This window comes from Dermochelys coriacea, chromosome 4, assembly GCF_009764565.3.
Source record: "Dermochelys coriacea isolate rDerCor1 chromosome 4, rDerCor1.pri.v4, whole genome shotgun sequence".
NCBI classification, from domain to species: domain Eukaryota; kingdom Metazoa; phylum Chordata; order Testudines; family Dermochelyidae; genus Dermochelys; species Dermochelys coriacea.
Window position 1 is genome coordinate 24,923,054 of NC_050071.1, and position 121,889 is coordinate 25,044,942.

Consider the following 121,889-nt stretch of genomic DNA (forward strand, 5'->3'; position numbering starts at 1 on the left):
ATAGGTGAGAGGTTTTTCACAGGAGTGGGTGGGTGAGATTCTGTGGCCTGCATTGTGCAGGAGGTCGGACTAGATGACCATAATGGTCCCTTCTGACCTTAATATCTATGAGAAAGAGAGAGAGAGAGAGCGATCTGATGAGGTGCCAGAGTGTGCTGGGAGAAGTGGGACTGGCTGGAGAAAAACGAGTGGGACAAGGAGCCGGGGAGGGGATGTTGAGATTGGATCAGAAGCCTGGGTTTGAAGGTTGGGACTGGGGAACATGAGGGGATGACTGGAAGTCAGAGGGAGTGAGACAGATTGAGGGGAAGGGGATAAGCAAGGAAACTCGGTCGAGGTAGACGTGGGACTGACAACCAGGGAGGAAAACTGGGGGTGGGGGTCCTGAGATCAGATGAGAAGCTGGGGGAGACTGGGACTGGCTGGGCAAGAGGATTGGGACTGAGAACCAGTTGGAGCAGGGGTAGGAAGAGACGTGATGAGGAGCTAGGTTGCAGGAGGAGAACTGGCAACTCTAGGCGAACAGAATGGGACAAGGGGCTGGAGGGGGAGAGTTGTAAAGGAGGCGGGCTATTGCAAGAGGAGAAAGGATGGCCTCCTGGTTAAGGCAGTAGAATACTGCCCTGGAGAATAGGATTCTATTCTTGCTTGTGCCTCAGAGCTCTTATGAGGTAAGGTAAGTCACTTAAACCAAGCTTTTCTCAGGTGATCAGTAACGGTGTGTTCCTCATTTTCTGGGTGCCTGAGGTCAGTTTTGCAAAAGTGTTGAAGAATAACAGCTGCAGCTGAAGTCAGAGATGTGCTTTGAACATATAGAATACTATATAATGCTAAGTACTCTGAAAATCAAGTTAATCAAATTGGGTACACAAAATTAGTGGATACTTTTGACGTTCTGCTCTCTATGCCTTCATTCCTATCTTTATCATGAGGGTACTAATATCCCCCCACCTCACAGGGGTATAGTGAAAATAAGTTAATTAATATTTGTGAAGTACTCAAATGCTATAATGATCAGCATAGAAAAACAATGAAGAAATTGTTAATTCTGTCTTCAGGGCAGGGTTTGACTAGAATGCAATAAAGAAAGCATGGGGCTACACCTGGAAAAATGAGAATAAAGCAAAATATTGAATAGCTGCTCTTTAACTGAGCACCATCCATGCTGTGCACTGAATGATGAGGTAGGGCTCTTCTGCTGAATATAATATGTGATCATGTAATTAAAAACTATATCATAGTGCATATGCACAAGGGGGCAAATAAAGCAGGCACAGGAACCTTAATTCTGGCATTTCCTAATTTCTGATAATCTAAACTTGGATGATAAAATAACTTGGTGATACTCTGTTGTACACTTTGGTGTAGTTTTAGGTGCTAACAGCAATGTGATTATTTCATCCAACTCCTGGAAATGCTGAGCCCAAGTTTATGAAAGTTACTGAAAGATTTTGTCTATTTTCTGGTCATAAAATCATGAGGGTCTAAATTCTCTCAACTAGACATGGAGGATCTCTGCTGTGATATTCTGCCCTTTCTACATGTCATTAACCCCCATGGGGAAAGTAGGACATTGAATGCCAGGTTCACCACAGGCATCTGAGTTGAGAAATTTACTCTTAAGTATCTCTGTTTCATGTATTTTATATCAAAATAAATTTCTCTTGGCATTCAATGTTTCATATACTTTGAAGTACCTGGAATAATTGTGCCTTACAATAATGAAGAGTTATGACCTTAAAATGTAATTGTGGTTGGAAAATTGGCTCTATAAAACAGCAATAAATCTGTCCCTTAAGGGACAGCACCAGGCTTAGGAAGCACGTAAGCTCACTTAGTGGAACTTAAGTGATGCATAGGCTTTGCGGTGGCCCACTGCACACGGGTAAACTTCGCCCTTAAGTGTATTCCAGTAGTTGTCTACTGACCAACGTGAAGAGTACATTTTGCTATTCTTTACTCTTGCTAGCAATGTAGATCCAATACAGCTGAAAGAGAATGAGCTGGATTATTTTTTCTGGCCATATGTATCCTCAACAGATGTGTTAAATAGATTCCAGCATTGGAATCTTTATTACTCCTGGTGATGCTTAACTCAAAAGGAACAGAGTTTTGTCTTTCGTATCCCATGTTGAATTTGTAGGACTGGCAGTTTAAAAACTCCATTTTTCCACTTGTCAGCTGAGCCAACTTGATGTGCTTGTCATTAAGGACCCAAGAAAATTCCCACTCAAATCAGTAGAAAAACTCCTATTAACTTGAAAGGTATTTAGCTCAGGCCTTAAGGGACAAACATGGAACCCACCCAGTAACACTTCTACAAGCTCCCTTTCCATGATCTATCTCCACAGCATCACCTACTAACATCAGTCGTAGTTGATCTTTAAGGGTGGACAAAGCTTCTGTTATTGGTGAGAGGGAAATCCCCCCCCCCCGCCTCCTATCAACTAAAAAAAAAACACACAATGAAACCAGTTTTGGAATTGGACATCTGTTCTTTACTTTGGGCCAAGGAAGTATCACATAGAGTTTTAGGCTTAAGAGCTTTCCCGGTCTCAGTGACACATTTTGGAGAGGTTCCTAAGGAGGTTCTTGATACAATTGGAGCTCAGCAAAGGCTCGTTATACTGCTGCACGTTGCATGAGAGCTGCACTTTGTTTTTTTCCTGGCTCCAGGATGAGCACCACCTGACTGTGATGTATTTAGAACAAAAGGCTGATGGTCATATTCTGCTGAGGGGAACTACATAACACTTCACCGAACCAGTTCCTGAGATGTGGTCAAGTGGTCACTAGCACTATGGGAGGCTTGTTGGAAGATTTTTAGGCTTTCTGGCTGAATGAATTCTTCATATTTGCTGGTGAATAAGCACCTAAAAGTGATTAATCCATCTGTGGATTAATTAGATTAAATTCTCCCCCCACAGGATCACTGCTATTACCAGGTCTGTAGTCAGATGATATTTTAAAATTCTAAAGCAGTCGACTTGACTAGAGTATCCAGAGGCATTTGTTATCTAGCTCCTGTAGTTTGTACATGTTCTAATTAAATGTCACAGTGGCTTAAAAAAAAATCAATATTCCCTGAGAAAAAATATCAGTTGGAGCATCCAGAATATACCTTGTTCTTGCTCTAGTATATTCAGTTTACTAACTGGCCTTCCCACAAAAGATCATTTTAAAACTTTAGATTGTTTAGCTAGTGATTTAAATTAAGATAATAGTGGAGAGAAGTGGTGAAAATCGTTCTGTAAGTTTCAGTTGTGTTAACTAACATCCCATCCACAGACTCATAATGTGTCCATTGCTACAATTTTAGGATGCCCACTCTTAGTGCTCTATGCCCTAAAATCCTTCAGAAAGTGTCTCTCATTACAGCTTCAAGTAGCTACATTAAGGACTCACTGAAAGTTCAGAAGAGTATTTCCTCCATATTTTTTGTCAGTGTTCCAAGTTTGTCTTTTGGAAAAAAAAATCTTACTGATAACTTAATATTAATAAAGATTTATTTCATGCCATCTTGAGTGGTCCCTTCTTAAAAATGACAATGAACAAACTTATACTTGGGCTAGTCTCACGTTTTTAAGGATATATCTATGAGTAGTTAAATGCTTCATAATCGAGATTCTGTCTATCTAGGTTTTTATATGCTTCCTCAGCACTGTAGTATTTGGAAATAAGTAAGCTCTTGGGCATGTCATCAGTGGATTAGCACCATCTTGGGTCTTGAAGAAGGCCTCATACCACTTGGAGGGCTGGACAACTGAGTCTGAACATATGTGATTCATATATTTTAACTGAGTGGAAAAAAAGCTCTATAAGCATATGATAGCTATTGTCACAAATGAAGAACTACATTAAAAGCAAAGGTAAATCAGTGTTGTTCTCAGTTCGCTGACACCCTTTTCTATTTTCATTTTATTTTCCCATGTATTTGTGTGTGTGTGTGTGTGTGTGAGAGAGAGAGAGAGAGAGAGAGACAGTTATCTGTGCATATGTGTGACCGGGATCCCGGGGGACCCAGCTGAGGTCACTCTATTAGGGTGAACTGCAAAGAATGGGGTAGACAACCCCAAATCTTGTGGATATTCCAATACTTTGATTTACCAAGACAGCACTAAACAGCTTCTGTTATATCTTATTGGTTACTCAGAAGTCCAAAACACAGTTCCCTTAAAGTAACCCAGCCTCATGCCTCCACCTAGATACCCAAGTCAGATATGATGAGGATTAATGAAAATCTTATTTCATCATATAAAAAAGTTCTGCCAATCCCAAAAGATCAGACACGTTACCGCTCAGGTTAATGAATATTCCAGATCTTACCCAAATACACGCTTACAGCCAATTCTTATTAACTAAACTAAAATGTATTTTAAAAAGAAAAGAGAGAGGGACTATGGTTAAAAGATTAATATACATACAGACATGAGTTCAATTCTTGAGGTTCAGATTTATAGCAGAGATGGAGAGCTTTGTAGTTGCAGAGTTCTTTTAGAATTTAGTCCATAGCTTATAGTCCAATGTCATATTCGGGGCATACCAGCATAACTGGGATCTCATCTTGCAACTCAGACTTCCCCAGATGAAGCTTAAGCAGATCTCAGATGACGGGATCAGGACCCAAGGATCATTTATATAATTTCAGGCCTTCTTTTACAGGCCGGAGTGCCTCGGCTTACAGTGGGCAATCAGGGTGACTTGAAGTAGCTCCATCACCAGTAATTAGCTACACAAATTAACGTAAGGCAATTACCAGTTTTTCCACCATTTGCAGATGATTGACTATACATTTCAAAGAGAGATGAATACAGCGATAGCCTGTGTTTACAGTTAATTTAAATGCTAGGATGTTCTTTTGAACTCTGAATTAACAGAATACAGCATAGACAGGGACTGTTGATTACATTGTTGACCGCTACCAATCTATATGTACATACACAAAAACACAAGCATTATCTCCCCATATGTTTTTAAGGGTTGAATTTGAGTTATTCATCCCACAGGATGCTTAACCCTTTCTGGTCATGCATCACAAGATGTAAATATCATGTAGCTATTTCTTCTTTACTGCAGGGAGTACAAAAGTTACTATTTTCTCTCTCTCTCTCTCTCTCTCTCTCTCTCATTCTCTCCTTTTTTTTTAAAAGGACAAGGCTTCTCTCTTTCCTGACCATATTAAAGTCTGATAGCTCAGTGAATTAACTTCAATAGTGTTCCACAGAAGTTTGCAAATGGAAGTTATGAAAAGTTAATCAACAAAATGCTAACTCAAATGGCATTACTATGGGTGCACTCTGTTAGGCCTTGAGTATCTACTTTGTATAACCCATTTTCTGTTGACATGAATGTGTCTAGCGTCTCCTTGGTAACTAAATATATACTATTATTTGTCCTTAAAGGATTTTAAATCATTAGACTCTGCAAGGTCAGTTTTTAAACCCTTAACTCTGGAATAAGGTCTCTTGAAATGTGTTGGCATGATGAGGACCAGAAAAAGTTTAAATAGTTGTTGCTACTTCAACTAATCAGTGTTTTGGTGGAATTAATTATTGATAGCATTAGCCCATTGACTTCAAAGGAAGACAACTGAAAATGAAACTCCAGCAAGAGAGAGCCATCTTTTCAATGATGTTTTTCAACCTTTGTGATCTATTCAACTAGACAAGTTCCTGTACCACACACACATTTGTGGTGTAATCAAAATGCCTTCTCTGATTCCCTGTTTGTTATTCTGTATGACTGATGCACCATTAAGATAAAATTTTCACCACAAAGTATTGTTTTGGGCTAGAATTTCTCATTCTTCAAACCAAAATTCCTTAAACTGTATTTGAGTCATCTCAGCATGAAAAAGGTGATGATGGCTGTGATAGAAGGGGGTTTCAGCCATTTAAAAACTTGTTTAGAAGCTTTTCTGTACTTGAATAGCTCAATGTTTTCATTTAATTGTTTATGGTATGCTTGGTGTTTTGCAGGCAAAATTAAAAAATGAGGACCCAAGCCAAAGGAGTTTACATTCTAAAGTTACACCAGAGCTAAAACAAAAAGAAAAGGAGTACTTGTGGCACCTTAGAGACTAACAAATTTATTTGAGCATAAGCTTTCGTGAGCTACAGGTGGAAAATGCATCCGATGAAGTGTTTTTCCACCAAATGCATCCAATGAAATGAGCTGTAGCTCACGAAAGCTTATGCTCAAATAAATGTGTTAGTCTCTAAGGTGCCACAAGTACTCCTTTTCTTTTTGCGAATACAGACTAACAAGGCTGCTACTCTGAAACCAGAGCTACAACAGACATGGAAGATGCGGAGATAACGGTGCATAGATGGATACAGCCAGAGAGGGCACAGTGAGTGAGAGGTAAGATGGGCTACATCATGGATTTCTGCTTATAGAGGTCATTTAATCCATTCCCGCTGGTTAAAGTATATGTAAACCATCCCTTCTAGGTGTTAGTTTAATCTGTTCTTTAAAACATCTAGGGACTGGGATTCTACAACCTCCTAGGTAATCTGTGCCAGCACTTAACTGTCCTTGCAGTTCAAAAGTTTTTCCTAGTATCTAACATAACTCTCGCTGCAAACAAAGCCAATTATTTCTTGTTCTACCCTTAGTGCACACATGAAAAACAATTGATCACTGTCCTCCTTATAACAACCTTTTACTTATTTGAAGACTGTTATTTCCTCTCAGCTTTCTCTTCTCTGGACTAAACATACCCAAACTTTCAACCTTTCCTCAAAGTAATGACTGATTCTACAATAGAAAAGTTGAGCTGATGGGCCTTGTGAATTTTATATTGAGATTTGAGGGAGGGACTAATCATATGGTGCACAAGGGAAAGGAGAACATTCCAGGATTATACAGCAGCATAGGAAAGGCATGAAGATTAGAATGGGAGAAGGAAATGAAAGGACTGGTTAATTAGAAAGCTTGAGTGGAGTTAAGCGAGAAAGTTCAAAAAAGAACTAGATAAATTAATGGAGAATAGGTCCACCAATGACTATTAGCCAGGATGGGCAGGGATGGTGTCCCTAGCCTCTGTTTGCCAGAAGCTGGGAATGTGGGACAGGGAATGTATCATTTTAATGATAACCTGTTCTGTTCATTCCCTCTGGGGCACCTGTCGCTGGCCACTGTTGGAAGACAGGATACTGGGCTAGATGGACCTTTGGTCTGACTCAGTATGGCCATTCTTATGAGAAGGGGAAATAGGAAGAAATAAGTGTTGAAATGTAGACAGGAGCTAAGTTATGCAGTGTCTCAAAGGCAAGAATCAAGAACTTAAACTCCTGATACAGAAGATGCTGGGCAGTTAGAGAAGGGACTTAACTGAGACAGACTAGATGAAATCCTGGCCCTATTGAAGTCACCGGGAGGTTTGCAATTGACTTGAGTGAGGACTGAATAGCAGGGGAAGAAAATGATTTTGGGCCATTTGAATTCTGGGTCAATTGCAGGGGGACAATGTGAGAATCAGTGAAACCAGGGAGAAAAGAGGTGCCAGGCTGGATGAGGATGTGAGTGGTAGAAAAGGAGAAAAATGGGCAGTTCTTGCATATGCAATTCTCATTGGAACTGACACTGAAGTCAATAGGAGTTTTGCCCAAGTTCTGACTGCAGAATCAGGCACCACTGCAGGAGTCCTGTATGCAAAAAAAAAAAAGTAGCAGGCTGCAACTAGAATGCATGTAGTTAACAGCAAAGAATGATGAAGTGGGTTCTAGCCCACGAAAACTTATGCCCAAATAAATTTGTTAGTCTCTAAGGTGCCACAAGGACTCCTCGTTTGCTGATACAGACTAACACGGCTACCACTCTGAATCCTGCTTTGCTGTGCTTATAGGAATACTGTTAGCTTTCAATATTTTATTAAATGACTAACTTTAAGAAAAATCCCTGTTTCTGATAGAGTTCCTTTTAAATAGTATGTCTGAATCCTTTCTTTAAATACAGTTACAAAAATGTTTACATGGATTTTTCAGCTCCCCTGTTAATTTCTTCCCTGGTGAAAAAGACTTAACTAAGGTCCCAGTGCTGCAAACATGTATGCACATACCTTATTTAACAAGGGAGCATTGAACCTGGTTATGTCCAAATCAGTGTCAAATACACAAAGGGAAAAAATTGAGGGTTTTTTTTGTTTGTTTGTTTTTGTTTTTTTGCTAATTTCTTTGCCATCCATAGTTAGAAGTAACCTCTAAAATTGCTAGATTCTCAATGCTAGATTTTCAAGCAAATGTTACTTTCAGGTTGACAGTGTCCTTTAAATTGGTTACAAGATAAAGTTATAAAAAAGCAAAAATAATGCTCAGTCCATCTTCCTCACTGATTTCAATGCACTCTGACCACATGTTGTTGTAGATGCCAACTAAATGAATGTGAATATATCTGGATATCTACAAATGAAGTAAATATACTTATCATACACCATATTTATGTATTACTTTATTTGGATATATAAAATAACCAGAGGTGTCTGTCTGACAAATACTTAATCAGACAAACAAAAAGTAAAACCCTAGCATACCCATAATGTACAATAACCAGACAGCACAAAAGTATATTAAATTTTCCACTTTCCCTAAACATCATCCCCAATAACATTTGCTTCTTCACAGCTTCCCCCTCCCTTCCTGCCCAAGGATGTGTTTTGAAGATATGCTCTGAAGGTCAACAGATGTAGGTTACTATAGACAAAACAGGGCCGGAGGGATCAGGTTCCAAAGGAAAGGGCCTTCACAAAGAATGCCCTGCTACCAGCTTCTCGCCTCCTTCCCCATACCTATAGACTTCCAGCTCAGGTACCTCTGCAAATCTGAGTTATGGAAGTATAGTATAAAAGAGAGGCTGTCAGGTGAGAAAGTCCTAACCTATATTTCAACTCTACTCCATTGGATGTGTGCTTTTTTAACTTTTTATTTTTTTTTTTTTGGTGACTATTCAACCCATTAGGAATGTCCATGTATTTGTAGAGGATTGCATATGTTAGAATGGAGATTTACTGAAGGTTGATTTTGAGACAGCCCTTGAAACTTTTAGGGTCCCAGAACATCAGAAGTGCTTTGAAGCAGCAATACATTATGAAAAAGAAAAAAAAACCAACTGTTTATGAAACCCTAACATTGTAATTTTAATCACCCTCATCAGAAAATCAGGACATTTGAAGTTTTATGTCTAAATTCTCTGCTGGGGATAATTCCACTGACTTCCCATAACTCCCACAGCTATTGTAACTCAGTCATACATGTGCATTAAGGCCCAAACCCTTGGTAACTAGAGGACTGAAGTCTCCTACCCCCTTCCAACCATAGCATCACTATACATGGGAGTATACTGCAGTCTCGGTATCACTCTGTATATTAGGCATGGTGTAATTGGTTGATCTGGAAAATCACATATCCGCTGGTCATGCCCCTTTCCTCTCTCTAAATTCCCTCCCTGTGAACCTTATTTGTCCAGAAAATTTACCTTGAAAGATTTGAGTATTAGTATTAGTAGCAGTAGTATTAATACACAGTACTAAATATGCCCAAGACAAGAATCTTAATTTTGAATTTCTTAACTTTTTTGTGATTAAAATCTCAGCCATAATGGTTCATTTATATAAGGGTGGGGTTTTCCCTCTTCTTTTTACATTAAATATTGAAAATGCAGTGAGAAATCCACTTTTTTATATCTTGAATTTTGCATTTTAGCAAGATTTCACCCTTCTAATCAACATACCAAATGTTTCCTTGGTAAGCTGTCTGGAGTGGTTCATGACCGAGAATGCCAATCTCAGGGCAGACTGTCAAGAAGCAGGGCAGAAACCCCAAACTGACTGCAAGTTCTATCATTAGATTTGACCAACCCAGTCACAAGTGTGAACTCCTAAAGTAGTATAACAGTCTTACCATGGAGTCACAGAAAGACTGAAATGCCCAAGGAGACTATCTTTCCCCACCAGGCAAGGTGGACTTAGGCCACGTCTACACATACAGAGCTGCAGCAACTCTCCCATCGGCATAAAAAAACCCACCCCAAAGAAGTTCTCCCACCAACATAGTAATGTGCACACTCGCGCTTATGTCGGTGTAACTTGCATCGCTCGGGGGATGGAATAGTCACACCCCTGAGTGACAAACTTTTGCCAACATAACTGGTAGTGTAGATACAGCCTTAGGGATAGATCGTTGCTATGCACCAAAGATAACAAAATATTCAGGTTGCTCCTAGTCCCAAGAGACCAGTCACTTAACATAGGTCAATCTGTATCTCAGATCTCACAGCAAAGGTAATGCTTGTAGCCATCCTATAGTAAACTAAGGATTTATTAACTAGGAAAAGAAATTAGAGAATTATTGCAAGATTAAAGCAGGCAAGCATATGTACGCAAAGGAGTTAGTCTGTGGTTTCAAAAGGTGACTGAGTTGTAGTGATCTGTCAGCTCTGAATGTCGTTTGTGGCTAACCCAGCTTGACCGTGAAGATCTCTGCTTCTATTTTGTAGGTTTAGTCCTGTGAGAGTCCAAACAGCAAAAGGTGAAAAAAAAATTGTTGTCAGCTATTTTTATTTCCTCCTTCCAGAATTCAAGCTGTTTGGATGAGCCCTTTTGCAGGTAGCCTCTTCATTGGTGTGAAAGGGCAACTAACAAAGTCTTTATATTATGATGTCCCACAATGGCCCATTTAGGTTTGATAGGCCTTCTTGAGGGATAGGAGAGGATCCCTCCTGACTGGGTTCACAGTTTAAGAGCAAATATTTATTACCATTACAAAGCAAAAACTTAAATGTTACCTTATAGCATGTGATAAAGGCATAAGTGAGATTAATGTATGCAGCAGCTTACAAGCATTTAATAAACTCTAAACACACTGTTGTAAGTCCAATAACCATCTTAACTATACTAACACCCATGTGAGGTGGGCTGGTTTCCAGCAATGAATTTGTTAGTTCTTGGCTGAGGCCTAAAGTCCTGGCAAGAACTGGCACCTGGTCTGCCAGCACTACAGTAAGTTCTTTGGGTCATGGACTACCATATGATGTGTTTTTTACAGCACCTAGCCCCATACAGTTCATGACTGGAGCTCCTAAGTGCTACCACAATACAAATACATCATAAAGCATTTTGTAAAAAGAAAAGGAGTATTTTTGGCACCTTAGAGACTAACACATTTATTTGAGCATAAGTTTTTGTGAGCTACAGCTCACTTCATCGGATGCATTCCTTTGATTATGATGTCAGAGTTGTTTCTGAGGCTGTGGACGGCACTGTGTTCTGCATGGCTGAGGTTACGGGGCAAGTGATGCTGCTTTTCCACAATTTCAGCTCGTGCACATCGGCGGAAGCACTCTATGTAGAAGTCCAGTCCGCTGCTTCAACCTTCAGGAGGAGTCCACCCAGAATCCTTCTTTTTGTAGTGTTGGTAGGAAGGTCTCTGTGGGTTAATATGTTGGTCAGAGGTGTGTTGGAAATATTCCTTGAGTTGGAGACGTTGAAAATAGGATTCTAGGTCACCACAGAACTGTATCATGTTCGTGGGGGTGGAGGGGCAAAAGGAGAGGCCCCGAGATAGGACAGATTCTTCTGCTGGGCTAAGAGTATAGTTGGATAGATTAACAATGTTGCTGGGTGGGTTAAGGGAACCACTGTTGTGGCCCCTTGTGGCATGTAGTAGTTCAGATAGTTTAGTGTCCTTTTTCTTTTGTAGAGAAGCAAAGTGTGTGTTGTAAATGGCTTGTCTAGTTTTTGTAAAGTCCAGCCATGAGGAAGTTTGTGTGGAAGGTTGGTTTTTTATGAGAGTATCCAGTTTTGAGAGCTCATTCTTAATCTTTCCCTGTTTGCTGTAGAGGATGTTGATCGGGTGGTTCCACAATTTCTTTGAGAGTCACGGAAACTTATGCTCAAATAAATGTGTTAGTCTCTAAGGTGCCACAAGTACTCCTTTTCTTTTTGTGAATACAGACTAACATTGCTGCTACTCTGAAACAAAGCATTTTGTGGTTTTCTTTCTCATGCCTATGTTTTGAGGGAAGGGAGGGGAGAGAATTTGGTCAACGCACAATGTCAAATTCTCTTTGATTTTGCTATTTGGAACATTGACAGAAGGCAGCAACTATTTGCATTTTAGGTAACAGGCATTGTAGATAATGAGGTGTGGAAGGTTACTTGGAAGGGAAAAAGAAAAGGAGGACGTGTGGCACCTTAGAGACTAACAAATTTATCTGAGCATAAGCTTTGGTGAGCTACAGCTCACTTCATCGGATGCATCCGATGAAGTGAGCTGTAGCTCACGAAAGCTTATGCTCAGATAAATTTGTTAGTCTCTAAGGTGCCACACGTCCTCCTTTTCTTTTTGCGAATACAGAGTAACAGGGCTGCTCCTCTGAAACCTGTCATTGGAAGGGAAAGAGCAAGACAAGGCAGAGAGAAGCAAGAAAAGAGCGTGAAAGAAACAGGATGAGAACAGCAAGAGAAGGAAGAGCCCGAGGGAAAAACCTGGAGAAGGAAAGTGGCAGGACAAGGAGAGGAGGAAGGACGGAAAATGAGAAAAAGGGGAAGGCTAAGGAGGAAAGAACTCCAGAAAAGAGGGAAGGGAAAAGCTAAAGCAGGGGAACGAGCGAGAGGAGGAAAAGGAGCCGTGCAGCCAGCGAGGCTCAAGGGGTCCGGCCGCCCCACGGCCGGAGGGGGGCAGCGCCAGGGGCGCACAGGTCCCCGTGGCCCGGAGCGGCGGAGCCCGCTTTCCCTGGCCTGCCGCCGTCACCGGCTGGGGTGGGGCGCAGGGGGCGGGGAAGCCCCCGGCGCGCTCCTCTTGGGCCGCTTAAATAGCTGCGAGCGCGCCGGGCTCGTCCCAGCTTCCCCCTCCCGGCGGCGGCGGCGGCGGCGGGCGGCGGCCGGCGGGGCCCCTTCACACAGCCGTGGCGCGGCCGGAGGAGCAGCAGGCGGCGGCCGGAGCTGGGGGACCAGTAGGGCCGCTTCGACCGCCGCCTGCCCGGCTGGGCTGAGGGCGCTTGGACGCTCCGGGGCGCAGAGCCCAGGGATGGCGGGGGCGCAGGAGCAGGAGCAGGTGAGGCGGGGCGCAGAAGTTCAGAGCGCGGGGCGGGGTTGGAAGGGCTTCCCCGCGGCCCTTCCCTCAGAGCCTCCCCGCCGGAGAGCCTGGGTGGGAGGCGGAATATTGTCCGGCGTGTTGGCCGTGGGGGGCTGAGGCTCCCACGCGCAGCCCGGGCTCTCCGGCGGTGGTGGCGCTTGGATGAGGGCTCTGGCTTTCTTACTGTTAAACGCCTCTTCGAAACGCATCCTCCACCCCGTGTGTGCGAGAGACATTAACCCCCCCCCCCCCAGCACTGTAAAGCCTGAAAGGCGGGGGAGTCCTCCTCCCTAGCAGTGGGATTTGGGAAGGGGACGGGGGGGTTGTGTAAACAGAGTCCTCTGCGCTGTTTTGCTTTCTCAATGCTAACATGTATTCATTTTATTTATTTGTTTCCTGATGAATCTTATCGGTGGGGTTCTGGTTCAATGCATTTTGACTGCTGCTCTTAGGAGGTGGCAATCTGAATCTTCCCATAGGGCAACTTGCGCTCTTTATCATAAGGAAGAACGATTTATTTATTTTATTTTATTTTTTTGAATGGGACCAGAGCGCTGCAGGCTGTCTGAAAGATTCTCTGAGCTAACCCCTCTCCGTTGGGCTGATGCACCAAGCGATGTCTCACTCGGGTCCCCGCTGCTCCTGCAGGATCTGCGCCCATTAGACCTTTTTGATAATAGCCAGAAGGTGTTGATGGAGAAAAGAATATATATTAGACGCCCCAAAGCAGATTTCTGAGTTGCAAGCTGTGTGGGAAGCTGATTAATGAAGTGTCCTGCTGAGCAACCCGTGTGCCCGTTTGTACATTGTTTAAGACAATTTTCAAATACCCCTTAACAAATTTATAACGAAAGGGGGATTTGTTTGTGCATTGCAAATTGCTTTTTAATCCTTTGAAGGGAAATGGGGTAGCTCTGGCAAACTACTTATATGATTCTTTCTATAAATGTATGTATGCTTTTCCCATCTAAATAAATTTATGTTGCTTTATAAATATTTTAGAATAAAATGTTTCTAAAATGCAGTGATCTTTAAAAGTTCCCACAAAACTAAATTTGTTAGCCAAAATGACCATCATTGCATCCACTAGGATAAATATTTTCTTTTCTTTCTGTAAACTATTATAAAAGCCAAGATTTTAGTAACAGAAGGGGTTATGACAGTTACTAAAGTGAAAAAAACTAAAAAATGAGGCACAAATTAAGGCACATGTCATTTAATCTCAATGGTTTGTTCGCATAGCATACCCAGATGAGTACTTTTTGCATGAGATTTTTTAAAATGGGCTTTTAAAATTACAACAAGGTGATTTTTAGGCACCTAAAGTTTGCAGATGTTACAAAGCTGGAAGGTATTGCCAATTTAGAAAAGGACCCGGAAGTCATAAAGGAAGATTTGGATGACCTTGTAAACTGGAGTAATAGTAATAGGATGAAATTTAATAGTGAGAAGTGTAAGGTCATGCATTTAGGGATTAATAACAAGAATTTTAGTTATAACCTGGGGACGCGTCAATTAGAAGTAACAGAGGAGGAAAAGGACTTTGGAGTATTGGTTGATCATAGAATGACTATGAGCCACCAATGTGATATGGCCGTGAAAAAAGCTAATGCGGTCTTGGGATGCATCAGGCGAGGTATTTCCAGTGGAGATAAGGAGGTTTTAGTACCATTATACAAGGCACTGGTGAGACCTCACCTGGAATACTGTGTGCAGTTCTGGTCTCCCATGTTTAAAAAGGATGAATTCAAACTGGAGCAGGTACAGAGAAGGGCTACTAGGATGATCCGAGGAATGGAAAACTTGTCTTATGAAAGGAGACTTAAGGAGCTTGGCTTGTTTAGCCTAACTAAAAGAAGGTTGAGGGGAGATATGATTGCTCTCTATAAATATATCAGAGGGATAAATACAGGAGAGGGAGAGGAATTATTTAAGCTCAGTACCACTGTGGACACAAGAACAAATGGATATAAACTGGTCATTGGGATGTTTAGACTTGAAATTAGACGAAGTTTCTAACCATCAGAGGAGTGAAGTTTGGGAATAGCCTTCCAAGGGAAGCGGGAGGGGTGGGGGCGGGGGGCAAAAGACCTATCTGACTTTAAGATTCTACTCGATAAGTTTATGGAGGAGATGGTATGATGGGATAACATGATTTTGGTAATTAATTGATCTTTAAATATTCAGGGTAAATAGGCCTAATCCCCTGAGATGGGATATTGGATGGGTGGGATCTGAGTTATACAAGAAAGAATTTTCTTTAGTATCTGGCTGGTGAATCTTGCCCATATGCTCAGGGTTTAGCTGATTGCCATATTTGGGATCGGGAAGGAATTTTCCTCCAGGGCCTCTTCCAATCTGCCTTCCTCCGTAGCATGGGGCATGGGTCACTTGCTGGAGGATTTTCTGCTCCTTGAAGTCTTTAAACCATGATTTGAGGACTTCAATAGCTCAGTCATAGGTGAGAGGTTTTTCACAGGAGTGGGTGGGTGAAATTCTGTGACCTGCGTTGTGCAGGAGGTTGGACTAGATGATCATAATGGTCCCTTCTGACCTTAGTATATATGAATCTATGATTTTCAGAAGTGCTGAGCCCTCAGCAGCTCACACTGAAGTGAGGACTTTTGAAAACCAGACCACTTACCAAAGTGCCTAAATGCACCAAGTGCCCCGATCCCAAAAACACCTGTAATCACAATGGGACCACTAAAAACTGATTTGGGGTCTTCACTTCTTATTTAACTGGTTTTATCAGTTTGTATCAGACCTTTATTATAATATGGTGTGTATTTGTTAATACGTTTTGTATGAAATATCCTAGCAAAATTATCTCTATATTTTGTTCCAGGCCATTATGTTCTTCATTCTATTTTGAACAGGTCACATTGATTATTATTATTTCTTAGCAGCCTCTATAAATTCAACTATATAAGAATCCGTTGGAATACTTCATGGTAGAATTCAAACCCAAAAGACAAAATCAGAGTTAAAGCTAAGAAGTCTTTGCCCATGTTTTATTGCCTTTTACACGTAGGATTGCAGCTGTCTCAGGTGATTGCACGAAGTTTTTCTATGTGCTGAAATATCAAGCCACAAGGGGTCTGTTTAAGATGCTGTGCCTGATCCTACAGTTTTCAGTCAATCAGAATTCCAACCAAACTTAACTGGAACTGCAGGATTGGGCCCAGATCAGCAATTTATATTTTGTCTTGATTTTATGTTATTAAATCAGATTGTTGTTAATATTGACACAGTTTAAATTTGTTTGTTTGTTTGTTTATTTATTGGTGCTTAAGTTCTTTCAAATTTTTACAGTATTTAAAACAAAACAAACAAAAAGTATTTGCATCAGCTGTCAGTGGCCCAGAAGAGCCATTAAAGTAGCTGAGGGGAGGGCATAGAGATGTGCTATGTGCCCTTTTCAGTGGACAGAAGCCAAGAAGGGGATGGCATAGGACCCTAGGCAGTGACCCTATGCCACCAGAGGATTCCCCGGAGCTGATGAACTCCTCTGCTGGCTAGTTAAGGTGATCTTATGGCAACTTTTGAGTCATCAGAGCATCACAGAGCAACTTCAATGGACTGGTGAATCCAGCCCCTATTTGTGAATTGACCTTATTGTCTCTATATCTGCCACAAACACAAGAAAATAGGCAACTGTGAATGTAAGTGTAGCATATCGCTGGAATAGGTATATAATTAAATAGTTTTGAGATACCTCATAGTAACCAGAATAGATAAATACGTGAACCAAAAAGTTTTACTTTTGAATCCCAAAATGGCAGGTTGAGCTCCAGATTATGGTATTCAATCTAATGGATGGTACTACTTAGAGACCTTCTGATTTGCAGCTTTCTGACCTGATCAAAGCTTTTGTGGTCATTTGGGTAAATGTACAGTGAGCCAGATCTTCAGCTGGTATAAAATCAGCACAGCTCTATATCTGAGTAAGTGCTGTGTGAGTACAACAAGGCTCCAGTTCGGCAAAGTGCCAGGCATGTGCTTAAAGTTATATATGTGCTGAATTGGAGCCTTTGTGTGTCTGCAATAATGCTTTATGATATATGTTGTGGATGTGTAGTGCTTCCTATTTAAAATGAAATAGCATTTAAAATAAGTCCAACTAGCCAAAGTAGTTACTCCGTATGATGGACTAATAACATGAACATTTTAGTTTTAAATAAATAAAGGTACTATAGAACTATTCGCAAAAAGAAAAGGAGTACCCGTGGCACCTTAGAGACTAACAAATTTATTAGAGCATAAGCTTACTTGTTAGTCTCTAAGGTGCCACGGGTACTCCTTTTCTTTTTGCGAATACAGACTAACACGGCTGCTACTCTGAAACCTATAGAACTATTGGAATGGAAGAGAAAGAATCACTTTAAGGTGTTCTTTCTTGGACTTTGCTAATCAACAGTGACTGAAGAGAGAGTTGCATGGATGTACATTTGTTTTGTTTCTTTATATTACAAAATTAGAGAAAAAGTAGTTGTGTGAAACAAGTTGCAAAAATTTCATCATCCAATGAAGAGAAATTAGTTTTTGATTATTTACCCTTTGGGAGTAGTATTTTGACATAGTTTTTATACATTAAGTATCAAGTGCCATGATTTGTTTAATTTTTCTACCTACATTAGATGTGCACTGTTGATGAAATGTTCACTCTAAGAGTTATTATTAGTAATGACAATGCTCTTGTGACAGTACATAAAACAAAAGATAATCCTCACCCTGAAGAGCATAAAGTGGGATTTTCAAAAATGTTAGGATTGACCTAACTATGGTCCCATTAAAGTCAACATAAATCCCACCGTTGCTATCGAAAGATAAACACATAGAAGATGGAATATTGGAGGGGAAAAGGGAATTATTGATGAGTAAGTTCAAAACCATTGCACCACAGAATTTGTGTACAGCATCACTTGAGAAAGATGTACAGCACTGCAGTCTCTCTCCGGGTGGAGGCCAATCATATTCTCTGTTAAAAATGCTACTAAAGCAAGAGGTAAGCAATGTTGAGTGGTTTAAGCAGCGATAAATATTTGCAGTTAACAGTGTGTCAAGTTTTACTTTGGTGGCTTTTAAGGGTAACTCTCTAGATCTTTAGACAATTGGTCTATTTTATATTCAGCCTCATGAACTATAATCATACTGTAATCTCCAGGAAACAGGGTGTACAACTTCATCATTTGTTCACTATTAACATTACCACTGGGCAATTGTGACAAAAAATTACTGTTAATGTGCAAGCTTTTACCTTTGCTTGGTGTATATTTAAAATTGTAATAGGATCCTTTCTTATGTGCTGATATACAGTACTCCATTCATGGGGCCAAATTCCCCTTATAATCCATAGATGTAGAGTCTCATTCTATCTATATCTCTCTCCTCCTACATTCCTAAATTTGATGGATGACTGTGCAGGAGGTATGGACTGGGCAGCCAGGTGGAGGAAGGAAGTGGGGGTAAGGGATGTCATGGCAATGGAACCTAGGGACATGGTCTGCATCCAGGAGAGAGGAAGCAATAAATGTAATGCCTGTCTGTGAATTAATCCCCAGGAATTTTGGGGAAAGTTATGGTAAGGCAAGCCCAGTACATGCTGGAATCTTGATTTAGCTTTCTTTTGAGAACTGAACATTCATTGGTAAGTTTTTGTCAGTCTTCTCCAGGTCCTTTAGCTTTTGAGCTAAGATTGTTTGAGTTAGGAGTGATACGGGAAAATTCTGGAAGGACTGCTTTGAAGAGTTGAGTAATCTTCCATGGACTGAACTCTAAGTTTTAATAATATACAGAGGATCCTTGTGCTAGCAGTAAGGGGCTGTTTTTCCTCTTACTTATACCTGTCTCTCACTGGTATAACTGAACTGATTCCTTGGCCGTAATATTTTAACCTTAGTGTAACCTTTTGGATTTGTCTCTTCTCACATTCTAGTGGTTGTTATGATGTATCTTTTTGCTTATTTGCCTGTCCATTTGTTTATAATAGGTTGGAAGGAAAGTAAGTTTCTGCCTGTGACAAAATAGTTCTTTGCAGTGTTGTAGTTACACCCTGGCTATCCTAAGATATTAGAGAGACAAGACGCAGGAGGTAATATCTTTTATTGGACCAACTTCTGTTGGTGAAAGACAAGCTTTTAAGTTTACACAGAGTTCTTGTTCAGGTCTGAGAAAGGTACTCAGAGGTTACATGTACACACCACAATAAAAGATCAGCCACATGGCTGCAGCTGGCCTGGGTCAACAGACTTGGGATCATTGCACTCAGGCTGCAGGGTGATAAAATTGCAGTGTAGATGTTCGGGCTCGAACTGGAGCTCGGGCCCTGAGAATCTATGGGGAGAAAGGTGAAATGAGACAATCACTACACTCTCAAATGAACTCACACAGAAGAATGAAACAGTTTTTTCAAAATAAATATTTTATCTCCATATCTGATCTCTCAGTCCCCATTCTCCAAGGAAACCTGCACACCTTCAAAAGACAATCCTGAGTGCTTAAATTCTTAACTTTGCTAGACACTACAAATCATGGGCTTAATAAAGACACTGGGTTTATTACAACAATGGATTTATTACACTGGGTTTATTACAACAATCTGTAACCCGCTAATCACCCTCTTTTGTCCTACAGCTACAGAAGTGTTAACTGGCTACTTCAACTTGAATGGTCTCTTACAATATGTGTTAACTCCTTATGCTAAACAGTCTGTTCCACTTTGTATTAGAAGTTGGTCCAATAAAAGATATTACTTGATCCACCTTGTTTCTATAAAATAGTGTTGGAATCTCAGAAATTACCGTCTGGCTGGTGGGTTTTGTGATGTGTCCTATAATAAAAACAGGCTCTATGTTTGATATGTGGGCTTCTATTTTTGTAAAGCTCTTGGGTTTACCTTTTAAATTTAAAAAAAAAAAATGAAGATGGCTTCCATCATAGTGTTTCCTCCAGCATTTTGTTATAACTTCTGGGCTGATGTTGGAAAACTAATGCAAGAGTTGTTTCAGGGATATAGATTCCAAATTCCTATTATGATGAAGCAATAGAAATGTCCTGAATTACTGAAGTTAAACAGACACCCATTTAGAATTCTGCTACTATAGGCTAGATTGTCCCTAGCCCTAACACAGCTGCTCTGGATAATAGCAGGAATAAGGATTCCTCCATGTCCCCCTACATAGTTGCTTTAGGGCTATCTAGATGCTCCCCCAGCTCAAAGCTATGCCATTCTTTCTCTTTTATCAATATGAAGTGTCACATGTCCCTCCAAAAGGAATGGTTTGTGGGCTAATAAAGCTTTCTTAGTTATACAGAAGTCAGTTTTAATTTATGTATATAGACACTCTTACAAGAGGTGTCAAAGTACACTTTACCATTTGATTTTACCATCCTTACAAATCTATCTTGTGTTTTAAATTATTCCCCAAATACACACAAGTTTAATTTCCTTATCTGTTTATCAGCATTGTTTGAAACTTCCTCTATAAAGTATTTTTGGTGCTACATTTTACTTTTATACTTTCTATACTGTTAACTTATTTAATTTAAAAGAAATTTGCCTGTTTTCAATGAAACACTTGTTTATTCTCCATAAAATTCTTTCTCCCCATGGCAATGCAAAATAATCTGCTTGCAACAAGGCATGACCTAGACCTTGAACATGTTAATTACAAATTCACCCTAGAGGTCCTTTTGTCTTCTGGAGGAGAACAGTTTTGAAATTTAAATATATAAACGAAAAACAAATAACGGTGTGTTCTTCTCAGATTAAAATCCTATATAAATTTGCATATAAATAAGCATGGTTCATCTCCTGGCAAATTGCTGATTCTGCCTTCTAGACTGATAACATCGTCCACTGCTGCTGGAGCATCCATTGACCTTAAACCAAAGGTTACTTGGACAGTATGTTATTTAATCTAAGTCCATACAAAGTTTTTTATATATATATATATATATATATATATATATATATATATATATATATAAAAATCACTTGGGGCCAGATTTTCAAAGGCATTTAGGCATCTAAATATGCAGATAGGTGCCTAGGCAGGTTAGGCACCTAACCCCACTCAAAAAGAATTAGGCACTTTAGAAAAATCCAATCTGCGTCTTTAGGCACCTAAATACCTTTGAAAATCTGGCCCTTAATGCCTACCGAATTAAAGCCACAGTGAAAGAAACTGCTACAAGAATAACCCTTCTGTCAGGTGGTGACAGCAGCAACAAGGGGTGGGTTCAATGAGTAGGGTTTCCTCTGAACATTACAAAACAGAATTAGCCGAGCCTCCACCCAGAAACCTGGGAAAACTAAACACCATTCCTGGACACGTGTGAGTCCCATTACTTCCTCACTTGCAAACACTGAGTCTATGGATAAGAAGAGAAAACTTTTATTAAGAAAAAAAGGAATACAGCATTAATTTGGGAAACATAGCAACAGTTATTCAAAATTATATAAACCAGTAAGTAAACGCCCACCCCACAGTATCTTTGGCAGTAGTCCTTTGTCTCAGTTTCCCCGCTTGCAGTGTGAAAGTCTGATGGATGAATGTCCCTGTAACATGCCATTTCTCCCTTCCCTGCACTGCCTCCCATTCATGGCTTGTTGTCCAAGGTCAGCAACATCCCAGAGTCCAGGGGCGTATTCAAGTGGGTTCATCTCCTGCCCATGAGGGAGAGTGATGGTTGAGTGGTGCCTCTGTCACTCCCATCTCTATAGCTGTTGCTTTTTCAGCATGCTAATGCCACCACTGCTCACTGCTGTCTGTTCTGAGGTTCCATCACCTACCCCAGTCCTTAGTGATTTCAGCTCTTCGTCATTCCACTGGGTACTGGAGAACTTCACTGATGCCTCTTCTGAGTTGTCTTTCATTGCAATGCTATCCCCACACCAGACCTAAGGCTATGTTTACACTATGCACCTTTTAGCCACACAGCTGTGCCACTAAAAGGCGGGCAGTGTAGCTGCTCTTTGTCAGCAGGAGAGAGCTCTCCCGCCGACCAAATAAATCCACCCCTAACGAGAGGCAGTAGCTTTGTCGGCAGGAGAGCTCTCCTGCCGACAAAGCGCTGTTCACACTGACGCTTTTCGTCAGTAAAACTTTTGTCATTCCAGGGGGTGTTTTTTCCACACCCCTGAACGAAAAATGTTTAATGGACGAAAATGCAGTGTAGACAAAGCCTAAGGCTCAGACCCCTAGACCCGCTTATCAGTGATTTCAAATCCAATAATCACTGAGAAGAAACAAGGACTCCCAACTGAGTCTCATCAGCTCTGACTTGTAAACATTAGAGGGGAGGGTCAAATGGCATCTAAAAGAGTGTACACAACCAGATAAGAACACCTGTCTCAACCCCTCTAACTTTTTCCTGGATTTGGCATCACTACGCCCATTGAGTGAGTGAGGTTAAATTTAGGGTGACTCCCCCTCACTTTGGGGTGACTCCCCCTCACTATATTATGTACAGTCCTGCTGCCCTTTAGTCATACAATAAGGATAACATTTCATAACCCTTTGCATGACTTAAGTGAATTTTAACCCCAAAACAGTCTAAAATGATACATTTGGCAAGCAAGCATGTCTACTTATCTAGGCAGAATAGGTGTCTATGCAAATATGCAAGCCCTTTTCCCCCAGTTCATCAACAGATGGCAGGGGAAAGCTCTTTGAGTCCACTGGCTTACACAGGTTAAATACACCATAATTCTTCCTATAAAACTGTAATTCCATCTCTGGGTTTTGGTAGCATTAACAAATCGATCTATCTATACAGCACCTTCAATCAATGTAGTGCCTGAAAGCTTTACAAATGTATTAAAGTGAACATACACAATTCTTTTGTTTTTTCCTCCATTAGACAGACAGAATACACAAGGGTTTTTTTTGTTTATGGGGATGGGGTACAATGGGCAAGATAGGCCAGAGAAAGATCATTTTGCTGTGAAGACTCTGAGGTTGGTTGTCATTCTGGTCTCACCTGGAAGTGAGTTCCACAGTTCTAAGCCTGTTGCCTAGGGAATTCTGTTTCCTGGTCACACAAGTTTCATTCTTGAAGGTAACAGTTCCTTGGTTCCAGTGGAATGTAGCAGTCATGGGTGGTCATGATCATGATGCTTTGTGAGGCAGACCCTCAGGTAACTTGGGCCAATCACCTGGAGAGCTATGAAGATAAAGATTGAAACCTTGAATCTGATGCGGTGTTCATTTGGAGCCAGTGCAGAAGTGGAAATGCTCTTGGGGGTCTTTTGTTGTGCAAATTGGCTGCTACGTTCTGAACCAGTTGGAGCTTTGTTCAGGTCAGTTGTCATCCCTAGATTTGCATGACAGTAGTGAAGTCTGGAACTCATAAATGCATGGACACCATGACCAAGTTCAAATCTGTCAGAATATGCCATCGTTTCTTGGGCAGTGATAGGTAGAAAAGAACATTTTTTGCAGCCAGGGCTTTCTGGGTTATCCAAAATTGGTAAGAAGTTCAGTATTTTAGTAAATATTTACTTTTATGATTTTTCTATGTTAAACGCTCATAATTTTCTGTATGCTAACCAAAAGCCTTGTTATTCTGTATTTATTTATTTATTGCCCTATATATATTTGAACTAAAAAGTTTTGTCCTTCAATTGAGCCTAATGGATGAAGGAAAAATTAACTCAAAAATGGAATGTGTGAAATCTTTTAACTCCTGTTTTTACGCTTACTTTACTAATGTAGTCTAGGTGTCCAGGGAAAAGACCCCTCAAAATTTCTACAAAAGTATGATATAAACATAACAGGGATTGATAAGGAATATGTGTTATTGCACATGGGTTCTGTAATGGATAAAATAATTACCTATTGAAAGATGTTTTTAATTCATTAAAAATTGTTGTGTTGTCATAGCTGTTAGTAATAATGACCGGATTAGAATTCCATTTATCTTATTTATCACGTAATCTAAAGATATCCTAAAATAAATTCCATCAGTCATTAGAACTTATGGTAACATTTTTGTGATCACCAGCTGAGGCTAGGGCTTTTCTTGGTGCCAGAAAAGCTGAAGTCTAGTGGGAAGCCAAGGAAACAGAAGAATTAAATGGCTTGGGACAAATATATTTCAGTCCATGTTACAGCTTGCTTGGATTTGTTTCTTATATTGGTATACAGTCCAATATCTTTTTACAGTATTGTGACAGGGCACTATTAGTAGTCCCCTGATCATTGATGTTGCTGCAGCATGAAGAAGGTGCAGGCTTAGCTGTGAGCAATTAAACACTTTCGGTTGGTGGATTATGAGCACCCCTGGGTGGTCATCACTGGGCTAATGATTTAATTGGGGGGATATAAATGTAAGGAACAGGAAGCAGGGAACTGAGAAGGAAAATTCAGAGGGGGAGCCTCAGCTGAGGAGTGAGGGCTGTGTTGAAGAGTCCTCTTGCTGCAAGCTTGCATTACACTGTGTTGCTTTGTAACCAAAGAGTAAATCCATGCTTGGTGAAAGGGTGTCAACCTAGTGTGTGTTTGTGACCATGCAAACTGGCCAGGTAATGGCCAGTACCCTGGATAGCAACAGAGGCTCCGTGACAAGTATTTTAACATCTTCTAGCACTAAAATATTATTAACCTCTGCATTTACTTGGTACATTGAATATATAAGTAGTATTTGAAGTCAAGTAGCACAGGAAAATCTCCAAGTTCCTCACTTGAAGGAGCCATGATTCAGCCCAGGTTATACAGATACAGTGCCTATCTCAATAGGGCACTATGATAATTCAAATAACAATAATATAAAGGTACAGGTTTAAAATAATGGGGTATTCTTTTAATGTTGGGAGGGTTTTAGAAGATTTTTTTTCTTCTGATACCAGAGATTTTCCATGTATAACCTGCAATTTCTTATTTCACAAAATGATCACTCTTCATTTATTCTCATCACTCTGTACTAACCCATCAGTGTTGTCTTCCTCTAAAGGTCTTAAATAATTGAACGTGTCACTTGACAGTATATCTCCCATTTTTGAAGTTCATTGTTATAGTGATAGTTCTGAAAGGGAACATTATCAAGGACCTTGGAAAATATATTCTGTTTAGGACATAAGTACGTACTCCACCTCTGGGGCAGCCTTGATCTCCAAGCATAGTAAAGTCCTTCCTCCAAGTGGCCCTGTGGTCCACTTTAGGACCAATGGAACTTGGGTTCTTGAGGCTCAGTGCCTCTACCTACTGGCTGCAGACATAAATAAACAATCCCTATGGCCTCTAGGACATTACTGTTCACAATGAGAGGAAATCAAGGCCCAACAGATAAGGATAAACAACATTTTATTCCCAGAAAGGAGACGGGTAAATTAAAAGAAAGGGAAGAGGACAGGCAAAGGAATTAATGATGTATCAAACAGATGAATAAGCAACCTGTCTCACAGCAATAATCGGACACAAAATGCCCATAAACTAAGTAAAATAACAAAAATGCCCCCCGTGTCTTCCCACAAGCCGTAGCTGTCTGATGGAGATGGAGGTCAATTGGAAGGACTGTTGTCCTTTACTGGGAAACCAGTAGCTCTCCTTTTTGGCTGGAATGGGTCTTCACATCCCTGGCTGCAGGAGAGGCCTCCAAGGCTCAGCTGGAAAGTGGTTTTAGTATATTCTGAAACAAGACAATAGTCATTTCCCCCCATTATTAAATACATATTATTGCCTCTGTTTTTTATTTTGAGGATTGCTTGGATTTTTCTATATATTCTGTACCACACTTACTGACAGAATTCCTGCTCTTTGTGTGCACATTCTGAAAACAATAACAGGAAAGTTGGGGTAGGGGGGATGAGGAAAAAGCAGTCTTGCCTGAATTCGTAACTGCCTTGTCAGGTAGAATAGAAATATCTTGGGGGTTTGCTGCAGTGAGAGATGAGTAGAAGGGTCAGCTAGAGTGGCAGTCATGAGGCATTCAGCTGGATGTAGCAGCAGTGGGTTGGACTGATGGGATGTGAGGGATCAGGTAAAATATTGGAAGAGAGCAAGTCCTGTGAACCTGGTTCAGAGTGGGGTAGGTACACTGGTTTGGAATTGTGAAGGGGAGAGGCTGACTGGAGGTCAGGTGGAAAGGAATCAGTGGTGAGCTGGCAGGCCAGGCAGCTGCAGAAGCTGAAAGAATGGGCTACATAATCTGGGAAGGCCATGATGGGAGAATGGTACTGGAGGGCAGGTTGGGTCAAGGGAACGTGTTACACCAAAGGTTTGCAGTACCAATGGGAGCACCCTAGGCACTTAGGTGCACAAGCCCCACTGACTTTCAATGAAACGTAGGCTCCTAAGTCACTTAAGCACTTTTAACATTTTACCCTTAGTTTGAAGTTCCTATTAAATGTCTTAAATTTAATGAAAATCGCAAGGTGAATTCTGCCAATGGGAAACCAGCCCTTTCTTCCATTAACTTGGCACTTACTAATACTCCTCTCCTTTATGCCTTGAAAAGTCATAGAAAAAGTGAACCTTCTCTCTAAACTTTGGTGCTTTAACTTGAAAAGGTCTCTTGGTAAATTAGCATGTCTCACTTTCTGCAAGTGTTACTAAAGGGTGTTGGCTTTTACAGGATCCTAAAGCATGTATTCATTTAACGTGAAAACAATCTATACAGAAATTATAAGAGAAAATCCCAGAGATTTTGTATTGCAGCAGGATGCAGCATCTCTTTTCCTGGGTAGGACACTTGTGTAAAAGAAAACATAGAGGATAGAGAGAAGCAATCATAATAATAGTTAGCATTATTGTTTATATGATGTTAGAGTTGATCAGATCTGTCAGAGCACACAACTCTGCTCTCATATATGCATGCATAACCCTTACTAGCTTAATAGCAATCGCAGGGGTGCATCTGAAAGTAATATCAGATGCAAAAAGACTAGAAATCTAATGCTGCGTATTATGAGGGAAATGCCATAGTTTCCACCTCAAGGGCCTGGGCCTGGTCCTGGTCCTGTTGCCATAGAAGTTGTCAAGGTTCCTTCCCCGCTCTGAATGCTAGGGTACAGATGTGGGGACCTGCATGAAAGACCCCCTAAGCTTATTCTTAGGTTAAAAACTTCCTCAAGGTACAAACTTTGCCTTGTCCTTGAACCCTATGAACCCTATGCTGCCACCACCAAGCGTGTTAAACAAAGAACAGGGAAAGAGCCCACTTGGAGACGTCTTCCCCCAATATATCCCGCCAAGCCCTACACCCCTGGGGAAGGCTTGATAAAAATCCTCAGCAATTTGTACAGGTGAACACAGACCCAAACCCTGGGATCTTAAGAACAATGAAAAAACAATCAGATTCTTAAAAGAAGAATTTTAATTAAAGAAAAGATAAAAGAATCACCTCTGTAAAATCAGGATGGTAAATACCTTACAAGGTAATCAGATTCAAAACATAGAGAACCCCTCTAGGCAAAACCTTAAATTACAAAAAGACACAAAAACAGGAATATACATTCCATTCAGCACAGCTATTTTACCAGCCATTAAACAAAGGAAATCTAATGCATTTCTAGCTAGATTACTTACTAACTTTTTACAGGAGTTCTGAGCTGCATTCCTGATCTGTTCCTGGCAAAAGCATCACACAGACCCTTTGTTCTCCCCCGCCCCCCAGCTTTGAAAGTATCTTGTCTCCTCATTGGTCATTTTGATCAAGTGCCAGCAAGGTTATCTTAGCTTCTTAACCCTTTACAGGTGAAAGGGTTTTGCCTCTGGCCAAGAGGGATTTTATAGCACTGTGGACAGAAAAGTGGTTACCCTTCCCTTTATATTTATGACAGAAGTCAATGAGGGTTTTGGTAGTGGGAGCTGGATTGGGCCCCCAATTCATCAAATATAGATAGCAATGGATGGTATTGTTTTTCTAATTTGGCTTGAGTTTTTACTTTCAGACTCTGTTCTTATGCTTATAATTTTTGCTATGTGTTAGGTTAGGTTTTGATTGAGTTAAAAATATACGCAAAGTTGCTTCAAGATGAAGGAGGGCTTTTTATAAATTTGCGCTGACTGCATATTAGATTAAGTGCATTTTAGATTATGTCTATTTAGATTCTTTGGTACAATTTGGATGTTTTATGCACAATTTCTTTGAGCTGGATGGGTGTATGTGACATGCCGAAAAGTAAATGTTTGATCGTTTAAATTGTTTTTATTTGTAATATAAAATAACCCTTCAGTGGGGTTGTCGTCTTGAAAATTGGCTAGGAAATGTGCTAATTCAATTTTCTCACAAAATTTGTACTGCAAGTCTGTTACCTATGTTAGATCCCACCACGCGTAAATTCCCTCTACCACATTTCTTACATGCTTGTCCATCTGTGTATATGTACTTTGAGAAATGGAACATCCAGTTAACCAGAGCAGTCAAAGCAAGGCTTCTGTAGTGCTTTACATAGAAAACCAGCTGCAAAGGGAAGCCATATGGTCCTAGTCAGTTTGACCCTGTGCACACTATGGCTTATAATAATGTTTGACTCTCTGCCCCACAATAACCTATGTGCATATTCTTAAATAGTGCAGGAGGGATTTAGGGAAAAGCACATTTTGTTACCAATTTCATTTACTGAATAGGCATAAACTTTTATCAAATATAGGGAAGATGGAAAAATACATGTACAGTTTAAAAAGTCCTCTTTCTTATCCTGCTCAACAGAGAATATCTTCTGTGTACTTTATAGAGTCTTAGCGTTCGTCACTAATTTAAAGTACACTTCTATTCTGGATGGTGACTAAAAAATGACAGTATAGAATTGTGTTTGTCTCAATGATTTCCAGATAAAATATGCTTCCATGGAAAAAACATTTATTTTTCCCTAATTGCCGGCCTCAGAAACTCCATTTCGGATTTGCAGATAAATCTGAGTTAATTCTTTCTCACAGACCATCACCAATGATAAAATCTCTGCAGGTCAGATTAGGCTCTCAGGTAGACTCTGTGGCACCATATTGCTTTCAGTTGGTTACTATAGGTTTAGTGGATGTGTAATTGGAACTTAATGAAGAATTCTATCATCATGCCTCTACCAAGCAGTAGCAAATGTTGGGGTCTTACAAGTCAGTTTCCGATTGGAGGAGAAGTCATAGGTGCAGACTTTGAATATATTCTTAGTGAAACTTGTTTTTTTTTTACACATATACACAAGTCTTGAAACAGAAGTGGTCACAAATACATGCAAACAATCTTCTCTTTAAGAACTCTCAGACAAACACCAATGCTCAATTCTCAGGGAGCAACTCTGCCTCAAGAACTGACTATAGTTACAGAGATTAAGGCAGAGCACAAACTCCGTAGCTGCTTGCCACAGTTCCCCTAAAGGAACCACAACAAAACAAACAAACACAGCATTTCTTCCAGGACTAGAAACTTGCTCATATCCAAAGAAAAATAACTTGTAAGACGATGTCATAGCACCATCTGGACATTCCTGTCATAATACTGCAGATGATGTGCAAGAAGGAATAGAATCCAAATCATTCTCCATCTGTGCTGACTTTTCAGGAATAATAGAAGTAAAACATATTTTTATCACTGTCAGCAGATATAATTCTGAATACACACAGAAACCAGATCTGATGCCATTTTTATATAATTTTCAGAGTAGAATTTGCACTTTAAGGCTGTTAGACAAACTTCAGAGGCATGAAAGTATGCATGTTGAAAAATTAGACAGTTTTGTAAAAGACAAAACAAAAGTATAAACTTCACCAATCATTAAGTTTTTGTTTTTATTGATTAGTTCTGTGGACTGTGAGGCCTTCATGTGAATGACGTTTATAGCTGTCAAGTCCTATTAATTGCAAAGCAACTGAATTTAGTAATTTTCCCTCCCCACATTGAGTCATGAGACTGGGTATGCAGGAAACTTGGGGTTACTGATAGGTGATGTTGAGAATATAACTGGTTTATTCCTATGGCATTATCAATTTTTTTAGATTGTATGTTTCTTTTGGGCAATAGTTAATCCACTGTCGCACTTTGTTAGATTCTCTTAGACCCATATGCATCCACTTGTCAATATATAAAGGAGTTCAATATCCCTTATATATTGTAACATAGATACAGAGAAACTGGAAGAAAATGTAAATTAAAGTGGGTTTATAGCCACTTTTTCATAAAGAAACAATTGCCGTGATAAATATAAAATCATAACAATGAGTGACCAAATTAACTGTGCCCCTGAGGCTGCTCTAACCCGTGCTGTGGAGGTGGTGGTGGGCAGGGGAGAGTGCAGGATGTTATTTCAGTCCTTGCAGCAGCTCCGAATCTGGGAGGCACAAAAATGGTTTAAGGCTGCCTTTGTCCCCCCCAGTCCTCAGGATGAGTCTTCTTGCTGTGCCTCTCAGGAATCACAAAACAGAATCTGTCCCTAATTAACTTGTGAATCCCAAAGCCAAACATGGAGTACCTTCTTCCATTGCTGTGGAGATTCAGTTACAGCCCAAGAGAATGTACTCTGGCATAAAAAGCCTATGTTGTATAACAAGGGGAAAAAAGCCTCAGATGATTTTGACAGCTTCTCAAATTCTGTGTTTTTTCCACAGTCAATATGGGCAGTTAACTGAATTTCTTAACTGTTTAAGATTTCTGCTCAGAAACCCAATTAAATCTAAAAGAGAAGCCACAAATCCACTCACCACTTCTGTCTTTTAAAAAAATTCTCCTGGACCCACTGTTTCCCAGGTCCTCATTTTCTGTCCAATCCTGCAAGGTTCTTAGTGTGTCTGGAAAGTTTCTGAGCAACCTAGCTTCCTATCATGGCCAAGGAGCATTGAGGTTTGAGGAACTAACAGCAGGAACCCACACCTTGCAGGTTTGGACTAAATCCTCTTATAGATCCATAAGAGAGCCATCACCCAATTTATGTGTACAGTGTTGATCAATATCAGCCTGGGTCTAAACCGTATATCAGGCATGGCGTTTCTGCTCATCCTTGCTAATGGGTTAGTTGTACAGTACAGTACCTGCTCATTGGCTATACAATAAGTTAACAGCTCTCATTTTTCAGTTCAGAAGGTGGAGCAAGCTACTAGTGGAGAGGCCGTTCTAATAAACAAACTAAGGAAATACAGCCTAGATGCAGCTACTCTAAGGTGGGTGTGTAACTGGTTGGAAAACCATTCTCAGAGTGTAGTTATCAGTGGTTCACAGTCAAGCCAGAAGGGCATATTGAGTGAGGTCCCACAGGGATCAGCTCTGGGTCCAATTTTGTTCAACATCTTCATCAGTGATTTAGATAATGGTATAGAGAATACACTTATAAAGTTTGCAGATGGTACCAAGCAGGGAGGGGTTACAAGTGCTTTGGAGGGTAGGATTAAAATTCAAAATGATCTGGACGAACTGGAAAAATGGTCTGAAGAAAATGAGATGAAATTCAATAAGGACAAATGTAGAGTACTCCATTTAGGAAGGAACAGTCAGTCGCATACATACAATGTGGGAAATGACTAGGAAGGAGTACTGTGGAAAAGGATCTGGGGGTCATAGTGGATCACAAGCTAAATACGAGTCAACAGTGTGCTTACAACTTCTGGTGAGGCTTCTCTACCAAGATGTTCCATAAAATAATCTCCCATGTGTAAACCCTCCTCCTAGCCTGTTCAAGTTCTTGCCGGTTTATTCACAGAGAAAACAAATGCTTTCCAGCAAAGGGCTTCTCCTCTTTGACTCTAGACTTAGACTGTAAGGTATCTCTGCTAATGCTATCTGTCCTTTAGAGACCCTATATTCAAATGCCCTTTTGTTTCCCACACATCCCATACCTCCCCTATTATAATTATATTTTTTACAGCCTCCCAAAATGTACTGGACAGCTCATAGAACAAATAAAAATTCCTGTGTCAAAGAGCTTACTATCTCATTACAGGTAAGATGCAATGAGCAATACCATAGTAAATAAAAGGATAGCAGTGGGTGGCACAGATAAGGGTGACACTAACAAGATCACAAAATTATCTGTAAAAAGAAAAGGAGTACTTGTGGCACCTTAGAGACTAACAAATTTATTAGAGCATAAGTTTTCGTGAGCTACAGCTCACTTCATCGGATAGCTTATGCTCTAATAAATTTATTAGTCTCTAAGGTGCCACAAGTACTCCTTTTCTTTTTGCGAATACAGACTAACACGGCTGCTACTCTGAAACCTAAAATTATCTGTGTTTATGTGCAGGCCTGCTATTAATTTCAGAGAGGAGGGTGGTGGTTGTGTGGAGAACTGAGGCAATAGAAGGTGAAAAACATGTAATAGAAAAGGTCAGAAAGAGATCAAGGAAGACTGTAGAACTAGGGAGAGGCAAATTGAAAAGAAGAGCTTCACTCACCTTCTTCAAATCCACTAGGTCTGTGATACCTTTGGGTGAAGAGTCCAGACCTTCTTGAGCTTGTATTATCGCCTGGTTTAGATCTTACGGGCTACAGTCTGCCATACCTTACATCCTGAGTAACCCTGGGTGCAAATGAGGGCAGAATTTGGCTCTGTGAGCCTGATCCTCTGCTGGTGTAAAATGCCATAGGTCCAATGACTACTATCTAAACTGTTAGTGTTTGAACTAGTTTGTAAGACCTCTATATGGCTCTAGATGGAGCAACACACTATTAGCAATTAGTAAATAATCTGTTAGACTGGCAATTCACAATCATCTCATTGACAATGCTAATAAGATCTGAGTGAATTAGCCACAGGCTGTCTTGTTTGCTGAATTTGGTCAGCAATAGACTTAAACTTGTGTAAAAAAAAAAAAAAAAAAAAAAAAAAAAAGCCAAACACAGGGAATTGGTGATGTTTTTTATTAATGCACTTGTGATAGTGGCAGTAATGGGAATGTCAAAATTATTTAATGAGTTTGTACTGACACAAGCATTGCTACAGCTGCTGTTTTTCCTCTTTTCTTCTAATTTTTCCATGTAGAGTTCTCAGTACCATCAGTCAAGAGGACTGGGGGAAATAGAGACAAAGGAAACTTTAGTCTTTGTCATTCGCAAGGTCAACTGAAGGGATAAGGTTAGAAATAATGTTGACAGTTGGCAAGGCTACTTATAAAAGCAGAGGCATGATGGGCTTTTGTTTGTTTTATTGAGGTTTATGTTGCATTATATAGAATGCACGCTAATTTAGATTGGGTGTTTGTTTCAGAAAATATGATACTTATGTATATGCCAACACATCTTTGCCTTTTTCATATAATCAGATTAATCTCATAATTCCTAACATGTATGTTGTGCCTCTAACAATTTTTAAAATATTTTCCTCTTCTTGAAATCTGTGTTATTTAACCCCAAAAAGGTCATTCAGAATTATGATGGAAATTTAACTCCATTAACAGGTGACCTGAACAATTTTTTAAAAGATTGTATGAATTTATTTTTCATAGTTCCTTTGGGCAGGTACTGTACTTTCAATTCCGTCTGTAAAGCAATAAGCACGTGTATAAAACTATTATTTGTTATGGTAGCATCTAGGAATACTAGTCAAAGACCACGGCCCCATTGTGCTAGGCACTGTACAGGCACATACAAAAAAAGACAGTCCCTACCTCAAAAGGCTTACAATCTACAGTCAGACAGGAGAGAGAACAGACAGAGGATCGGGGTGGATTGAGAGGATGTGGTTACAAATCTTCGCAGACAAGCAGAGGCCTCAGCTTGCTATCCAAATAGGCAGTGATTTGCAAGCATCATGGCGCTTGACATAAATATTAAATAATATAAATAAAAGAGGATTTTATAAGGAAGTCTCCTTAAACTCCATATTCTTTAGCTTTATCCACATGTCCCCCAGGAAAAAAGTATCTTGATATATTTAGTGCCAGCTTCTTATCTTAAATATGAGACTGTTCTTGCATTCTCTCCCATAGTCTAGTATTTCATTTTTGCCTTACATTTGTGTATGCTGTTTGTGAAAGGTGCTGGATAGAGAGGCTTGGAGAATGAAGTGCTCTGTTTACGCATAGTACGAATATAGCATTGTCAATGGCAAGGCCAAATTTTCTACACAGCCCTACAAAAGTGACTCAGTGGTATGCAAGAATCTGGCTTTAATTTGCAGCATGTATTTAGGGAGGTACAGTATATAAACTAATTGTCCACTTGATTAAAAGCACCGATTGTGGTAACTTTTATTTTTTTCTTTGCTTTTCTTTTCAGATCCTGGATACGGGAACTTATCACCACACTGTGACAAAAGCAGATGTTCCTGATCATATCCTTTACGCTACTGGAACCTGTGTTCTTATAATTGGATCTATTGGAGTTACAGGAAACCTTTTGGTTTTTTATGCATTTTACAGGTACAGAAATTCAGTTCCAGACATGGTTGATTTAGCAAACCCAATGACTTGAGTTTGTAAAGTAGAGTGTATGTGTGTGTGATATGTGAGTGAGAATATTATGAATCAGTTTCCTCTCTGCACATATTTGTTGATGATGTAAGATGCAGAAATGACCATGTGCATATTATCACTAAGAGCATCACTGTAAATTCCTTTTCCTTTGAGTAATTAAAACCTATGAGAAAATAAACATGTGGGATTTGTTTTATGTTGTTTTACAATTACAGATTTGAAGAAATGCTTAATTGCACCATTATATTCTCTCTTGCACTCTCACTGACTCCCTTCACCCTCTACCGCCCAAGAATATGTAAAAGATACTATGAAGACTGCTTCATACAGTCATCTGAAGGTGCTGGGCCTGGGGGAGTTGGATCCAGGAAGCGCCATGGTACATGGAATGAGGATATGCCATCAATGCTCTCCATGCCTGCAGACAGACAGTAGGATTCCTGTCCGTATTTATACTTTGATGGCTCATGACAATGTAAAGCCAGGAGAGTTCTCCTGTCAACATAATAAAACCAGCTCAAGTAACTGTGTCGGCGGGAGAGCATCTCCCACCGACATAGTGATGTGCACATCAGCGTTTAGGCTGGTAAAACCTATGCCACTTGGGGGTGTTTTTTCACACCCATCTGGAAGGGCTGGTTTAGTGGAGAACAATGGCACAGGGAAGTGGTCCCATCCCACACCAAGAGCCTGACACCTATGAGAATTTTTTCCTGCCATCAGGACAGACAAGCAGAGCATGGTGTGGAGCCAGCACTCACAGCTTTTATACCTTTCCATCCAAGATCTGAGGGCTTCATCATCTTTTTTGCTCACAGCAGCAGAGGGGTGAATCTAGGTCAGCTGTCTGCAGGGCCGGATTTCCAATTAGGCACAGTAGCGGTGCCTAAAAGAGAAAAGTTGTCTCCTGGCATGGGTTGGTGGCTGCCCAATATGTGGGGCTGGAGCAGGGTGAGCGTTCGAGTCAGCCCGCATGAGGGCACTGTGAGCCATGGCCGGGAAGGGTGGCTGCTGCAGGTGCTGGGAGCATCCCAGCCACTTCCCAATCTCGGCTGCCTCTGCCTTGTGCCTGGGAAGGACTGGGTTTGGAGTGGCTGGCGCCCCATTCTCTTGCACAGGCAGAGCAGGAGCGTGACTACCCTGCTGGGCTGCACAAGGGACGGAAGACACCCAGGGCCTGTTCACCGTGGAGAGAGGTACAGTTCCCTCATTGCACCTTGCCTGGCTCAGGCTGGGAATGCCATGCATAGCAGAGGGTCTCGTGCCTTCCAGGGAAGGTTGTAACCTGCTGTCTCCACTGCCCTGGGACTGCTCTGCCAACGGAGAGGGGAGCTAGGAGCGAGCAGCGCTGCTTTGAGCGGCTGCTGCAGGGAGGAAAGGGACCAGTATATTGTGGCCGGCACAAATTTGATACAATCCGTAATAAGTTTCACCTTCATATTGGTGCAGGGTCAGCTGTAGGCGGGTAGGAGTCGGGGGGCTGAAGATGCTGTTCCGAGGGGCACATAAAGTGTAAATTCAGTCCTGGCTGTCTGAATTTTGATGCATTGATTCCCACAGGCTGATGTTGAAATACTTTTCCCACCGCAAAATATTATTGCAATACTTACTATTTTGCCCTTCATACAAAAATTTAAAAATGGCTCAACTTTGAAACTTGACCTGTTAATAGTGCTCCATCAGCCAATGAGTTTGAAAAAAATATTGGTTAGCTAATATTACTATATGCTATTGGAAAATCACTTCTGAGCATGCTCATTAGATATGTTACAAAGTAAAATAGATTATGCAAATTTTTCTTTTAAAAATAGCTTTTTAACATGGCAATGTTTAACATCAGGGACAGAAGAAAGTTCTGGTTTTGTGAAAACTGCAGTTGTAGCAATTTCACACATTTTGCTGCATTCTGCAGTGTTCTGCAAAATCTAAGCTTTCATTTAAAATGTGGGGGTTTTTTTTCTTTGCAGTTGGACAGTTAGTATATGGCTTCTTTGAAGCACTTTCTGATAGCTGAAGGGTGGATTCATGTGGCACAGCTAAAATTTTGCACAAAGATTGAGTGGAGAGAGAGAGAGAAATGAGACAGCAGTATTTACAGTAGGCAGAAAATGTAGGTTATATCTTGGTCAGGCTTTTCTATGCAAGTCACTGCTTTGAGGAAGCTGAGTGCCACTTTTGGCATATGCCTTGAATTTAAATGAATATGCAAATGAGAAACTGCACAGAAAATCATTGAGATGAAAGCTTCACAGTGCCCCTTTTACAGTCACTTTCCAGTTTAATGATTTTAGAAGCCAAGAGAGTAGAATCAGCATTATATACAAACTTCTTGACAATGGAGGGGTCAGATATAATTATGGTCACCACAATGAGCTACTGTAGTTATAAACTGCTTCATTGCTTCAGCTTCTTTGTTGAAACACATCATAAAGATATTCTATTGCAATTTTAACCCATCTGTGATCATTATGGTAGGTACACAGAGCAGTGATGAGTGTGTATTTTGCCCCATGTACCTGCTACATTACATGGCACTGAAGCAGTTAAAATTGTCTCAGCATTTCCATTTTGCATGTATATCTTCAAGGATTTATAGCTGGGATGTAACAGTTCTCCCAGGCAGAAATTTGGCATACAAGTTAAGGCAAATGTTATAAATACTACTGAGCTAGTTGGACAAAATGAAAATATATAATTGTACCTTATGGTACTTTGTCTCTTTACACACCAGTTACTGTTTTAATTATAAGTATATAGTCTAGAGTTTTGCTTCTTATAAACAGCTCTATAATTTGAGACTCTCAATGAATAAAATGTCATTTGGTCTTGAGTATCTCCTTTGATGCTCCGGTTATCAAAAAGCACTTTGCAAAAAATGAGTTAGGTCCTGCTAATACAGTGACTGACTAAACCAGCACAGCAGCTATTAAAAATTCAGTGATCGCCCATGTGCAGCCTTTGACACTTTACTCTCTCTTAGGGTCTGACCCTGTGAAATGGTGAGCACTCTCAACCTACTGCTGTCAATGGCAACTGAGCGTGCTCAGCACATGTCAGGATCTGGCTCTATTGAGCAAAAACATGTTTCTCAGGAAATTTAGAGTTCTCTCCTATTCTATTAAAATGGAGTGTGGTAAGTATGGGTATATTCAATATATTTCTACATTTATTGATAAACTGTTGGAAAATAGATCCTTTCCTGTTCCCCTAGTCATTGTTCCAAAATCCTGACATCCATAGCTGTGGTAATGGATTGATGAATGAAGCATAAAATTGTGAATGAACCTAGAAAGTGTCAGATTCTTTGACTAAGTAAACAGTAAAAACAAAGTTAACTCTCTGGCTTGTATGTATGTATTTATTTATTTTATTGCATTATTTTCAAGCAACAAGAAACTGAGGACACCGCCAAACTACTTTATAATGAATTTGGCTGTGAGTGACTTCCTGATGTCTGCTTCTCAGGCCCCCATTTGCTTTATCAACAGTTTGCACAAAGAGTGGATACTTGGCGAAATAGGTACTTTTCAATACTACTTTATATCTCCCTCTGCATGGGACCCTATCTTAGCCATCAGCTTGTGGCATGGAAGCAGCAGAACAAGATCCTAAGGCCCAAGCCAGAGTCTTGACCTCATCAACCAACAGGACTGGCACAAAGTCACTGAATCCCTATCCTCTTGTGCTTGATAGTTTTGGTTCCTTCCCCTTCCAGTCCTTTGAATGAAAGAAATCAAACCTCTGGCTTCAAGAGTAACACCATAGTGATCACATGACCATGAAGTGAGCTGTAGCTCACGAAAGCTTATGCTCAAATAAATTTGTTAGTCTCTAAGGTGCCACAAGTACTCCTTTTCTTTTTGCGAATACAGACTAACACGGCTGCTACTCTAACAGGCTTGATGATGGGTAGAATAACTCATAATTTGTTAAGCCATAGATAGAGGGTTTTTTTCTTTTTCTTGGTTGACAGTGAATTATGTATTCACATAATTTGTTTCAAAATGTATACCTGGAGCCCAGTGCGAGGCCCCTGGGAGAATTCAATCAGTAAAGAGAATCGCAAAATGAGAGAGCCAAATGATGGCCTCAACTGCTTCTCTCATTCCCGAAACAAGGAAACATGTGAGGTCTAAACTGTAGCTCCTTTTGAAAATATTGCAAGCTCCAATTAAAGGCCTGATTCACAATTGCGTTAGTTCTGCTTTTAGTCTGGCATAATTCCATTGATAGCAATAGAAATAAATCAGCATAAAATTGGAGTAGCACAGTGGTGAGTCAGGTCCTGAAACAACCTATTTAGTACCAGCAGAAGAGATTTATTCATTGGGCTTGCAATATTGTTTGTCTCTCCCACTTTGCTGTTTAGATATCGGTACAAATCCTGCCTGCCATGCTTACACAAGTCATCCCAGGATCATAAATGGGACAATTATTTGGATTTGGTCCATTAACTCCATGCTCCTGACATTGACATTACTTTTGGTGTCAATTGTGTCATTTTGAACTATGTGCTGTCTCTAGCATACCATCATGTTTCTCTAGTGTACCATCATGTGTGATGACACGGTGTCATAGAAAATTCTAAGAAACAACTATTTGACACTGATTTCCAGGTCAAATTCTTCAAATTGCAGCTCTGTCTGTCTTTGTCTATTAGCAGAATATACAAAGGAAAAATCATTCTGCCTCAAAGTGAAAACTGTAACTTTAAAGAACATTTTGTACCATATTTCATAAGACCAGTGGCTATTTTCTCTATCTAGGCTTTTAAATAGGCATGAAGTCAAAAGCACCTTTGCATTTTTAATTCATATAAAACAAAATTAGAGATACAATGTGGGTGAAGTTTTATAAGACCACTGCTATTGGTGAGAGAGACAAGTTTTCAAGTTACACAGAGCTCTTCTTCAGATCTGGGAAAGATACTAGTGTGTCACAGCTAAATATAAGATAGAACGAATCATTAGAATGAGTAGTTAACACATATTTCAAGGGACCATTAAAGGTGAAGTGCCCATTAACCCCTCTCCAGTCATACGGGGAAGGGGTTGGGGAAAGAGTCTGGGGTGGGAGGCGTGGGATCATAGGCACGGGAACTAGAGGTGCGGAAGGTTCTGCAGAACCCCCAGGTTTTATGCAGGCTCCTGCCTGGGGCTCCCAGTTGCTGCCCCCCCTCCCTCCCGGGTCCCTGCTCCCACCCCCAACTGTGACTCCATCTTCAGCCCCCTTACCCCTGTCTGGGTCTCCCTCTCCCAGAGACACGACCCTGCTCCCAGCCCCAGCTGGGGATGGGGGAAGGACAGGAGTAAGGGTACTGGTTTTCAGCACCCCCACTATTACTGAGTTCCAGCACCACTGCACGGGATTAAGTAGGTTACAGATTGTTGAAATGAGCCATAAATCCAGTGTCTGTGTTCAGTCCATAATTGTTAGTGTCTAGCAGAGTTATGAATTTAAGCTCCCAGGCTGTCCTTCTGAAGGTGTGCATCTTTCCTTTGAGGATGAGGTCTGTGAAGTCAGATACAGAGCAGTCATTTTGTGAAAAGTAAAAGGTGATATGGTGTTTTTTGTCTTTTATCATTTTCCTATGTGAATTTATAGAAGAGCATAGTGATTTTCATTTCACCCTCATAGTTGTTACTGGTCATTTAGTGCATTGGATGAGATACACCACATGTTATGATAGGCATTTGTTGGACCCATGGATCTTGAAAGGTGTGTTGTGGGGGATGTTGATCATCATAGCAGTGAAACTAAGTCTATAACGGCGAACCGTGGCCACTGAGATCTGTGGGGGGAGGAGGGCATGCCTGCAGAAGGTCAATATCAGCAAAATGTCTCTTGGCCTGCAATCAGATTACCCTGATGGGCCGCATGCGGCCCGTGAGCTGCAGGTTGCCCACCACTGGGCTATAGGTTTTGTATCTTGTTCTGGCATGGTCTGGTGCCATTAAAAGTTGGTATTTCATGGTCTATGGGGAGCTTGCTTCTGATGGTGAGCTTGGAGCGGTTGGGGGGGTTGTTTGAAGGCCTAAAGAGGGGATCCATCCTGATTTCTTTTATGATGTGGTATTCACTGAGTGTGGGTTGTAATTGTTGTTGATACCCCGCATGGGTTCCAGCATAGGGTGGCAGTCGGAGGGGTTTTATTTCTGTATTGAAGCAGGTTCTCTCAGGGTATTTGGGTAGCCCTTTCCCCCTAGATTGGAGAGGTATTAATTGGCCGCTTCACCTTGAATGGTCCCTTGAAATAGGTGTTAACTACTTATGCTTAACCATCTGTTTCACCCGATATTTAGCAGTGACACTCTGGGTATGTCTACAGTGCAATTAAAAACCTGCAGCTGGCCTGTGCCCTCTGACTGGGCTTGCGGGTCTCAGGCTGAAGGGCTGTTGAATTGCAGTGTAGAAGCTCAGTCTTTACGACCATGCAAGGTGGGAGGGTTCCAAAGGGTAGCCCAAGCCCAAAAATCTATACCACAGCCCCTCTTCTCAAGTCCTGGGAGCCTGAATCAACTGATTCGGGCCAGCCATCGGTTTTTAATTGCAGTGTAGATTTACCCTCTGAGTAAGGTTTCCCAGATCTGAAGAAGAGCTCCATGTAGCTCAAAAGCTTCTCTCTCTCACCAACAGAAGTTGGTCCAATAAATGATTTAATCTTACTCATCCTGTCTCTCTAATATCCTGGGATCAACAGAGCATAAACACTGCATAAAACAATGTTCATTTTTTGATATATCCTTTTGTCTCTAGGAGACAAATGTCTATTTCTGCATAGTTAAGGTCATTATATTGGGCAGCATTCCAGGAAAATGTAACTTTAATTGTATTGGATTTTTCTTGAGGCAATTTTCCAATGACAAATGATTCTCAGTCATAGCCTGCAGTAGATGGTGGGACATTTTTCTTGCTTCCTTTTATATTAATTTTATATTTGCCCTATTAAACAAAAAATAAACTGGTGATGCAGGAAGGCTGTATAAATTCCTGTGATAGGGAAGTGTCTTGAGTCAAGAACAGTGTGATCACAAATGGGAAGTTTATTGCATCAGGCTGTAAGAGAGAGTTCTACATTTGTTTAGAAACCTAAAAATCTTTCGCTCCACTTTTCTGTTTAGGTTGTGACGTGTATGCTTTTTGCGGGGCGCTCTTTGGAATAACCTCAATGATGACTTTATTAGCTATTTCCATTGATCGATACCTTGTGATCACTAAGCCTCTGCAATCCATGCGGTGGACTTCCAAGAAACACACGTCGCAGATCATTGTTATTGTCTGGCTCTACTCGCTGGGATGGAGCGTGGCTCCACTTCTTGGGTGGAGTACGTTGTTTACTCTTTTGTGTGTGTGTTTGTACATTATGGCACTTTTGCTTTGTTGGAGATGTGTAAAACAGCCAAAGGCATTATTCTTGAGTGTATATATATAGCTAATGCCTGGGGGGTTGCTATAGTATAGTATATCTGTGTCTATTGCAGAGCAGGTGTTCTTTTTTTCCAGGTATACTCAAGCAGAACAAATACCCCAATGGCATACTAGGCTTATCTCAGTACTTCTCAAGTCAGAAAGGGTAGGTACCTTCTCTCTTCAGCAGTAGTCGTCAGCACACTCTTACTTTCTCAGTCATTTTTTACGTCAAGAGATTAAGGGTCATATTATCAAAAGCCTGCGTTCTCTTCTGAGCTTGAAAATAAAGGTAGGAGTAACTAATGTCATGTGGATATCTGAGGTGAAGATGCAGCCTTGTAGTTGGTTAACTACATTAAATCAATAGCAACCTTGGTTGTTTGCACATGCAAAATTGGGTGTGCAAAAAGGGAGGATACATTGAGGCAAGGCTAAGACTTAACCCCTAATATTTTTTACTGGCCTTGTATAAATAAATTGAAGTGACTCTCTCAGGAGGAGTAAAATATTAGCGTTCCCACTTTTAAAACAAGTAGCTTTGAAAAATAATACTGAAAAATAGTACATCTTCCTATTCAATGAGAAAAATTTGTCATCTCCATTTCAGCCTGAACAGAGATTACATAAAAAATCATAATACAATATTTTAAGTCTTTTTAAGTCCTACTTCAAAGTCCACTGAAGATAGGATGACTCTGTCTATTGACTTTAATGGTGTTTGGAGCAGGACCTTCAATTCCCCTACCTTCTTATCTTTGCTAATGTATCTCAGTCTGGCTCCTAAATTTTTCCTTGGAAGTGTTTGACAATTCTAATCTTGTTTAGCACTATCCTGTCTTCTGACAGTGGCCAATGCCAGTTGCTTCAGAGGGAATGACCAAACAGGCAAATATTGACCCCTGTTGTCCGCTCCCCAGCTTCTGTCAGTCAGAGGCTAGGGACACCCAGAGCATCTTGGCTAATAGCCATTGATCAACCTATCCTCCATGAATTTATCAAATTCTTTTTTGATCCCCATTATAGTTTTTCCTTTCACAACATCACCTGGCAACAAATTCCACAGGTTGACTGTGCATTGTATGAAGAAGTTATTTCCTTCTGTTAGTTTTAAACCTGCTGCCTATTAATTTCAGCGGGTGATCCTTGATTCTTGTGTTATGTGAAGGCGTAAATAACACTTCCTTATTCACTTCCGCCATGCCATTCATGATTTTATAGATCTCTACCATATCCTCCCATTAGTCCCCTCTTTTCCAAGCTGAAAATTTAGATTTGCATCTAAAATCCATCTGTTTACTTGCTTCCACTTATTTAATTTGGAATTAAACTTAGATCATAAATAATTTTAGCTTCCTGTGCTTTTAGTTTCCTTTCTCTTTCCTTTTTTAAAGGCCTGCTTTCTTCCTGATCCACAGTTTTTCCTTTATTCTCTTTTCCAAGTGATCTCTCCCTCCTTTCTCTTCCCGCTGTCCCTCCCTTCTCTTTCTCCACTGCCTGCCACAACCTTCTCTTACTCTCTGCTACTAAACTTCTCCAGACACATGCATGCACACGCTTTCACCGCACACCTACCTGTCCCTACACCCACCCACAGATCCATCACTTGCCAAATATCTTCCCCACCACACATACATCCAATCACCCATTAGTCATGACTTCCGTCATCTATTGGGTCATACACAGATTTCTCTCCACCCTCAACCTCTTATGCTGGGACATTATGAATATCTATCTCCCCTGCTTGGCATCTCCTTACCCCTTCTCAGACAGCCTGGCTAAGTATGGCAGGGGGATGTGAGAAAAACGGGGGAAGAATAGTCTTCTGGTTAAGGCACAAACCTTTGAGCCAGAGAGCCACAGTTGATAAGGATTCTATTCCTAGACTCCCCACTCCTGACTGATCTTGCCCAATCACTTGGCCTCAGTCTCTTAATTTTCCTGTCTGTAAAAATGGTATCACAGTACTTTCCTATCTCACAGGGCTATCATTTATTAATATTTGTTAAGCACTCTAAAATCCTCAGCTTAAATGTGCTACAGTGTAGGAAAATAATATTTTTGAAGGTCAACATTTTAAAAAATGACTATCCGTTTTGGATGCTGGATTTTTTGTGTGTGCCCAATTTGAGACATCTTAAAGGATCTTTAAGTGGGTGGATACTCAGCACTTCTGAAAATTGGACCTCTTTAAAGCATCCAAAAATCAAGGCACTCAGAATTATAGGTTATCTCTGAAAATGTCAGCCTTACGCAACAATAATATTAGCTTGGTCTTCTGAGGATTTCATCTGAGGCTCTCAAAGTGCTTTACAGATTTTAAGGTGTCATTAACCCCTCTTGAAAATCTTGGTCTAAATCTAGATATTTATCACAAGTAAGATTTTTGGTCTTAAACTTTGATATTGTCCCTTTGGCTGTAAATTTCTCTACTTCTGGGATTTTACTTCATGATCTTAAAGTGAGGTTCCATTGTGAGAAATAACCTAGCAAAAATTATACCTTCTTACTCAACAGAAATATTCCTGGGGTCAGATCTTCAGTTGACATAAACTTGTGGAGCTAACGTGATATACACTCGTTGAGGATCTGGCTCCTTGTGTTTGTTCGGTCATATCTACTGACTTTAGTGATACAAATAGCATCTTACTACTTTTGAGCCTGGTAGCGTCAAAACAGATGGATAAGCTGGATTTCTGCTTATTATTGTGCATCATTCACAGACATGTTTTGTTAAATCCCATTTGGTTAAATCTGTGCAATGGGGATGTAACAAAGGATATAATTTAGCCAGCAGGACATTTATTGATTTATTGCTTTGAGCAGGGGGTTGGACTAGATGACCTCCTGAGGTCCCTTCCAACCCTAATATTCTATGATTCTATGATTGATGATGGTGTTGCACAAAAAAGGAGAAACTGAGGCTGAGTTTGCAGGGCTAGTAGTTGGGGGCAGGTATGTGGATGGATTTTTACTTAAAGGCAGACCGTGACACTGTGTTCACAGACACTTTTCAGCATAGAGCAACACTTGAATATTTTGAATTAGTGCATTTAGTGTTTGAATAAGCAGAAAAACCTCTTCATACATAACAAGAGTGTATAATGTCATCACAAATAGTAATGAAATCTGTTTACTCATTTTTTCCTTCAGGAACTGAGACAAGCATGCCACTTTCTGCTTGAAAATGTGTTTGTATTTTTAGAATTGACCTGTTTTTGGTCAAAACAAAAGGTAATCTGGATTTTGTGGGTTTTCCCCCTTTCCCTCTTTTATCCCCTTTTCTAGTGTAGAACCAAAAATGGGAAGGGGGGAAATGATTTCTGTTTGAATCAAATTCAGATGTTTGATTTTGAATCAAAATGAATTTTTTGTTTGATTTCAATGAAAAATTAAAACCTGTCACATTTTCAAACAAATCCACATTTTATTTTGTTTTCTTAAATTTTCACTGAACATGCTTTCCATTTTTGGAACAGACTTAATATTATCCTAAACTATTAATTCACTATAAAGCCAGAAGCATTTTAGCCTTCTCGTCCCCTTCATCAGAATCTTATGAAGTGCTGATTTAAACTCATGTTATTCCTTTTACTGCAAGTGAACTTGCAGTATAACAACTGACAATAGCCTTCTTGCTTTAATATTAAGATAACATAATTCCATGCCTTGCTTTGCTGTTCTAGTTTTCTGTATTGATTTGTTTATTAACTAGCTTTATTTTAAAAGATAACAAACGAGGTTATTATTAGATATCCCAGTAACAGCATTTTTATATCATCATTGCTGTCTTACAACTCTTCTGTTACCAGTATCTAAAACTGAATTATTGTGAACATAGAATATGGCATTTTTCCTGCAGTTGGGCTTTGAATTGAGCTACACTGCAAAAGACATCTGCCTGTAATCAGTAGCTTTACAGCTGAGTATACTGTGTAGGATTTAACTCGGAATAAGGCTTTAGCATTGATATCTGGGGCAATTAATTCTTGTAATAGAAAGTAATGATCTGCTTAATTGAAAGCCTTGGATATGTCAATAAAATAACACACAAAATTATTGCCTTTAATCAGGCTTGCAAATTTTACTCACTCATTTGCCTGCGGTAAAATTTTGAAAAATCTTTCATTGTAAGTGCCAACACAACAACAATAAAAATTGGGTGCGAGTCCCATTTACACTGAGAGGTTTTTCATTGAAATTTACACTGATGCCCAATTGTCAGGAAGTAAAGCCTTACCAATGTGGTCTGTTAAGATGTGGAATAGTCTTTCAGTGAAAGCTCCATCACCTGAGTCCTGTAAAATTAAACTGGGCAAAGCAAGTAGAACAATCCTGCACTGACAGAGTAATTGCAGTGTGACTTGATAGTTCTTTTCTATCTCTAATTTCTAATATATGAGTTAAAACAATATTATGCTATTAGTAGAAGAAAATAAACCAGATCAGCCTTGCAGTTGCCACATCTGATGATTTCTCAAAACACAGTTGTCATTGTCCAGGGCTATCTGCACCTTTGAAGCTGCTTAGTTTTTCTGAGTACACCCCCTCTGTGTTAAAAGCTCATGTCTTTGTTTCTCAGGGTGGAGTCACACAATTTTCCTCCTCTCAGACTGGGAGCACAACACCTTGTGTACCAACAGTGATTCCTTAGCAGGCATGAATGGTTTGAGCCCTACAAGTCTTCCCTTCGGGAGTTGTGACCAGTGTTTGAACACAGTGATGGATTGGATGGGATGTTCACCCCCACACAAGGCAGAGCAGGGTAAATTAGGTGAATTCACCTGATAGGCTACACCTAAGGGAGAGCTATGGTTTGAGGGGCTGACTGATGATGGGACCCAGCTGAGAAGTAACATGCAGGGCTGGTATAAAGCCAGGAAGCTAGCAGCAGAAAAGAGCTGCAGAGGAAGTAGTCTGCAGTTTCCTTCTGGGAGAAGAGAAGTGTGTTTGGGGGTTACAGAGCTACGTAGTCTGCAGTTACTCTGTGGGAGGAGAGAGTGTGGGCTGGTTGACTCAGAGAGAGGGGAGTTAGAAGATGTAGGAAGGAGTGTAGGGGAAGAGCAACAGGGTCTGGGAGAAAGCAGAACACGGTTGGCTAAACATAGTCCCTGGTCTGGAACCTGGGTTAGTAGGTGGGCTTGGGTTCCCCTACCAGCCCTTGTGGGAAGTGGCACAGACTGGGCAGGGGAGCAGAAGATGCTCTGGGATAGTCATGTGATCAGATTTTAAAACCCCAGAAGGGAGGCACTGTAGTGAAATGGCTGGAAGCGCCAAACCATGAAGAGCAATCACCCAGAGTTGAATGGGGCAGCAGGTTGCATGAACGAGTGACAGAAAGAGCTGTTGGACCTGGAAGGAGCTAATCCCCAGAGTAACCAGGAGGAGACATCCTACCAGTGAGGGGACCCCATGACAACATAAAACAGCCTTTCCAAAGCAAAGCATAGTTTAATCTCAACAGTAAGAACAAAGAATAACAAGAGTGAAGCATTTTTAAATTTAAAAACCTGTCTATGTGCATAACTGCCTTACCTAAAGCTTATACATGTAGTGTTTGTGTTTGTCACAGGAAATGAAAGAGACAAGGTGGGTGAGGTAATATCTTTTATTGGATCAACTTTTGTCCATGATAGAGAAAAGCTTTCATATTTACACGGAGTTCTTCTTCAGGTCTGGGAAACTTAATCAGAAAGTCACAGCTAAATATAAGATGGAACAGATGGTTCAGCATAAGTAGTTAATACATATTTCATGGGACCATTCAAGATAAAGTGACCCGCTAACACCTCTCTGGTAATAGGGGGAAGCATCTGGGAGTGATTACTGATAATGGGTTATAGATTGTTGTAATAAGCTATAAATCCAATGTGTCTATTCAATCTGATTTTTAGTGTCTAGCAAAATTATGAATTTAAGTTCCCAGGCTTCTTTTTTGAAAGAGTTGTGCAGGTTTCCTTTGAGGATGAGGACTGATAGGTCAGATACAGAGTGATCACTTTGTGAGAAGTGTTCACCCACAGGTGATGTGGTGTTTTGTCTTTTATCATTTTTCTTTGAGAGTTCATCCAAGAGCATAGTGATTGTCTGGTTTTACTCACATAGTTGCTATTGGGGCATAGTGCTTAGGTAGGCCTAACTTATCTAGACTCTCCCACATCTGGTACTGGGGTTCAGTCTGCTTCACTGCAGTCTGTGTGCGTCTCCCTCCTCTAGAGACTGCTTTCCTTTATCCGCCCCCAAAATCCTTCAGCTTGGTCTACACTACAGAGTTAGATTGACATGAGCTGCCTTATGTCAACCCATCTCTGTACATTTCTACACTAAAATGTAGCTCTCACCGATGTAACTTACCCACTACACTGATTTAATAACTCCACCTCGCCGACAGGTGTAGCGCTTAAGTCAATGTAGTTAGGTTGCCGCAGTGTCGGTGTAGATGCTGCATTGCTTATGTCAACTGTGATTGCCTTTCAGAAACCATCCACAATGCCCCACCCTGGTAGTTAAATCGGTGCAAACGTTCCTGGTGAGGATATGCACCGCAGACACAAGGATGTAGTGTGGATGTGTAAAACTGATTCAATTACTGCAGTGGCTGTATGTCAACGTAACTTAGGTCAATTTAATTTGTAGTGTAGACTTGCCCCTTGTCCCCTGTGTCTCTTCACCCTGTTTAAACTGGTTTATGTGGCCCACTAGGTGGGAGTCAAGGATAGACTTCAAAGCAATTGCTTCTTGGCGTGGCCTTTTAAGGCGTATTGGTAAACAGGTGTCTGTCAGAAGTGTTTGACCAGTTTCCTGCTTACATGCAGGTGAGCTGATGCCTGAATTACCTCCTTGAAATCATATAGCAAACAATAAAATCAAACACACACTTAATATTCATAAAATATTACAGGCATCTCACATGTCCTTCACAACAGTGACTGTGACTGTGCCTTTGTTAGACGTGCATTAGATCAATATATCATTGCTCCCTGCACAGAGAGGAATACACTGATATATTAGTGATTTTTCTCTAAAAACCTTTTAAAAGAGTGCAGCTGACATCATCCACTGTTGCTCAGCTTTCCTGAGTGAAGAAATAGAAGTGGGTAATGAGTGATATTATTCTTTTTTGTTGTTGGTAGGGAAAGCCAGGCAGTGAGAACAAAAAAAAACAAAATCCCTTAATTGATGTGTTAAGTTTCCCTTGTCTTGTCTCTGGAAAGCAAAAACAGTACAATTTAACCCTGATGGTGAGATTACTCTAAATTCTGTTAGCATAATAAGATAGCTAGCATGCAAATGCTAATTGAATTACTTTCATCTTGTGAAGAGGATTTTCTGATGCTAAAAGGGTCAGACAAGGAAGAAATCTCATTTAACATGCAGTGAAGAAAAATTATATTGAGCATCTTCAAGCTATTTTCCTTTGCCTTCATTGATTTTTTTCTTTTAATTAGCATCTCTGCTTATATCCATTCCAAAGCTTGCACACGCTCTCTAATAACCATAGCTCTGCTTTTGATATTCAGCACTGTGTGTCTTATATTTACAGCTCATAATCAAGAAAAGGAGTTAGGTGGAGTAATGGGTTTTACTGCATAGCCTGTTAGGATTGTTTCTTATTTGTTAAGCAATGACAGTGTGCTTTACACTCTAGGACACAGCCTAAGCAGGGACCGCTGTGTCTTATAAAGTGTTTAAAATCTAAGGCCCAATCAGTCAGGCTGATCCATGAGCCTGTATTGAACCCTGTTCAGGGTATGTATTCACAGCAGGTGATAGTGTGAATGCAGCTCAGGTGCACACACTAGCTTCAGTCAAGCCAGCAGAGGTGAAAAAAGCAGTGTTGCCATGGTGGCAAGGAGCTACCAAGTAGAGTGCATACCCAGATTCCTGTGGTTGCTAACCTGTGCCGAACCTTATGTGGCCACACATTACTATTGTTACCTGCGCCAACTAGATTAAAGATAACACACAAGTATGCCTGCCCGTACTACACGCACACATACATTTGCACTATAAACATACCCTCAGTGAGGCTCAGCTTGAGCATAAGGTTCTGACTCCACTAGTCCGCTTGCAAGACCAGGGCCTAAGCCCCTGACTGTGCCAAGGAATCTGTATGAGCACATGGCTGCACTGGTACAGAGTCCCATAAACCTCAGCAGAACTCCATGTGGGTGTAAGAGTCTGCCTATGCAGAGCTCAGGCTTTCCACTGAACTAAGGTGAAAGTTCTGAGTGACTGGAAGGGAAAGATTAGGAAATGCTTATGCAGTGTTAACTACAGCAGTCACTGCTCCTCCTGCTCTAATACACACGTATATAGACCCAGAATTAATACAATATCCTGGGTCAGATATTTACTCTTTCACTGGTGCAAAATACAATTGCAGCCATTTCAAGCCAGCTGCAGAGGAGCCCTCCAGCACAAGGAAATCCTCAGCTGGCAGAAAGCTGCTGTAGCCAGCTTTGTGCCATTCTTTCCCCCTCCACTCTCAGCACAGACATGTGGCAGATGTGGGGAGCAGGAGTGGAGCACACACATTGACCAATTTAGGTTGTCCAAAATCCTAATTAAGTGCCAGTAAAAGCCTTCTAGTGACCACGCCATTATGCATTTTATATGCAGATGTTGCGGCTTTAGAAATGCTTCAGAGGGGGTTTGAACATTTTATTGGAACTAGTTTTGGCATCTGCCTTGTGTAAAATGAGTCCAGTTTTAACCACTACACCCCTATCCCACACACAGTCCCTTCACCTGCCTTTCCCTGAGGGTGGTTGCTGAGATCCATCACAAGTACCTCTTAAGAATCTCTGGTTCTCCTCCTGCTCCTCCACATCCAGCCCACATCTTTTTAGGACATATCAATTTATAAAGTAGGCATAGGGGAAGTAGCTTCTAGGATGAGACTTCGCCAGGATTCAGCCTGTATCAAATTTGCACAGGTAACATTATGAATCCTTTTAAATGAGAGACCTTCTCCAAGATAATCTCAAAAGACCCTCAGTTACAGTGGATGCGCCTTTAATTCATGTCTGCTGTTATTAAATATTCTTAAACATGTCTGCTGAAAATGACCTTCTTACAAGTAATTGAGAGGTGGGGGGAGCAGTTGGATAGATTGTCTCTCCCCTAGCCAGTATTCAGAATGCCATCATTCTGTACTTTAAAAGATTGCTCATGGAAGACTGACAGTTAGGAACATAAGAATGGCTACACTGGGTCAGACCAAAGGTCCATCTAGCCCAGTATCCTATCTTCCTACAGCGGTCAATGACAGGTTCCCCAGAGGAAATGAACATGTAATCAAGTGATCCGTTCCCTGTCGCTCATTCCCAGCTTCTGGCAAACAGAGGCTAGGCACACCATCCCTGCCCATCCTGGCTAATAGCCATTGATGGATCTATCCTCCATGAATGTATCTAGTTCTTTTTTGAACCCTGTTATAGTCTTGGCCTTTACAACATCCTCTGGCAAAGAGTTCCACAGGTTGACTGTGAGTTGGGTGAAGAAATGCTTCCTTTTGTTTGTTTAAAACCTGCTGCCTATTAATTTCATTTGGTGACCCCTAGTTCTTGTGTTATGAGAAGGAGTAAATAACACTTCCTTATTTACTTTCTCCACACCAGTCATGATTTTACAGACCTCTATCATATCCCCCCATTAGTTGTCTCTTTTCCAAGCTGAAAAGTTCCCGTCTTATTCACCTCTCCTCACATGGCAGCCGTTCCATATCCCTAATCAGTTTTGTTGCCCTTTTCTGAACCTTTTCCAATTCCAATAAATCTTTTTTTGAGATGGGATGATCACATCTCCACACAGTATTCAAGATGTGGTGTATCATGGATTTATGTAGAGGCAGTGTGATATTTTCTGTCTTATTATCTGTCCCTTTCTTAATGATTCCCAACATTCTGTTCATTTTTTGACTGCCGTTGCATATTGAGTGGATGATTTCAGAGAACTATCCACAATGACGCCAAGATCTTTCTTGAATGGCAACAGCTAATTTAAATCCCATCATTTTATACGTGTTGTTGGGGATTGTTTTCCCATGTGCATTACTTTGTATTTATTAACATTGAGTTTCATCTGCCATTTTGTTGCCCAGTCACCCAGTTTTGTGAGATCCTTTTGTAACTCTTCTCAGTCTGCCTGGGACTTAACTGTCTTGACTAGTTTTGTATCATTTGCAAATTTTGCCACCTCACTGTTTACTCCTTTTTCCAGATCGTTTATGAATATATTGAATAGGACTGGTCCCCTAGGGGATCCCACTTTTTACTTCTCTCCATTCTGAAAACTGACCGTTTATTCCAACCCTTTATTTCCTATCTTTTAACCAGTCACCAATCCATGAGAGGACCTTCCCTCTTATCTCATGACAGCTTAATTTGCTTAAGAGCCTTTGGTGTGGGACCTTGTCAAAGGCTTTCTGAAAATCTAAGTACAGTATATCCACTGGATCCCCTGTGTCCATATACTTGTTGACCCCCTCAAAGATTTCTAACAGTTTTCTTATTGTCTGTGCATGATGCAATTTTTTTAATGAATTCAGACTAGGGGGGAGACAAGATGCATTCCAACTTTGTATCAGTGCTCTCCGTATTCTAGAACTGGCTAGTTCAATACAACAGTTAAGTGATTATGCAGTACAGGTGGCTAATGAGGGTCACATGTATAGTATTACCATTTGCTTGTTAACTGTCCAGTTCTTAGACCTTCACCAGTAATTGTACAAACTGTGTGTATATATATATATGTACATATTTATTTACTTTTCATGTTTCTTAGGTGCCTATGTGCCAGAAGGGTTGATGATATCTTGTACATGGGACTATGTAACCTATTCCCCAGCAAACAGAAGTTACACCATGATGTTATGTTGCTGTGTGTTTTTCATTCCCCTGGTTATAATATTCCATTGCTATTTATTCATGTTTCTGGCCATAAGAAGTACTGGCAGGTAAGCAGGGTAGCAAGAGTAGTTAAATCTCTTGTCTTCTTGCTGTAAAGCATACTTTAAAGCTCCTGGCTGAAAATCAAGCTGGGCGGTAGATATATTAATGATGCTGTTTACACTGAATCTGTATTCTCCTTTGATGTCCTACAGAATTACAATATAGAGAACTCCCTGCTTACATGCTCCAGATAGACAGTCAGGTTAGATAAATAGAAGCAGAAATGCTATTTTCTCAGATTGAGCTATTTTTCATTTTCTTCAGTGTTTGGGTTCATCATCTAAGCCCCCCAGGAGATTATGACAATGTATAAACCTGTTATACAGCAAAATGGGCATCGCCTGAATTTGGCACACTCCACAGACATTAAAGTCCTTATGCCTCAAGAGTTTCATTTATTGTAGACATTCCAGAGATTGCAGCTTTTACAGCTGAACTCAGGGAGATGAGACAGGCCAATGCACACACATACCTATCTGTGCATGTATTTGACCAAATTTCATGCAAATGTACGGGCAGGTACAAATTGTTTTGCACATGAGTCTCAGCCTTTTCTTGTCAAGATTTGAACTAAAAATTTAACCTGATCAGAGATCAAAAAGGGAACACTCTCTATTGTTTTTCCTCTCAATATGTACATGTTACTCATTCAGGACCTAATATAAATCCAGTTGAAGTCAATCAGAATATTTCCCCTGATCTGAATGGGATCAAGCCCTGTTGCTCTGTTTCAGCAAAGTAACTAATCACACGCCTAAATTTTAAACACATGTTTAATCCCTATTGACTACAGTGAGGCTTGAGCACATGGTTAAGAAGCTTTGCTGAACAGGGATGGACTCGCATAGCTGCTTACAGTTAAGTACTTGCTTATGTGCTTTTCCGAATGGGGGCTTGCGAATGCTCTCTGCAATTGCAAATTTGATAACAAGGAATGGTAACATGGTCCTTAAAGCAATATCACTACATATGAGCATTCAGGATGGCTGCTGCAAGAATTGAATATGTATTCTACTTGCTAACAGTGTCTCTTCTGTAGGCTTCTTTCATAGTGCATCTATTTGTGTATTATCATTTTATGGAAGCAGCTCATCACGCTGCTGATTTGCATAGTGGTCTTCCTTTTTAAGTAAATCTTCACTAAGATTTGTTTATTTTTATGCTAAATCCTGTCAGACCAGTTTACTATAAATTGCAGGATATTAGCTGATTTTGCTGGCATAAAAAAGTGAGGATGGTATCTGAAGAATCCCCGCACAATAGCTGTGAGATTTTCTTCAGGCTTGTACTAATGATTCCTTCAGAATATCTGCAGCTAAACCACAATCTCCAAAAATTATCTCCAGGCAAAAAGAATGTCATCTCTCATTGGCTCAAATACCATTGTCCGATGGATAAACCTGCAGGAGTGTAAAATAGCCTCCTTAAACTTAATGTGCCAGGTTCACCAGCACTCTTGCTTTGCAAAGTAGCCAGCCTACAATACCAATATACTTGGCTCAGTGAGTAGGAATCTGTTGAGTTCATTTGACATCATCTCCTCAAGAGACCAGGAGGCGTAAGTGGAAGTATGGAAGTGGCAAGGAGTGCTGCCCTTGTGAGGAGTGAATTCATGCGTAATACATCTAGTAATACAGAGATGAGATCAGCCTTGATGACAGCTCTGCTTTCTGACCTCCCACCCAACCCTGGCAGAATGGCTCCTCAAGGAAATGAACTACCATTAAGCAACCCCCTTGTGCCTCTGGCACTGTCGCAGAGGGCAAGGAGTGGGATTTCCTACTCATTCACTACTGGAGATCTGTCTGGTTCCAAAAGGACCATGCCACTCCCCAGCTGTGTCAGCCCCATCCCTCAGAACTGCAGAGGCCCATCTGAGCTGTTCTTGAGGACGAAGAGTGAGCATGTCGCAGAGGCAGTGTCTCTCTTCCTGCTTACTCCTCTTGGCTGTATTGAAGCCATTTTGCATGTTTACTCCCCTTTGCAGGGTGTTGCAGAGTAGGATCTTTATCCTTAAGATATTAAATAACTGAGTATATTTGGGCAGGGAAAGATAAAGTGTGTGTTCCATTTTATTTATTGCTAATAATGCATTGTGCATCTTGCACCAAACATTTTCTTACACTGGGTGACTTCCTTTGTTGTTCTTCTCACAGGGATGTTCAGAAGCTAGGGTCCTATGGTCATAAATCCTACCTTTCGCATTCCATGAAGAATGAATGGAAGCTGGCAAAAATTGCCTTTGTGGTCATCGTTGTGTTTGTCTTGTCTTGGTCTCCATATGCTTGTGTCACGATGATTGCATGGGCGGGGTAAGTAGAAATCTGGTGACCCTTAGTCAAGATAAGTTAGTAATGAGGAGCAAGGGATCTAGCCTGGGATATTTCACAGAAATCTGACTCCTCCTTGGATTGTAAATGAGATTTAACTGTACTCAGTGTTGTCACCCATAAGGAGTGTATCTTCCTGTTAAAATAGACACCAGATTAGAGGTGATGTATCATTCCTAGAGATAGCCCTTTGGATAAAAGAGAACAAGATTAGCTAGTGTCTATTTCATTTCTTACATGAAACTTTGTGTGTGGTGTTTTTTTTTTTTGAGCAGATTTTTGTTTTCACTTCCTTCATGCTGCTTTTTTATGTGTGTACTCTGATTTTATGCAGAGTAATCCTAGGCATCTCAGCGGATGATCACTCTCCTCATATCTGACTTCTCAAGAATCCTCCTCCTCAAGACAGTGACTAGTAGAGTGAGAGTCCAGGCTTTTTTTTCCCAACTTTTTAAATTCAGAGCTCATGTCCTCCTCCCCTTCCCAGCTCTCCCCTCTAGGGGGACCTCTTCTCCTGTTGATGCACATTCAACTTCACTGATATTAGATGAATGGATATTAGACTCCTCCTAGCAGCTGGGAGAGTTTGAGGCAAAAACAGCTAAAGCTGATCTCAGCCCACTTCCCCTTTTTCACTCTCCTCCCTTTCTTTTTGGACACTGGAATTTCAGTCTTCTTGATGCCTTTTGGTGTGCAGAATGAAACTGATACAATGGGGTGGCAATATGAGATTTTCATTCTGAATCTGCTTTTGTTATTACCATTCCATATCTACCTTGTTCTCCACACTAATAATCTCTCCTCCTGCTTCTGACTAGCAGAGCCACAGAGAAAGAAGCGATTGTATTTGTTCTGGCTGCTTGTCAATCTTAGAAACAGAAAAGTCATTGGTTGATGGCCATTCAGCTTCTGCAAGTAAATGTAACCAGTATGGCACCAAATCATAGTGGTCTTAGTCTCAGCAAGGAACGCACTGAAACAAATTAACTTTTCATAGCTATTTGTTGTCAGAGGACATAATCAATCAAGAAAGAGTAGTATGTTTTGGTAATTTAGTTAACACATATCCATTAAAATACCTTTGTGTTTTGTTTTTGTTTAATTTTAGCCATGGCAACACACTAACTCCATATTCTAAATCTGTGCCAGCTGTTATCGCCAAAGCTTCTGCAATCTACAATCCTATCATTTATGCAATAATTCACCCAAGATACAGGTACAGTGAACACATTACAATTGTCTGTCAGTACACATGCAAAAGTATACATTAATAATAATTCCTTCTATTGAGGGCACTTCACTGCAGGAGTAAGTAGCCACAGCGCCATTGAAATCAATAGATCTATGCCCCCCTTTTGTCAGTGGTGTATATGGCCCAATATCTGTAAAATATGGGCCACAGGATAAAGAAGTTATTGCAATTGCACAATGTTCCCTTTTATCTTTTTCCATCCATGTGTGGTATGAATTTTGTTATGTACACCAATATCAAGGTAATGTGCAGATGTCCCTGCCCCCTCCTGCACTTCTTACCCTGCACTGTGCCCCCTTCACCCATAACCCCTGCATCTCCTTCCTGCACCCACAGATGCAGCAGCTGGCATTGGTTCCCCCTGTCATGTCACCCCAGCTCAGTGGAGACTGCATACACGGGTGGGGGAGGAGGAGGGGGAATGGATGGTCACTATACTCCCTCAATCCCTCCCCCCTCCTCTATCACCTACATAATGTTCTCGGCTCTATGGGACACCCCAACATCAGCCCTCCCCTCTCTCCCCCCCATCCCCCAGCACACAGGAGAAATGCTCCCAGCGTGGCCGGGGAAGGAGGGGGACAGGAACAGGAGGAGGGGCACCCCTGCTCCAGAGAAGTCACCTGGCTCGGCTGGTCCTCCGTCAGCCCAGCTGGCTCTCAGCAGGTCAGGTGGGACTCAGGCAAACCCCGCACATGGCGCCCTCTTTGGCGGGCCACCTGGGGCCCTGCCCGGCCCCACGCAGCTGTAATAATCAAGTGCATGGCACTTGGTGGCACGTTGCACAGCCGCATAGCTTGGAGGAAAAACTGATTACAGGCCCAGGTTGTGCATATGACAAATGAGAACTTTTGAGTCCCAGGGTTAGTACTTCACACTGAATTTGCTTGGAAAATACGGGTATTATTTTGTTGTTGTATCTTTTAAAATAAATCTTACGTGGAGAATTTTCTGAATGGGGATGGACTATTTGCGCTGTGCCATCTTGCTTTTTGAAATCCCAGTATACCCAAGTGCAGTAAATCTGCTGTGTGATTGTTGTGCATTGTTTCCTGATTTATTTCTTTTTCTCCTAAATCTGGTCTTTGATTTATAAATGGTAGAAACACTGCTGTTCCAACCAGTCAGAATCTAGAAAGATGCATAATAGGTGATTTTTAAAATACTGAAAATCCTTTAGCAGTCTGAAAGGAGTCTGTTCCACAAAAGCACTGCCTCATCTTATATAAGACAAAATATATCAAAAGGCTGGGGCCTTCCAGTGGTATAGTCTCAAAAGATATTAGAAAGCACTAAATCACTGGGTGGGCGAGTGAGGTGTCCAGCTGAATGGTGTCAAACTAGCACATACTTACATTGCATTTCCCAGCAGCAGCTTAAGCCTTAGACTTTCTTTAAATCAAACGCTTTGTTGAGAGTTGCCATGAAATTTCATTCCAGGTATACCGCTGGCCTTAAGGATGGCACAGGTCCTAGGACACCCACTATGGCTGGTTTTCATTAATGATTATGTTGGATATTGTATAATTATTTCAGCTAACAGTGGGAAAGCTCGCTGGATGATGGTCACTTAAGTTTTGCCTACTACAAACAGATATAGTCAAGATCAAGCACTAGCCCAAATTCAGCACTTTCAAAGGTATTTAGCCTGTGTTATATCCACCAACACAAGATTTATCTCCATGGCTAAAAGAAGAGGGCCATGAAAACTGAAAACAAACCCTAAATTGGAATAGGATTGCAATAATATTTTTTTTTTTACCAAATTGGGATGTGGAAAGCAGAAGATTCCATTTATATTTTTCTCCTCACTATTCTTTTCTGTTTTGTTTTCTAACTTGGTAGGAAAAAGTCCAGGGGTGGTTTCCTCCTGTAAAAATTCTAAAATGTTTGATTTCCAAGAATCCTGTGAAAACACTTCTTTTTCACACAAGTTTGTTTCCAAATACCCATTTTCAACAGAAAATATGTGACTTTTTAGAAGGAGAATTTCTTCTAACCATAATTGTTTTTCAATATTTCACATGACTCACCAACAATTCTTTCAAGGAGTATCTCTTGCAAAGCGGCTGTATATTTAATAGTAAGCCTTTGAACAAAGTAAATGTGTGAGATGATGGTAAATATATAAAGAATTGTACCACTAGATGGCAGTGTAAATTATCTATAAGATGTTATTGTTGTAGGGGGGAAATTGCAACATTGTCTCATTTGGAACTCTGATTTTTCCCACAGTTGAAGGCTGGGAAAACCCAGATAGCTAATTACTTTGAATATCTTGTATGTAATTAATACAGATATTGGAAGAAAAGATTGATAGAAAAATGAGAAAATATTTTTCTGAAAATGTTTGCCACTCCAAATAAGACAATTTTGCACCCCCAAAATGTTGAGTTCCTGCTTAATTTCAGAAGACTGTCAAATGTCTCGAACGTACAGTAAAAATGTTTTTATACCATTTTACATCTTAACTGGTGTTCACTAGAGGTGACTAGCCCTTCTGCACTCATTTCTCTGCCTATGGGAACCGAACTATTGAAAGCCTGGGGAAGAGAGAAATACACAGAGGGGGGATCTATCTCCTGCAGGAAAAATGACTATTAAAAATAAAGAGCTAGTGAAGAATCAAAAATTTCCAACATCTTTTTGGAGTGGCATCTACCCAGACTGCTTATAGGTGATATGTCAGACTTCCCTATCTACTTTCAAAAGTCACCAGCCTCCAGTGGTTTGCGGAAATAGAGGGAAGTATAGTATGAAGCTGGAATTTCTGACCCAAAGGTATTTTTTTCCTTGATTCCATATTTATATTTTATGTTTGGAAAGAGTTAAATGACTGTTTCCTAAATAAGTACTATACTGTAGGAACTGCTTCTGAGAGTCTTTGTACATTGAGTAGAATTCCTGAACCAAAACATTATGGGGCAGGGTCTTTTCAAAAGTGCTCAGCATTGGCTTAATTTTATTCTTGTTGAAGATAATGGAAATGTCCCATTTATTTAAATAGGAGCAAAGTTAGGTCACCACTGAGCACTTTTAAAAATCCCATCCCTTCTTTCCCATCTGTATTTCCATGACTACTGACACCAGAAGTATTCATGAAATCATTGTGAAAGCACTTTATGGGTCTGAGAATCATCTAGCCAGAGAGTAGAAGCAATATTATGTCACTTAGGAGAATAAATCATGCAGACCAAATAGTAAGTTACAAATAGTGAATAAGTAGACACAATGAATAGTTTGCAAGCAGTTCTTTGGTGGAAATATATTTGCCTATATCATTCCCCAATAAGTCTGACTAATGAGCAAATATTCCAAGATCAAAGTCTGTTTATGGATAATTCACAAATGGTGAAATGGATTGGATTGATCAAATCATCCATCCAACTCTAAAAATCACAAAGATGAGACATTTTGTTCAGTTTTTGACTATGAACAAAACAAAACAATTTTGTCTTTGATCTTCTGACTAGAGTAAAACTAACTTTTCCCTTTTGACTTTGATAGGTTTGGATGTACACATGAGTCAGAGAGTTCAGGAATAGTGAACTAAAGAGTTCACACACACTTCAAAATGATGGTATGATGCTCACAGTGCAGGATGTTTCCTTGGTGCTGAGAATTGCTGGTGGGAGTGGGATGAATTTAAAAAAGAAATCAAAGAAATGAAACACACCTATTTACGATATATTTTTACTGTAAGCCCAAAAAATGCCTGCATAGAATAGAGAAAATAGTGCTGACTTCAACTACAGTCATACCAACGTCAGGAATTTCTTTAATAATCATGGCATGTAGGTTCTTTTTAGCCTTGCTGAGGTCCAGTAAATCCTGTGGAAGTTCATTAGTTGGACTGATCAGGTGTTTATTCCTAGAACTTTTAAACTGCAGATACCTGCTGAAAAGGCAATATCTGAACACTGACTTACTCATTATTGGATTACCAGGAGTTCAATCAATTTCAAATGATGGTTTGTATCCATAATTATCTTGCTGTTAAATCAGGATCTCAATATTACAACTGGTCAAAATTTTTCAAATTTTAAGATTGTTGTCCGTTTTTTGTTTGAAGTGTCAATGAAAAAACTTAAAATTTGTTTTGCAAAATGTTTTTCATTTTTTAACCAGCTTCACTTGAGATGTGAACAGCTACGTTTCCTAATACATCTCATCATTTTTCTCTATGCCAGTACAATAATCTATAGTATGACTTCAAAGAACTAGACTTGAAGTTTGAATGTTCATTCTGATGGCCTGGAATAAACCATCTCTCCATGATAGAGATCACTGGAAATAACAATTTTTTTTTGAAAACCACGAAATATGGAAAAAACTACACAAAGCTAAACAAATATTATTTAATAAAAAAGAGTTTTTGCATTCATTCCATTTTAGAATTATTTCTGTTACTTTCACTGTGATTTGGAGGGATTTTTTTAAATGATTCATTCATTCATTCATTCAAAGCAAATGACAAAATTTTTCCTTTCTGTGTTTGTGAATCTTTGTCAAGCAGATCACAATTTTCTCAAATGGATTTGTTCAAAATTATTCACCAAATAACTTCCATGAAGAAGTTTTGGTTTATAGCTTATTCTCAGGTAGTTCTTTGCGAGTACTCAATATATGAAATTTGATTACTTTCTTTTATTTCAATTTATAATAAAATCATCATCCCTTAAGTACCCATCACAAGCTGTATCCATTTTAAATTTTAAAATGTAAATTATGAAAGCACACTTCAAAATCCATGTTAGCTTCAATGTCCCACTCTAATCACCTCCAGAAGACCAACATAATTATAAATCTTGTTCCTCAATCCACCTGTTCCTCACGTCTCAGGAAAAAGCTTGGTTTTTCAGTGTGTCCCGATGGCAGTTGAAGAAAGAAGAATGGCACAGGAGGTCTCCCAGGTAATTTGGTCCTAAGCCATTCAGGTCTTTTGAAGGTTACAATAGACCTTAAATTCTTCCTGGAAATTCACAGGCAGCTAGTGCAGTTCATGTAGCTCCAGTGTTTAATAAGCAGGTTGCCACCAGCTTTAGTTACTGAATAGTGATGGGAGAGTTCATTACAACATCTAGTCCCAGTGTGACAATGGCATGAATGATGGTAGGAAAGAAGTGGTTGCACTTCTCTTCCTAGTTGCAGGCAGAAAACAGTACTCTTGGCCACAGGTCCTATGAGACAATTCAGCAGCTACCTGGGGTCCAAGAAAACATCTCAACCATGAACATGTATCACAGTCACTGGTTGCATTCGCTCAGCTACCAATAAAACTGTTGCTAATTCTTCCAGTTATTTCCTCCACCCAATCAGCATTACTTCTGTCTTACCTGGATTAAGGCCTTGATCTTGCAATGAGCTCTACAGGGGCAGGTCCCTGCATTCACTCAGTGCTACTGAAGTCAGTGCGGGGCTCTGCAATTGCATAGGCAGGACTTGTTGCAAGAACAGAATCTAAGACTCAGCCAGCTAGCACTCATTCAGGCCCAAATCTCCTGTAGACATTAAGGCATCCATTCCATTGATCCAGCCAGGTCAGAGATGGTGCAGACATAGCTCTGGGGGGGTCCTCAGACTACTGATGTACTGCAGTCTGTCTTGGATTCCCAGATCATATGGTACATTTTTGTTGCTTATTCATGTGAGAGTATCTTTCAGAATCAGATTTCTGAGGCCTATGTACACGTTTACAAATGTAGTATCTTCTTGAATATTGGAGTATTTGCTAAAAATTCACTATTTCCTCACACAATCCTGCAAGCAAAGTTGTTCACTGTTAAACTTACAGGAAATGGGCAGTGGGAACAAGGGATCAAACATAGTCAAACAAATATGTTTAAAAAGTTGAATTAATGTTCAAGCGATTTTTTGTTGTCGATGCAATATTCACGCAGCTCTAACGTGCTTCTAGAGCTTAATATATGTCTTAGCTTCCTTCACTGATAATGTGATTCACCAGTGCACAGAGCAATAGTGGTTGTCCATTGTATGTGTGGCTTGTCCTATCTTATTCCTGGTCTTTGTACATTTCTGTCTGTAGCAATATTTGCTGGTATTTTGTTGATTGTGCTAGAATTAATCTGGAGTGATATGAGGTTTTAGATTTATTATGCCAAGTACAAAGGCATTGGGCCACATTCTCTGCCCTTGTACCATCTGCTTTGCACAACACAGGCAGCCTCGAGGAGCTGGAATCTAGACATCACTAACCAGCTGAGAATTCCCTCCGCAAGGGAGAACAGTCAATTCACTTCAAGTCAACATGCCTGGCTCCTGTGCCAACTGACCACCCCATCCCGGGGAGTGGGGGTTGTTGGGCGAAGGACCAGAGGCTTTGCCTATTCTCATCTGCCAGTTTTCAACTGGCATATGGTCCCTTGTGGAGCGTAGCCAACTGGCATGGATTAGTGGAGCCCCCTAGGCTGCTCTAATTCATGCTGGGGCTGGGCCAGCACAAGATCAGCCCAAAAACTCAGGGAGCCATAACTGTTACTTAAGGCCTGTCTACATGCTGCAGCAATGTGCATGAGAGGGGTGGGAATTCTGAAGCACGCCAGTGTGTTGCACACAAGGGTATGGCTACACTGCAATAAAGACATTCAGCAGGGCTGCAGTTGGCCTGGGTCAGCTAACTCTGGGCTCATGCTGATGGGCTATAAACTTGCAATGTAGATGTGCAGGTTCAGGGATCGGGGCACAGGGTCTTGCCCCACTCCACCCGCCTGCCTGGCACTCCTGCAGGGGTTGGGGCGCAGGGGCTTGCCCCACTCCGCCCACCCACCCGGCAGTCCTGCCGGCTCCACTCCCCAACAGGAGTGCTGGGCTCCTGCACCCCACCCCAATTTCCCCTGCAGGAGCACCAGAGAATGGAAGAGGGGCCAGTTACTCTGTCCCAGGGCCCCACAAATCCATAATCCGACACTGTCTCGTGTGCCATGCTGTGTAGACAGGCTCTTAGATTGCTACTAAACGTTGTGCAGATTGTAAATGCTTGCAGATTGTAAGCATCTTTTTGTTCTGTGTTTGTACGTTGCCTATCATATTAAGGTCCTAGTCTGTGACTGAGGCTCCTAGACACTACCATGATACAAATAAATAATCATCGGCTCCCCAATGCTGCTCCCATTCTCCTGTGCGCAGAACAGATCTCATCACAGGAGAGAATCTGACCCATTATGGTTAAATCGCTTTGTATGTTTGCAGTATTAATCCTTTATTTGCAATCAAATTAACTACTAATTGTTTTTTAAGTTGAATATATTACTAAAAATTCATTGTATTTTCAATTCTCACTATTCATCCACGCATCCTTGCAATGGATCTTTAGGTTTAAAGCCGCTGAATCCACGTGATGTCTTTCCTTTTGTCTTGTTAACAGTTCACATTAGCCCTAACAAGCTACTTCCAAGTAATCTTTAACCTTTATAAAAAAAAAAAAAAAGCTATACTGAGATTACCGAAAGAGAGAGAACTTCTGTCAGACCATTTTCCAAACAGTGCTGCTAGTATTTGTGGTGTTATGCAGCTTGTAACTTTTACTTTCCTGTTGCCCTTCAGGAAAACCATTCGCAGTGCTGTACCCTGCTTGCGATTTTTCATACGGATATCAAAGAGCGATCTCTCATCAGGTTCTATAAATGAATCATCATTCAGGTCCTCTGTCTCCAGTCGTCGCTCCTTTGCCTCCAGGAACAAAAGTAGTTGTGTTTCATCAGTTTCCACTGGAGAAGCAGTAAGTCTGTCTTATTTCCATGGAGGAAATTGGGTATAAAACTTGCCGGTCTGAAACAAGTCAGGTCCCCAGTTAATTCTCTAAAAATGTGTCCAAAGTCATACTTTTGCATCAGTTTCTGAAAGCCTTGGAAGAATAAAGTTGTTTCTGTATAGGAGATTAACTGTCTGTGGTTCAGGAATATTATCGTTTGGTTTATTTATCTGACTTTTACCATGCATTCCAATGTGGTTGTTCTGTAGAAGTGGAATCTTGGGTGTCGTAGCAGCTGGTGGTCTGCCTGGAGTATACCTATGAAAAATCATGCACATTAAATTCACGTTAATTTTACAAAAATGTATTTTTTTAGTTAAATTATGAAAATTGCGTACTCAGTCTTTTCTCTCTTTATGTGTCAGGTAGAATTCAGAGCCCAGGCCTTGTAGGCTTCATATCAGTAGGACCAGACAGAACAGTACTAAAAATAAAGAGTTCCCTTTGGGGAATCTCACGTCCCCCAGACTGACCTCTTAGCATTCCCTTCAACTCCTGAAAAGTCAGCCTCTTGTGCATTGACACTGTGCCTATTAGGGCATTACTTAGCATATCAGTGGTTTGCATAAGGGATGCATTCAGCCAGTGCTAGCCTTCTCTGGGGACCTACCGTATTCAGCTCTTTCACACTGTGCTGAACCAGCATAAGAAAGTTCACTCAGCTCAGACTATCATCCAGAACATTTACAAAGATAATAATCACTGTGACAGGTTGAACTAAGAGTAAGTTAGGTTTTTACCCCTGGACTGTCCTTTGGGCTGGAAGCCAACAGTCTAGTCAAGGATAAGGACTCAAGGTTGTGACGTGTGTCCCTTGCAAGCTGTTTATTTCAGGGTACTAATATCAGAGTCAAAATGACATGACCAAGTAGCCAAATATCAAAAGAGATGCTTTAAATCCTTCAGATAAGATAGCTTTTGAAAAAAACAGTAAGATCTAGGAAGTGGGTTGATGAACATCAACAAAACCAGGGAGCATGACAAATCTGGCTTGAAGAGATTCTTTTTCACACAGGTTGGAACATAAATTATTCAAAAACTTGATCAAAAACTGTCCATTCTGTTTTATCAAGGCACCTGAATGGCTTCCTTCTGCTACGTAGCGTTACTTCTCAGAAAGCAAATAAATACTGAACTTTCATAATTATTCATAGTAACACTTTGTTTCCCAGTTCACCAACTGATTTACAACAGTTTCAAGTTGTAAATATCTGAGTAGAGACTGGAAATATAGCACTTTATTTTCTACTTTATTCTCCAGTCCACCTTTAGGAATGTGAGATCCTGCTTCTCAGTGAACTGATCTCAGCACCGGAAAGATTTTTAAACAACTGTGTTGTAAACTGATGGTAAAATAAACAAAAAATGAGCAAAAAGACAGTACTCATTGGCAAATTGAAGAAATCCCAATCAAGGGTGCAGAGATGAACAAAACCTTTTGTTATAGATTTCTGGTCACCTATCAAAGGGAATTCCCCCCCCCACCCCAATCTTCAAATGCACACACTGAACTACTGTGTAACTTCATAAGCACTAACAGAAAAGCTGTGTTTGGTTGCTGTGACTATAGCTAGTGAGGTTAGCACCAAGCATTGGAAGAAACCATTCCTCTTCACTTTCTAGCACAGTTCAAATCCTCCTATGTTTTACAAAATATGATCCTCTCTTCCCACATTCCAACCAGTTCTGAAAACCACTCAGAGTAGTCAAAATATTTGTTCATTGGTGTTCTAGACTAAATTGACTGACCATCATTTTGCATTCAAGCTAGGTCTATATTAATGCTTTGTAGATCCAAATATTTGACATTAAGTGCATCTTACATTCTTTATTCTCTTTAAATCCATGATGGACACCATGATTTGATTCTGAATTGTAAGAGCACAGGCAGACGGCTGCATCTGTTTAGAGGCCCAGTCAGTAAGGTTCTGTACTGCAAAACACTCTGCCCATGGACTGTCAAGTGCAAGATCAGGCCTTTAATTTGTTAAAATCTTCTTTAAAAACTAAACACAGAACAGATTGTGAAATAATTTGTCTCTTCCCTTAAGAAAAGATCTGGTGGTAAAACCACAATCAAATAAACCTATCTGTCATATTTCAAATTATGGACTAGATTAAGGTATGTGTGAAGCCCATTCCTTTTGCAGCTCTTCCAGACAGACCATGCAGTTATTTTAATTGGACATGCAACTTAAATGGAAAATTCTGTCTTATGAGGTACTTTCAGTAGTACAATTAACTTAGATTGTAAACTGTTTGGGTCAGGGACTATCTTTTTTTTTTTTTTTTTTTTTTCTGTACAGCATCCAGTACAATGGTTTCCTGGATCATGATTGGGGCTCCTAGGTGTTACCATAACACAAATAAATAATAATATGGCAAGAAACACAAGTGACATACACTAGTCTTGTCACTTAATGCACTCTTGGAGGGCATTCAAATATCATGGTGACAGATATAATATAATAGAATACAACTGTTTGTTTGTTGGCCAGTGTTACTTCATTGTACAACTATACATTCAGTAATACATAAGTGGTAACCTTTTCCCCTAGCTTTTATATAATATATTGACTGCAAAATTTCTTTTTAATTAAAATGAATAACAGATGCTAAGTTACTATATTTTAAAAATAAATTACATAGCATCACCAACCTGCAATTGTTTCTCCTCTTGTTATTTTGCAGGCTAAGAGTTGTATTTGAGAGTATTCTACACTGGTTTGTCCTTGACACACAAGCTTTGCCTACACTAGTATTTTGGGTGGAACCTCCCACCATTACAGGTAGCAGGTTGTGGAGTGCCTGCTTTTGTAAACAGGGCACAGTCATTTTATTATTCTGTCATTTAGATCTGCCCTGAGCCAAACTGTTAGGAGTGTGCGCTGGGAATATTTCAGTCTTCTGAAAAATCAGGACAATGACGTAATAAAAACCTGTCCCCTCCTTATATTAGCAATCTGTCATATGTAGCTGATTCCAGTGGAGTTACAACAATTGTCTGAAAAATGCTAGCGCAGATATAGCCACAGGAAACTACACACCTAAATCCACATACACTGAACTGAGAATATCTGTACCCTTTGACATTCTTGTGTGTGGTCAAAAAATCTTCCTGCTTCAGTGCTAAATGAAAAGTTTTAGTGGGCATACAAAAATTTTATCATGTAAAAGCACTAACTGGTCTGGGTCAGGGCTACCTGAGAGAATGCCTCTCCCTGAATGTCTCACTGCAACAATTAAAGTTACTTCCAGTGCTTTTACAATTGCTGAATGGAACAGAACTTTCCAGGAGTAGTATTGTCTGCAGAACACCATCCCCTGGGAATTTGCTCCTTCATATGGCCCTGATCTTCACATAAGTCTATGTGACCCAGAGTTTTTCAGTCTTCAGGGCAAAATTTAAGGTTTCCCTGTTCAACCAGGCATTTAACTGATTGTCACTATGTTAGGATGAAGGACCTTAACACCACAAGTAGAAACACTGCAGCGATTGTTTATTGAACAATCTCTATGAATCGCTTGTTTTCTGTTTTTGTATTTATTGTGCAGTGCTACGGATGCTATGGTGACTGAAGCTGTTTAAAAAAAAAGAATAAGTAATTCTGTAATAATGTAAATAAAATTTGGAAACTTTTGCCCTTTGAGTTAATTTACACTCACAGGCCATTAAGTTTCTGACTATAGGGATGATACGTTAAGATATTGCTCATGAGGTTGAGATAATGTAATTGCACCGAAGGTTCTGTGGAAGCATTAAGATTATTCTCAGAAACCTAGGCTGTTGTATAAAATATATGAAGCATTCTGACAGGAAAATCAGGTATATTTTCTGCTGTAAGATACATAGCCAGCAAAGTCACTGGGACTACTCACATGCTTAGAATTAAGCACTTGCTTAAGTGCTTTGCTAGATCAAGGCCTATGTCACTAGTTGTACATAGTGCTTATGCAACGGTGGCACTGGAAATGTGCTGTTTCTTGAGATGATAAAATAAGAGTTCAAAAAAAAGGAAGATTTCTAACTCATTTCTTTTCTCCTCTCCTATGTATCCTCCTGTTCCCTTCACCTTTCCATTTTCCTTGACTCTCATTTTCTCCTTTATTTCCCTCTCAACAAGTTTTTTTATGGATGAGTAGATCAGTGGATGCTAAACGAGGTTCACTGTAGTCATGCTATAGCACCTTACATGTCCTGACCATTTCTTTTGTTCTGTTAGTCATCATTAATTTTCTATAAACTCAGTTGAGTCATTTTTTTTGTTTGTTTTTAAAGTATTCTCCTTCCTAGGCATGGGATAATGTTGTTTAATGGTGTCAGCCCTTGGTCTAACCTTTGCTTACAGGTCTCAAGCAAAACCGCTGCTGCTGCTCTTGTAATGCAGTGCTGTGTTGATTTGACACTGCCAGAGGCAATTATTCTTTCAGTGATTGACAGGAAACATGGTTTTAAAATGCCCATTGAGTGCAGCTGTGTAGATGCCCTTTGAAATAAAAGCTTAACTTGGTGGCTTTTGCGTGTTGCATGGAAGCAGTTTGTGGTGCAGTTTTGGAACACACTTGCTAATGCACAAGTTGGAGCACCAAACAGGAAATGTAGCTGTTTCCACGGAACAAATTCTCTTGTCTGAGTGTGTATATGTTTCTAACGTAAATAATTTGTGTTTGTAGTTTTAATTATACAAGGAAGGAAAAATTAAGTAATCCAGTGAGGTTCATGCATTAGTTTCACACCTTCATGGACCTCATTAAAATCCTAACAAGTGCATGTGGAAAACAGCTTGGTCTCCACCTTTTGTCCGAATCACAAAATCAACATATAATTTGTCATGACTCACAATCTTTGCACAAGATAGGTCCAGAAATGGAATAGTTAGATTGTAGCAAATCAGGTCTGAGCTCCATTCCTAATGAGGCATGGGAAAAGTAAGTGAAATATCTGCCTGCATTCCAGACTGTACTCTCTCTCTGCTACTGGATATCTAATACTTAGGTGCCACAAGCATCACTATACTACAGAGATCAAAGATGAGCAAAAAATCTGAGTAAAAATGGATGCACTGTGTGTTACAAGCTCTGTGCTTCCAGAGAGACAAATCTCAGGAGAGCAGAAAGATTGAAAATCAAAAGTATGTGGAATAATTCTTGTCTAATGGGAGATTCATCTGGGCTGGGTATATGACCCATTTTAGAACACACTCATTTTGTCTATATGCAAAAGCAACCTGCTTACCGGCAGATGAAAAAGAAAATGTAGAAAACTAGAGAGAATATAATTGTTTGAAATAATTCTCACCTGGTGTTTAGGCTTGGAGTGACGTAGAGCTTGAGCCAGTGGAGCCAGTTCATAAGAAACTGCAGCCTTCCAGGAGTAACTCTTTTTCATCATGTCCGAGACAGGAGGAGAAGAGGGAACTGCTTCTGAAGGCCCACAGCTGCAATGTAATAACTGAAGAAAAGGTAAAAGAAGGACTTAATTGCTTCTTGTTTTTATTGTCTAATCTTTCTTTGGCAGATCTTCTCCGGTTTACCCACTCAACCTTGAAGCTCAGGTGGGTACATCTTGAAGACCTCACCCGTATGAAGGTTTCTCCCACCCCACCATTACAGGCCTTATGAATGCTTTAACTCTTTTTCCTGGCTGTTTTGCCTTGGCTGGAAAAGCAACCTACCATTCCAAATCCAGATCAAATGCTGACTTGTAGCGCAGTTAGTGGGAATGAATTTAAGAACCTGATTGCTTCATCTCAACATGTTTACCTCCTCCAGCCTTGGTTGATCTCATCCCACTCCCAAATCTAAGGAACCCACCTCCATGTTGTGACCGACTCCATTTGCTACAAAATCAGGGTTTCAAGTCAGATTCAGACGTAGTGGAAGCCACTTTTTTTTGCACTCTCATTTTAGTATACATTAAAAAAATGTGTTTTCTTTGTCGAGGGGAAAGAGGAGAGAGAAACTCCCATTTCTCCCTGAGAGTGGGAAAGTCTGACAGTTTGCCCCCCTTCTCTCACTGAAACTGGAGATGGTGAGTACTGAGCACATCTCTTGTGGATGCAATAAAACTACAAACCAAACTGCTGCAGTTTATTGTCATTTCCTCAGAAGTCTCACTTTTTCAGAGGTGGAACTTCGGTAGATGACCTCAGATCACCCCTGAATCAGCTCTTGCCAACACTTCAGTCTCACTGGACTTCTAGATACAGTACTGCTGTGAATCACATGGGAAAATGTGCCAATGCTACACCTTCAGTAGACAAAGGCCTAAGGCTCTCAATACCCACCCTACTAATAAGTTGGCTAGTATTCCTAGGTTTAGAGGTACCCAGCTCTTCATAGCAGTACCTACGACATGTCTAACTGATCGAACAATACACCATAAGAAGTGTCACCTGATTCAGTTACCTTTCTTTCCTTCTGGATCTCTGGTTCTTTTTTCTAGAGACAGCATAGTTTTAAGTGAGAAGCTATCCTGGGAATCACAGCAAACTGATCTCCTGACTCCTGAATGCATCCACTCACTCTACCTTCAGGTGTCTCTTTCATATCACTTCTTCCAAAAGGCCTGGAAAACCTTAGTCCTCCCTTTTATAAAGCATTGACAAAGCAGTCAGTAGAAAATAATTTTTGAAAAAAACAATAAAACGACATAAGAATGATTGTGTCACTGACAAGTTGTACGGTATTGTCAGCTCATGCTTTTGGATCCCATCTCAGCACTTCATCTATGTGCTAATTGTTTAGATTGCATGTTCTCTGAGGCAGGGACCTCCACTCTCATCCATGAAAGCATCAACCACAAAGTTGCTGCTGTATAAATAATGGGCCTGATCCCCATTCACATTTGTGGCCCCTGTATGCTGCTAAAGCAATGTAAAAGGGACTTACAATGAGTGTAAATGCAATTTGTTTCTACTTTAAGGCTCTTTTACACTGCTAGGATGGTGTAAATGGGCCTTAATGTAAATGGGAATCTGGCCCAATAAAACATTGCTGCTGGCTGCAGAGTAACATTAAGACTTTATGGAATCTTGGGCAACGTAAATTAAATAATTTAGTGCGATGTGATACCTCCTTCTGTTGACAGAATAATACTCACTTTCTTTCATTCCAGATAGTGCTACTGCAAAAGTCACATCAACCCAGTTTCATCACTTTAAAACCAAAAAAAGACAATGATGACAGAGATCAAGAGCCACCACTTAGGCCAGCTTTCTCTAGCTTGGTGAGCCAGTATGGACAATGAGTAGGTCTACTCCTCAGGTGTCAGTGAAGGACCTATTGGGAGCCAGAGATTTGGTGCCCAAATCCCACGTCGGTCAGCACCATGGGCCACACCCTTACCTGCTGTGAATTGGCATATTTCTGCTTAAATCAATGGAGCTACTTTGATATACAACAGGTGAGGATTTGTTCCTCTGTGCCCAGACCTCCAGTTTGTTCCTGTCTCTTGGTGAGGAAGGCAGCTAATGTTTTGTATAGAGGTGCTATATTTAGGCCTTGGCTTTGGAAGCCATGGAAACAGTAGAGGATCAGAGCCTCTGAGCAGAAGAAAGTAGGAAAAGGGCCTGACTGTGAAGTCTCCCTCTAACCCTCAGTCACAGGGCTGGGTGCCTGAAATGTTCAATTCCTGCCGGAAGGAGTGAACCCAAACTGGGTGACCTCACCTTGCTTCAGAGTTCCCTTGCTAGATCCGTGTCTGGACATAACACCTAAGACAGTGGAGAGGAAGAAGGGTTAGGGGATTCCCTCCAGACACCCTGAACTCTAAATTCAATCTCTTCCTTTTTTTCCCCTCCCCCTTCTTTCTTTTTTTTCTGAGAGAGAAACTGCGGGGGGAAGAAATCTGAGGTTTTCTTCATAGACATTTTGACCCGTCATAATTCATTATTTTAATGACTGTAACTTGGCCACACTGTTCTCCACAAGAAGAATCAGAGGCTATGCTGATATTTGTCCTTGAAGGATGGCTGTCAGGTAGTTTTGATAAGTAGCCCTTGATAGGGTTCCTGCACTCTATTGCTCTCAGTACTATTCACTGACATATGGGGTTCATAGTGCTGCAGATAGGCGTTTTCACAATATTCACACTGAGTGTCCCAGGTGCAGGGTATGAAGCTCTTCTTTGTGATGCTTACATGCACAAGCATATTTCAATAGCTTCCAGCATGTATCCTCTTGTCAAGATCAATGAGAGCGCTTCAACATCAGGTCTTCTGGTTGCCCTAAAAACACAAAGTTGATCTTTTAGGCATTTACTTTAGATTTCTAGATAGCATGACCAGATTGTCGACAACAGATTTTGGTTGCAACACTTTACACCTATTATTGATCTTGCTGTGAGTTGTAGTCAGGTCAAGGATCATTTAGTCCATATATTTATCAATATAGTAAAGTTTCTGAGGCAGAGAATCAATCATCTCACTTTCCTCTGCTCCTCAAAAAAAAAAAAAAAAAAAAAAAAAAAAAAAAAAAAAAAAAAAAAAAAACCTGCCCATCCTGTCAAGATCTGAAAACTTATTGTATTCTAAGATATCTTTGTAAATTGATTCAAATGCAAAATTGCTGGCGGGCTGCTGACATATAGCCAAGGCCAGAGTGTGGTAGTTCATCACCACCCCAGGGGCAATGCCTGACCATTGGGAGAGCATGCTTGCTGTGTTAGCACCTGGGAGTGATGATACTAATGGCCTATGGCAATGGACTGACATGATTACACATCAAATCTAGAATGATACTAAAACATGTGAGAGACAAGGTGGGGTGAGGTAATATCTTCTATCGGACCGACTTCTGTTGGTGAGAGAGACAAGCTTTCGAGCCACACAGAGCTTTTCCTCAGGTCCGGGAAAGTGATGTGTCATGTGACAGTGACTAGGCTACGTAGGTAGTATGAAATGAGGCTCTAATCATAAAATGCAGACAGTTACGATGATCTCACAGGGCAGTCCCCATACCTGCTTTGCACACCTACGCTCCCAAAAGATAGCAATATCTACTGTTCCTATATATCTGTAGATTAAAAGGCAAATATTGTTAGCTGAGATACAATGCAGATGGGCACTACAGAAATACCTGTGGCAGAGAAACAATGATGTATACTGAGTGTAGAAGACCTACACATATTGAATCTATTTCCTTAAGTTAAGTATCCTCACACCTTCTTGTCAACTGTCTAAATGGGCCATCTTGATTATCACTACCAAAAAGGTTTTTTTTTCTCTTGCTGATAATAGCTCATCTTAACTAATTAACTAATTAATCATCTCACAGTTTATATGGTAACTTCCAATTTATCTGTATATGTGTGTGTGTGTGTGTGTATATCTATCTATCTATCTATCTATCTATCTATATATATATATCTTACTATATGTTCCATTCTATGCATCCGATGAAGTGGGCTATTCTTATGCGCCACAAGTACTCCTGTTCTTTTTTGCGGATACAGACTAATACAGCTTCTACTGTGAAAACTGTCGTATTTTAACATTAGTCCGTATGGTACTTTTTTAACAATTCCCCCTAGTCTTGGAAAATCATAAGCCTTCAAAGACAAGGACTGATACAACGCTATCATTCAGTGAGGTATCTTGCTCACACTAATGTCGTTGTCACCCCATTAAACCGTTCTTCTGTTCTCCCTGCTCTTTACATTCTTGTGAGTCTTGTGATTTTTTATACTCCTGATGATGATTGATCTTTTGAAAGTTCCAGGTAAACTAAAATGGTCATCATGAAATTATAAATCGATGAGAGTAAATAGAAAGTGAAGAGCTTCTGAAGCCAAAGAAGTGGAATTATTTTTCTTTTTCCCTAATTTTTGTTAAATATGGTACTATCTATATTTCCTATGGCTACAGAGCCACCTACTGGGAGGACAAGGTACATGGGAAACATCTAAGGATATAACTATTGAAATTGTTACTGTGGTTTCAGAGTAGCAGCCGTGTTAGTCTGTATTCGCAAAAAGAAAAGGAGTACTTGTGGCATCTTAGAGACTAACAAATTTATGTGAGCATAAGCTTTCATGAGCTACAGCTCACTTCATCGGATGCATTTGGTGGAAAATACAGAGGGGAGATTGATATACACACACAGAGAATGTGAAACAATGGGTTTTATCATACACACTGTAAGGAGAGTGATCACTTAAGATAAGCCATCACCAGCAGCAGGGGGGGAAAGGAGGAAAACCTTTCATGGTGACAAGCAAGGTAGGCTATTTCCAGCAGTTAACAAGAACATCTGAGGAACAGTGGGGGGTGGGGTGGGGGGGAGAAATAACATGGGGAAATAGTTTTACTTTGTGTAATGACCCATCCACTCCCAGTCTCTATTCAAGCCTAAGTTAACTGTATCCAGTTTGCAAATTAATTCCAATTCAGCAGTCTCTCGTTGGAGTCTGTTTTTGAAGTTTTTTTGTTGAAGGATAGCCACCCTCAGGTCTGTAATTGAGTGACCGGAGAGATTGAAGTGTTCTCCAACTGGTTTTTTAATGTTATAATTCTTGATGTCTGATTTGTGTCCATTTATTCTTTTACGTAGAGACTGTCCAGTTTGACCAATGTACATGGCAGAGGGGCATTGCTGGCACATGATGGCATATATCACATTGGTAGATGATCAGGTGAACGAGCCTCTGATGTGTGGCTAATGTGATTAGGCCCTATGATGGTGTCCCCTGAATAGATATGTGGACAGAGTTGGCAACGGGCTTCGTTGCAAGGATAGGTTCCTGGGTTAGTGGTTCTGTTGTGTGGTGTGTGGTTGCTGGTGAGTATTTGCTTCAGATTGTGGGGCTGTCTGTAAGCAAGGACTGGCCTGTCTCCCAGGATCTGTGAGAGTGATGGGTCGTCCTTCAGGATAGGTTGTAGATCCTTGATGATGCGTTGGAGAGGTTTTAGTTGGGGGCTGAAGTTGATGGCTAGTGGCGTTCTGTTATTTTCTTCGTTGGGCCTGTCCTGTAGTAGGTGACTTCTGGGTACTCTTCTGGCTCTGTCAATCTGTTTCTTCACTTCAGCAGGTGGGTATTGTAGGAATGCACGATAGAGATCTTGTAGGTGATTGACAGAGATTGACAGAGCCAGAAGAGTACCCAGAAGTCACTGTTCCTCAGATGTTCTTGTTAACTGCTGGAAATAACTTACCTTGCTTGTCACCATGAAAGGTTTTCCTCCCCCCCCCCCCCCCCCCCCCCCCCCGGCTGCTGGTGATGGCTTATCTTAAGTGATCACTCTCCTTACATTGTGTATGATAAAACCCATTGTTTCATGTTCTCTGTGTGTGTATATCAATCTCCCCTCTGTATTTTCCACCAAATGCATCCGATGAAGTGAGCTGTAGCTCACGAAAGCTTATGCTCAAATAAATTTGTTAGTCTCTAAGGTGCCACAAGTACTCCTTTTCTTTTTACTGTGGTTGTGACAGGGAAAATGGAATTTTAAGAAAATAAAGATACGAAGAATCAAACTGTTAGAATTAATATTTAATCTGAGATCCTTCTTTGTTCATTATACAGAAAAAAGGTTCCAGGGTGTGACAGGTTTCATGTGTTAAAATGAGAAATATGGTCACATATTGAGAAATAACATGTAAAGCATGTATGAGGCATCTGATCCAGGATTGGAACTTTCTTAAGGGTGGGGGCAGAGGCTATCTAAAACCCTGAAGGTATGTCTACACCAAGTCCCAGAGCCTGTGTCAGCTGACTGAGGCTGCAAGTCTAAAAATATCTGTCTAGACATTTAGGCTCAGACTGTAGCTCAGGCTCTGAAATCCACCCCACCCACAGGGTCTCAAAGCCCAGGATCCAGCCTGAGTCTGAACATCTACACTGCAATTTTTTAGCCCCACAGTCCAAACCACATTCAGTTGACCTGGGCCTGTACATCAGTTCTTTTATTGCAGGGTAGATGTACCCTCAGATATTACAGTGATGAGAGCAGTGTTAGAGCCTGTGTAGAACAGAAAGAATAGAAGATGCTGTGAAATAAACTCAGTTTTATTCTGGAGAGCGAGCACATGGAAGTTTCTGCTTTCATCCCCAAAGAGTTTTCATGCAGCAGCATAATGCTGTGTCACCACTGGGACACCTGAAAAAAAATTCTCCCTTTTAAATATAAATGTGTTCCTTTTTTTTTCAACAGGAAGTCGGTCAGATCCTTAGACGGTGTAAATTGTCATAGCTCCAGTGGAAGACAATGGAGTTGTACTGATTTGCAGCAGCTGAGGATTTAGCCCAGTAATCATAAAAACTTATGGCAGAATGGGTACAATACGGTGCCAAATTTAGTAATGGATAAATAATGCTTTAATGTGCTGCTCCATTGATCCAGGCATAAAATGGGATAATTTCCATTACCTACACATTTTTGAAAATGTTTGACTAAATAGGGGTCTCTTTACTTCCTTTAGTATTTTGTTGTATCTGTTGTGCATTTCTAAAACTGCCAGTTTGGTAAATTTTAATACATTGATCACATGATACTGATTTTATTTTGGGGCACTGGCTCAAATATTAATGGGGAAACAGCTCAAGAGAACTGGCACCTAAAATGTAATGGACTGGTACAGGAGATTTCAAATACTAGTTTCAGTGGGGTGAGGTAACCTACAATTGTTATATGTCAAATGATGGTACTAAAGATTTAGTGTTGTTTTTACCCTAGGTTTTGCTCTCCTCCAGCTACTTGCAGAAGCTGCTTGGGATGTCAGTCCTACAGAATTCCCCTAAAGCACTTGTGACTAGTTCCTTAAAAGCAGCTTCTCTTCCCGTTGGCTTGAACAGCATCAGCAAAGGAAGAGGCTCAGATACCTCACAAAGGGAAACTCAAGAAACTCAAATAAACAGAGACCTGGACTCCATCATTAGTACTGCAATCCCACGTATCATTGTTATTCCTACTTCTGAGACCAACCTCGTTGAAGGACAAGAAGAACATGAAAATGGAGAGGAGGAAGAGACTGATTTATTCCACTTTCATGGCAAGAATAATTTGTTGGACATAGACGGGCTTAACTCTTCCACGGATTTCCTTGAAGCATTTGAGAAGTTTCTGTCATAAGTGTAAAAAAGAAAACTTTCTGGTCATTGTTTTCTTGGCTGCTTCTCCACATTATTATATCAAATAACTAAAACCTTCTAGATTAAATCTTCAGACTTTTTGTATATTTGTATTATAGTCACTAGGCACTCTTTGAATCCATCTTTGTTCAGACTTCTTCAGACACTGAAACAGCCTTTTAGATGGTGCTGCTAAAATGATCAGTGGAATATCTCGCAGCAAACTAGAATGGCGTATTTCAAGTCAACCTGTTGCTTCATGATTTTGAATATAGATGGGTGGATGCCAGCAAAGAAATATCTAGCACCCAATGAATACTTCTCCTACCTGGGTGCCCAGGATGCTGTTTCATGATTCAACGTCATTCTAAGTACTATTATCTCTAGAAGGCAGTAGTTTCAGGAATGTCATCACAAAATAAGCTATGTAGTGACTACATACACCAAAATTTGTTCTTGACAGTATGGACTTCAGAAGTAGTACTGCCCAAAATTATGGCAAACAGTATAGCACCACCCACGGAGTTGATTAGTAATGTGGACACCCTGTACCAGTCTCTCTTGCAAGTATCTATACAACCTCATAATCAGAAACACCTACATCTTTTTGTCAAGTCTTTTTTTTTCTAATAGGAAGTTTTCTGTACTAGCTAGATGAATGGATCATTCAATACAAAAGTGATTGTTTAGAAGATAATAAGGGTAAGAAAGAAGGGCTTAGATTTGAGCTAAGTGCTAGGACAGCCACCAGGCCCATTCAATGGATTACTGACAGGCTTAGAGGTGTTATACTGCCCCCAAAACAAACCTAAAAGGCATTTTAGAATATCTTGGGGTGCACAGTATTATTTAATCATGTGTGGACTGTAATGACTCCTATTCAAAGGGTGGATTCTCACAATTGGCTTGAAGCCTCATTGATGAAAATAAAACACCAACTACTACAATTCAGTTTTCTTGTTCATGGGATACAAAGCGGGGTTTGGGGGGAAGGCGGGTATTAAGAGCTTTTTATCCTCTGAGCTGCCAGTGAGAAAAAGAATGGGGATGCCAAAACTTTATTGTGAGGGACCAACCTTACAAAGTACCTCAGATGGACTTCCTACCCCAGCCTGAAGAAGAGCTCTGTGTATCTCGAGAGCACGTCTCTCTCACCAACAGAAGTTGGTCCAATAAAAGATATTGCCTCACTCACATTGTCTTCCTATCCCAACTGCATTTCCCAGCTGCCTCAGTGGGGATTGAAAAGGAGTACTTGTGGCACCTTAGAGACTAACAAATTTATTAGAGCATAAGCTTTCGTGAGCTACAGCTCACTGTGAGCTGTAGCTCACGAAAGCTTATGCTCTAATAAATTTGTTAGTCTCTAAGGTGTCACAAGTACTCCTTTTCTTAGTGGGGATTGAGTATAGTAGCATAGGGCTATACCACTGTAAATGTGGGATTTACTGCAGGATTCCAAATCACACATTGACTTGTGGATAATGGTTTTGTTTCTTTCATCTTTGATTCATATTAGTTCCTTGTGTTCAGAATATTTTCCTTGCTTAGCATTTTGTTCCTTGTTGCTTTGTTTCTTTCCCCATTTTTCTTTTCTTAAACATATCCTCCAACTCTCTTATTCCCTCTGTCACACCCACAGGTGGGACACACAATGGACTAAATTCTGCTCTCTCTCTTATGTGGGTTTAACTCCACTGAACAAAATAGTTACTGGTGTAACAGAACATAATTTGCTTAACAGACTTCAAGTCAAGCAAGCAGCTGACCCTCTGAATTTGTTTTCATAGTCTTCGTAAAAATGTCCTGTTTTATTCCAGTGACTGTCTTGTACATTATATTGAGAGCATTTCCCTGTTCTGTGCACACACTAATAGCTTTTAAGAGCTATCTCTTGCTTTTTTTTTCCCCCTCCTGATATGGAAACCTTGCAGGCTTATCTTTTTAAATCAAAAACAAGCCAAATCTAGTTTGCAACTGTGTTAACAGTAAGTTAACTGAAGTATAAACCACAACTGATAAATCAATGTGGGGGCTAGAATGCATCCACAATGGCATCATTTAGAATGATGCTAGGTGTCAGTAAGAAATTTTGAGAGACTTGAGGGGATAGCTGGGGGAATTAGACAGGTCTGTCTAGCTTCTTTGGTATATGTGGTGCTCTCACTGGACACACAGTGCTACGAGGACTTAAAATAACATTGAATGCTATTATGAACTCTCAGGATACCTTATTATTAATTATTACTTGTATTACAGTAGTGTCAGGATGCCCCAGCCAGGATCAGGGCCTCATAGTTCTAGACGCTATACAAACACACATTAAAAAACAGTCCTTGCCCTGAACAGGTTACAATCTAAACAAACTTGTAACTTGTTAAAACAGTTTCCAAGTTATCATTAGAAAATAACCTCCTGAGGATGCTTTAAAATAACACAACAATAATTAATTATGAAGTTTATGGTAATTTGTTGGGAAGTACATTTGAAATTCCCATGACCATGACACTCTCTCCACTTCCATGCACCTGGAGCCAACACTTTCTAGAGGTCACTCTAGACTCTCCCTTCAACCATAAGAGTGCTTAGAGATATACACTGTTGTGGGTGCTGTCTGTCTCTGGAGGTGATCCGTTACCTACAGAAACTTTCTCTGCAGTTCCATCCCTGAAAAGACTTCATTGCTTCCATTATAGCTGCAGTTCAGACACACCTCAGATTCCACTGAACTGACTGGTGCATCACTGCCACAGAAGATTCCACGGTTCACCCCAGGAACTGAAGATTTCCCGCCAGTTGAGCTGAAAACTATGAAGTTTTCTTGGAGCTTATACCTGGACAAAGAAAGAACCTGGTAGTTTGCTAAAATGAGTGAGGGGGAAGAGGGCAAGGCCCAAAATGTCCAACCATTTAAGGTTTTGGGACACTAATCTATAGTATCCACACTTTTCACCTTCTCTCTTTAGCCCTCCACGCATTTTCCTTATGACTTCATGTTATCCATCATGATTGTCTTGTCATCTATCTATCCAGTGCCTGTCAGCAACTTTGTTCTCCCACCCTGTTCATTCTTTTTCCTGCAGGCATCTTAGTGCCAAATTCTGTCTTCAATTACACATGTGCAATTCCTGGTGATAACATTTGGTGGCAGGAGGGACCTAGACACAGCACAACCAGTGCAGTTCTCCTGCATGAGGAGGCAGGCTGCTGAAGCCTGTGAAGAGTGTCCACGTTCTCTGCATACCAAGGAGCAGAGTTCTATGTGAGGGAGTTTTGGAGGGGGAAATATGGGAGAGGAGAGGAGCTAGGACTTATGGATCCACAATCACACAGATCCAGCAGGCCATTGCTCCTTCCAGAAACCCAGGCAGCCAGAAGCAGCTACAAAGCAATCTCTGGGGCTGGAGAAAAGAAGACTTTTGGGTACCACTCTGTTTGCACTTTTGGATTAAGAGCAATGTACAAATGTACAGTAGGGACTCAGTCTCCCACTTTTAGAAAAGATATGTATTTGTTCATATAAATGGATTAAGGAGAGGTCCTAACCGTGTTTAGTTTTTTGTTTTTTTTTTAAAAAGGAATGGCTGGAGAGAGAGCACATTAAAGTAAAAGGGACAACCTTTTCAAACTTGGGCTCTAATCCCCCTCTCCCCGCCCCCAGGTACACTTGTTAATTTTACTCATGTGAGGAGTTGCTTTGAAGTTGATGGAACCCCTCGCATGCACTCATTAGGTACATGCTGACATTTATGAGAAACTAAGGCCTTGGCATCTAAAGGTAGACATTTCAACAGAAGTGGCCTGATTTTCAGTGGTGCTGAACACCCAGTGCTCCCACTGATTTCTGTGAAAACTGGTTTCTCAGCACATCTGAAAATCAGACATCTTCTATTGAGATCTTCAACTACAGACACCCAAGTTTGAGGAGTCTGACCAAAACCAATTAATAACTTTGGCAAAATACTTTGATCTTAGTCCTGAATCTTACTAGCAATTAATTAGCAATTGTTTGTTTCTGTGACTTCTCTGATTAAAACAAATGTACCATGCATGCATTTTTGCTACTGGATCCATATGTAACATAAGGTTTAGACTGCAGGTCTGTTAAACATTTCCTTTTCCCATCAATCAATGGGCTGCAGAAGGTAGACTTCAACCTGTTCTAGTTTAAAATAATGGTAAAATAAAGGTTTGGAATAAGAAATAAGTCCTTATTTAAACTCTTTGAATGCTGAAGTATTTTTCCCGCTGGTTCAGATGGGGCCAAGGGCAGGTATTATATCATTGGTTCCCTATCCTGGAAAGACCTGGAAAATCTGCAGTGTGTGTTCCCAAACATACTACCTCCCCCCTCATTTAAAGCATAGAAAAAACCCTCATAGATTACTGCCAGAAAACTGTTTACATACTGTTGTTACAAGTAACATGTAACTGCAAGTGAAAAATACACTTTTTTCTCTATTTTTCTGCTTGTTTATGCATTTGCCAGCACTTTTTGCACAACCATTTTCATAGTTTCTCCTGTATAAATAAATAATTCCTCTGTTGTGGTATGCTTTCACACGGAGGAGGGAGAACCTTTTTTTAAAAATAAGGAAACTGATTGTAACACCCTAAAATCTGGCAGGAGTATATAGGTGTAGAATATGAAATTTATTTTATCTGTGGAGTATGTGGGGTGGCCGGGGGTGTTAATTAATCATGCTTCAAAGTTGATAGTGTCCCTTTAATACTTCAAATGCATGTGACAGTTAAACTACAGCGTGAAGTCAGACATGGGAGCAGCTGCTGAATCTGCAGATGTCCCACATATGTGGTCAAACAGAAGTTGGCAGTGATTCATATTTTGCTGAAAATTCATAGCATGGTACTATACATAAATATCCCAGTATTGGTATTGCGCTGAAAAATTATATGAGTGGAGTGTTTTTCTGCTGGGATGCTCATCCTTCCTGAATCTGTCACATATTTTCACAAATCTCAATCATGCAAGGGTCCTGCTGCATTTCTGTCACTCATCTTATAAAGTTTCTGTGTTACCCTCCTGTCATTTTCTTGTTAGTGCTACAAACTCTATACTACACGGAAAATGTAAATCACATGCAAATCCATTTCTACATACACATACCACTAATTCTTGCTAACAGTACACAAACAGTACAAGGATGGGGACATAATCCTTTGTTTTTCTTTAAATAGTAATCTCACCTTGTAAAATATTTCACAGGGAGAAAAATTTTAATCCTCTAATTTGATACAAAAATAGAAGTTTTGTTCCAAAAATGTTTGTTGTTTATTGCTTATATTTGCATACTTTTTAAAAATAATTTTTATAATTTCAAAAGTCAGTTGTGCTTTTCCTGCTGGGTCCCCCTCCGTCTAAAACTAGCCTTCAAACAAAACTCAACACTCCCAGTCACTGAGCTGGCAAGAGTGCACCAAATATAAAAGACAAAATAAGAATAAAAAGGCAGCTGCTGTATCATCCCCATCAACAGTGTTAGCACTTCACAATAATGGTTGTGAGGCAAGCTTGGTAAAAAAAGGTTCTGCTTCCATCCATTCTTCCATGTAGAGATGGTCCTACGGAGCAATCCTGTCCTAAAAATTGGTGGCAAAACCTTGACGTGGAGGAATTATGAAACTGTCACAGCTAATGGACAACGATAATTTTAAAACATTGTAGATCTTCAGCCACAATTTGGCTAGCCCTGCTCCAGAGCATGGAAATATCTCCAGTTAAAGCATTTACTTAGGAATGTATTTGGACCAAATGCATTGGGATCTCCAGAACTTTTATTATTTTGGAGGAAACTTCCTGGATTTTCTCAGCCAATGGTATCCAGTGTTTTGGCCCAAAAACTCGGCCGAAGATTGGTAATTTGAAAGTTGCTTAGAATAGAAATTTGGATACACAACTATCTGCGACTCACTGGAAAACAATTGTCTCTAATCTTTAAAAAGCAACTATAGACTTGAGCCTACAACTTATTAACCAAAAGCTTTTTCCAATACTCTGGTCCCCACATAGGCTATTGGTTATGGGCCACATAAATGCGGACTTCTGTTGAAAATGTAACTGCTTTGGTATTCCATGAGCTCATATGTTTTGGGAATGACCCTTCATCAAGTCTTTCTGTATAAAGTGGGTTAAAGGACCAATTTGATATTGGATGCTAAATTGGAGCCTGTCTCCTTACATTTAATTCTTGGATATATTCCTGATGCCTGGAGATTAGCTAGTAACAAGGCAGCATGGTTTTAACATGCAGTTTTGGCCACTACAAAATTAATCCTTCAAAAATGCAAAAGTCTATCCCAACCAGTGATGTGGCTGACCTCACAGCTAACAAATGATAGGCATTCTTCAGAAAGGGAATTCAAAGCAATTTGGGCTGACTTTTTAGAGGTCTGGAATTAACATAGACCCTGAAGAGAGAGATGTCGCTTTCCTTCCCCTTCCGTTAGCCTAACCCTCTTTATTTCCTTTCTGTATTATGATGAATCTGATATTTTGGTATATTTGTTGTATTTGGAAAAAATAATAAAAAAATTATAAATAAGTAGTGTGTTAGCCCTTTACCTCTGTGCCTGAGAGCATCCTCAGTAGATTAAGATTGATCAAAGGTTTGACCAATAAGCTGCTAATAAACTCGACTACACCTATGAAAATGGTAGTTTTCAAAGGTTTATAGCTGAGCTAACTGTGGGTGGATTTTAACGGGAACAGCAAAATACGTGTCCCTGAGGTGTCCCCCTTCCAAATTTCAAGTTCCCGCTCCAAAGCATGGAAGTGGTGAAGCTCTTCAAAGAAACAGCTGGAAATATTTAACAGCACAACTATTTTTCTATTAGAGTGTTTTCGGAAACAGCCAAACCCTATTGTCTGAAACTTCCAAATAAAAAAAAATCAGCCTTGGGCAGACAGCAGTGTGGAAAATGTCAGACGGAATGGTTAAAGTTTGATAAATCTCTAAGCAACCAAAAACAGGATGGAAAGTGTTAGGCAACCTTAATTGTAAGTGTCGAGGGTGACTCCACCTCTAATGGGAGACTTGAACAGTAGGCATTCTGTTTGAAGATTCAAGTGTGCTAAAACTTCTTGTGGTTTGTGAATGAATTTATATCAAATTATTTGATCAGTTGACTCTGAATGTATAAAGGAAGCTTCTTGATTCTGTTTGATACCTATCATAATTTAATTTTCAAAGTGGTGAAGATCCCTGCCACAACCAATAGAATGTGCTGATTACAAACTAATTTCTCCTTTAAATTCTGACATTGAAATCCTTTCTAAAATGCTGCACAGAGGCTGCAACTTCTCTTATAAATTAGACTGAGAGAGGGATTAATGAAAGGGACAGCAAACAGTGGATAATCTTGGACAGTAGATTTGTCTGGCACAATAATATAACAAAACAAAAAATCCCCAAGTAATCCTGCTGCTAGACTCAAAGTTTTGAGCTGAATGAGTTATTGGGAGTTTCAAATACTTTTTGGAGGTTTTTGAGCCTAAATTAGTGGTTGAGTAAAACAATATGCAGATGTTCTATCATCTGATCTAATAGGATGTCGAGAATTTCTTTCTTAACAAGAAGCACACATCAAACATGTCTAGTTACTAAGGCCCAGATACACCAAGGTATTTAGATGCCTAATTCCCACTGATTTCAATGGGAGTTTGGTGTCTAAATACCTTTGAGGATCTGGAGCCTAACTTCCAGAGATAGTTGAGGAATGGATAGAAGCTCTGAGTTTGAACATCATCGTTAAAACAGAGTTCTCTCCATGAAGAGAATTCCCCTAATGCAACGGATTTTGTAAGGTGGAGAGGGTTCTGCTGCAGCTGATTCTGAAGACTCAGCTCATCTTCTACTTTTATGTGTGGCTGCCTCTTGCTATCTGTAAACCACATACGCATTGCTAGGGAGGACAAATATTTGTCAAGCCACAAAGGCTCCCTCAAGGTTGCAAAATAAAATAACTGCATTGTCTATTAATGTCTTTCTCCTGAGTTTTAAGCGCCTTGGCCTCACTGGCTTTGCGTGATGATCTATTAGGCAAGGCAGTTTGGCAGGCAGAGGGTGGTGCTGTATTGTTTTATTATGCTGCCCACTCTGGGAGTGGCTGCGGTAGGTCTTTAAGATGCTCTGGCATGTGTCCCTTCTGGCACAGGCTGCTTCCTCAGGGAGCTATTGTTTTTGTGCTGGGCTGGATTTATTTTCTTGCATGATTATTTTTTCCCTGGCACAGCTTCTAAGCACTGTTTTGAAGGTGTTTTGCAGACGGTCTTTCACCATGTGGTGGCAATAGAACATTCTGGTACTGTTGAGACAATGATGTATTTCTTGTTGGGTGCAATTTACAGGCCACATTGTTCCTGTCAGGCCAGGATAGCGATTGAGCTAGTAGGATATCCAGATAAGAAACTCCCACAGGCCTTTTCCCCCATTCCACCCCCGTTTTTGATGGTAGCGGCATTTCCAAACCATACTGAAAGCGAAGGGTTCAGGCCACAAAATTTGGAAGCAGATTTCGAACACCCTGTATTTGAGTAGGGGGAAAAGGAGAGCATAGGTTGAATCTAGCAAGATTAGAAAAAAAAGAGAGTAAAAAAAAAAAAGACGCTTTTATTTGCCTTCTGTTTTAGAGCCATCAGGGGTCATGTTTTCATGTGCGACCCTCTGCGACCAAGAGGGCTAGAAACATCCTGTTCTTGAAATGAAAGGTCTGTCCTTGTTGTCAAGAAGGCTAACGGCATATTGGGCTGCATTAGTAGGAGCATTGCCAGCAGATCGAGGAAAGTGATAATTCCCCTCTATTTGACACTGGTAAGGCCACATCTGGAGTATTGCATTCAGTTTTGGGCCCCCCCCCCCCACTACAGAAGGGCAATTGGATGTGGACAAATTGGAGAGAGTCCAGCTGAGGGCAATGAAAATGATAAGGCGGCTGGGGCACATGATTTTTGAGGAGAGGCTGAGGGACCTGGGCTTATTTAGTCTGCAGAAGAGAAGAATGAGGGGGAATTTGATAGCAGCCTTCAACTACCTGAAGGGGGGTTCCAAAGAGGATGGAGCTAGGCTGTTCTCAGTGGTGGCAGATGACAGAACAAGAAGCAATGGTCTCAAGTTGCAGTGGGGGAGGTCTAGGTTGGATATTAGGAAACACTATTTCACTAGGAGGGTGATGAAGGACTGGAATGGGTTACCTAGGGTGATGGTGGAATCTCCATCCTTAGCGGTTTTTAAGGCCCGGCTTGGCTGGGATGATTTGGTTGGTCCTGCTTTGAGCAGGGGGTTGAACTAGATGACCTCCTGAGGTCTCTTCCGACCCTAATCTTCTGTGATTCTATCTGGAACCTGGGACATGTGATGGTGTACTCTGTATGATGGAAAACTCCTCCTCCAGAGAAATAATACCCAGGCAGGGGCCGCGAGTTGTAGGGGCCCATGGTGCCCATGCTCCATCAATATGAGAGCATGGGGGCCTGCCTCCACCAATGTTTGGGGCCCAGTCTCTCCCCCAGCCCCAACTGCCACCCCAGCCTGCCTCCCCTGGAGCATCCTCTTCGGCCCCCTACTGCTGATGGCAAATTTAAAAGGGTCTGGGCCCCCACCAGCAGCAGCACAACAGGGCTAAGGCTGCTTCCTTCAGGTCTGTGAAGGCTGGTGAATTTCCCTGCAGGAGGTTCACTACCCTGCCTTTAGGTAGAGAAAGCTCCAGCTCACAAAAGACAATTCCCTTTTGTCTCTGCTCTGGCCCCAGAGCAGAGAGAGAGACTCCAACTACTTCCAGTTGGAAACCTGCTTTTCAGCAGCCTAAAGGAAAAAAAATCTCTTTTAAAATCTGTGTTTCTGGTTCAAAAAAATCTCAAAATGATTTCAAGTTAATCCCTCCACTCTGCCACCATGTCAACGTTCCTTCCCCACTCTGAACTCCAGGGTACACATGTGGGGACCTGCATGAAAGCCTCCTACACTTACTTTTACCAGCTTAGGTTAAAACTTCCCCAAGGTACAAACTATTTTACCCTTTGCCCTTGGACTTCCACTGCCACCACCAAACATTTGACTGGTTACTGGGAAAGAGTTGTTTGGAAATGTCTTTCCCCCCAAAATCCTCACCCAAACCTTGCACCCCCGTGCCTGGGGAAGGCTTGATAAAAATCCTCACCAATTTGCATAGGTGACCACAGACCCAAACCCTTGGATCTTAAGAACAATGAAAAAAGCATTCAAATTCTTACAAGAAGAATTTTAATATGAGAAAAAGTAAAAAGAATCGCCTCTGTAAAATCAGGATGGTAAATACCTTACAGGGTAATTAGATTCAAAACATAGAGAATCCCTCTAGGCAAAACCTTAAGTTACAAAAAGACACAAAGACAGGAATATCCATTCTATTCAGCACAGTTTAATTTTCTCAGCCATTTAAAGAAATCATAATCTAATGCATATCTAGCTAGATTACTTACTAAGTTCTAAGACTCCATTCTTGTTCTGTCCCTGGCAAAAGCATCACCCAGACCGAGGCAGAGCCTTTGTTTCTCCCTCCCTCCAGCTTTTAAAGTATCTTGTCTCCACATTGGTCATTGTGGTCAGGTGCCAACGAGGTTATCCTAGCTTCTTAACCCTTTACAGGTGAAAGGGTTTTTCCTCTGGTCAGGAGGGATTTCCCTTTATTTTTATGACACCCCCATTCAGTAAGGGTTCCACAGTTTCCCTGCCCACTTTCTTGTTGCTAACATACCTGTAGAAACCCTTCTTGTTACCCTTCACATCCCTTGCTAGCTGCAACTCCAATTGTGCTTTGGCCCTCCTGATTACACCCCTGCATTCTCGAGCAATATTTTTATACTCCTCCCTAGTCATCTGTCCAAGTTTCCACTTTTTGTAAGCTTCCTTTTGGTGTTTAAGCTCACCGAAGATTTCTCTGTTAAGCAAAGCTAGTCACCTGCCATATTTGCTTTTCTTTCTGCACATCGGGATAGTTTGTTCCTGCGCCACCACTAAGGCTTCTTTAAAATACAGTCAGCTCTCCTGGACTCCTTTCCCCCTTATATTAGCCTCCCAGGGGATCCTGCCCATCAGTTCCCTGATGGAGTCAAAGTCTGCTTTTCTGAAATCCAGGGTCCATATTCTGCTGCTCTTCTTTCTTCCAATTGGGTCTAGAGCATTCGGAAAAAGGGCAGAGATTTATGGGAAGGGACATCCACCCCAGTGCTGCATTCTTATTTTTCCTTCCTTCCCGGCAGTAAGGTTCTCTGACCATGGAGGTGCAAAGCCCATCTCCTTCCATCCCTGAGAGACAGAAGTGCAGAAGTTAAAACTGCTCATTATAGTTATTAACATGGGAAATTCTGCTGGTGTGGCAGAGGGGGATGGTGTGTACAGTAGCAATCCCCTGGCTCCAGCCATGCTCTCCTTCCCCTCAAGCCATCCCTCCACAAAAGCTGCAGAGCCCCAAAGATACCATGTGTACAAAGGACCTTCAGCGGTATATGGGTCTATTCTCTCTATAATGTTTAATAAACTATTAGGAGGCTATTGCTCAGCCCAAGATTCAAAATCTCCAAAACATGAGTCAGGCCCTCACAATCATGAGACTGGTTTAAAATCATGGTATTGTAAAAACAATAGATTTGGGGTTCTTTTTATTTGTCTTCTACTTTTGAATCCTTAGTGTTCACATTTTCAGACTCTGTGTCCATAAGGGCTACACCTAGAATTTTGTTATGAAAACTGAGATTCTCCTGTAAGAACTCAACTCCAGGTATTGGAGCTTTAAGAAAAACACCATATATCATAGGCCTTGTGATAAAAGCATGGTAGAACCTCAGTTCATTCACGAAAGAAGGCCTGACTGTGTTCAACTGTATAAACTTATAGCTCAGTGTGTAGTCACTCCCACATTTAAAACATGCTACCTATCCTTACAATGCCCTCTTGCAATAAAGGTGAGAAAGCAAAGGGAAGTGTCTTTCAGTATCTGAATAGAGGACAGAGGTTGGATACATTCACAGACTGTAAAAAGTAAGTTCTGGTATTTACAAGAGAAACTGGGGCAGAAAACATTTAAAGTATCAGATTTTAAAACCAAGGTAGAATTAATACCAAAAAATCTATTATTTTAATCCTAAAGCAAATTTTATTCCTAAAGCGATTCCTAAATTGCCAATGAAAGACCTGTTTGTTCCAGTAGCTTAGCTAGATAATTACAAGGAAATATATATTTGCTGAGGGTAAGATTATCCTTGACACCAATAAGCTTTGATTCAGGCCCTAGAAGAGCTGTCTTATGCTACCTATATCCAGGCATTACCACTGATTCTACCTTCATGCCTTTAATTCTGTGTGATTTATAAAGGTTGTAATAAATCTGCCATAACATTTCTGACATGTTTTATAATTAATTGTAAAAGGGGAGCAGGGATTGTTCATACGCATGTTCAGATCAAGTTAATGTACTTTTTTAAACCAAACTTTCCCTGATTTTGTCCCACTTGCTTTGTTTTTTGTTACTATCCATAGCTTAAGTATTCCGCAGCCCCTATTTTAAAATGACAGTATTGTACAGAACTAGTCCCAAGCCCCTTAGCAGTAAATATAAGCTGACATTTTTGGAAATCATAAATAGTGCCATCCTAAACATAGGGAAATATGCCCTCTTAATAAGGTGGCTGAGTTGATAATAGTACAGTAAAAATTCCTGATCCTCCAGTCAGCATATCTTGCACCCTCCACCAGAATATGTTGGCAATTTTGAAAGTCACCACACAATTAAAACTAGTTCAGTGCTTCAGACCATATTTTGACTTTCATGCTGCACGTTTGCTGTACCTGGTGCTTGGAATATTTCCAAAATTTTCTGTCCCTGCTCTTACAAAGTTGGTTTGTACTTTTACCTAGAGAGCAAGGTATTCAAAACCATGCGATCTGTTGTTCACATGCCTGAAATTCACTGGCTATCAATAAGTACCAGTATAACAATGTTTCTACCAACCAACCATGGCATCAGGATAATGATGATGATGATGATTACCTGCACTGATGTCCTCTGACTGACCTGGGGAAAGCATAAGAATTATCAGAGGCTGCTTCCTAGCCTTTAATTTTATGTCACACAGCAATACTAGCTGACCCTGACACTCTGAGAACAGGTGTAGGATAAAAAGCGCTAAAATGTAATCAGGCTAGGAAAGGAACCTCCTCCATTTGGTATTACATCCAGTTTCAGTTACCTAAGAAAAGTCCTGTTCCATCCAGAACATAACACTTTTTGAATTACAAAGTAATGGGGTGTATGCCACACACTAGCCCCAAGAGCCGTGGCCCCACAAATTCACGGGATCTCCTGGTCAACCTCCTCCTGGCCCTAGCTAAAATGGCCATCTATAAAACCAGAGTGAGGAGGTTGGCCGATGGAGTCTCCTGTGACTGTGGGGCCTATTTCCGATCCTCGGTCCGTTCACGTATCCGGGCAGAGTTCCTCTGGGCGTCATCCTCTGACTCCCTTGTCGCCTTTGAGGAGCAGTGGGTGCTGTCCAGAGTTCTCTGCTCGGTGTCCCCATCCGGTTCCCTTCGTTTGACCCTTTGACCACACTCCTGTCCCTGTTATTTCATTAGTTGTCCCCTGGAATTATTTGGAATCTAGGTCCTGTGGATCCCCCTTCTAGGCTGGGGGGGATCCTTTAGCAGTGGACAGGCTTCACCTGCCCACTTCCCGGATTCCAAAAGGACTAGCCCCAAGAGGGCTGAATTATGCCAAGTGGGCCCAATCAGCCAATTAGGCTGCAAATGGGAGAGAGTTAAGCTGCAGGAAGCTAATTAGAAGAAGGTTCACCTGTGAGGGAACAGGTGGGGTTTCTATAAAGCAAGGAGGCAGGCCCCAAATAGGAAGCTTGTAGTTTTTCTTTTTGAGGTAAGGGAGAAGAAGTCTAGTAAGATGGAATCCAGGGGCAAAAGCAGTAAGGTGCTGAAGATGTAGATTATTTAATTATTTAATTATTACCTACAAGGCCCTGGACTAGAACCCAGAGTAGAGGGTGGACCTGGATTTCCCCTAATGACCACTGCAGAATGGTACTGTTTGGGGGTAGTGGACAGGAAGACTACCTGGAGAATGCTGAAAAACTATCTCAGAAGAGGAACTCCCTTAATGACCTGGGCAGAGGACTAAGTCATGAAGAGTGGGCAGCAGTTCCTAGAGCAAGAGAGGGATTGCAGGCAAAGATGGAGAGAGTGATGGAGCATAGTTGTAGGAAGGGGCATTGACCATGCAGAGCTATTCCCCAGAAAGACCGCAGAAAATGCCACACTTCTGGTGAGTAGAGGCATCCCTACCCCTTTCTGCTTCAAGTAAAAAGGAAAGTCACACAAGTGTCTCCTTGGTTTATAAAGATGTTCCTTCTATCTAGGGAAGCTGGGTCACAATCCCAATGGATGGGTCTTGCAAGAAGGCAAGACTGGGATGTCCTGTATAACACCTTGTGGGGGGCTGCAGAAAGAGATGTTAGTGATTCAGTAGGTGGAGCTCCTCTTCTGAACCATTATTAAGACCAGTACCCCAGCACTGTGGTAGAGGGAACTGTACTGTTTTAGATGCTGTTTGTCTGATGAGACTTGGGGCCTGACTACTTGTGGCCATTTAAGTTCCCCGCTGCATTCTGCAAAAATAGGGCCAAAAATTAATTTGGATAACTACCCTTGCAGCATAAGGGCTTATCTGTCTGGTGCATTAGTCTACACTAAAGGGCATAAATTCTCATACACACTAGTGTGTCTTGTCCTAACTGACCTTTATGAACCCTGCTAGCCTGTACTAAAGATTCCCTAGTGTGTATTAATGTGGAACTGTTTGAAACCTCACTAGTGCAGACTAGAGCACCATGTAGACTAGCCCAGAGGATACAGTATTCCTTTTACATCAGTAATCTTTCTTTTCCTTCAGTAACAAATTCTTCTCACACACACACACTCACAAACATAAGCAAATGAATCAAACAATTTCTTCTACAGGCTGGAAAGGAAGAAATGGAGGGGAGGTAGTGGTCCTGTTTCTATTTTTAAATACTTTAGAGACATTCAGATGCCACACTGATGGAGACCAGACAAATACCTAGATATAAAATATTACATATTAAGTACATCTGGTCTCCTTCTTATCTCAAGGGTTATAGTAACAGTTCCCAGTGCGAACAGCAGCTATCAAAACAACAGGCATATTTTCCTGGAATTGATGACATGAAATATTAATCTATGTAATGTCTCCTCCATTTGTTGTCCTCTCTCATAGAACCTCTTCTGTAGGGTACTGGTCTTCTGCATGTAGATTGTTGTTCGCTTATGTGAAACCTGACAGACAAGATGGCTATGGGCAGGGAGGACGTGTCATCAAATGCTGGTGGTGATTGATTTCTTCAGAATGCACACCCATAATCATCATTAACCTCTCCATAGCAGAATAGTATTCTGAACAATTTAGCTTTCTTATGAGCCCATAATGCCCCACTGCATCATATGCAGCACTTAAAGCTGGCAACCCATGCTTTTCCTGCCTTTGAAGGCATCTTCATTGTTTTGCTAATAGGTGGGTTGCCTTAATCATAAGCTATTGACAAGAAGAAAATTTGCCAGCTTATAAAGATGGTGAACTGGGAAAAAAAATGACTCTTAGGTTTCTGTCTGTGTTCTGGTTTCTGATTAAATGTTTTATTCCACAGATTGAGGATTCTTTGTCCTTTTTTGGATTTTTTAATCTAAAATTAGGGAGTTTTCCTCCAGATAATGGAGGCCTAGCTGGATGATAGCAGGGCTGCTAAGGGGAAGAGAAGTGACTGAGGTGATGATCAGGAGAGCTGCTTCGATGCAAAACTGATCTATTGATTTCTTTGTGGCTGCAAAGTCAAAATATAACTTGGGGAGTGAGAGCAGGATTCTGCTAAATTCTTTCTTTCTGTGGGGGTCTCTCAAGGTACCTCCATTTTTAATGGCCTTTACGACTGGTTCAACACCCTTAGCATGCTTGAGACTCTGACTCTTGCCCACTGATTCTCTCTTGTGCTCCACAGCATTTTTCATAATTTTTCTTTGTGTGTAAATAAAAACACAAACGTGGTCACAACCACCTTTATTGATCATCTGTAGCAGGACCTGGTGGGAATTCTTCTAAATACTTGCAGTTTTCCTGTTCCAAGAACAACAAAAGGACACCAGTAGTGGACGGTAGCAACCTGTTTCATAGACTAAAACAAAGGCCTGTGAGAGTTGGAAGGCCACGTATGTTAATGTATTCTGAAGTGGTGAGTGTTGATGCTGCTACACTGCACCACATGTGACGGGAGCTCTCTTGCATTTCGGATGGCACACAGCCTATATCTAATGCCTCAATGCTGAAGGGAATGAGAATGCATAAGCTGCTAGTCTCTAATGGCACTGTTAATGGATGAATTAACCAGTCTGCCAGTCACAGGCAATTAGCTGGTAGTTTGATGGAAAACCAGAAACCCTTTCAGTAAAGGTTTCAGCTAGACCACATATCAATTGCAGTAGTGGAAAAAACAGATGAGGCAAAGGTCTCTCTATTTTTATATGCAACAGGGAAAGTATTAGATATCTACAACAATTTTTAGTTTGAAGGAAGGTGAAACTTGAATCAGGCTGACATAATGAGTGTCTGAGGCATAGTGTGTTCCAACAAGGAACGCAGTCAAGGTTCATGGCAACTTATTTGTATATAGGATCTTATATTTTTTAAAAAAAGCCACAATCATGGCTTTGAATTTAGAGATTTGACTCTGCCATTGCCAACTTTATACTTTAAAAATGTGAAGTTTAGAGACCAAGAAGGCAGAGATTCAACAGCATGAGCTGACCATTCAAAAAGCAATATGCACTTGCAGAGCTGTGATCAGTCAAAAAGAACACAAGGGAGCGCATTAAGTGCAGAAGAAAGTGAAGCAGAATTTAAGTGCTGCTCCTTCACGGTAATCAGAGCTAGCAAACCAGGGTGCAGACTCTAAGGGTTTGTCTATGCTGCAATAAAACACCTGCAGCTGACTTGGGCTCATGGAGCTTGGGCTGGAGCCTGGGCTCTGTGACCTTCTCTTCTCCCCCACCCCTTCCCCTTGTGCAGTCCCAGAGCCTGGGCTCTAGCTACAGCCCATATGTCTACACCACAATTTTACAGTCTTGTAGCCTGAGCCAGTGATACAAGTCAGCAATGGGTGTTTAATCACCATGTAGACGTACCCCAAAGCTGTTCATAGAAATGCAGGTTCCCTGGGTGAAATCATCCTCATTTCAAATGTTTGAACTCTTCTTACAGGTGCAACATAAAAACAGACTTTAGCTGCTACTGTTCTGAGCTCTAAACACCAGTTAGAAAACAGGATGGATTGCTGAGGCTGGGGCAAGCAAGGTCCTGCATGGAACCCTACCAATAGCCATGTTTTGGGGGGGGGTTGGGGGGACCTTACGCAGAGGTTATATATTTAAGTTACCAAAAAAACTACACCCTAGAAGGAGAAGTTTTGAGTGTGACTATTCTGTTTGGAGGAAGAGTAAGAACTCCACAGCAGTACAGCTAGATTCTCATCCTACAGAGACCCGGAGGAGAGAAGTAGAAGGGCCAGGAAACTTAGCAAGGCAGATGATGATGAGCTTGTTCACAGCTGTCCCTTTAGATGGGAGCAGTTTTGAGGAGCGCATAGGGAGTGGGCTCCTAGTCCTGTGTTTTCTGGGGATCCTTGGAGCAGAGACAATCTACACCTATGAAGTCATGGGTATCTATATGGAGGCTGGTTTCTCCACGCTGCTCTGGTGCCTCCACCTGTCCCTTAGCAGCACTGCTCCTAAGTAGTACTGCCGTTGGCAGATTCCTTTTGCTGCTGCCCAGTAGCAGTCATGAATGGGACCCAGTTAATACTTCATGGGAATCTCTGAGGTCAGCAAGACATGATTACGCAGTGGGTGGCTTGCCCTATGCTCTGCCTAGGGTGACCGGTGTCTGGTTTTTGATCAGAACACCTGGTCAAAAAGGGATCCTGGCGGCTTAGGTCAGTACCGCTGACTGGGCCATTGACCGGCCGGTTGGTGGCACTATGCAGTGTGGCTGGTAGGCTCCTTTCTAGCCTCCATGCCGTGTAGCTTCTGGGAAGCAGCTGGCATGTCCTCCCTCTGGCTCCTTCATATAGGGGCAGAAAGGGGCTCTGTGTGCTGCCCCCACCAAGCACTGCCCCTGCAGCTCCCATTGGCCAGGAACCACAAGGGGGTTCTTGCTGGCCGGAGGCAGGAGATGCTACCGCTTCCGGGAGCTGCTTGAAGTAAGCGCTGCCTGGAGCCTGCACCCCCTGCCCCAGCCCTGATCCCCCTCCAGACACCTCAGCCACAACCTGGAGTACCCTCCTGCACCCCACACTCCTCAGTCCCAGCCCAGAACCTGCACCCAGAGCCCATACCTCCTCCCACACCCCAACCCCCTGTCTCAGCCCAGAGCCTCCTCACATGCTCCAAACTCTTCAGCTCCACTCCAGCTCAGAGATCCTTCCTGCACCCAAGGCCCTCATTTCTGGCCCCAGGTGGAGCCCTCACCCTGTCCCACACCCCAGCCCTCTGAGCCAGCCCAATGACCATGAGCATGTGCATATTACTTGCTTTCCCACCCTCAGAGGGATGGAGGGCATGGAGTGATGCCTTGGAGAAGGGGTGGTGCACTTCACTTGCAACAATTGGTCTCAATATCAGAGGCTGAGACGAAGGTCTGCAAGAAGGGCCTCTAAGCCTATGATTGCTCTCTTTGGATGAAGGAAGTGACAAATAAGGAGGATAGAAATGGCTTGACTGGTCTAGCAAACTGTTGCTGTGAGGAGGGTCAGGAGACATCACAGTTAAAATTGTGTAATTTAAACTGGAAAAAATCAACTGCTGCATTTCTTGTGGTGGCTTCAAAGGTCACTTGGGGAGCATATATTCGAGCATGTGATCACACCCCAAGAAATCAATAAAAGGCTACCTGTTACAGGTGTACAGCAGGGGCAAGGATGTGTTAACTTCCACCTTGCTGTCATACTCTGCCTGACACCCACCAAGGTAATCTATTGATGCTGCGTTCATAGGCAGTGAGTTGTATGGGTCCATGGTGCCCATGCTCCACCAATATTCAGGAATGTGGGCCTGGCTCCACCAATGTTTGGGCGTAAATTTTCAGAACCATCCCATCCATAGGATGGATCCACACTTTGGGGGAGGAGGGGCCATTCTTCAGGGGAGCACAAGGCTCAGGGTGGCCTGGGGGATTAGCGGGGGCCTGGCAGCAGCAAGTGACCCAGCTTGCCCCACCTCTTCCCACCCCTGCTTTTCCCCCTCCCCACCCCTTCCCCCAAGCCTCTGCCCCACCTCTTTCTGGCTTCCGCACCCTCCCATGAGTGATGCAGGGAGCTGGGGGGGCAGGCTGGGGCCAGTTGCCCCAAAGCAGCTGCCCCAGCCCATCCAATGGACAGGATGGCTCTGCTTGGACTCATTCTGGGAGCACCAAAAATTATACAAATCTGGCACCCATGGCTGCATTGCCACCTCACTGCACCACTGTCATCACCATCTTGCTGATGCTTTCTGGTCACAGCCTTATGCAGGTCTGAGGTGGAAGGCATTCTGAGAGTCGATGGGGGGGGGCAAAGAATGGTGAAGGAGAGTAATGGGCAATAGGAAAGTCGATACACTTGGTGGGGGTGGGGTTTTTTCTTTTCTTTTTTTTTTTTTTAAATGCTCATCCATTTTTCATTACTAGACCTGTTTGTTCAGCATACTTGAGTCATCAGGAGACTAGAAGAATGTTCTGTCAGGACAATTAGGTCTAACCAGACATTAGTGGACAAGAAGTAGCAAGGAATGGCTTTTGGAACAGGAGGTGTGTGAAACATAACTATTAATAGTCATATATAACATTTCAGTTCATCTTTTTCAGCACCTCTTTTGTCTGGTACAGGCTGTAATTAATCATTCATCTTGCTGAAAGATGGACCAGAATGTCAAAAGAAAAGTAATGTGTGAGCAGAAGAGAAATTCGGGGGGGAAAAACCTTATTTCAATCTGTTTTATATTCACTGGTTCAGAAAACACCCACAACTCCTGTGTGTTTTAGAAATACAGCAAACAAAAGCAAGGAATGGTTGAAACCCAAAAAGTACTTTTTGATTAAACATTCTTTTAAGGATGAATCTTTCAACATAAACTGAACATAAATAAATGCTGTGTCAAAATAAGTTGCATTCCCATAGTCACTATAAGCCTCTTACTTAGAGACTTGTTTAATATGTGAAGAAGGGAGCAATTGCCCTAAGAGCATCTGAGGAGCCAGCGTTACCCAGGACTGAGAGATGGAGGACCTAGAAGTCACTGTTTTAAATTCCGCATCCTATGTAGAGCTGCGGGGGGAGGGGAGGAAGGAAAACGAACATAATAAATGTCCAACTTTTTTCTGTTTTGCCTGCTACAATTTCAATATTTTTTGAAAATTTTGAATTGTTTTCCCCAGCTTCCCTTTTTGTGAAGGAGTTTGATAAAAGGACTGATAGCTGCACCACCTCCCAGATCAATGGTAGCTGTGTCCACATTACACTTTTCTGTTGGCATGGTTGCATCTAAATTGGGGGTGAGGGTGTTGGCTAGGAGGTGTGGGTTTTTTTTAATCTTCCCCCTTCTTCTCCCCTCCCCCCCACTCCTGCCAGACATAGCTATACTGGCAAAACCTTGTTGTGTAGACCAGGCCTCAGTTCATGTTTCATGTTTGATGTGGAAGCCAAACATCAAACCCTGCACTATCATTTTTGTAGTAACTTTTGCTAGGAGAGCTTCACTTTAAATCGGCTCAATTGTCAACCTGATGTCAGGGCTAGGCTGCAAAAACTCAGTACTCCCTTCGCTTATGGGAATGGAGTGTTGGTGAGAGAAATATGCTACCAGATGGTATGACGTTGCAGTCTATAATGTTTTGTGGAAATATGCTTATGAGTGTAAATACGATGTAACTGAACTATGCTTCATGCAAAAGGTCTCTTGTAAGGTATCATTACAAAGCATATGATCTTCTGAGTGTGTTCATCCTCTTCTATTAATCAGTCTTGTATCTGAAGCTAGAAATATAAAGTATAACTGAGGTGGTATTGTAATTATACAAAGTGTGGGCCATTGATGATGGTTTAGAATCTTGATGGCTCCCATTGACTATGACAGTTGTAAATGGCTGTTTACTTGCAAGCCTTCCCATGTTTGTGTAAGCCAGTCCAGGAAGAATGGTGGAATCCATCTTAAATCTGGTCCTTTTCCATTTAGAAGGAGGGGTGGGGATCCAGAGAGACAAGATTCCCACCTTGTGCCAAAGCTGTAAGAAGAGAACAAAGGAGGGTCCCAGTCATGAGAGAGCCCCTGCTTTTCACCTAAAATGCCTCCTGGAACTAATAAGGACTGTACTGGGGAAAGGATTGGGCCGAGACTGGGAAGGAGTCTAGTCTGTGAAATAAGTTTATTGGAACACCTGAGATTTGCCTGTAAACAGTTTCTTAATGTATTAGGCTTAGATTTGTGTGTGGTGCTTTTATATTGCTTGGTAACTTACTTTGTTCTGTCTGTTATTACTTGAAACCACTTAAATCCTACTTTTTATACTTGCTAATAAACAAAAGTGATTTTATTAAACCCAGAGTAAGTGATTAATACCTGGGGAAGCAAACAGCTGTGCATACCTCTGTATTATAGAGGGCGGACAACTTATGAGTTTACTCTGTATAAAGCTAATACAGGGTAAACAACGGATTTATTTGGAGTTTGGATCCCACTGGGAGCTGGAGATAGGAAACCTGTTGAGCAGGTTTCCTGGTTAGTCTGCAGCTTTGGGGGCATGGTTCAGACCCTGGGTCTGTGTTGCAGCGGGGTAGCATGTCTGTCTCAACAGGGCAGGGTTCTGGAGTCCCAAGCTGGCAGGGAAAATGGGCTCAGAGGTAGTTTCAGCACCATCAGGTGACAGTCCCAAAGAGGTCTCTGTGACCAAAGCAATCACAGATGGATTCATCCATCAGGCATAGGCTGGCCCAGTATGTTGCTGTGCCAGTCTTGTGCTTCTATTGAAATGTATCCATAGGCCATGTGACCTCCTGCATATGCCTTCTGTCTTTTCATCTTCACCCAGTATTGGTCTATTCATGGTCTGAGGTCAAGTTAGAGAGGACAGCCATGTAACTGCACCATGGAAGACCAAGAAATCTGGCATGAACTGAAAATAGGGCCTTATTCTGCATGCCTCTGACAACCCCATGGGCATAATGGAAAATGCTAAATATGGCCAAACGACACACTTTCAGTAGGTATGCAGGAAAAAAAGGAAAGATGACAGTATTGCTTAGGCTAAGCCTTGCGATGAAGTTTTTTGCTGGCCTAGTTATGTTTGGCAGGAGTGTGAAAATTCACAAACCCCTCTCTGACATAACTATGCCATCAAAACTTCTGGTGTTAATGGAATTATGTCCACAGAAGAGTCCTTTTTGTCAGCAGAGCTAATATTTGGGGAGATGGTTTAGATATGCCAGCTGAACTCCTGTCAGCTTACACCACATGTCTGCTATGGGGCCCCGTAAGCTATACCTGTACAGCTATGCCATGTCAGCAAAGCATCTGTATGTAGACATACCCTCACTTGCCTATTTGAGCAGGGAATTGGACTAGAAGACCTCCTGAGGTCTCTTCCAACCCTAATCTATGATCTAGATGTGCTGCAATCACACCTCCAACAGCAGTGTAAACATACCCTAAGAACAAAGGGTATGCATACAAGAGAGTTCCCCTGTGTAGGGAGAAAACATAGCACAAAGTATAGCATTTCACAGAATTCCTCCTCTTGGGTTAGTTTCATGTTCTCCTACTGCACTTTACAAGTGTTTTCAGCTGATCTTGTGTTAACCAATTTTGTGAACTTCACCTGATACCCTACAAAGTTACAAGTATCATCAGGTGAAGTTCACAAAATTGGTTAACACAAGGTCAGCTGAAAACACTTGTAAAGTGCAGTAGGAGAACATGAAACTAACCCAAGAGGAGGAATTCTGTGAAATGCTATACTTTGTGCTATAAGTATCACGTTTAAAAAAAAAAAAAAAAAAAAAAGTACTTGTGGCACCTTAGAGACTAACAAATTGATTTGAGCATAAGCTTTTGTGAGCACCCGATGAAGTGAGCTGTAGCTCATGAAAGCTTATGCTCAAATAAATTTGTTAGTCTCTAAGGTGCCACAAGTACTCCTTTTCTTTTTGCGAATACAGACGAACACAGCTGCTACTCTGAAAAAAGTATCATGTATTGGCCTGGATACTTTGCACTTTAAATACATATTCCACTCCTATTGTCTTTTTTTTTTAACCTGTGTGAGAAGGCCAGTGTCTAGGGAGAAAGTTAGGCTTTGTACATTATTTCACACTCTTCCTGCTTCTCCCCATGGTCTGACTTGATCCAAACATCTGAAAGCATAAAAAAAGTGGTGTAAGCACATTATTTTTTTTTTTAATCCTTTTTATCAGAGAACCAATGGAATCTGCTCCGTAACTTCCAGCAGGAATCAGTGGGATTCTAATATTATGGATTGAGCATAGATTTTCTAGCTTCTGTTTTTTTTCCTCTCCTAACAGGGGCCTTTAAACAATACTTCATGGCTCTTTATAGCTGCGCAAAAGTCTGGCCACATTTATGTTATATTAATTATCTCTAGCAACAGGCATAAAGCAGCATTCAGTAGCAGAGGCTGACTACCAGTGAGAAAATAATGTACATTAATTTTAGCTGATTTTTTTCTTCAAAACAGCAAACAGGAAGAATTGTTTTATGCTCATGTAGCCACAATGACAAGCCTGTTTCCCTTCTGATCTTTAGTAGTGGTGTTCTCTGCACTTTTGCAGTGCTTTACATTCATTAATGCTAGTAAATGCACTGTGATGAAATCTCGCAGAGCTTCTGGTACAACAGTGCTGGTTCATCACCATTTCACAGATGAAGAAACTGAGGCACAAGGGCCAACATTATCAAAGGTTGGTGCCTGAAGACTGAATACCTGCAGGCACCAGAGGGACTTGTGAGTGTTCAGCACTTCTGCAAATGGGGCTGCACTTATTAAAGTGACTAAAAGTGGATTTAGGAAGCCAACTGTGGGCACACAGCTTTGAAAATTTTGATCTGAGCATGATTTGCCCATGATCAAACAGCAATTCAGTGACTGATCTGGGAATACAAACCAGGTATCTTGATTTCCAGTCTGTTCTAGCAGCGTTATCACAATAGTGCTGCGACAAATAGTAAACTTTTGCCTATTTTTACATCCTTCTCTTCCACACACATACTCTGTAAAAACTTTATTATGAAGTAATTGGCTTGTAAATTCTGTGAAATGCTATACTTTGTGCTATGTTTTCTCCCTACACAGGGGAACTCTCTTGTATGCATACCCTTTGTTCTTAGGGTATGTTTACACTGCTGTTGGAGGTGTGATTGCAGCACATCTAGATCATAGATTAGGGTTGAAAGAGTCCTCAGGAGGTCCTCTGGTTCAATTCCCTGCTCAAAGCAGGACCAACCTCAACTAAATCAGCCCAGTCAGGGTTTTGTCAAGTCTGACCTTAACAATTTCTAAGGAAGGAGATTCAACCTCTTCCCTAGGTAACCCATTCTGGCTTCACCACCCTCCTAGAGAAATAGCATTTCCTAATATCCTTGTTCTATCATCTGCCACCACTGAGAACAGCCCAGCTCCATCCTCTTTGGAACCCCCGTCAGGTAGCTGAAGGCTGCTCTCAAATCCCGCTCCCCCCCCTCTCTTTTGCAGGCTAAACAAGCCCAGTTCCCTCCACCTCCCCTCATAAGTCATGTGCCCCAGACCCCTGATCATATATCTGAGCTAGCTTCACCTAGATTTGATGAGTACCCATGGCAGTGAAGGACTCCAGGACAGGCTAGCCACTCAAGTACATACCCCACAGTCCCAGAAGGGCTTGCACAGTTCATGCTCCTGCAGCTCTACTGCTACTGGTAACCAAAGCAACTAGATTAAAGCTTTACTTGTGGCACCTTAGAGACTAACAAATTTATTAGAGCATAAGCTTTCGTGAGCTACAGCTCACTTCATCGGATGCATTTGGTGGAAAAAACAGAGGAGAGATTTATATATACACACACAGAGAACATGAAACAATGGGTTTATCATACACACTGTAAGGAGAGTGATCACTTAAGATAAGCCATCACCAACAGCAGGGGGGGGAAGGAGGAAAACCTTTCATGGTGACAAGCAGGTAGGCTAATTCCAGCAGTTAACAAGAATATCAGAGGAACAGTGGGGGGTGGGGTGGGAGGGAGAAATACCATGGGGAAATAGTTTTACTTTGTGTAATGACTCATCCATTCCCAGTCTCTATTCAAGCCTAAGTTAATTGTATCCAGTTTGCAAATTAATTCCAATTCAGCAGTCTCTCGTTGGAGTCTGTTTTTGAAGCTTTTTTGTTGAAGTATAGCCACTCTTAGGTCTGTGATCGAGTGACCAGAGAGATTGAAGTGTTCTCCAACTGGTTTTTGAATGTTATAATTCTTGACGTCTGATTTGCCATCATGTGCCAGCAATGCCCCTCTGCCATGTACATTGGCCAAACTGGACAGTCTCTACGTAAAAGAATGAATGGACACAAATCAGACGTCAAGAATTATAACATTCAAAAACCAGTTGGAGAACACTTCAATCTCTCTGGTCACTCGATCACAGACCTAAGAGTGGCTATACTTCAACAAAAAAGCTTCAAAAACAGACTCCAACGAGAGACTGCTGAATTGGAATTAATTTGCAAACTGGATACAATTAACTTAGGCTTGAATAGAGACTGGGAATGGATGAGTCATTACACAAAGTAAAACTATTTCCCCATGGTATTTCTCCCTCCCACCCCACCCCCCACTGTTCCTCTGATATTCTTGTTAACTGCTGGAATTAGCCTACGTGCTTGTCACCATGAAAGGTTTTCCTCCTTCCCCCCCCTGCTGTTGGTGATGGCTTATCTTAAGTGATCACTCTCCTTACAGTGTGTATGATAAACCCATTGTTTCATGTTCTCTGTGTGTGTATATATAAATCTCTCCTCTGTTTTTTCCACCAAATGCATCCGATGAAGTGAGCTGTAGCTCACGAAAGCTTATGCTCTAATAAATTTGTTAGTCTCTAAGGTGCCACAAGTACTCCTTTTCTTTTTGCGAATACAGACTAACACGGCTGCTACTCTGAAACCTAGATTAAAGCTTGTTTAGGTATGCGTGCATGTACTGCAGTCACACACCTCAATTACAGTGTAGCCCTATGGAGGAAAAGAGAAAGTTATTCTATCACAATATTCACCAGCCATGCTAGCTGACCTCAGGCATCGGTAACTACCATGATAAGCTTTAGTTAAGAGTCTGAGGGGAATATTTTGGGCAAACTTTTGGTCTTGGCATGGGGCTGCGCTGTCACATATGAATCAATGTTAAAACAAGTTACATATTTTCATGCTATCTCCACTGGCACATTCTGTATCTCTCATGATTCCCCTGAAACTTAAAATGTATGTGATTCATAATCTATTTCAGGGCTCATAGATTTGACAAGCTGTCTTCTGGGAAACTGGCAATGCTTGTACTGCACTCACTTTTTGTTTGTGGTGCCAGCGGTTCTTAACTCTCTGACCCTTGTTTTCTTTTCCCACTGGTTCTACACTTGTGTATGTGACTCCACTGATTTCAATAGTTATTCCTGAGTTTCACAATGATAAGAGTGAGGAGCCTTCATCCCTTACTCATGTGAGCTGTCATCTCTGTTGGCTTCCCTTTAGAGCATGTACACTTGGAAAAGCCTGAAATTAAGAACACAGTTATTATAAAGCCCACCAGCTTTCATACAAAGCTTAGAAGATCTGTGAGCCCCAAAAAATCTGGCAAGAAGCATGCTGTCGTGTCCAGAGCAGGGACCTGTAAGTTAGGGCTGGTCCCATGTCTGCTGCTGACTCACTGACTGATCATGGACAAGTAAGTGCATTTCTCTGAATCCATTTCCTCAGCTGTAAAACAGAGATAATACTTATCTTCTGGAGGCTTAGGGACAGATTTTGCTTTACAGACACAGCCCTGCCTTGGTGGTGCAGAGGGACTGTGCCAGGGGAACCATAGAAGGGAACATATTGGCTTTTAGTTCCACTTTTACTACTATCTCCTGTTCTACTTCAATTCCTTTGTTTTTTTTTCCTGTTCTTTAATGTTTAGGGGAACTATTTCTTAAATTTCAATAGTACCCCACATTTCACGTGCTGTATAGATAGTGTTTTGTGTTATTGCACTCCTTGTCTTTGAAACAGCTCCTGTTATCTCAGTAGAAAGATTAAAAAGACCTCCTGACAGAGCCATTGAGGGATTTTTTTTCCAACTACCATCTTGTTGCTCCAAAGAGGCCTAACTTGCCATGAAAATGTGCAGGCTTTGGCACTGGAAACCATGGACCAGGTCCTTAGCCCCTACTCCAAATTCTCTCTGCGCCATTGTCAAAGTTCACTTAAACAGTCAATTAGGGCCTTTTCTGTGTTGGGAATTCTGCTGTAGTGCACAGCTGGCTCTATGGCCTCTACTCTGGATCAGCCCTGGCATAAGGGGTGTTTTGAGGCAAGAGGATGAATGGCCAAAGCTTACTGCATTTCAGCAGTCCTGGGCCATCAGAAATAGCTTCTTGGGAACCATTCCTGTGGTGCAAATTTGAGCAGCCTTAGAACTTCTTACCTGCCCCCTCCAAGAATGCGGGAAGGCGAGGGGAAAACCACCTAAATATGCCTTTAGATGCCCCGGGAACAGCTCCAACCCCGTTTGGCTACTGTGAGAATTAAACATTATAAAACCTTATTGTAATTTGGTGAAACACTAGGTGTCATCAGTGAGGCTTCATTTTAGCAGTAGCATCTGAATTTAGAATGCACTGTACAAACTTTCCTGTTAGTCATTTACTGAGCATTCTTGAGAGGCAGGAAAACTTCCTGAAATCCTTATCCCAGACAGTCTAGTCAAGAATTCAAGTTATCCAGTAAAAATCCTGTCCAGACCAGACGGCGTGTTTTTAAATGCTGCTTGTCCATGCTTGCTCGCTCGCTCTTGCTCTCTCTCTCTTATATGTATGTACTTTCGGGAGAAAAAAGGTCCAACTCATGAAAATCTTGTTCAAATAGCAAGGCAGGAATTGCTTGCTGCAGATTCATTTTCTTTATCCCTCATATCTTTGTCCAACTTTCTATTTCTAGTCCACCTTTCTGTCCCAGCTCTGTCACTCTAACGAAAGGGAATGTGCACCCTCAAAATCAGGAACATCCTTTTCAGGGCCTGTCCCTGTTGGTTTTTCAGCTTTGGGGTGAAGGTGGAAGGGGTGTGTGAACAGGGATGTGTAGGTGGGGGAGAGGGGACTGGAGAGCACACTAGCCTGTGTGCCCTGAAGCAGCATCACTGGGAAGGTTCCCAATGGCTTCAGGACATACTGAGGAAACATTGCTGTGAAGCGGAAGCAGAAATGCTGATACCAGGGACTGGTCTCCTCCTCATTCCACCCAGACTTAGAGGAAGTGGCGCTCGCTCCCCCATATACTTTAATACCTGTTCGGCACTCTAGATTGCTGAGCTGATGTCCAGTCAAAGGCCTCTATGAAGTCATTGGCTTGCTATCTACTCTTACGGCACAGATGTTTTGAAGTAACTGGCTACATGTCTTCGCCTTGCTTTAGTCATGTCAAGCTCTTAGCTCAGCATTTCTACTTTTGCTGGGCTGATACCAAAGGACCAGTATCTACCTGTAGCTTTTCTGTCTGGTGTTAGGGTCAGGCTGTTGTGACACAACCACCTCGGCATCTCTGACACTGGCTCAGCAACTTTAGCTTGCTGGGCTGATGTCGGAGATTTTGGGCTTCTGTGGGAATAATTAGCTCAGCAGGTTTAGCATGAGATGAAGCAGCAGATAGGGCAGGCTGCTCTTCTGGCTCCTGAATGGAGGAAGATGATCAGGAGAGGAAGGCCTCCCGGCAGGGAGGAGGTTGGTTGGTGAGGCTGGACACAGAGACAGGGTTTCCGGGGGTGCTGAGAGGAGTCTAGTGTTTGAAGCCAGTTGATAGAAAGGGAACTCAACTGACCATTACAGTCTAGAGGACCTCGTGCTTCGAGTCTAGTGCCAGAGACACTCCAAGTACGTGGCCCACAGAGGAGATGGGTGTACCACTGCACTTCAGCCATCCCACGACAAGAGGGTGATTACAAGCACACTGGGCTGATGTCTGAGTCCGAGAGAGCCTTTCAGAAGAAACTAGGCCAAGGAATCTCCGAAAGATAACTCTGATCAAAGTCAATATACAGTCACTTGATTAGGGAGGCTTGTAGAATTTTTAAGCCAAGGAAGAAAAACTGATATCTTTGGAGACCTGACTCAATCTTTGAGAGAGGACCTCCGGATTGCAGCCCCATACCAAATAGTGATGTGACTGACACCAAGGAGACATAGCATTTCATTCACCTTCAATTTTTGTCTTCAAAGATTACGGAATAAATTTAAAAGTGTAAGAAAATCAACAGTAAAGAATGAGGTGAAAATTGTGCAGGAAATTACAGTAGCTAAGGAATAAAATGTCCATAAAGGAAATGGCAGAACCCGCAAGATGCGTAAATAAAGTATTCTTAACCTAAGGTGACAATAGGCAAAGAAAAAACAACTTCTTGCCTCAGCCGTGTCACTAGTCAATGCTTTGGACTCCAGGGTCTCTATGATAGCATGGTTCCACTATTAAGGCTCTAAAGATTAGCACTAGACCTTTAATTGGTCCAGGGAGCAAATAAAGGCATAGAGCACTAGCATGGTATGCGCTGTGCAGCTACTCCAAGCTAAGAGGTGGGTTATTGGGTTTTGTAGCTGTTTCATAACTAAAAAACTGTTCTAAAGTGCTGTTTCATTGCACCCCACAGTCTCTTTTCCTGTATTCTGTTTCATTTCCCTAGCATGAATGACTATCACATAATTCTCTGATGCTTGTGTCAATGGTTGATTCTTGAAAGCTTCTATCAGAAGAACCTTCGAAATGCCAAACAGCTCCTAGCCCAGCCCTAAGGAAAGACCACCCAGTCCAATATGTCTGTCCTTGACCGTTTATTTGAATCTCACTTCCCTGCTTTTCTTTTCTATAACTTGGTCCTCTTCCCCAGAAAGTAATCTCCTGAATTAATTTAAGCTCTCTTGCTGCAATAGCCTTCAGTAACTAATTCCATATGTTTTCTACCCTTGGCTTTTAGAAGCTGGCATAACTCAATTTTCTAATTACCTTGGATACGTAATACCTAAGTGGTTTTTTGTTTTGTGTTTTTGTGTTTTGTTTTTTTTGTTTTAGTTTTTGAAACCTTTGCCCATCTCCTCTTTTGATTCAGTCCTCAATACTGTCATGAACCAATATGGTGGGCTTGACCTCCTGCCACATCTGTAAAAATGCAGATTGTCCTCTTAGAAACATTGCACACGTAGATATTTGCTCAGATGCATATTTATTGTTCACATCTAAATCTAGTCAAGATTACAGGAATGTAATTCCCTTCCATTATTGCTCTAATTTTCCAAACTTGAATTCCCCCAAAGGAGGCTGACTCGTATCTCCACCCATTCCTGAAAATAACACTTCACCATAACCCCTGAAATGGCCATTAGCTTCTTATCCATTTAAGAAGCTGTTAGTTGGTCCCACAGAAATCCATGGCAAAACTCCTATTGACTTAAGGGGGAGCAGGGTCTGATTGCTCAGCCAGTGTTTATTAAGTATAGGTAGGTACATACCAATCTGGGGAACAGGTTTGCCGCTCATCTTCTGTTTTCAAAGAATGATCTCATTCTTGCCCTTTTATCTTGCCCACTTATCTACAGCAGATGGACAGTTCCTAAATTCTACCTTGTTAGCACAAACCTTTCATCCTCTCCCTTATCGAGAGTTCATGTTTGCTTTTTTCAAAGTATACAGAATATATATTCCAATTGTTTCTAACCCCTGCACCAAATACTACTTTTTATCTACTCAAGGACATCTGTATGCAATATTCCAATTATTTCTAGAAGACTAATATTGTTTATCTGGCATTACTTCTAAAAATGTCTGCATACAAAGGTGATATACAGTTTACTGTAAGCTTGATGTGAGTGCCAAGCAGATGGGTAGTTGGGTTCATAGTTAGCATTAAGGGTGGCGAGGTGAGGGGGGAGAAATAGAAAGCTTTTCTAAAATTATGATATTGGCTAAGGAGATCATTCAGTCTCACTGATCTCATTTCCTTTTCTGCACCCTAACCGCTTTACTTTACTTCTCTGTATCTCTTCCCTTTCTCTCCAGTCTGTTTCTTACACCCTTTTCCCTTGTTGTTTCCATCATCTGAAGTAGCCTTGCTTTGTCTAACAAATCTTTCTCAAGGCCCATCTCTTCTTCTGGCCTGCTCTCTAGTAAAACTAGTCCACTTTTACTTTGAGCCCCCACCTTTGCATGGTTAGCCATTCTCCCTGCAATCTGGCCCTTGTACACCCCCACCACAACTGCAGATGTATTGGTATAATAATGTAACCATTGTCATTTTCTATATATGTCCATAGAGAGAATGCAATTGCCTGTGGAGCATTCTGTGGCCATTTTATATGAAAGAGCTACAGAAAAGTGAACTCTGTTCTGATTTTCATCTTCACCCTGCCCACACCAGCAGGCCATTGCTCTGAGTGGCAGTCTAAAAGATGCTGACATTCTAAAATTTAAAGCATGTTTGAATTGCAGCACATAGGAACTTTTTATTCCCAAAGCACAAATATCCTTTAGCTAGGTGTCATGACCCGCTTATTATCTGAACAACAGTAAATATAGCCCTTTGCACCCTTCACAGAAAACTGCTAATATAACTACCTCCTCCTGCCTTCTTAACCCATATGAAGTTTCTCTCAAGGCCCAATTCAACGTTTGCCCTGCACCTCAGTCCTTTGCAGTTGTGCAAAGTGAGTGTAAAATGCTACCCTTCTGGTGTAGTATAATTTTACCTTCACTTTGCACTGGTGTTAATGAGTCCATAACATGCAAGCTAATGGATAATTGAGTCTTTGGCTCAATTACCCCCCCTCAGACCAAGTATCAAAATCCTGGCTCCAATCCATAGATGAATTTGTGTCAAACCTTATCTTACGCAAATTGTTTGCCAATCCTTCTAAAAGTTCTTTCCACGCTAAATCCTCTTCCATGAACCTCGGAGATAATCGGAACATAGCTTGTGGTCATTTTATTCCTGACCCCAGTCAAAGCGTCTGCAAAAGGACTCCGCCCAAAGCAACTACTCTATTTGCAGACTATGTTCCAGAAAGCTTGTGCACCCGATGTGATGTTACTTTTTTAATACACATTGCTTCATTCAGTCTTTTTAATTTAGCCAGAGATAATCTAGATTTCCAAATCCATGTAATAAAGTTTAATGCTAAGAAAGGTCACTACTGGAATGATAGCTTATGCCTCATCCTTAACTAGTGAAATTAATCTACCCCATAGATTTACATGAAAGTCATCAGATTTTTTTTTTACAATATCTGAAATGTTTATGCACTGAGCTAAAGCTGATGCTTAATATGCTTCCATTTTTAAAACAAACGGAAAACACAGAGCAATGTAAAATAAATCTGGGCACACCCCTGTGAAAATAACTGTCCTCTAAAACAGCAATTCTCAACCAGGGGTCCAGGAACAAGGAATTAAATTCAGTTCAGCTCTCCCTTTGCCCTCTATAAGTCCTCTGAGCTAGCTTTAATCTAGGTAGGTTGTTATCAATAGTAGTGATGCTGTCAGCAGAGGCTGCACGAGTTTGTACAGGACCCTGGGTACATAGTCAAGTGGCTAGCCTGCAGCTTCATTGCTATTGGTACCCAAGTTAGTTAGATGTGCTGCAATCACACCTCCCGCAACTCTCAGCCAATGTCTACACTGTGTCTGCTTGGGAGGAAAGAAAAGGGATAATGACTTCGAGAAGGCCAGGCTCCATACCCGGCCTGGACTGAACACCAACTTGAGTTGTTTTTCAGGATGGGGACTCTACTGTGTTAGGTGCTATACAAACACATGGGCAGATGCAGCCCCTGCCCATAAGAGATCTAGAGGGAGTGTACCACTGTGTCATGAGCTCTGATAGAATCTCAGATTTATTCTAACCTGAATCACAGTGTTGAGATGATAAAATACAATGTTTTTGAGGTGCTCAGATACTATGATGGGAGATGTATAAGTAGACCGAGAAATGCCCATTTTGCTATTCCATGGACCACATCCTGAGTCCTTCTCCAGCAGCATAAAGCATCTATATAAATACTGGTGTATTCACTTTGCTAAGGATTCACCCTATTAAAGCATCCCCATGCCCCGCCAACCCCAAGCTGCCAAAACACACACTTCAGTGAAACATACAAATGTTCTAAGATGCTTAAACTTCAGAATAAGCTTTTGGGGGAAATATAGGGTTTGTTTGCTGGGATTTCTCCCTTTCCCCAAAGTTTCTTCCTTAAAGGCCCATTCCAACACAGGAGGATTGAATATGACTCTCTTCAGAGCACATGAAGGTTACATCTGTGCCAAGTGGAAGGAGTCACTTTTGAACACCAAGTGAAGCTTTACTGCTATCTTTCCTGCCTGGAGGGCAGCCACTACAGCTCTTCCAGATTCTAGCTATAGAAGCCGCATTCCACTTGTGCCTTTTCTTATTGGTTTTGCAAACACCCAATTTTGGGTTGATTTGGCATCTAGGTCTTGTCTGAACCCTAAAACTCAGCATGGGGAGTGAACTCAGCTAAGTGGTCCTTCTATATTTGTAGCACAGGGAAGGAATCGGATCTGGGAAAAAACAGGTATGACTTTTGGTTTTACAAAGCAACATTAGTCTAGAGCTATTTTGAAAAATCAAATCCTTTGAGCATCTTGGGTTTCTCTAGATCCACCCTTTCCTCCTTGCCCCTCCCCCCTGCTGGCCACCCAAAATCCATATAACTAGTTCTGGATTTAAGCTATCGCTCTTTAGCAGAGAAGCACAACAGAGGTACAACTGACACACAGATATTCATTACATATATGATCCCTTACTCCTTTTATATAGCTGAAACAATATTCCAGTTGTGTGTAAGTCCCCAGTCTAGCTTTAAATCTAAGACTGGCAACTCTTCACTTAAGAAGAAAAAAGCTGGTTGCCTTCACACACCCCAGAAGACTACAGAAATTATCCCCTTACTATTTAGTTTTAGGAAAGAGAAAATAAAGGTCCAGCAGAAGAGCCACTGTGTTCCATGGAACCCACGTAGCATGTGTATTATTAGAACACATGCCGCCTCCATAGGACTCTGGAGGAATGCTTCTCATTCCAGAGCTCTTTGGCTACCCTTTTATCGAAGCAGAATGAGTGACATTGCTACTGCTACCAGGCTGACTGATTTCATACAGGAAACAGGTAACACTACAACTCCCACTGTCCTTCAATTCTCTAGCTAGTTTCAAAGGGCAAACAGGCTGAAAGGCCCACAGACTTGATTCAGTGAACCAATGCCAAAATTCTTTCTGTACGAACAACGTTCACTGGAATAGGCACGGATGACAAATGTTCTTGAGAGGCATAGAAACCATCTTGGCTACTGCGACAAGGGATATCAAGCTACAGGGTTGGGGAAGATTCTAAATGCAAGATAGAAGTGAATGCCAATTTTAAATTTAGATGCTGGAACTGTAGAAGGGGCCTGCCTGGTTCTAAAAGGCTTCAAAGCCTCAGCCAGGTTAATGGTCCATTTGGGCACATCAGGCAATACTACATATGATTCAACCCCAACATGCAGTTGCTATGTAGATTGCCAGAGAACACCACCTTCGTATGCTCAGCACTGGTTGTTTGCAACATTCTCTGTCACACTGCATCGAAGTCCTAGAAAGAATACACGTTGCTGTGCAGACTTTGCCAATAGGGGGCGCTGTTCTGTCTAGTAATTCTCTTTTGCTAGAACTGCCCGCCTGCTTTCTTCTCCAGCTTGAATTCTCACTGCTCAGTCCTCTGATGTACATTTATCTTAAAACACAGACAGATGCCTGATGTTGTCCTGTAACTTGAGTTAATTATATGTCCTGTATACCGAGCCAAAGAAGAGCAGCTTAATGCCACTTTTCTGGCACTGTGACACTTTAAGTTACAAGCTTAGAAAATGTTGTCCAACACTTTGTATCGCTATGTATTAAAGCTTTCTTCTTGAGCAGGGCACGGAGGGGTTAGAGAAAAGAGCTGGCGTCCTGGAGCCAGAGGCCCAATTCCTATTGTGCTCCAGCCCATTTGTGCCACTCCCAAGTATCTAGGGCTGTGGCAGAGATTATTTTTTAAAAATAAAGTGGAATGCTTTGCCTCATTTTAGAATTGTGTTATAACCACCCATATTCCAATATCCTTCTGTGTCATTGCACTCCCTTTGCAAGACCAATTACTGATCACCACGGATCCTGATAAATACTGGACTTAGGTTTCTTGACCAAAGTCAATGTTGGGTAACACTTGGCAGCCGCTAAACTTTTCCCAGGTTCAAGAACTCTTTCCCCAGTGTGTGGGGCAGCAGTGGGGGCCAGTTAATGATACAGATCATGGAAAGCTATTTTTAAATGCTGCTGGGGCGGGGGGGGGGGGGAAGGTGGAAATAACTCATTCAAAACCAGAACTTGCTGAAATACAACTTCTGAAAAACAGAAACAACCCATCATTGGAAATGAGTTCTAATGTATCAGAATAAATGACTGATAATGAATGGGGAGGTTCAAGCTCATTATCAGGTTTTTAGAAGAAAATATACCCCAGAAGTAACTTAGTGACTATTTATATAGTCCATCAGATCCTGAAATAGATCTATAGCTCCATGATTCTTTGAAAACTGAATTCAACTCTCCAATCCATACCCTGCACAGAGTAGAACTCTTTCCTCCACTCTTTGCTGTCTGTCTTTCACCTTTCTCCCTGTCCTAGGATCCAGTCCTGTCATCACTTACACATATGAATAATTTTATATTGCCATGCCCCTCTCCTCTCTGCTACTCCCTGCCTTTCCCACTTCCTTTGTTCTTCCCTTCCGTGATTGTTGTCTTCAGACAGATTTGTACTCATTGCCTACTTTGGAAACCTCTTGTGCTGGATCCTTAGTGAGTGTAAACTGATGTAGCTCTACTGACTCAGGTGAAGCTACTCCAATGTATGCCAGTTAAGAAGCTGGCCTTCGCTGTTTATTGCCACAGCATCTTCCTGGTTCTGCAGGCCTGGATAGTATGACAGAGCAAATCTCCTACATTACAGGTATGAAACTACACCCACAAATTACCAGATTTTTTTTTTTTACTTTAGTTGAATCCTGGAGTTGAGAGAGAGCTAATTAGAGATGTGCCTGAACCAAACACCCTCATGCTATGGGAGTTGTTTACAATCTCAAAAATAATTTGAGATCTAAATTTTTCAAGTGGATGTTGTTTTTATAATGGGTTGACCTAAACACCTAAGACCTGAACACCTGCTCAGCTTCTGAGGTGGTGATAGTGAGATCTAAATTCTGCAGCTTGAGCCCATTTCTAATTACAATATTGTAATGAACTGGCTCGTGTATATGTACACCCCTTCCCTCTGCTGAATGGAATGAGAACAGCTAAACTGTGTACAGCTAAACTGAGATCCTCCTTCTATTCAATATGGAGGCCTGGTTTTGGAGCAGAGATTTCCTTCCCTCATGTTCCTACTGAACAGTCATGTATGGCCACAAATTAGCTCTAATAAGGTATTTCTGTTGAACAGTTCAGTAAGCAAATTCTTCAGTAAGAAAATAAAGAACTAACACATTTTAGTGCAGTCTTCAATACCGAGGCTGGACAAAGCTTTCGGTGAAAAATCAAAGACTCAGCGCTTTGGTTACAGATGCTTGAACATTCGTCAGGCAAATCACTCAACAAATCTGAATGTGTTACTTGTAGAAGACACAATAATGTGAGACTTGATTTCAGATATGGTCACCTGGACAGGACATCTGAGTTCTGCATTTGGATATTCAGGTAAACACTGCAGACATGTCAATTCCATGTTGTGCACTGATGTGGTTCCTGCTGCCAATATGGCAGTATAAAGGTCTGCTCAGATTTTCTGTGAGGTAGTTTGATGCATAACTCTGTATTTCCCACCTTTAATTGGAAAAGCTGTGCAAATGTGTTTAAAAATGTAAGACTGTCCTCTAAACAGTGGCAACCATGTGTAATGGCTCTTTCAAAACAGGCCATGTGTATCTTAAAAAATTCTCATTGCTATATATATTTTTTTTATTTGTGACATTTTCAGATTGGAGGTAAGAAAGGAAAAGCTGATATTAAAAGTGACCATGTGAGCAATAGCAGCAGGACCTTCGCATATAGATAACTTTGAATGAAGCAAGTACAAAAGGAAAAGCCATGCTTATGGACAGACAGACACACACGCACTCACTCACTCTGTCAGGCAAGTGGTTTGGGTAGTAATCTTAGTTGGCCTAGTTCAGCCATGTTTGTGTCTGCCAAACCCAGCTCAAACATGAGTTTAGTTTGGCAGATACAGTATATCAACCTGTCATCACTGGGTCACACTGGCCCAGAAGTTTTGTGATCTGAAAGCCCATTCCCCGAGCACTGCTGGTAGGCAAGGAGCAGCTTTTTTTTCCTAAGCTCTGAGAGATCACTCAAAAGATGGAGGACCGCATCTGATTCACCAAATTCCTGTGGCCAAAAGCAGAACTGAGATCCATGAGCTAACCCCCAACTAAGATCTGTTGGAGGAAGGATGTATGTGTTTGAGAGGGGCTTCCTTCTTTATAAACTATATCCTGAGAACAAAGTGCAGCCTCAAAAAAGTCTCTTGTGCTGATATTTTCCCTTAGTTAGCCTGAGTTTTAGGGGACTCATCACCCCCCCCTCCCCCCCCCCCACACACACACATGAGAAATTCCTCACAGGCTGGTCAGCAGGTCAAGCTCTTAAAATTACCTCCTCTAAATACGGATGCTAGTTCTGTCAACTCTCATTTTACTTGGAGCTCTGTGTGGCATTTGACATGGTGTGACTCAAGCTAGAGCCCACTAGTCTCTGCTTGCAATTTTGATTTTTAATATTTTTCTGGGACAGTTTTAAACTGGTTTGACTAGTCTGTATATCCAGTAGGCAACAGTACGGTTCTATGAGCCCTTTCTGCTCTATTGTTAGAGCTGGATGTCCTTGGTGCTACAGATTGAATTTCAGGCCCTGCTATTATCCATTATTTATGCACACTGTCTTTGGGCCAGAAATATTGGCACAATACTAGGTTTTGTTTCTCTGCTGATTCACAGATATATTTGACAGTTAACTCAATAAATCTAACTGTACAATAAGTGTTTTGACAAATAGTCTGGCTAGATATAAATCAATCTAATCTAATCTTGCTGCTTGTAATATGTTCATCACTTGTGTATGTAAGCATTATACAAATTTGAAAAGTATTAAGATAAGCTTCTGTTTCTCTCCATCCTCTCCCCTGCCCCAGTCCAAGAGGATTTGTGTTTTATTTATAGTAGGAATGCAGTTGTTGGTGTGTGGGTTTTTTGTGTTTGGTTTTTTCCAGTGGCTGCTCCCAGCTGTGTAACAAGAATCTCTTATGTGAGCTCACAAGTCTCACTGTTCTGACTGTTGATTCCATTTTTTCCAGAGAGACACAACTTCACAATGGCTGTGAAGAGTGAGTGAGAAGGAGTACCTTGGAAGGCTTTGCAAGACTGAGACCTTGAACTTAACTTGGTATTTGACCTAGTGCAGCACAGGTGGCAGTGGCTTCTTCAAGTGACAGCTCTGATACAGAGGTTATGAATAACTCCCCTTCCATCTTTCACACTTGCAAAACAGTTATAAAACTTCCACTCCCTTAGATATCCATCCATCTGGTGATATTCCCGACGTAGCTGGTGGTCTTTTTTCCCCCCTCCTTTCTGGTTTTCCTAAAATTTTACCTAATGGTATGATTGCTAGAATGGAGTCGCTCTGCAATCGGCCACCAATGTGTCCACAGAAAGCTGCTGTTCTTACCCAGGGTATCAAATGGTTGTGCCCTTTTTAGAATCACCCTCTTCAACTAACATTATGAACAATGAGGTGATATCTGGTTAACTTTTTAACCTTCTTCCACAACATCAAAACTTAAATGCCCTGAGTCACTTGTGTCCTTTCTAAGCGTCCAACTCTCACATCCATACTGGAGGATTGACCATATGTAGTGTTTCAGCAACGTAGTGCGGATGTGCAGTTTTAACTTCCGACAACACAAGTCTTTGGAAGCACAGGCATCGCTGGTGTGGTAAGGTCAGTGGCTGCTCTCCAAACCTAAAGGAGCTTTAACTAGGAATGGAAACACCCACTTCAGAGTGCACTTCAGTGATCTTTGCATGTCACAAATGAGAGGAACACCAGGGCCAAGTTTGAGTCTAACAGGAGGCGGAGAAGTCTTCTGGCCAGCTATAGTTGGAATAGGATATTTTTCATAGTCATAGCTAGTTAGGGGTATCATAACACTGAGGAATCGGGAAGAACCTCAAGACAGTCAAGATGATCATGTGGTGCTGGCAAGTTCACTGAAGTGCTTCCCATTCCCCAGAGCATTACCTCTGCCATATGCTGGGAGAGCTTAAGATAGCGGCTCTTTCTCCAGGTGCAAATGCCTCATTGGCATTGGCAGAGCTGGGATATGGTAACTTGTGTATTTGTGAAGTAGGTATAGAGCTGGGCAGTGTCTATGTAGTCTCAATTAGTAGCATCACATAATTGCTAAACAGGATGGGAAATCTGTGTCTCGTGGTGGAAAAACAGTTGCATGCTGTGATCCTCTGCATTACCTGTGAGAAGAAAGATCGGCACTATCTCTGAAACTTCTTGTCAGTGGAGAACCCACTTCTTACCAACTCCCATTATATCTCTAAGGTGGGAGAGCAGTGTTCCATGTATCAAGGCTCCACAGTATCCAGTACAGCAGAGAGATCCACCAAGATGAGTGTGGAAGTATGCACCTTCTCACATTACAAGAATATCTCCCAATGCAACAAGTGACAACTGTGTTCTGTGTCCCAGCTAGAAGGGCTTTTTAGAGGGATCCGGATATTGAGAGTAAAGCCACATGGCTTTCAATGTAACTCTTTGCCAGCTTCTTAGTTAGCTTGCTCTGAAATAGATCAGGTATCATAGACATTTTTACAGCTCAAGTCAGTCAAATGAAGGTGCGGCTGAGTAAATTCAAATGCTTTGAGTTCAGCCTAAAAAATTTGCCTCTTAAGTGCATGTTTGACTTATCAGCACTACCAATACCTCAGTCAGTAATGCCAGTTTACACCTCCCCTTTGTCTATCACTTTCAGCTTGTAGCTTTTTCTAAGCTGGCTCTGAGGTATAGAAGAACTTTCAGGTTGCAGAAGAGGGTAAGGATATGATAGACTAATTCAAACCCCTCCTAAAGGACACTTCTTCCACAAGACCTTTGCACATACCCAAAAAACCTACAAAACTAACAGGTTAAGGATCTTTTAAAAAACAATTATCCAAAGTAATTTCTTCTTTGGAATAAACAAGTACATCTTGTCTTTCTGGGTCTAAGATGGTAAGCTCTCCAAGGCGAGGACAGTAGAGTCCTAGAAATGTAAGACTGCAAGGGACCTTGAAGTCCACAATCCAGCCCCTCAGCTGAGGAAGGACCAATTAACTAGACAGTCTGACAAGTGTTCTTCAACTTACAGTGACGGGGATTCCACAGCCTCTTGGAAGCCTGCCTTTATAGTTAGAAAGAGAATGATGATCAATTACTCTCCATGTTCATTGGAGATGGGTACAAGTAGTAATGGGCTTTGATTGCAGAAAGGGACATTTAGGTTAGATATTGGGAAATAATTTCCAACAGCCCTTAACATGTTTGAAGACTCAGTTCCCCCCTCAGTTGGCTTTTCTCATTATAAATATGCCCAGTTTTTGTTTTTTTTTTAAACCTTTCTTCCTAGGTCAGGTTTTCTAAACCTTTTATAATTTCGTTGCTTTCCTCAGGACACTTCCCAATTTGTCCACATCTTTCCTGAAGTGTGGCATCCAGAATTGGACACAGTGCTCCAGGCGAGGCCTCACCAGGGCCAAGTAGAGTGGGACCACTACCTTTCCTGTATTTTTATATACGACACTTGTGTTTATGCACCCCAAGAACATTAGCTATTTTTTTTGCAGCTGCGTCACCTTGACTCAGTCATTTTGTGACCCACTATAACCCCCATTCTTTTTCTGAAGTACTACCACCTAACCATTTATTCCCTATTTTAGCTGTGCATTAGACTTTTTTTTTCCTTCCAGAGAAGTACTTTGCATTTGGATTTCAGACAAATTTATTTAGTTCATTAAGGTCACTTTGAATTCTAATCATGTTCTCCAAGTGCTTACAACCCCTCCCAGTTTGGTGTCACTGGCAAAGTTTAGAAGTATACTCTCCACTACATTATCCAAGTCATTAAGGAAAATATCAAACATACCAGACCCAGGACTGACCCCACAAGATCCCACTAGATACATCCTCCCAGTTTGAGAGTGAGCCATAACTACTCTTGAGTATTGTCTTTCAACAATGTATGCACCTACCTTTATGGCAATTTAGTCTAGACCACATTTCCCTAGTTTGCTTATGAGAGCATCTGAGACTGTCAGAAGCATTAATAAAATCAAGGCATATCAGATTTACTGCTTCCCCAATCCACTAGGCCAGTAACCCTGCCAAAGAAGGAAATTAGGTTGGTTTGGCATGATTTGTTCTTGGCTACGCCTTATCTTATTATCCTCCAAGTATTTAAAAACTGTTTAATTTGTTCTAGTATTTTTCCAGGTACTGAAGTTTGGCTGACTGGTCTATAATTCCCAAGTCATCTTTTTTCCTTTTTTTTTTCTTCTTCTTTTTAAAAAAAATTGGAGAATGGCAAAAATGCTACCTGTAGGCTGGGACCTCACCCATCCTCCAGGACTTCACAGATAATTGCTTCAGGTAGTTCCTTAACTACCCTACCATCAGGCCCTTCTGCCTCCAATACATCTACCTTATCTAAATATTTTTAGTCTGTTTTCCCTATTTTGGCTTCTGTTCCTTCATTGTTACGTCTGTTAGTTCTTTATTTGCTTTTCTGTCCCTGTGCTTTTCGTCATGCTTGTACAGTGCTGTGCATGCTGCTGGTGGTTAATAAATTATAACATTTTTCAAACTATTGTCATTCTTCATCCATGTTCATCCCTTCTCTGACTGAGAAATTCATCTCAACTTGTATCCACTCTAGTCTAAACCACATTAATTTAGTGTTGTCTGTTTGCAAGCAGAGTGGCTTTCATGTTACAGCTTGTACATTTTCTCTCTTGCCAGGGCAGTATATTATGTAAAGGACTACAGGCAAAGCTTCACCTTATCTCAATAGGAAAATTCTGATGTTGATCTACAAGACGCTTCATGATCAGTGTTCTTAGTATATGGCAGGTTTAACATTCAAGTACAAGTTGTAACAAACCCATCCTCAGCTGGTGGGATTATAATTATAACACACAAACAGATATGTATTAAACCACTCCCTGTTGCCAAGAGAGAGGAAGTTCAAACAAACCAGCTGGCATTATGATTAGGAAAAGAGGACGGAGGCACTCACTCTTGTTACATGTGGGGCCCTGATAAGAATGCTATATGATTAACTCTGGAATAGTATTCCTTGCCTCAGCATATTATAAAAAAACAAATAGAATAGAACTATGCTTCAGTGAGAGACTGGATGGTTCAGTGGTTAGGGTGCTAGCCTGGGACTTGGGAGACATCTAGGGTCAGTTCTCTCTTCTGCCAGACTCCCTGTGTGGCCTTGGACAAGTTACTTACTCAGTTCCCCACTTGTAAAACGGGAATAATACCTCCAGGGGGTTTGTGAGGTGTTCAGGTACTTGAGTGATGTCGGGGGGTGGGGGGAACTGCAAAAATCTTATGACAGGTTATATAATTTGACGGACAAAAATCTAGTTTGAAGCAGTTCATCACAGCATGCCTGCTGGATTCCCTAAGATTACAAGTTGCAATTATTTCACTCATTTGGATGAGAAAAATATCTGTCCTTTGGCCCTAGGCTTATGTACCATATAAATATTAAAAAAACATAAGTTGAAATCCTGACCTCATTGAAGTTAATGGCAAAACTCCCAGTGACTTCAGCAGGGCCAGGATTTCACTAATCCTAGAATGCTGCTTCAATATTACAGTAGTCAATGCCCTATAGTTACCTAGGGAGGGAACAAAGAGGCTACAACATAGCATATAACACTGCGAGTGAGCATTGCTCTTGGAGTATGGCCACTGATGGATTACAGGTGAGTGTTGGCAGCCTAGAAGCAGAGAGAGGAGAAAGTCAAACTTATTCATTAATTTGGTTGATGGCAACTGTCTTCCTCTCTATCAATGTGTGAACTTCACTGCTGCTTACTGGACACCAGTGACTGATTTGTGGATGGGAGATGTTGAATTTTGAGGGAAAAGTCAAAAATGAAAAACCTATTTTTAAAAAAGGTGCAGGTACTAAGGCTGTGTCTGCATTGGCAATTGAATGTCAACTTTTCTTTTAGAGATATTAACTTTTTGTCTTTTGGGGGTTGGGGGTATGTGCCATGAGCAAGTGCCAGAAAGGGATGGTGTTCCTATGGGGTGGGAACAGCATGCAGAAAAGGCAGAAAAGAGACAGGAGCATAAAGGCAAGTAGAACAGTTCTGACACTGACTTCGTGAAACCTAGAGTCTGCGAAACAGGAATAAAGTGTCTATCCTTTCATAAGTGGATTGTGTGGGCCAAACTGAAGGGTCAGATCCTGGGACTTTCTATAATTGTTTTGTACCAGACGGCTTCATCAGCTGCCCTAAATTTCTTCAAGCATCAGGAAATCCCTGCTTCACCAGTGACTATTGTAGTTTGATGGTGTGTACAAATGTTCTTAATTCAGCAATGAATACCTTCAAAAACAGTTAGCTGCATTTCTTTTAAAAAAAGGAAAAGAAAAGTCAGTGATTCAAAATCAAACAAGTTTTACAATTTGCCATGGCACAAGTGTCAGAATTTCCAAAACACAAGTGACATCAAATTATCTTCAGTATCTCAAACACTTTGAACTTTCCCCGTTGATCTCAAGGTTTGACCACATAATTTTGCTCCAGCCATATATATGCTATATCTGAGGCAGACAGGACATGTTTGATAGGTTTTAGGTGAATTGGGCAAAATTTAGCTTTTATAATGGAAATATGTCACAAGTACAGAGAGTTCGCTGGTCTACAAAAGTATATATTGGCTATTTCATAGTGTTTTCTTTTTTTTTTTTTTTTAAATTTAGTAAAGTATTCCAGGATACAGCTGGTCTGAAACTTTATACACAGTAAAATGTCTTTTTTGTTGTATTGAATTTTCCCTATTTAACTCTGGGAACACAGATCTGCAAAACTCACTCTTACAGTGTTGCCAACTAGCAATTTTATTGCTAGTTTTCTGATATTAGGCTT

General features: G+C 41.1%; 1 protein-coding gene and 1 long non-coding RNA gene across 6 annotated transcripts; one reads left to right on the forward strand and one right to left on the reverse strand.

Moving 5' to 3' along the window:
• The first annotated feature begins 6,334 nt into the window (after nt 1–6,334).
• On the forward strand, nt 6,335–78,383 carry LOC119855279 (melanopsin-like). Of its 5 annotated transcripts, none has more exons than XM_043512619.1 (11): nt 6,335–6,363; nt 31,870–31,944; nt 34,221–34,363; nt 37,804–37,937; nt 41,539–41,742; nt 52,613–52,784; nt 54,936–55,091; nt 56,218–56,325; nt 63,925–64,099; nt 69,443–69,595; nt 76,807–78,383. In XM_043512619.1, exons 2-11 carry the CDS (start codon nt 31,879–31,881, stop codon nt 77,200–77,202), a joined length of 1,707 nt encoding a protein of 568 aa, XP_043368554.1. In that variant the 5' UTR covers nt 6,335–6,363; nt 31,870–31,878; the 3' UTR covers nt 77,203–78,383. The 5 variants fall into 5 exon arrangements, 4 of the variants coding, with proteins under 4 accessions (XP_043368554.1, XP_038256959.2, XP_043368552.1 ...); XR_006280592.1 differs by lacking the exons at nt 6,335–6,363; nt 31,870–31,944 and adding exons at nt 12,427–13,052; nt 71,250–71,537 and having other exon boundaries at nt 76,807–76,940; XM_038401031.2 differs by lacking the exons at nt 6,335–6,363; nt 31,870–31,944 and adding an exon at nt 12,427–13,052.
• A 14,895-nt stretch (nt 78,384–93,278) lies between these two features.
• On the reverse strand, nt 93,279–120,175 carry LOC122459727. Its single transcript, XR_006280594.1, has 3 exons — nt 120,011–120,175; nt 118,968–119,096; nt 93,279–93,389 (listed from the first exon to the last, which is right to left on the reverse strand). It is a non-coding gene; the product is annotated as an uncharacterized LOC122459727 (long non-coding RNA).
• Nucleotides 120,176–121,889: the final 1,714 nt, after the last annotated feature.

Bases quoted from the DNA above. Each gene is read 5' to 3' on its own strand.
- LOC119855279 (XM_038401031.2), top strand. From the start codon at position 12,531: ATGAGAAAAAGGGGAAGGCTAAGGAGGAAAGAACTCCAGAAAAGAGGG. The intron at 34,364-37,803 runs GTACAGAAATTC...ATTATTTTCAAG, and splicing joins GTTTTTTATGCATTTTACAG to CAACAAGAAACTGAGGACAC. The intron at 56,326-63,924 runs GTACAGTGAACA...GTTGCCCTTCAG, and splicing joins ATAATTCACCCAAGATACAG to GAAAACCATTCGCAGTGCTG.